General features: G+C 38.5%; 1 protein-coding gene and 2 long non-coding RNA genes across 7 annotated transcripts; 1 reads left to right on the top strand and 2 right to left on the bottom strand.

Moving 5' to 3' along the window:
• Positions 1–446: 446 nt before the first annotated feature.
• Positions 447–89,607, bottom strand: cep350 (centrosomal protein 350). 5 transcript variants are annotated; one of them, XM_076277789.1, is made up of 34 exons: positions 89,360–89,607; positions 70,543–70,654; positions 56,775–56,919; positions 55,165–55,751; positions 54,969–55,073; positions 53,691–53,807; positions 53,493–53,612; positions 46,305–46,903; positions 45,821–45,936; positions 41,747–42,657; positions 39,096–39,234; positions 38,240–38,376; positions 37,839–38,016; positions 34,952–35,184; positions 29,215–29,378; positions 27,846–27,968; positions 21,761–21,864; positions 21,296–21,417; positions 20,993–21,192; positions 18,651–18,847; positions 16,461–16,548; positions 14,635–14,775; positions 14,377–14,534; positions 13,816–13,985; positions 12,326–12,495; positions 10,011–10,137; positions 7,213–7,373; positions 6,931–7,061; positions 6,760–6,842; positions 4,848–6,622; positions 4,237–4,713; positions 2,049–2,195; positions 1,837–1,959; positions 447–1,720 (listed from the first exon to the last, which is right to left on the bottom strand). In XM_076277789.1, the coding sequence occupies exons 1-34, from the start codon at positions 89,381–89,383 to the stop codon at positions 1,553–1,555; spliced, it is 8,352 nt and encodes a 2,783-aa protein (XP_076133904.1). In that variant the 5' UTR covers positions 89,384–89,607; the 3' UTR covers positions 447–1,552. The 5 variants fall into 5 exon arrangements, with proteins under 5 accessions (XP_076133904.1, XP_076133903.1, XP_076133905.1 ...); XM_076277788.1 differs by having other exon boundaries at positions 41,747–42,660; XM_076277790.1 differs by having other exon boundaries at positions 27,861–27,968; positions 41,747–42,660; positions 89,360–89,606.
• Positions 89,608–103,101: 13,494 nt separating this feature from the next.
• On the top strand, positions 103,102–104,929 carry LOC143114366 (uncharacterized). The gene is made up of 4 exons (XR_012984906.1): positions 103,102–103,634; positions 104,242–104,311; positions 104,402–104,556; positions 104,838–104,929. It is a non-coding gene; the product is annotated as an uncharacterized LOC143114366 (long non-coding RNA).
• Positions 104,708–107,219, bottom strand: LOC143114371 (uncharacterized). The gene is made up of 4 exons (XR_012984908.1): positions 106,757–107,219; positions 105,583–105,755; positions 105,356–105,498; positions 104,708–105,143 (listed from the first exon to the last, which is right to left on the bottom strand). It is a non-coding gene; the product is annotated as an uncharacterized LOC143114371 (long non-coding RNA).
• Between the last annotated feature and the right edge of the window lie 36,960 nt (positions 107,220–144,179).

Below are 144,179 nucleotides of genomic sequence, written 5' to 3' on the forward strand. Positions count from 1 at the left end.
AGACATGGCCTGAATATCTTTCTGTTTGAGATGTTTGTATTGCCCTGATGAAGGTCCTTTGACCAAAAGCTTGCAGTTTTTTTTTCATCAAAAGATTAAATATAAGTGTGCAATTTTTTCATTTCTTTTTTAATTTCTATGCTTTTTGTTTTTCTTGCACCATAGCACATCCTCTGGTTGTGAGTGTGGTGTGTGTGTCTAAAGTATTTGGGCCACTTTTGTTGGAGTAACAAATTAAATGTCACCTTTGAAGTATGGTTAGTACCTACAGGGTAATTCTCAAAAAAAAAAAAAAAGAATATTGAGGACCCCCCCCATTTATTAAAAAGTTTAAAAAGTGGAACTTCCGTATAGCTTCAGCAGATATAAAGTGAAATATTTCAAGACAGATTTTGTCTTCCACCTGAATATCTGGCCCATGAACTAAAATAAGCAGCACAGTAGGGTGGCTTTCAAGAAATCCACTTTATTTACATTTTCAAAAAATACTTTTTAAAATGTACATATCCAAGGCCAATATAGTTCAACGCAGTAAAATAACAATTGTGTACAATTGAAAAACAATTTCAAAGCAGTTGAGTTATATTGTGTACATTTCCATAAAACCTGAAACAAGCTTCAATTTCAGAAAGGTAATGACACCTTTCTATTATTAACACAGCATACAGTTAAAGACTGATCACAAAAGTGAACAAGTGCAACATCTCAGGATATTTTAGTAAGTCATGTCTAAATCCTAAATGGAAGAAAGAACTACTGTACTATGTACTATCTCTGTATGTATACACAAGATTTCCAAAATCATTGATACAAATGGAAAAGCCCTTGTTCACCATTATTTCTACAGTATACAAAAACCTCACCCTAAATCCTGCCTTGTGTGTAGCTCACATGTGTACATGCTTAACAAGATTAACTGTACCATCAGGCCAGAAGCCCATTCTAACATTAAAATGTTTTACCAATTCAATATTTTATACATGTAAATAGATTCATACAAATGGAAAACCTGGATATAATGAATCCACAGTGATTGGTTGAAATAGAATATAGCCAAATTGTACATAAACCTCAAATGTAAAATCAATTTATAAGAGGTAGCATAACCACTGCTTTAGAAGTTATCGATAACAATATCACCATACATTTTGTATCTAAATTACAAGTGACGGCAATGACTGACACATCTCTCGTTTTTTTTTTAATCAGAAGAAAACACAAGATTGTTAGGGGTAAGTTTACATGGTGATCAACCGATGTTCTGACATTTCATATATTCAATGCACATGAGGTTACCCTGTCACCTCCCATGTTAAAAGTTCATTTGATGTTTTGTCTTCTGATCATAAATCTGAAGTGTGCTGTGGAACATCGGTATATTAGCAACAATCATTTGGTTTGTCAAAATAAATCAAACTAAAGAGTGATTTTTATAAGGAGAACCACTCCATTGGCCACCAAAAAAAACAGACGTAGAATACTGACTTCATTGATCAAGACACTTAAATCTTGAAACAGACATGAAGTTCTTTTAAGTCAGGATATGCAGATTTCAGGAGGAAATAACTCTACTTGATCTCCTCTCCTGGATTTGGGTCAGCACATCCTCTGTGTCCTTTAACAAAGCATCAAAAATGCCATCAGCCAGCTGCGTCTTAACATATAATTCATCTTCGTCATAGTTCACCCACTGAGACTCTTCGTCATGCAACTCCTGGACCTTAAAGAGAGAGAAAACAGGGAATTCAAACTTTACTTTAATGCAGCAGTAGTTTTTTTTCTTCTAAAACAAGTGAGCAGAAAGCCAGACGATTGATTTCTCTACGACGTCTTTACCAATATATGATCGACTCGGTCACGCTTTTTCCTGCCAAACTTAAGCATTTTCTGCCAGTCAGTCTTCTGGTTGTGCTCTCTTTTCAAACCGTACAACTTTAAAACCTCTTCTGTAAGAAATGCCTGGAACAAAAATAAATAGGTTACAAATCATGTTGGAATCATAAAATATAATTTGAATATGACCAAATATCTTGTACAAGGTAACAAACCTGAACTGTTTGCATGTCCTTCATACATTTAATTCCATGAAAATATGAAGACTTGATGCGCTGAGGCTTCATCCATTGAGGCTGTTCTGTTTTATGATCCTTCGCAAATATGTCCTTAATAACCTCCCACGATAAATCAAAAACAGCCTGAAAAACAGATGCAATTATTGTAAAAGAGTCATTCTATGAAACGGGTGCCTTTTCCACTATAACATTTCCAAAATGTTCATCAAAAGTAAACTTCTTTTCAATGTATTCACAGCATTAAAGATAAGATCACCCTCCAAAAATCATATTTGCCCACCTCAGGCATGTACATTGTTTTACATTGAAAAATAATTGATGATTTATGATAAAATGGCTCTAGTTATCCACGTTTCTTGGGTGCTCTACAGTGTTTCCTCTATGTTTATTTCAGCATGGCGGCAGCAGCATGCTGAAAATAGCAGTTTAACAATAAACAGCAATGTTAATCCGAGGTACCTGTCTAGTTTTATACCATAAATATAGGCTATTGTTTTTATAGACATTACAGACAATAGTGCCATGCGCTATCAAGAGCTTTCAAGTGCTACGCATGTTTGTCAACATTGCAAAAACTACAATTTTCTTTTTGCTGCCACTGTTAAAAAAAAATCTAGCGGAAACACTGGCTCTACATAGGCAGACATTATTAAAAAGTTGTCTGTGTGATTTAATTTCAAGTAACAGTATGCTATTTACAGACAAAACAAGTTAATGTGATGGGGTGGTAAATCAAACCAAGGGACACAAAAAATAATAAAATATTTACCAAAAAACATGATTTTAATCTGAATAAATATGTCTAATGTCATTAGGAAAATATATTTAATTCTGAAAATAACAAATGTTAATGATAAGAATATAACATTTACATGGTGATATTTTAAATGTAAATGTCATGTTGGTCAACACGGACACATGGAAATTATGGCTTCTCGATTATGGCAAAAATCATAATCATGATTATTTTGGTCAAAATTTAAATCATGATATCATCGTTGAGTACATTAGCCACATCTCTTTCCACAATCTAAATATCACTAATAGGCTATAATAAAGAAAATAAGGAAAACAAGTGACTTCTGTCATGTTTGCAGGCTTGCCTACATTTCTGTGTGTATCTGTCCTAGTTGGCTCTCTGTCCCAGTATATTAGCAGCTTTTCTCTTTCTCCTCTCCTACATGTTTTCATTACTTATCTTTTCTTGGCTCTCTGCTTCAGCTGTACACATCGCTAGTTACAATTTCGGCGTGGTTCATGATGCTACCTATTATTAGTGAACCGACTGCATGAGCATACTCACACACAACTTAAAACGGCTTGAGTGGCCTGTACACACAAGATCGCACAGCCCTAATGGAAATGACCATGCACTTGTGAAAAATGGTTAAAAACAGTGTGATAAGTTAAGTTAAGAATAGTATTTTCTTGTACATCATGTAAACAAGAACCCTTGAATTATTAGCTTCAGGCTTTAGAAACAGACTTTGGCTTTAGTTTGTGCATTTCATCTGCTATCGACACAAATGGCACCCGTTTCAAAGAATGACCCAAAACCACTGTTCTTTTTTTTTTCTTAGAATAATGAACATGTTGTCCATGTCTAGCATGGCTAAAACCAGACCAATTCTGAATTGATCTCAATTGTGGAGCGTAACCAGCAGTGAAATTAAACTTAAGTTTGTAACAAACGCTCTCTAATGCTTCCGAAAGAGAGGGCTACAATACACATTAAAAGGTGGGGGGGCGACTATTTCATTACACTATGCTGACAATCAAAGTAGTGGACAGGCATTACACCAAAAATACAAACATGGATCGTCCACGCAATAAACCCAGGAAGTTTTACCAAACACGGTTGAATCACACAAAGACACAATCATTAAACCTCCGTGCTTTATAGAATCAGTTTACCGGCGGGTTAAGAAATCTAGGCCCGCTATACCTTCTAAAAGTAAACGGTAACACTAAAGCAAGAGGCTACACTGAGATTTTGAAGGAAAAGATAAAAAAAAAATTTGAGATTGGGATTACACTGCACTCTTTAGCCATTATCTTTCATTATGGGAAAGGAAGTGAGTAGGTTTTATAATCTAAGTCAGGATTAAAATCCTCAAATCTAAAGGTTGTTTTTCAACGCCTTCTGGTTATGGATTGACTTTACCTGTTTGTAGCTTTGCTTGCAGTAAGTGGCCTGGTCTTCACTCGTGGTATCCCCTCCTAAGAAATCTACTGAGGCCTGGGGTCTAGGAAATCCAGACAGTGATGCACCCATTCCCAACCTGCACTTGTCCCAGATTTCCTGAGTTGCAGCATACACAAGTTTTTCCATTTCTGGTATACCATGCGGCACAATCATGACAGGTCTCTCAGGTGTTGTGTTGGCTTGAAGAGGTAGCTCTGGCCTGGGAGGAGTCATCACCTGTTGTATTGGACCTGAGCCAAAAGCACCTGAAATACCTCCCTCCTGCCATATGTGGAGATGTTTCTGTCTTTGCTCTTTCCGAGAACTAAGACCAAAGTCCTCCTCAAACCAGTCTGGTTCATCTCCTAAAACATCCAACAGCTCTCGGCTAAGTTCCAGCTCAGCCAAGCGCTTAGCCAACTCCTGTTGCCCAGACGCATCCAACACAGGACTCTCCTATGGCAGAAAGGCCATTAATTGAGATTTGACACAATTACTCAAACTACAGAAATTCAAATATCTTGCTTCAGAGAGTTAATGTAGACACACACACACACACACACAATGAATAAAAAGGACTAGTTACTCACCTGTCGGTTATAAAGTTCTGGTGATGTTATATCCTCTTCCTCTTCATTGAACATAGAAAACTCATCCATCTTAATGTTGGTTGAAGGTAAGCCTGTCTTTGTAGAACCGCCATAATCATCTTTCTTCAGATTGGCATCTTCTATCTTCTTAAGTTTAGCTTTTTGTATCTGTTGGTACTGTTTCACAGCATCTGTCACACAGTTTTTAAAGAGCTGATCTGCAAATGTGTTGAAGCTCACTTTCTCATAATTGTTTGAAACCTCACACTGTTCATCACTTTTATCATCAGTAGAGATCTTGGTATCAAAGCCCTTTTCATTGCTTAGTGAGTCAAGAAAAGTCAAAAGTTCCACTTCCTGACCCTGCCCTTTCAAGTTTGACTTCCCTAAGGTAGGCAGGGGAGAATGTCTGTTTTCTGTCGAAACCAGGTTGATTTCTATGCTTTCTCCATTAATTAATGAGCACTTTTCATCTTTGGAGTTATCTGAAATGAGGTTAGAGTTAGTCGGTTCCCAATTCAAAACTGGTGCCACAGAATCTTTCTCTAATGTGGTTAGCTTGTTTTGTAGTTCACAAGATCCATCGGTTTGATCAAAGTGACCTTTGTCTCCAGTGTAAAACATCTCATCAGATTTTTGGCTGTCATCATCTACATGGCTTTGTTGTTGCAATTGGTCCTTCAAAGGCTCTTTGTGTGATGTGTCATCAACAAAAGAATCCTCATCATCTGTGGTGTCAACATCAGCATTACGACCCTCTTGAAGGCGAGAAATATGATTAGGAGAAACAAAGACACCATGGCCTGGTTTGCATTCAAAGTATACCACACTATCACAGGTTCCATCATTACTTCCTTCTGATGCATCAAGCTCCACTCCAGCCCAGAACCCCTTGGCAAACCTAGTTTGGCCTTTGAACCTTAAAGTACCTAATTGAAGATTCCTCACAAGGACTCTTTCACCAATACTGAATCCATCCATTTTGTCCACTGCTGACAAAACCTGTGAATTAGAAGTGGACGATTCTGTGGATATTCCAGAGATTAAGTCCTCTTCTCCATCCTGATGTATGGATTTTGCACTTTGGCTCTTGAGGTCAAGAAGGTGTTCAGAGTGGACATCACTAATCGATTTTGATTTTGAGGAAAGCTCTTCACCAATTTCATCCTCACTAATTGTTACAGACTTGTGGAATGATTTTCTTTGCTCTTCTGGAGTGGAGGGTGAAGAATGTTTGCCCAAAGCCATTAGGGAAGACTCTGCCAAGGACTCAAAATCATCATTATAACCATCAGCTGAGGTTTTATGCTCCACTGGAGACATTTGATTTGGTAGGGAGGGTGTGGTTTCAACATCATCTGTACCATTGTGAGACTCATCCTCAGGCTTGAGCTTAGAAGCACTATTCTGGCCATTTACTCTGCGGGACTCTTCAGCATGGTCTTTGCTACTCAGTGAGTGCAACTTCTTGACATCAGGCTCTGCAACAAGTTCCAGACTAAGGAAGACATCGGAGAGGTGAGCATGCTCACTTGTGGATTTTTCAGACTTCAGAGATTCTACTTCTGTTGTTACCTCTGCTTTATGTTTAGATAAAATGTTTTCACTGCCAGATTGTACTGTGGACAATGCCTGTGATGTATGCCTAGGCTGGGACTCAGATGACACCAGACTCTTTGGACTGTTAGAGAGGTCTGGACTACCCAAAACTGGTGTTGGAGTCACAGTGGGAGGATCTTCATCAGACAAACTCTCCTCATGGATCAAGCCTTGACCTGAAAATAAATACACGATGGAACAGACGTACAACAATAAATTAAGAGTTACGGTAATTACACATAAAAACATCTTTAAATTGACACCATACATACAACATGCCAAAACAATAAAAAGAATAGTATCTTTAACATACCTCTATTTACTTGAAAATCTGAGATGGTCTGGTCACTTTCCACAGACTTTGTGCCATCTTCAGAACTGTTGCTTGTTTCTGGCCTGAGTAAGGGTGAATTCAAGGAAACTTAACACAAATATATTATTACTACCAATTATATTCATATGAAATAAATCTTAATAAACAGACCTTTGAGGTGGAGATGATTTGATTCTTGTTTTTTCTGTTGTAAGCTTGTTGATTTCTGGTTTAATTGTCAATGTAATTCCCTGGTCTTTACTCAACTCTGATTTGGTCTTCTTAATGAAGTCATTATATGACTTAAAAGGTAAAACAAAGTAGTAGTATATGATTAACAAAGTAGTAGTACATGATTAACATGATTCAAATGTCAAATAAGCATACAGAAACTATGATTGAGGAATACAAAGATAAAATTCAAGAGTAATTAACCATTGAAGGACTACACACCTCTAGCTGTTTCAGGAGATTAGCCTCCTGAGCCTTAAGTCGCTCTTTCTGGCGTTTCTTCTGTTCTTTTTTCAACTGATGCACAACGGTTTTGCGCTTTCGTAGTTCCTCCTTGAGAGCAGAAATGCGGCTCTCAATACTGCTCTGATCTGATGCCGACTCTGAAAAAGAGCAGGAATCCTTAAGATACCTTGTTCTTCATAATGTTACGTCCACTCACACAATTGATACTTTAATAGTGCACAGCAACTTATGTCACTTAACTGGTAAATTGAAGTATCAGTGCCATAATTTAAAGCAAAAACATTCCATTCAAGTTGATGTATCACACATGTTATGACCACTGCATGATGTTACCTGGGCCCGAGCTCATTTAAGATGGACTAAGGTGAAGTGGAAAATTGTCCTGTGGTCAGAACAAATCAAAATTGGCCGTCTTTTTTTGGAAATGGTCGCCATATGCTCTGGGCTAAAGGAGGCAAGGACCATTCAGCTTAGGGCAGCACGATTTGGGGGAAATGTCCAACTGCTCTTTTTTCTGACAGATATTGCGATTGCGATCTGATCTTGTGATATAATTTTTGAAAGTCAAGCTTCAGTTCAATATTCCTAATTCCATTAGAAGTAGGCTATCTACAACGGCAGTTAAAGCAACACCAAAGAACTTTCCCTCTGTTGCACGCACGCTATTTGTTTATCCAGCACCGGCTTTGCAAATAACGATGTCCACAGACAAGGTAGAATATTTTGCATGACTTATAAAAGTACGATGTATAGCGACATCAGATGCAAGTCAAATTTGTAGTTTCTTATGTCTCATTCCATCGAACTGCAGAATCACCTTGTTACGAGTGATGAACCACTGAAACGATTTTGGAAACATTATTTTAAGGTACAAAAAACTCTTTGGTGTTGCTTAAGTAAAATAAAATATATCCCATCTCTAGGGGAAGCTCTAGAGTCGCTAAAATACCTGAAACTGCATAGTATACCTTTAAGATACCATGAGAAGGCTAACATCAATATTTAATTGGTTAGGGATAGAGATGGAAACGGTAGAGAAGCTGCTGTTGGAGATGGGAGAATCTAAAATAAAAAAAGACACTCCTTCAGGAAAAGTGGAATATGGGAAGTATTTGGAGAGGTTCATAAATATGACAGCAGTGCTGGTTATGTTCTATGCACTTCTTGTAGTGTTGTAGTACTTGAGTCCGGTCTTGGTCTCGAGATCAGTCTTGTCTCGGAATTGAAAGCAAAAAATCTTGGTTTTCACTCTGTCTCAGCCTCAGCTCTATTCTACTCCTCTTTGTACTGTTTTTACCGCACATACACGTATTGTTTTACTACTCCTATAATGTTACTGTTACTACCCTGCACATACTGTATCTGTCTATACGGTTCATACTGAATATCCATATTTATTATTTTTTATAATATTACTGTTAATACACTGCATACATACACTGCACATATCTGTACATGATGTTCATATACTGTTCTTACTGCATATCCATATCTATTCTGCTCTTATAAGGCTAGTACAAAGCTTCGCACTTGTAACCGGAGGGTTGCCGGTTCGAACCCCAACCAGTAGGCACGGCTGAAGTGCCCTTGAGCAAGGCACCTAACCCCTCACTGCTCCCTGAGCACCGCTGTTGTTGCAGGCAGCTCACTGCCCCGGGATTAGTGTGTACTTCACCTCACTGTGTGTTCACTGTGTGCTGAGTGTGTGTCACTAATTCACGGATTGGGATAAATGCAGAGACCAAATTTCCCTCACGGGATCAAGAGTATACTTATACTTATTTAATTTATATTAGGGGAATTCCAAGCAAACTGTCACTTCCATAACACCAACTAAATGCAATGGTATTTGTATGATGCAAATGATTATGTGAAAAGTTTTTCATGTAAGTTCTACAACCAAGAAGAGTGAATGCTCAAATGTCAAGTAATCATCATTCACATCATACCATACCATGGCATTGTGTTGGCATTATGGGCGTGACAGTTTTGCATGGAATTGCCCATTGCTGTAAACCATACCACTTTCTTAACTGTATACTACTGTCTACACTGCACTATATGCCTTATACAAAGTATAGACAGGTGGTATATTATATCACATTGCACTTATCTGCTTCTTGTACTCTGCACAATGACAATAAAGTTGAATTGAATCTAATCTAATCTAATCTAATCTAATCTAATATAATGCATGTTGTTTTGGACAAAAGTGTCTGCTAATAATTTAATATATAACCGTAAACAAATGGGACTTCCTGAGCAATCGCTGACTGCACCTTTAATGTAAGACATCATCAAACAAGCAAACTATATGGGTCATTCTGTGTCTAATCACATAAGGTTTTTGCTGCACCGTCTCAGATTTTGTTCAAACCTTGTCTGTATCAAGAATGGGTCCCAAAACCAAGGCCTAAAAAATATTTCTGTTCAAATCCTACTGTATGTCTTTATATGATTTTCAGCCCTTGAAATTACTTCAGTTTTACAGCCTGAAAATCACATTATCTGCGAAGCGATGTTTGGGCATTAATTTAATGAAAAGTATTATTCATAGGCAGCCCAAACTTTGTAGGGTGTAAGACAAAGATGTTGTCAGTATGACTGAACCATTATAAGTTTGTATGCAATGCTCCAATCAGTTACTCGATCTCCACTGACTTTTTATGTTGCAAGACAATGTCTCCATGGCATTTTTTGTTTTGTGCATGGCAGAAAAAACAGATTGATGTTATGTTTAGAGAACCTGAAATGTTCAAATATCCTCTACTCACTTTTCACAGATGAGATCTGGTCACTAGAGCAGATCTGCCTCACGCTGCCAGAACTGGTACTGATATTGCCTCCACTGCTGCTTTCCAGGTGGTGTGATGGGCTAAAAATAGTTTTTCCTGAAGGAGACTAGGAAGTAAAGATAGTTATGTTACTTGGCATACACTTTTGTTCACTTTACACTTTACATCTTAAAATGTCTATCAAATGTGTCTGTACGTAGCTCAGGACGAGCTTGAAGCCAAAATCAGGGAACATGCGTGCCTCTACAGGCATTTCATGTACCCTAGCCCACATCTTAAATAAACATGAAGTTTGAATAGTCAGTTTGAGAAGAGAGGGAAGTTACCTTGGCTAGGCTACCAGTGAGAGTTCGTGAATTTTTAATAGTTTGCTGGAAAAGTTAACAAAGTTACCAGTGAGAGTTGTAACACAGGGAATTAAGATGTGTTACAACTCTCACTGGTACAACATCGTCAAACTATGACCTCCGTAATTTCATTCTCTATGGCGAGCCTATGTAATACTCTTTTTGTCCACTGGTGGTTGTTTTGGCGCTGTTTTGCGTTTGCCATTGAAAACGGAATGAAATGTAGGCCTACCTTAGCCTGGCTAACGTCAGACCTCATCTCATTGAGATGGGGTCTGGGAACTAGACATTCATATTAAATTGCAGTAGCCTATGATTAAATGTGACTAAGGTAGACTGCTGTTGTTCACAGAACTAAGCTATTTATGGTTACTGATATACTCCGAGTCTCTGGCCCTCTCTTAGAGCCAGGCATAGTGAGCTGGCCCCCGGAAGAAAACGTTTGGGGACCACTGCTCTACGGTGTAAAGTAGGTACCAATAGCCTTTTCACAACAGCGCCACCTCTGTTCAGGAGAATATTGCAACTAGTGTCGCGACTACCACGCGCGAGTATAAATAGTTACGTTGCTCCTGTGATGTCACATTGTCGTGCTACAGGTCGGGCATGGCGAGTATAGTCTGCACATTACTGTCCCATGCAACTTGCCTACTGTCCCGCACCACTCGCCCCCTTCCAGTTGCCTACTGTCCCACACCACTGGCCTACCGTCCTGCGCCACTCTTCCCTGCCAAATGACTACTGTGCTGTGCCATTCACCTACTGTCTCATGCCACTTGCTTACGGTTCTTTATCACTTGTCTACTGTCTTGTACCATTTGCCTACTGTCCCATGCCATTTGCCCCTGCCAGTTGCCTACGGTCCCACACCACTGCCCCATGCTACTCGCCTACTGTCCTGTGCTACCTTAAAAAAATAAAATAAAAAAATAACTGTTAAGAAACTATAAAATTCAGGCCTTCAACAGACTGGGCACTGCTAATGATTCCATATTTTCTCCATCTGTGTTTGTGAGCTCTAGCCTGATGTAGTCAACTCAATTCTATTCAGAATTTGAGTCTGGACCTGGAGCATTGGGACATGATTATGGGGGCGTGTTTAAACCGATACGGGGAAAAAATGCCTCTGCACACAATTGAATAGACCTAACCAATCAGAGCAACGAAACAGCCTACCGTGAATCCTGTAAGGACAACAGCCAAAACATCCTTCTCTATAAATGCCTTAATCGCTGTGTTCTGTTCATTTTTTAAAGTTATTGCACTGTTAATATCTTGTACAGATGCGAGAGCGACATCTAAACATTTAGCTTCTCTAGCGACAAGCTTTTCCACTGTAAACAACAAAATCAACCGAAGCATGCTCAGGTCACGTGAAAGAATAGGCACCGTTGCTCATCTGTCCTTAATTGTGTAATAGCCTAGATGATTTGCCTAGATGATTTGATTGGTTGGCTGATTTTCACAAGGGCATAAAAGCTTGTCAATGGAGCAAGGCCAGACTTTGAATTTGAATTTCCCGACTTCAAATATTGTAGACGGGGTTAAATTCGGGCTGGCTTCCAGGTTATGCGATCATAATTTTCCCTTGGTGACTGACGTGTGAGAACTGCGTACACTCAATCCCTCTTTATTTCAAAAAGCCACTGTCTGTTTAGGATCTGGCAACACACATCAGCAAAGCTGCCATTGTGAACATTTCACTGTGACTTAAGTAAAACCCCTCTTTCATTAGGTCCACGACACTCCCAGAAGGCTAAACCTTCTGAGAGAAATAATGGGACATTAATGGAGCTGTGTTTACTCTGATATCAGAGTACTGAATGAGCACCCCACACCCTGAAAGACGAGAATCTTGCTGTTCTGATTCACACATAAGTATTTGCGGTCATTGTTACATCAAAACATCAAAATAAAAGCTTCAAGTAGGAATGCCTGAAAACTCACCAGGTCTCTTTGTGATGCATCAGACTCCTGGGAAAAGGAAGCACCTGCATGTTGGCTGCTAAGCTGACTTTGGGTCAAATCAGAATGCCCAGTTAGCTTCTCAGTTGAGGGAATATCTGAGGATCCACTGTACATTGAAAGCACTGTTGATGCTTTCTGCACTACAGCATCTGTGAGGACAGAAATTTGTGAGTGAAGAACTGGGCTAACCAGTAACCACCTTTCATTGTGCAATGATTGTACCTTATAACAGCTTCAAATTAATTTTGATGGTGTATGGTAATTTACAGATTAGTGTGTCTGTGCTTTACCTTATGAATTCCATTACCCTGAAATGCCTGTCTGTAAACCCATGAGAATTAGCAAATGCTATCATACAACACTAGAAACCATCAAATATGCAGCTTCTACAAGTATCAATATGGTGACTACAGCTAGTGGCACAGCTGACTACTAATAGCAGCTCACTATAGTCAGTGCTGTTATCAAAGCACAGCTGAAGTAGTTTGCAATGTAGAAGGGGGTCACTTGCGCTTCAGCCTGGTTGGTGCTCACGGAACAATACCAGGACCGGAGCACTCAATGCTTAACATGTTTTTATTTGTGCAAACTGACTAACGTTTCGACACCCATGCGTCTTCGTCAGAGTCAAAACGAACTGTCAAAAAAAGGTGCCGCGTCAAAAAACACGGCACCTTTTCAAAATACTATTCCCGTTGCACATCAGCAATATCGTCAGTGAATTTTAGGCTAGCAGTACTTACAGGCTTACCGTACCGAAAAAAATAAACGGACTGTGACTAAAACCGAGGTACACACTGAACCGTGATGTTTTTGTACATTACACTGCTACTATTTATGGTTATAGATATCCCTACATTCCTTCAAACAGTTGCCTTAATCTCTCTTATTCTGAAAAAGAAATGTCTGAATATCAGCTGGCTTCAGGTCCAACTGATTCTTAGCTCTAAGGTTGTAATATATAATTCAATTAAGTTAATGTAAGCTGATGTGCTACAAGGCTGGCAAGCTTTCCATTACCAGTAGCAAAATATTTGATGGGCTAACATTAACAAACGTTACTGTAGCAACTAGTTACCCAATGCTAAGTCAGTTATATAGCATATCATGTTGTTGGCAGCAAACAAGATCTCTCTCAAAACTAATGTCCGCTGTAGTAGCACTGTGACAATATGTGGTGTGACATGGCATCCATCAATCAATATGTGGATTAAAATTGGCTTATTTTAACAGAATAAGGGGAATATTGTATTTATTTGCTGGACATATAATGCTGAAAAAGGACCTTGATGATGTGTGGTTAGCCAATTCAAATTCCTTCCTAGCACAATTATAATTCAAATCTAGTTGAAGTACTACCTAATTTTGAAATCTAGCACCCAGTTTCAATTAACCAATCACACCATTACAGAGCACTGTTTCTTCTCTGTGTATAAGGTTGATAATATCAGTAAGTGATCTACATGTACCTTTTTGGTGAGGGATCACTTCAGGCATATCCCTGTCCCAGGCAGACATAGCCTGCCTCTCCATCCTGCGAATCTCCCTCTCTTCAGAATCAAGACGCTGCTTCCACTGCAAGAGCTCCTCTGCATAGCTGCGACGCTGCATAAGTTGCTGCTCTCTCTTTGTCAGGAACCTAAGAACAACAGGGTAAGAAGGTTGTGGTAAAAAATACCAGTATGAAAATAACCATTATACAAACACTCTATATACAATTACTAGGTACAGGTAAAACACACCAGGCTGGCCAGTGCAATGTGTACATTATTATTGCACATGTCTGTAATACCTGAAACACTTTTTTATGGTAGTAATCTGCAAAAGCCTTTCAGTACATCATGCTGGACAACCTCTGCTTTTACTTGTTGAAGCTGATGAGGTATTACTTATTATGTTCTCTTTGGCTGACTACAAGCTTGCAAGGATTGGAATCCCAGTTTCCATTACCCTAATCTGCATTTGTATCCCCAGGATCTATTCCACCGTCAATACTTAAATTAAAGTAATGTAATGAAAGGGGATATTACTTTTCATCCATGTGGCTGTGCATCTTCTTCAGCCTCTGCATAATGCTGCTAGTTTCACTACCCGACATAGAAAGGGGAGATGTGCTACGTGAGTTAGCATCAGTTATGGTCATATTGGAAAGGACAGGTTCCTCCATTGTTTCAAAGCTGGTGGGCTCCTGTAGAGGAAGTCAAACATATTTCAATGAAAGGTTTATTACAGCTTAGTATGGTGAATTTTTAATATTGACGACTGAGGGAGTTGCAATTAATACTGACCACGTGGCAAGCACTTTTTAACCGCTCTCGTAGTCTGAGGGTGGTGGAGCGCATACGCTCAATTTCTTCCTGTTGTTTCAGCAGTAACTGTCTCTCCTTACGTGCAGCTTTATTGGCCTCCTGAAGTCTCTTAATCTCTGCCTAAGTGAGCAATGACAAGACATTACATTACATTACAAGCTTCCTGTTGGACGTGGTGAAATCCAACCAAGTAAAGTTGATCTGATATGATGATCCTGACCATTGCCTGCATTTGGAGCTCCTCGGCAACACCCATACATAACCCAGTATTCTCTATAGATTTTTTTCAGCAGCAGGGATAGGCCGGTCCGCTGTCACAACATTTGCTATAATGCTATTCGCCTTCGTTTCTAGCCTGCATTGATTAATTTGTCTGAAACTCTACAGGTTACTGATTATTATTAGCCTGGGTGCCAGCCGAACTTAGCCCCGCCCACAACATTTGAGGTCGGGAAGTTCGTCTGGCATTGCTCCGTTGTGGAGCAACTATGCTCAAACCAGAGCTGTTCGGACCAATCAAATCGGGCTTTACGATGATGGACAGGTGAGCAACAGCGCCTGGTCTATCACGTCATCTGAGCATGCTTAAGTTGATTTTGTTTGCAACAAAAACGTTGTGGCTAGAAGGAGATGGTTCTAAGACCCCATATGGAAAAATGCATATTATTTCAATGAGGTTTTATCACTGAAAACGATTATTTCTGAAAACTTTGGCTAAAGTTGAGATGTGGGAAAATCATGGTTTCACTCTCATCAAGGGAAAACAGCATGTTGCATTGTGATGTTGTTCCCTCGTTCGTTTGAAATCTCTGATTGACCACCTGTTCGAGGGATTTGCGACAGCCTTCCCCAGCTGTTAATGTTTGTAGCATATCTGTGTTCAACTGAATTATTTTTAAAAACAGAGGGGAAATATCAGTTTTACCTATAGCCTACCCTGCTACGTATCTCTAAAAATTTCACTGACGCGTGAGGCATTTGTGGAGAAGAAGGATGGTTTGTGTGTTTTTCCTACATCTCACGGTAAGCAATTTTGTTGCTCTGATTGATTAGGTCTATCCAATTGAGTGCAGAGGCATTCCCCCCCTGTATCGGTTGAAACACGCCCCAATTACGTCCCAATGGAGCAGTATCAGACTCATATTCTGACTAGAATTTGAGTATGAAAACGTCAGGCTAGATTATTATAGTAATGATGATATTCACATGCACAAAAGCATGTCTGTCATTTCACTGCAATTCCTAGACATTTCATCAGATTCGTTTCAGGAAGTATAAGTATAAGTATATATACTCTTTTGATCCCGTGAGGGGAAATTTGGTCTCTGCATTTATCCCAATCCGTGAATTAGTGAAACACACACTAATCCCGGCCCAGTGAGCTGCCTGGTACAACAGCGGCGCTCGGGGAGCAGTGAGGGGTTAGGTGCCTTGCTCAAGGGCACTTCAGCCGTTCCCACTGGTCGCGGTTCGAACCGGCAACCCTCCGGTTACAGGTCCTAACCAGTGCTAACCAGTGGGCCACGGCTGCTCTCTGAGAATTTGTTTCCACCCACCAAGTGAGTAAGTGCTCCCAATGTACCAATGTAAAATGCCCAAATCTGATGTGTAGTTTTAGACACCCACGCCACATGTGAGTGCATTGTTGTATTAAGAATTGTAATAGCTGCTTGCAGCTATATTTCTTTATTAGATCAGATATTCATTGACACTAGTGAGGGTGCAGTGAAGGCTTTGGAGGGCCTGGTATCCAAGGGCACAGACCAAAACAATTATAATTATAATATGCAACTATAAAAGATGACCTGCTCCTGCTGCAGCTTCAGCAACAATACTCTTTGCTTCTTCCTTATTGGTGGCATCTTGTCATCTTCCCCTTTATCCCTGAGACGCCTGTAGAATACATAACAGTACAAATTTCAGGGTTGCTCAAAGTTCACAAGGTGTCACAGATTACAAACTCATAACTAAGGAACAAAGCCATTTAGAGTGATAGGACCAAAACTGAACTTTATGGTCACAAACATAATTGCTATGTTTAGAGAGGAGTAAACAAGGCCTATGACAGAAAAAGGACCATCCCTTCAGTGAAGCATGGAGGTTTTGAGGGTGTGTGAGCTACAAAGGCACAGGGAATTCAGTCAAAGTTGGCATGTAGAATGCAGCACTTTATCAGAAGATATTAGAGGACAATTTGGACTCATCAGCCCAAAACCTAACCTACTTTGATTTTCTAACATGACAATGGTCCAAACCACAAGGTCAAGTCGACCCTTCAGTGGCTACAGCAGAAAGAAATAAAAGTTCTGCAGTGGTCATCGAAGTCTGCTGACCACAATATCATTGAGCTACTGCATTGTTAGAAATCTCAAACGTCCAATTCAAGCAAACACAACCCAAGAATTTATGGGACCTGGATGCGTTTTGTCAAGAAGAATGGGCCTCTCTACCATCTGAGAAAATAAAGGTACTCATTCAGACCTATTTCAAAAAACTACAAGCCATCATTGATATTAAAGATATGGGACAATACACAGTAAGTAGAATTAAGGGTTTGTAAACTTTTGAAGAGGGATCATCTCATTATTTTCTTTGTTGCTATGTTTTGTTTAAAGGAACACGTCGACTTCTGTAGGACTTTAGCTTATTTACTGTATTCCCCAGAGTTAGATAAGTCGATACATACCCTTCACATCTCTGTGTGTTTAGTTACTCGGTGTGATGCACCCACCACTAACCTAGCTTATGTAAGGATCCTAATTACCAGGCTGATGATAATCCTTTCAATCATATATGGACTCTTGATCAGCTACTAAGTGTGGGCCTATTGTGGGCCTACTGTCACATGTCCACAGGAACAGTTAACTATAGAGACAGGAAATGTAATCAAATGTATACCTTGTCATGTCTTGATTGATTCACTTTCACTACAACAATGGTCTCAAGTCTCATCAAAGTACTCCTCATGTGATCCCAAATCAGCTGACCTCCAACCATGTGATCCATATCAGTGTAACCAAACATAAACTGGGTAGCCTATTTAAGGGAAGTTGACACATCATTCTAGGAGCTATTCTGTAGTCAGAATCTCCCGCACCACCTTGGTGTGTAGCCATCATCCTCTGAGCTGGTATGTTCATTCTCTGGTTGTTTCAAATGGTTTCCTAAATGTTCCTTTAACCTGTTTTCGTAACTTTCACATTATTCATTTAGATGTACTTTTTCTTCGCACACTATTCTTGCGTCTAATTAAATAGCTAGAAGGCATTCTTGTAACAGTATTGTGGGTAGGCCTACATCAGCCTACTATGGATAGTAATATTACATTGACTGAAACTTCTCCATATTTAGCGGGGTCAAATTTATTAGGTTAACAGGGGTTCTATAATCAATTGTTATTTCCAACAGCGTGTGGAAGCTTCACGATTTCCTTCGACCACTCCCAGTTCCCTCTTTGGTCCTGACGAGTGACGTCTTATACTTAGTACAAGTGCTTCGAAGTGGCTGGCTCTAATAGCCTACACCTCCCAATAGTGACAAAAGAACTCCAACATTCTCCTATTTACATGCTGTGATTTGTATAGTTACAACGTTTACAAATGTCAAAAAAGACACAACCATTTTGTAAGAATACATACTTGGAACTATGTTTTCATTCAGGCAAATGACTGCTCCTTCGGGTTTGAAGAAGTAACACCGGAGCTTTTCAGGTGTTGCCTGCAAATCATTCCGCCAAAGTAGCAGTGCTTCGCCTGAATGTGAACATAGTACCAAGTATGTATACGCTTACAAAATGGCTGTGGAGAGTAACTACACGCACAGAGATGAGAAGGGTATGTATCAACTTATCTATCTCTGGGGAATACGGTGAATAAGCTAAAGTCCCAAAAAGTCGGCATGTTCCTTTAATGCTTGCCCTTATGATTTAATCTGATTCATTTTACTAAATATCCTTACAAACTCCTCACGGAGGAAAGTGTATCATATTTTCATACTTTTTTAGGTGTTCCAGCCATGCAAGCTCTGCTCTGGTCTTCTCCTTCAGTGCTCGCTGGCGAAGCTGCAGCAAAGAACTCTGATGTTGTGCACGCACTTCCTCCTCTTTCATGTACTGCCGCACCATCTCCATAGTAAACCTGGAGAAGCTGTTCTGTCCACTGGAGAAAGGTATACTGTTGTCTTGCTGAAACGCCTGCCAAAGCATGTGCCAAAGCCGATTAGCATAGCATATAGTATGATGCATAGCGAACAAGTATAATTACAGTCTGCCCAACACCAAAAACAATAGTGAGGGGTCAGCAATCAGACACAACACTCAGCAACAATGGTCCAATACAATTAAGTGGGTTTCTTACACTGATGAATACAAGCCAACATCAGTCCACACTATGAGGCTCACCAACATATTATAAAATCACAGCAGGCACAGCAGTGTCACTGCTCACACTGACCGCTGGTCAGAATACAGTTAGGGGTCCAAACCCTTTGATAAACCGGGAAAAGTGTTATTCAGACCTGCCAACCTTGAAGAAAGTTTGAGTACCATCTCAAGCCAGAGAAAAACAATTGCTCGTCAGCCTTCATATATGCGGCCAAAAACATGCAAGATAGGCCTAGGCTACATTTTGGATAGCTGACCCATCATTAATGTTGGATATCTATCTAAATTCGATCAATTGTGTTCCTGAAAAGGCAAACTGAATTTTTTACAGTAGCTCAATATAAAATGGCAATCTGTCTAAGAGCCAAATCCTGATCTATGAAAATCACTTGTGTTGATAGGGACTGATGTGGATATGTTGTATATTTTTATTATATTTTAGTCCATGAGCCAGCAGAGAAGTCAGTGCCATGAAAAGGCACCAAACCAAACCGGTTTTATTTTGTATACCCCCACATGATAAAAATGTGTGATGGACTTTCCAAGCTCACAGCTGAAGATTTCTACAGCCTCTTAAGTAAATTTCCTAGATTCACACACTTAATTGATCTCAGGTGCCAAGTGAGTGAATGTGTGAGATCACATGGGCTCAGATAGGTAAGAATGGGATTGGGACAGCACCAAAGTCTGTGAGTCTGTGAGTCCGGACTTTGGGATTGGCCCATTGTCAAATGGCTGCTGTGTCCTGCTGTGAAAACACCCTCAAATCTAAGTGTGACAAAATGAGGCTGAACACCCTCTCAATCGTTTTATATGATATAAGACTTTGATCATTCAAAAAAAGTCTATCTGAAATCTATCTGAAAAACTGGGGGCTCAACAACTCTTCAAATGTGTCATTTTATTTTGCCAAGCCAAATGTTGGAAGATGTTTAAGTACCCACCATTCTAGGTTATACTTGAGCTATACCCCTGACATTCCATGTCTGGATGCAATTAGTAACGGATATTGACTGTAGAACATGCGAAGGCTACAGGTGAGATAGTTCTCCAGATATTGCTGTTTAAAAATGGCTTTTCAGAGTATGATGCCAAAAGCAGTCCACTCTTTGTGAATCTCCCCCACATTTTAGAATGGGTTTTGTTTCACAATCCTCTCCAGGGTGCGGTTATCCCTATTGCTTGTACACTTTTTTCAACCACATCTTTTCCTTCCCTTCGCCTCTATCAATGTGCTTGGACACAGAGCTCTGTGGACAGCCAGCCTCTTTAGCAATGACCTTTTGTGTCTTGCCCTCCTTGTGCAAGGTGTCAATGGTCGTCTTCTGGACAACTGTCAAGTTAGCAGTCTTCCCCATGATTGTGTAGCCTACAGAACTAGACTGAGAGACCATTTAAAGGCCTTTGCAGGTGTTTTGAGTTAATTAGCTGATTAGAGTGTGGCACCAGTATTGTCTTAAATATTGAATCTTTTCACAATATTCTTATTTTCTGAGATACTGAATTTGGGGTTTTCATTAGTTGTCAGTTATAATCATCAACATTAAAAGATATAATCACTTGAAATATATCAGTCTGTGTGGAATGAATGTATACATTATACAAGTTTCACGTTTTAAATAGAATTACTGAAATAAATCAACTTTTTTCATGATATTCTAATTATATGACCAGCACCTGTATATATATTTATTTTTTGAGATGACAATAAACTCTCTAAAAAGGTCTTGTCACTTTCTCTCGCTATCTCACTCTTGCATAAAATCGATTTGCAAGAGATTCTAATTCACATACTGTTCAGTTTCCCGGAGAAGTGGGATGTCTGCTCGTTTTTGGGAAAATGTTAAGTGACAAATAGTACCGGCATACTTTGATGTGAAAATGCGTACAGGTTGGCAGGTCTGGCTGTGTTGGTTAAAAGACACTGGATTTGAGCAATGAGAACCAAGTCTAAACCTTGGAAGAATCCAGAGATATAGCCAGGTCCTGTGCAGGCTCTTCTTCTGACTCTTCATGTCGGCTCTGCTTCTTCTCCAGGGTACCTCGGCGATGAGACTCTGAGGGTAGCAGCGATCGGAATGATCGCTCCTCTATCTCATCTTCAGTCATAGACTCATCAAACTTCAGAGAGTACTCTGTGGCCACTGACATGCTATCTGTTTTGAAAGTGAAAATTATTTGTCATTATGAGTTTATAACAGTCATTTTGACATTTTACCTACATTTGAGGGTATATCATGGTCCTATGTTATCAAATACCTTTGTCATCGTGAGGGGAGGGAATGCTGTCACTGGGAGTTGCATTGTCCTGGGCCTCCTCCAAAACGCCCCTTCTTTCCTCAAATGATGACAAAGAAGCGCTCATATGAGCGCCACTGCCACTGTTGGACAATATAAGTTGCTGATTACATTAAACTCTATGGGAAATACCTGTTTCTAGCAAGATGTGTGTCACCATTTCAAAAGGTTCAATTAAATTATGGTGCACGCACAATATAAACCAAGGGCCTCGCCAGTAATTCTGGATCAATCCCCAGGAATCACATCCCTGTCAAAGACACCTGACAGGTCTCATTTCCCAAAGCATCAACCCTTCCTGAACCTTAATCAGGGCATGAGCCCAATCCTAACCACTGCAATAGGTTCACACCACTTTAAAATGTTGCTTTGTAATAACAAACTTAGAAGCAGAGAAACTAGAAATTGAGGTATAGTCACAGTTACCTGACAGTTCTGGAGGATGTTGGGGTCTGCATTAGAAAAGTGTACTGAGGCTCGTCACAGTGGGATGTGATGGTGGGTGCCTGAATACTCAGCCTGCTGGCTATCTGAAAGTGGGGGAAATATTCCAAATGAACACAAAACATGCAGAAAAAGAAACTGTACATACCATGCTGCACCCATGTATGGACAATGAGGTAGAGACTACAAGAACGAACAATAAAACTGTATTTACAATGTGTAGGGTATTCAGAGACAACTTTATTTAGTCAACCACAAAGGCTAGTTGTTTCTTGCTAGAGTATGAAGCTTCAGATACATCTGAAAATCCCTGTCCAGTCCTTTCCTGCCATTTTTTATTCACTCTAAGGCTACATTTACTCCATCAGTTAAATGTGACCAAATTCCGATTTTTTGCTCATATGTGACATGAGGTGATGTGAATCATGAACGTGTAAACAGGAAAAAAGCAAATGGATTCTGATATTCGTTTTCAGGCCTCATGCATATGTGGAAATAAATCAGATATGCATCGGATATGTGCCAATGCAACTATCATGTAGAGGGACAGATTGGTTCTCTTTCGAACATTTGTTCGGTATCTCACTATGGGAAGTGCCCTCTGGCGTGACCAACCACGGAAGCACCTATTGCACGACGTTCTTCTATAGACAGACTAATCGCAGCCCAGGGGCAGAGCCCCTATGTCACCCCTTTATATTCGGCTGCACAACCCTCTTCGCTCATTCTCGCTTTCTTCCCGTGAAGACCACAATCTTCCTCAGCATCTACTTCCTACTGAACTGTCCATCGATAGACCGTCAAGGCTCTGTCCCCGGGCGTAGGACTGCTTACTTGCTGAGCGCTTTCATTAGCACCAACCAAATCAGCTTCATTGCTGGACTTTCTAACACGTTAAAGTGAGCAAAAAAACAAAACAAAATATAGCCGCAAGCGGCAATGGTGGGCCCGAGCACCTGCAGGCCGGAACCCGTGACATTTCAGAATCAAACAAAGCACCGACGTGGTGCATTTGTAAAATGTACATATTTGATGTGTGTGCTATTTGTTTTTGCATGTTATTTTCTGGCACATTTACTTGCTTGGCCAGGTAGGGGCGCAATGCAAGGCAGGCCCATTGTGTGTCATCATAATCATAATATAAATTAACCTGAGAAATTTCAGATTATTCATTTTAAGCAAAGAACATTTCTGATACACTTTTTGGCCAGATGGTGGCGCTATATTAGGCATTTGAATTACACATGTGAATATCATCACAATAATGATATCCAATATTTTGCTAAGTTTCAGATCAACCAATATAGGCATTACCAATTTCTGGCACATTTTCCTGCTTGGCCAGATGGTGGCGCTATGCCAGGCAGGCCCATAGGGTCTCTGGATATCATCATTATTATAATATCTACTAACCTGAAAAGTTTCAGACCTTTCATTCAAAGCATAGAGCATTTCTGGCATATTTCCTGTTTGGCCAGATGGTGGCGCTATGCTAGGCATATGAATTATATGTGTGAATATCATCACAATAATGATATCCAATATTTTATAAAGTTTCAGATCAGTCACTTAAGGCATTGTCCATTTCTGACACATTTCCTACTTGGCCAGGTAGTGGCCCATTGGGTGTCTGAATATCATCATAATCATAATATCTATTAAGCTGAGAAGTTTCAGACCATTCATTCAATGCACTGTGACTTTATAACACATTTCCTGTTTATGTGGTGAGATATTAAAATCATGACATATTACAACATATCAAAAATCCCTTCGCAATTTAACATCAGCAACATCTTGGCATCATATTTGCCAAATTTCACATGAATCTGACAAACCGTCTAGGGGGAGTATGTTAAAATTGATCATGTGACATCAGTGTAATTGCCATTCTTTCTGTTGCCAGGTGGTGGCGCTATGCCAAATATGCATTATGGGCATGTCAATATCATCACTCCCATGGTATTCAAAGACCTGTGAAATTTAAAACATTTCAAGCCATGCATGGTGAATTAAGACACATGTATTGTTTATGTGGAAGGGTATTAAAATTCAGAGTTTTGCCATTTCGTCAAATTACAATATATCAAAAAAAGCTTCACAATTTAGAATCAGAAGCATATTGGCATCATGTATACCAACTTTCACATGAATCGGATCAACCATCTAGGAGGAGTACGTTAAAATTGATCATGTCCACAATGCACAAAATCCCAATTACCTCACTTCCTGTGGGCGTGGCTAATGGCATGTTAATACAACAGTTGATTGTTTTTGGGAGTTACACGAACCCACCAAATTTGGTGTGTGTATCTAAAACTATATGCCAACCACAGTCACAGTGACATAAGGGGGCGCTATGGAGTTCTGGAGTCCCAGTGCCAAGGCTTTTCCCCTGTGTATTCATGGTACCTCTTGACGTGTGTGCCAAATTTCATGCATTTTCACCGATGGGAAGAACCTCTTTTGGCATCACAATTTATCACATTTTAGTCCGCACAAAATCCCAAATACCTCACTTCCTGTTGAGCATGGCTAATGCATTGTACATACGAAAGTTGTTCATCTTGGGGAGATACACACACCTACCAAATTTGATGCGTCTAGCTGAAAGTATGTGCCAACCACTGCCTCAATCACCTAAGGGGGCGCTACTGAGTCCCTGGGCCACGCCCGGGGCCAAGCTCTTGTACCTAACTGCTTTACGTGACACCTGATGTGTGTGCCTAATTTCAAGACTTTTCACCCATCTTAACCACCTCAAAAAAGGAAAACGCTCTGAGACAAAGTTAGTATAATAATATTAATCCTTACAAAAACAAATAGGGCCTTGCGCCCTTCGGTGCTCGGGCCCTAATTAGACCGAGAAGAACCTTTCTGTGCTCTGTAGATATGGCTGCCTCCACCAGTGGAACGGCGGAACAGGTTAAGGATGTTTAATCACATCCATGCCTCGCCGCCTGCAGAGACATGATTTTAGGAAGAGATCCACATGTTATGTGCATTGTGTGTATGGGCACTAAACATGCCCAGGCGTCGCTAGCGGATCCAGACAGTTGCGATCACTGCCGAGGCATGTCCACCAAAGTTCTGGAACGTCGCCCCCGTGTTGCAGCTACCTCAAGGTGCGACCCTCCTCTTAACGGCCACTCCCAGGCGGGGGAAAACGTTGGAAAGACCACTCAACTGCCACCAATTTGAGACTGGTGGAGGACGTCAGTGCAGCTGCAGCCGACATAGAGGAGGAGGAGGTTGAAGACATGATTTCCAACATCCTCCATGATGACCAAGAGGAGGACAAGGAAGGGACTTTTCTCCACACAGAAACGTCCTGCCCGCCTAGCTCTAGTTCTTGTAACAAAGAAGGGCAGGAGCTACGGCCGATTCTTGAATCGAGTTTTGAACAAACACTTCAGAAAATATACGTTCAGAATGCTCACGTACAGCACTCTGTTTCGTTCAATACATCCCGGGGACTGGTTCACTACATGCGATCTACGCAACGCATATCTGCATATTGGCGTGTTCAGCTCGCACAGAAAATACCTAACATTTGCTTTTCAGGGAAATGTGAAAAGGAGAACTCTCCTTTTCCCCTAACTTCCTGTTCCTGTTTTAAACTGTTAGAATTACCTTGTGCAATAGACACAAAGACTTTGCAACCACATTCACCTGCACTCACCCTTTAATTATTTGTTTGAAGGGTATCATTGTATTGCTGAATATGTGTTTATGTCTTGGGTTATGTCTTGTACTAAGCTCAGGGGTGTGATTTGAAGAATCACACCCCTGTAAGCTGTTGATTTTAACTGTGTGGGGATATTGGTATCTCCCCTCTAACATGGTTTAGCCCAATTCACTGATTGGGGTAATTGGCTGGCCTATTTAAAGGCTGGCTCATTTCACACATAGGAGAGAGAAGGCTAAAGAGAAAAGTCTTGTGTGGTCAGGAGTCTGGAGAGGGCCAACTTGAGAGGTTGTACTAGAGGGTGAATTGTGCTATTGTTTTTAATAACCTGTTTGGTTGATCTTTGTTTCTTTTTGTCAAGTCTTTTCGTTTGTTATTTGTCGGCACTATTGTCGCACTGTAAATAAATCTGCACTGTTGACCAAAATCCATGTTTGCTTACTGTGTCTTCACCCCATCATCACTTCACCTCAGTGAGTCCTAGCTGCTCATCCTGCATGTAGGTATGGACCGCAAGGGCCGTATTTTCACAGGAAGGGTTTACAAATACTTCTCAGCCCCCTACGGGTTAAGTCTAGCCCCCCGTACATTTACCAAAGTTATAGAAGCAGCACTGACTCCCCTCAGACAGTCGGGACAGTTCTGGACGACTTATCTCCTGTGCGCTGCAACACAAAGGTGAGTGGCATCCCTGCGATTATGCCCCCGGAGGCATCTCAGACGCATAGTGAAAATATCACTGGTGTGCCTCACAGCACTCAACTGGTGGAAAAACACTCAGAACGGGCTCTCCCCTGGGAGTTGTGTATGAGAGAAAGGTAGTCACGATAGATGCAAGTTGTCAATTAGATCTGGGAGAAGTACGGCAAGGCCACCGTAGATCTCTTAATCTCACACAAAAACGCTCAATGCCCGCTGTTCTTTTCTCTCAAAGACGCGGATGCACCGCTGGGTGTGGAGACGCTGACACAATCCTGGCCGAATACACTTTACGCATTCCCACCACTCAGCCTAAGTTCTCAGACACTCGCCAGAGTAAGAGAGCACGGACTATCTCTCCTGTTAGCAGCCCTGAATTGGCCCAGGAGGCTGTGGTTAGCGGAGATCAGCCAGATGTTAGCTGGAGAACCCTGGCCTCTACCTCTGCGCAGAGACTTACTATCTTAGGTTCAGGGGCAAATTCTACATCCAAGCCAGATTGTCTGGCACTTTGGGTCTGGCCCATCAGCGGTTAAACCTGAATGCTGCAGGTCTTCCTCGAGGTCATTGCCACTATTCAAAGTGCCAGAGCCCCGTATCGCGCGCATTTTACGACTGTAAATGGCATGTGTTTGAAAATTGGAGTGAGGACAGAGAGGTCATCCCTTTCCAGTGCTCAGTTACCAATGTGTTGTGTTTTTTGCAAGGACTTCTGGACAAGGAAAAAGCCTTCACCACTATTTAAGTTTACTTGGCTGCTATATCTGCTTGTCATGTTGGGTTCGGCAAACTCTCGGTGGGTTGCCATCCACTGATTAAGTAGTTCATGAAAGCTGTACGCCATTTTCATCCGCCACCGAAGCCTACAATGCCGCCATGGTACCTGACCATGGTCATGAAAGCTCTCTCAGAAGCCCCTTTCGAGCCTTTGGATAGTGTTGATATGAAACACTTCACGTTGAAGACGACTTTGCTATTGGCTTTAGTCTCAGCAAAGAGAGTGAGCGAAATGCAGGCACTTTTGATTCACCCGACGTGCATGAAGTTTAACCCATTCGCACTGGATGCTGCATGACGCAACATTGACCCTCCCGCTGGATGCTGCGTAGCGCAACATTGACCCTCCTGCTGGATGCTGCGTAGCGCAGCATGCTTTTTATTTCATGTTTCTAGGTGCTACAGAGGCTTAGATATTACATTTTGGTAGACGTTGACAATTTTTAGTATGTTTTCAGAAAACTCTCAGGAAATAAGGTTATTTAGTCTAGAATGCCATAGGATTCTATAGGCGTTTTTAGCAGGCATTTTAGGAGTAAATGGGTTAAAGGAACCATATGTAAGATTGTGGCTAAAACTGGTACTGCAATCACTTTCAAATTACTGTAGAGCGATGTATCCCCTCCCCCTCCCCCCTGACTCGAGGTTGCCAACACAGATGCCGAAACACTACTGACTTTGTGATTAGTAGATAGGTGGAGGGTGGCGCAGACACAGATATCTGATATGGGCCACTTTGAAATGTAGATCTAAACAGGCAGTCAAAAGATCAGATATAAGCAAAAAATCTGAACTGTGCATCAAGGCCTGCCAGTGTAAACATAGCCAATTCAAGAGCATATTAGGTTTAAGAGTATTAAGTCAAGAGCCTGACTTTATACATGACATTATGATATGACTAACCTGAGGATAACAAACCTGTGTTTCTCTCTGCTGTGCATTTTCCACTTCTATCTGCGATTCAAAATCTTGCTCGGCTTTCACTTTAAGTTGGTGAAAGTCCTGTTCATGAGCTTGTTGCTGGGACTGAATAAGACAAAAAAAAAATCATGGAATAAGATATTACATGCTCTAGATATACACAATATTATAACAATGTGTCCCAGCATGCTTTACTTGCTACCTGGATAATTTCCGCAAATATTATTAAGGTAAGATGAATGATAAGATCATTAAGCTTTACTGTGTTCGGTGGGTTAACCAATGGCATCGCCTGCAATCTCCGTGGAAACTACAGTTACTGTAGGAACTAAGGAAACCATTTAAGGTTTTCTGTGCAGCACCCTTAAGTAAATCCCTTACCTAAGGAGAAATTAAGCCTTAAGGGTCATACTTAAGGAAAAAAAACTGAAGGTGCTTTGTGCAACCGGCCACTGTTCACTAGATAGCACCTAGGTTCAAAGAATTCTGAATAGTACCAGGAACCTGTTGGTCAAAAAAAGCGAAGAGAGGTGATACCTTTCACCACTCACTTCACTAACTCTCTCTTATTCAGGGCACTGTTAGTCATACTGTATAGTTCTTGTATTGCACAACTACTGAAGATAAATGGCAAAGGCTTTTAAATGTGTCTTCTCAACTTAAGTACTGTATTTTCCTTTTTTTCATAGTGTGGCTGTTCACTTCTAGTCAGGTACGACTTATATATTAAAATATATATAGTGGTAATTTTTTTTTTTTTTTTAATGTTAGTCAGTATGAACTGACATGAACCCTACATGAAACATTACCGTCTACAGCCGCGAGGGGGCACTGTAGGCTTGTGGAATGAGATCGGAAGCTTGGTGAACTTGTGATAATCATGCTTTGTAATTGCCATCTTTTTTCACAGCAAGATTTCTGAAATATGTTGATGGTTATGTCAGATTTGTAAATCTCAATCTGTCCATTTCTTTCCACAAAACCCACCAGAAGTAATTTAAGGGGTTATTTATCAACATTTTCTCTGGGGGGGCATGCCAACGGAACCTCTTATATTCTGTCCCGATGGGGCACAGAGGCTCATGCTTGACACATCATAACCTTTTGCGTAACGTTGGGACCACATGTCGTGATATAGCTGCCCTTTTTATTTTTTCACCTCTGCCCTTAAAGAAGTCTGTGCTGCCACTGTGCGAAATTAATCAAATTGCAGTGCGTTGAGCTCTCAGGGTCACCTGAGGATTTTAAATCATCGTTTAAGAAATACACACACATACACACACACCAACAACCACACCCACGACAATGCTAGTGATTTCAAATTCACTTGCATGCATAAACTGCCATTCACCTTGAGGACATGAGCTAGGGACAAGGCCTCCTGTTGTGCCAGGGAAACCCCACGTATACGTTCAACATCACTTAGCTGTCGTATAGACTCCTCAATAGAATCCAAGTACATGAGTTCTGCTGCCATGCGCTGTTGTAAAGCACCTGGAGCACACTGCAGCCCACCTAGGAGAGACAGAGAATATGAGACATCATCAACATTCCGTTTTCATTTTAAAACATTTTAAAACTTTAAAGCTTTTCGTCCACACAAGTGTATTCAGCTTTGTAATAGAAACACAGTGTCCATACTTCACTCGGAAAACACACATCGCAAAACAAACTGTATTGGTAAAAACGCTAAAATAATTGTTTGCATGTAGCATTTAATAGTTTTGGGTATTTTGGCGACTCTAGAACTCCCCCTAGAGTCACGCAATATTCATATTTTACCTTGCTGTTGTAAACACTTCTCACGGCTTGGGCCCTACCCCCTGCACACAGTGTATGTGCATTAGTTTTGGAGCTGAAGGACTAGCAACAGGCAAAGACAATCTCCAGAGAGCTATATCTACTGACCAGATAATGTTTCACGATTCTAGCAAGATGTTTCAGTCACCGTCAAATTGCAAGGATGGTTCTGGCCTGCCAGCTATGCTAGGTGCACGATTCTCCCCATTACAAGTTTGTTTACCATTGAAATGCCTTTGAAGCTGTTATATAAAGGTATATAGTGCTGCTTTAACTAACAGTTGTCAGCAAAGACAAGTAACCAAAACTTGTCATTTGATATCAACGTCTGTAGTGTTGGTCGTTATTACACAGCTGATTTTTTCTGGGAAAAGGTAATTTATAGTACATAATCATACATGTACTTTTTATAGTATATTTATGGTAAATGTGGAGACAATGAGGGGACAATGAGATACTATAATGTTCAATGTAAGTGGATTTTTTGTTGGTAGGCTGTTGCTTGGTTTTATGCTGATACCCAGGGGGCAAAAGGGGTTTTACAGACATGGAATTTTGTAAAAGGTTGTGACCCAGAAATGATGTCTAGGACCTTCAAGGATCATAACCTGGTCAACTAACTACTTGAAACCTACAGCGAGGGTCCAAACAACGTAAATGCTGCTTTTAACACGCAATCATACTAGCATGGTCAAATTCTGTTGTTGAAATCTGCATGATACTGTATCTACACAATAGTTTATGCTAGAAACAAAAAGAGCACACCTATTAAAAGAGTGGAATATAAACGTTCAGATGCATTCTGCATGTAATGCAATCGAAGATGCACTTAAAATATTATAATTATAAAACATTATATTGTAATCGGTCACATTTTTTTCCACTTCTTTGACATGACTTATCAAAAAACAAACTATGAAAATATGTTTTATCAGGATGAACTAGTTTCACTTACCACATAGCAATTATGGCCCATCACACATCATAACCATTTCACTCTAAGTGACCATAGCCTATCCAATGTCCAAGTTTCACTAGCCTACCTGAAAAAGTATCGCAGTTTGTTAGCCTAATTGATGTTTGTAGTTATGGTTCTGGTATATATTTTGTTTGCATATTTATTTAACTTAATGCAATGTCTATTAATTGCACAAGTCATTTTCTGTTTTAAAACAAAAAAAAAAGATGGCTCTTCTATGTTGTCAGGGACGCAGTAGGTGCGGGAGTAGGCCTAAGAATATGCGAGTGTGCAGGAGCGCACACAGAAGATATTTATTTCCATTCCAATAACTTCCCACATTACATTTCCGTTTGCACGTTTCTTTGTCTCGTTTTCCTACTGTTTAGTTTTTCTCCTCAAACTTGAACTGCTCCATTTCTTATCCTGGACTGCCACCTACTGGATAGAAAAGGCGGTTACACTCTACTTGACAGTAAAAGTGACACTCTACTTCGACATAAAAGTGACATGACACTGTCATGAATGTGTCATAAACAAGTCATAAACGTTTATGACATAACGCTACTGCTCCATTTCTTATCCTGGACTGCCACCTGTCGTTACTTGACAGTATCGACATAAAAGTGACATGTCACTGTCATGAACGTGTCATAAACAAGTCATAAACGTTTATGACATAACGCTTCTGTTATTAAATGACATTCATTTTTTGCCATAACAAGTTAGGATTAGAATTTGGTTTAAGGTTAGGGTTAGGATTAGGGTTAGAGGTTAGGATTAGGGTTCATGTGTCATGACAGTGTCATGTGTTTATGACAGTGTCATGTCACTCTTATGTCGATACTGTCAAAGTGTTACCGAAAAGGCAACAACCAAGTAATTATGTGAATAAAAATCTACAACATGTTTGAATGGCCAAAAACAGGATAAATCAGGGGGAGTATATCACATTTAACCTTGGTGTTAGGGTAGCCTACTCTGCACATGTCATTGACAGTGAGTGGTGACTAGTTATCATGCTAAAAAATTGACACCAGGCACTACGCTGATGCCTGAGCCAAAGGGAAAATTATAATAAGAGAGATGTTGACGTTGGACTTTAAAATCTATAATGTTGGTTTGGCTCTTCATTGATTCACTCATCTGCCAAAATTGTTTTTAAGATATGTTCATGCTAAATAAGTTGAACCAGCTTTGCTCTATTTCTGAACTTATGTTTGATGGAAATTTCAAACACATGCCATTTCCATTAAATGTATGATTATTTTTTGCTTTCTTCGACATCACAATTTTAACGTCTAGTAATTAATAACAACATACAGTTGTTCGCCAACATAATCACATATTTTGAGGCACACAGACATATGTGCAGAAAATGTTAAGTGCTTACCCTGATCATGAAAATAGGTTAGGTTTTTCTATGACCGATGCCAATCTTTAGAAGTCAGGCTCAGCCGAAGGCCTTTATACGGCTGTTATATTCTACCATTCTATATACCATTCTAACAAGATCTGTGGATCTGCGTTGAATCTGTGCAGCCCAAAATCCTCTCGTGAATGATCCTCAGTTTAACTTAAGCAGAGCAGAGCTCAGCCTACCTAGAGCCTTCTTGTGCTGGTGTGTTTGCACTTTACTGTGCTAGTCGGGGAAACAAATAAACAAACTCTTCGGTGGGACGAGTAGATAAGTAGTTCTAAGTTGTATTTTAGAATTGTATTTGCATTTCGTTGGCTTGGGTTTTGTATTATTACAGATAAATATGTTAACCATTCCTGCTTCAGTTCCAGACAGGTCATCTTTATAAAAGTTATTAAAACCTTCGGGGCTAACCCCTTTCATTTCTGCTGCAGCAGGTTGTGCGCAACAGAGTAGACAGACACAAGATGCAGTCCGAGGAGTTGCCGCTTTATTCAGTTAGCCGCAGTTGAAACTAAACATAAGTTTCCCTCACAAACTCTGATTTGATCACTAGCTTTTCCCAGCTTCTAGCCATTTATCTGCGTTGAGCATAGGTATGCTCCATAGATATGAAAACAATTCACACACTGTCGCTGGCCACTCACTCGCAACTCACTGACGTCAGGTTCCCTTAAAGGAGCCACACATAGGCCTAGGCTACTGCTATTTTGTTGACTGCTATATCATTGAGCAGTTTTTCCCAAACTTTTTTTCTGGGGACCCACTTTTTAAAAATGACAGACCATCGCGACCCATTCACTTCAGAGCAAACAATCATCCACCAATATTGTTTTATTGTTTTAGGCCACAGGTTCTCAAACTTTTCTATGCCCCCCCCCCCCCCCCCCCCTCAAAAAAATATTCTACAGTAAATACTTTCAAAGCTGTAAAAAGTTTTGTACAAACACACAGCCTCAGGCTTTTCTCATCCTGCTTTGAGCACAGTTGTGTTGTATTTTGAGCATCATTAGCGTGGAAAGTTGGAAATGACTACCGAAAAGATACGCCTGTCACGGTATGTTGTGACAGGCTATGTTGTAAGAATGAAACAAGAGGCTTTTGCGCAATAGCCAAAAGATAACGTGCCTTTATTGTAGGCTATCCAGGTAGAGTTCACAAGGTGAAAAACGAGAGGAAATAATAGCGTTTAAAATGTCCATTTAAATTGTAGCCTAATATAATGTGCTGTAGTGTGTTTTGAATCCGAAATATTAAGGAATGTGAGGAGGTTGCTATTACTTTAAAGAGTGCATCTACAATTGAAAATATCTACAGCCTATGACGCAAATTGAATAGCCATGTCCGGTATACGGATGTCTGCTTTAGTTGACTAGATTTTAATCGGTCAAGCTGAAGAGATGGTGTCCGTTAATGTTTGTGCAAAAAAGCTGATTCATGTCCCTTGCATTTTGCAACTGCGAGGTCCATGGCAGGCGCCCCACAGAAATGTTTCATTTTGTGAGTGAGATGTCCACGCTGTCCCCTCTGTGACGCGTTCGCCCCCCAGTTTCAGAGCTATTCTAAATGCAAAATTGCACATAGGGCCGTGACTGTAGTTAACAAACTAGATCCTAGTAGAAAACTGTTAGCTTTCCTGGCTAAATGGTATAAGTTAGGCCTATTACACAACATAAATTGTGCTGGTGACCCAAATAAAATCTCCTGCAACCCACCTGTGGGTCGCGACCCAGTCTTTGGGAACCAATGGCATTGAGGACTATTATGAGTTGTGTCCATCATTGATGGTAGGTAAAATTACTGCAATTAAATTATATGCTTATACTGTCCCCAATTCACTTTTCACATTTTTTTAAGAGTAATATTATCGGTTATCGTATCGGTATCAGCCACAACAAACCAATAAATATTGGTTAACGTTATCGGCCCTAAAATTCCATATCAGCGCATCTCTATTATATCTGATTAATTTTGTAAGCCACAACACAATTACACAATCCCCTTCTATTGTTTGTGTAAGTAGTTGGCCTGTTAACCTAGACTCTGCCTCCTCTCGTGCAGCTCGCGGCTGCTCAACTGATGTTCTCACTTCTCCTTGGATAGTTTTTTATTTTTTGAAATAGCCTATATTTCTGGCAAATGAAAATGCTTTTCATAAGTTGATAGTACTGACAATAGTTAGGCTGCAATGTTTAAATTAAAATAATTTTACTGTCATGTTATGGATAGAAATCTAGCCCATAAAGAAGCAGACACGTTTGTTTCTTTAGCCAGGTGTAATGCTACTGTTGCAATCAGGAAAACCCTGATGCTAAGAATAAATAGAAAGAGGAACACGGACATTCAAAAGGAGGATTAATCTTTTTTGTAGGCTAGCATAACCCTTCTGGTTGATATGTCAACGTAACCAAAATAACACTGTTAAAAAAACGTGTTTAACACGTTAGTTTGGTACTTGGTATGCCACTTAACTGATGCATAAAGCTTCAAACCTGAACATTTCCCAAAGGCACTGACCTTTGCAAGTACAAGGTAAAGGTAGGATACATAGACGTCAGTTAGAGAAGCAGACGGAACGGAAACTCAACGGAACATTTGACGGTCACATTGGCATCTTATCAGTTGTTACATTGGAGCATTTCTCATGCTAATAAGTCATTCAGTGATGGGGAATTTGTGATGTGTGTCAGATATCTTTGTTGCTTTCTACACATTCCTGAAAACGATAATTTGTAGCATCTGCCAAGTGTCTCACTTTAAATGAAAAAGAGAAGATCTATTTAAACTGTAGGCCTAAGTCGCTGTTGTAGTGTGGGCATCTTTTTTTGTTGTGCGGCTCTTTTGAGTTGCGTGGAAATGTATTTTGGCTCTTCATGCTGGACTGGTTAGCCACCCCTGACCTAGACTTACCTGCAGTTACTACTGGTTCGGCAACACGATTTTTGGGGGCAGGACTGGCATTTCCTTTAAGCGATGAAGAAATGGCAGAAGTGCTGTGAAGAGCCCAGTTAGGAGAAGGTGATTCCACAACCCCTCCCTTATCACCAGTTAGGCCACTGCCCTTAGAGCTGGTTGTAGGATCAGAGTCAGCTGAGGGGCATACAGTTGTCCTTCTTTGGCTTGTCTTGCTGTGCACAAATAGGCTGTAAAAGAGAACAAAGGTAGGAAATACTTCAAGAATAAGCAACACAAAAAAACAGATAATTAGTTAATATATAATATTACAATAATAATAATAATAATAATAATAATAATAATAATAATAATAATAAAATGTATTTATATAGCACTTTTCAAGCACAAAGCACAAAGTGCTCTACAGACAGACAGACAAACAAACAAAACAAAGCAAAAAACAAAACAAAAGTAATGATAACAATAATAATAATAATAGTAATAATAATAATGATAAAATAGTAAAATATCAAACTACAAACTATCAAACACAAACTTAACTAAATATATATAAAAAAAGAAAATAGAAAAAGTATACAATATGTATTATGTATTTATGTATATGTAGTTATGGCTAAAATACTGACCTCACTACTAGTTTAAATTTAATTTAAGATAAACTTATTATAAAGAAACAAGTTTGGTACAATATGTTTTACTGTTCTGTAGTGGTGGTCAGCCAGTTAATCATAAGCAATTCCAAGTACAGGCACCAGAGAAGTTAAATCTTTAACATCCTTAAATGTATATCTCGTTAATTTAAAAAGGCAGATTTTGCCAACACAAAACCCAAATCTAAATAATCCATTCATTTCAATTCCTTCATTTAGTTCAAGTTTTTGATGATTCATGTCAACCAGTCCTTCAGAATTCTTTCAAGCACAACAAAAACTCATTCAACCAAAGAAAACCGATCAAACCAACATGATCCCTAGATTGTGCTACCAGTTAAGGAAGCCTCAAAAAACTCACAACTGATCAATCCCTGAATACTTCAAGTTCAAGTTATTTTAACTGTCTGTTTATACTTATAAACTGTATACAACTTGTAGTGAAATGTGAAACTGGTATGCTCTACAAATAGATCAGAGATAAAATAGTAGTAATAAATATACTGCTAATCAGTGGCAGACTGTCAGGGCCTGCTAAAACTACCATTCCTGCAGGTCTAACTATTTTCAAACTGATGAAAAAAGCATGGGATTCTTTAATATTGTGTAAGTTTACCATTTATTATTTGGGTCATTCTGTGTCGAATCAGATGAGGTTGTTGCTGCACTGTCTCAGATTTTGTTCAAACCTTGTCCCATAACTAAGGCCTGTAAAATATTTCTGTTCAAATCCTGTCTTGATATTATTTTCAGCCCTTGGAATTACTTCAGTTTTACAGGCTGAAAATCACATTTTCTGGCAAGCATTGTTTGGGCATTATTATAATCACAAGTATTATTCATAGGCAGCCCAAACGTTGTAGGGTGGAAGACAAATGTGTTTTCAGCATAATTGAACCATTAAAAGTACGACAGTCCCATTCATTTTCTCCAAGGCACTAGATTTGGGGGGAAAAAGTGCAAAAAGTGTGACATTGAGGGCAGTATAGACTTGTTTCTGTACGCATTTGGTATCAATCATTATTTATTTCTTTACATACTATATTTGATTAATGTTGTACCGATATTCTCCACATATAATGGGCTTGAAGATTTCAAGGAGGTTGTGTTTTTTTCATAAAATTAAAATTGTATTCGGGGTAGCTAGTAGGCACTTGAAAATATATGTTAAAGTAGCTCAGTATATGGGCATTTAGTGTACAAAGTAAATGCCCCCCCCCCCCTTTAGTCCTATGAACATTACCAGAAAATGCAATCACATATTTTTTTATCCTTAATATCGTCACGTGCATTTGTTGCAAAGACTTCAAATATTGGCTCAACATTAATAAAGTATTGTACTTGCAGACAAAATAATGATTGGTGCCATGTAGATACAAAATAATGAGTTTACAAGACCCTCAATATCACCAGTTTTGCACTTTTTTCCATATCTAGGGTCTTATATAAAACTAATGGGCATGCAGTACAAACTTTTAACTGTCCAATCATAACAAAAAAAACATGCTTTGAAAAAAATAGATTTTGTTGTATTCCCCTTTTAGTTATTCATGGTCTGGCAAGTCTGTATTTAAGTTCCCCTTTGTCTCCTTTTGTCAGTTCTTGCTGTGTGTTCATGTCGGAGGTTTGCATCGGAGGTTAATGTTTATTCTTTTTAGATACCCTTATTTTGGGCACAGAAATTTATTTAAAAAAGTAATTTATTGATCTTTGGTAATAAAACCATTTTTGCGGAATTTGCAATCCTGGCTCCCTGTGTCGACTGCTCGATCCCTCGCACCCATAAAACAAGCACTCAAATGAAAATGTGCATCTGTAGGCTACTGCACGAAGGTGTCAGTTAGAAGAAATAATTAGTGTGAATAGCTTGTGTTTTTTCTAGACCCTTCAGCTAGTGTGCTAAAATGTATTGGTGTGGGGGGGGGGCGCTGTGGCGCAACTGGTTAACTGGTTAGCGCCCATACCATATACGGGTCCCCGTACACGCTCGCTTCCGGTCACTCTCTTTATTGTCCTATCTGATTAAAGCCAGAAAAAAAAAATATCATGGTGCATCACAGAAAGCCAAGTGTGGATGATGAAATTTGCGTCATCCACCCCATCCGCAGACCGTAGGTGTCGAAGTATACTTACTACCTTAGCCTTTTGTAGCGAACACACCTGTTACTTTACCGTTACTGCATGGCCAGGGTTGCCTGGTTGTAGGGAAATCCTGGCAGAGGCTCACATACCTATGCAATGAGTAGACTGAAGCAGCCCCTGTTGTACTGTCAGTGTCCAAGCCTTTAAGAGAACTGTGAGTAGAGTTCCCCTTAGAGCCCTCTTTCATGTAACCCAAAGACCCAGGCTCTATGACTGCAGACCAGTCATCTCCCAAACCCTCCACCAGTGTGACATCAACACTTGCCTCTGATGAAAAAGTGGATAGTTATATTAGATCAGATAAATAATATAATCAAACCAATTAGAAGAGCAAATCCATCCAACATGCTAAATATTGATGTATTTAGACAATAATACAGAGAATATTGCATCTTTAAGCGATGGTTCGGAGTAATTCCCCCGAACCATCGCTTTAAAGATGTGAGGCATGCAATTAGTCCTTTACTATGAAGAACTGATCATATCTTACCCATGTCTAGGGAACTAGAAGCAGAGCAGAATGATGATGCATGAGATCCCACTGGGGAGAAGGACTGTGTGTCTGATTTCTCATGTTTCAAGTCATCTTGAGGACTATTTCCTTGCTTGTTTGCTACATTGCTGATGCTGTAATAAAGATATTCACAACATAGACATAACAGAGTTGATAACAATTTTCTTAAAATATGTATGTGGGAATGCTGTAACGATTAATGCTCCATCAGGGACGCCTTTATAGCAACACAATACAGGAATTTATATTTTGTTTTTTATAGCCAACTTGTTTTGGTATAGTCTTCAAATTAATTTACATACTTCAATCATGTGTTCCATCAGCTGCTGCCAGGTGTGAATTTTATTTCAAATACAAGTACACTTAAATTAATGAATTTATGCATAGAGCATATTTATTATATTATGTCCTAAATCCTTGTAATAATAATCTAGCCAAAAAAATGTCTGGTCCCTGTCCTATAACAGAAACATAGGCTTATAAACCCAAGACTTCATACTACATTACATTCACCATTTGACATATTTCTATCTATTTCTAAAACGTTCAATAACCTACAATCACAAATTCCTGGAGGCATTGGACAGATTATGAAGAAAATTCAGTGCATACCAATTAAAATACCTCAAGTCAATCAACAACTAGAAACTCCAAGTCCAAGTGTAGTTCAAGTGTAGTTCAGAGCCAAAACAGTCACTGGCTTGCCAAAGTGCACACAAGCTAAGACAATATAGTCCAATACTGTTCATAAAATGCTACATGAATACTAAACTACATGGCTGAGAAAACTGAAATCTATTTCAATCTAAAAAGAGGAGATGCATTGACATACCTATGCCTGTTTGGATTCCTGATGACTGGTTTACTGTTGGAGTTACTACCCTGTGAGGACATGTTATTCTCACGATGGCCCTCAGAATGACCAGTGGAGGAGACAGGACTAGATCTCCCACTTCTCCTGTCAGACATTACTGGGTAAAGAGAAAATATAGTGGAGAGCATCGTCAAACAGAGTGGGAGATCCAGTCCCAGACTTTACAAATACAGAATACAGAGCTACGGTGAAGGACTAAAATGATACAAGAAATTAAATGCCAAAAATAAAAAGGGCAAAATTACAGTAGCAATTATCTAAGATGCTAAACATTACATAGTTTACTTTATTATAATTAAAGCAACACCAAAGCACTTTTCCTTTGTCGCACACACGGTATTTGTTTATCCAGCACCGGCTTTGGAAATAACCATGTCCACAGACAAGGTAGAGTATGTTGAATGATTTTATGAAAGTATGATGTATTATGACATCAGAAGCAAGTCAAATTTGTAGTTTCTTATGTCTCATTCCATCGAACTACAGGTCCGCTACCCGATCTGGCAAACTTGGATAGTGCGGTTATAGCTGATAGAGGGCCACAAAGCGAAGTGCCGTTCGCCCTGTTACGAGTTGATGAACCACTGAAATGATTTTGGAAACATTACAAGGACAAAGCTTGGGATTTGTGTAAAAACATAAAAGGGAAACTGTGGTATCCTTCTACATCAAGTCCGGTCAAATTATTCATTATGTTTTAAATCAGACAAGAGGCATTCCTCTTCACTGCTGAGTACTGCACTGATAATAAGCGAAGCTGCGAAGGTGTTTCTACCTTCTTTCCTCTACCATTAAAGTCTATGACAGCCCATAGAACCGTCTCGTAAACTTGGCACACTCATTGGAGACAGCACCACTAACTGGTCAATGTTGGACGTGTGTTCACACGCGTATCTTTTGACTTGTTTGCCCGATTTTCAAAGTTGAGGTACCGTTGGAATCCTTGGACCAAGCGAAGTTGAACGCCATATTCGCCATATTGGATTTTTCCGCATTCTTCAAAAATCAAAAAGCTTTCCTTGGTCCCAAATTTTTTCACATTTTCACCATATTTGGCACAGACTATCTTCAGACCATGCGTTACAACGGCAATACTTTCTGGAGCCATTGACAAACACGTTCGCCCATGTCAGCTAGTATCTCTGTAATGCTTTCATGTATCAAAACCTAATTTAGTAAATGGACTCATGACACCATTGTGAGGATGCACAAGAAGTTTGACCTTTGACTTCTAGGGGGGCACTGATATTAGCAAAAATGTATTTTGGCTTGAAACTATTGATGTGTTTGGATTTAAAACTTACTAGCTGTGTTTGTTAATACTATGGGAGGTCCTTAGTCTGATCAATACCAATCTGGCCGTCATATTGGATATTACCTTGGAACATGAAAACATTTCCAAAAGTCACAATTTTTGGCCGTTCGTCACAAAACTTGGCATAGATCAGTGGTCCCCAAACTACGGCACCTTATTTTGGGTGGCCCAGCAAAACATTTCCGTGGTATATAGCATCTGGCCCACACGGGAGTACGACATCGTCAAACTATGACTCCGTAATTTCCCCCATTCATTCTCTATGGCGAGTCTTAACAGTACACATGTAATACTCTTTTTTTTTTGGCGCTGTTTCGCATTTGCCATTAAAAAGGGAATGAAATGTAGGCCTACCTGCAAACAATGTAAGAGGCCTATACTGACTGCATCAGTGCTCAAAGTATTCTAAAAGTTTATCAATTAATTGTTAATAACTAACTATCTTCTATTCAAGTCATATTTCTGGGACTTTCTGGGATAATTATTTCTATTTTTATTCACTCGTTCAAATGTTCATAGAGTTCACAAAGTTCTCATCAGGTGATTTCAGATGTTTTTGCCAGCACTTCATAAAACTGTCATAGTTTGAGAACTTTAAATTATTTGTAGGATATTGCTTGTTCACACATTTTGAATAAAATACTTTTGGGACTCCCTGCTAATACTTTTGGGAATGCTTGGGAAAGTCTTTTTATTAGCATTATTTCATTTGAGCTAGATTTTACGCTATTTATGGTTACTGATATACTCTGAGACTCTGGCCCTCTCTTAGAGCCAGGCCCTCGGAAGAAAAAGTTTGGGGACTACTGGCATAGATGATCTTCAGTCTAAGCCTTACTAATGTCTTGCTTTTTGAAGACAGAGTCAAAAGCATTCACCCATTACAGCCTATGAAAAACAGGAAGTGACCATATATTTTAGCCAATCTTTGGTTGTTTGACATGAAACTTGCTGTGAGTGCTTACACCCATATGTCTGATTTAATAGCATTGTGCTGCCATGATACAGTAACTCCAGCCTGATGAACTGCTTGGTCCCCTCATTGCTGCTTGCAGCTATATTTAGCTGTGATTTTTGTGTGCAATATTTCGCCCGTAAATTTGGACTTGAGCTAATGTTCAGCAAAAGTTTCCATGATTGTACTATGCGATTGCATCTTGTATACAGTATCATCCATCCAAAACAGTGCAGGAGGTGCACTGAAAATCCTAACGCTGAGGCCCAAGAGAGCCCACATTGCTACTTCCCATCATGAGAGCAGTTATATTTACCGGAATAATAATGTAAAACTGACCTTTGCTACTGCTGCTGTGCAGATTCTTGGTGAAGATGTTAATGACACTGTGTGGACTACCCTTTGTCAGCTCTTTCCAAGCAGCTGTACTGGCATCTTGAGGTATTGCACTGGTAAACAGCTTGCATTTGTCCCTCCCACTGCTGAAGACAGAGAACTGGTGCAAAGGTGAGCTTTCCTGCTGAATGCAATCGATGTCTAGAACTGTAACATGCATGGATGGTTGCTGGGAATTGGCTTTCCTTTCAGTCAGGCTGCCATCACTGATAGAGCTTGCATTGGAGCTATAATCGTCATGGTGGAACATGATTTGCTCTTCTTCAGCCTGATCTAGGTTGCCGTCCATCAGCTTGGAGTTAGAGTCAGCAATGCAAAAGGGTATTTTATTTTTTGCAGTTTCTGCTGTTCTTTCTTGTGTCTCTCTGAGGGTGTACAAATTTCCCACTCCAGGAAGAGTTCCATCATAAGTGGTCAGGCCTGTACAATGCAGCTTCTGAATTTTCTCCACAGAGTGTTCTGGCTTTGCTACAATGTCAATATTGGAGCTGGCCATTCTAGCCCAGTGATTTGGCAAGTCCACACTCAACTCTGAAACACACATTTGGCTGCCCTTACAAGTGAGTAGCAATTTCCGGGCCTCACTCTCAATTCGGTTGGAGAGCGAAGTAGCTGTAGACTTTAAGACTTCTAGACGGCTCATTCTGCTAGTCATGGTTGTTAGAGAGCCGGGGAGGGCTGGAGCATGCAAACAGATGGGACTAGGAGCAGAGTTCTTCCATTCTTCGCCCGGCCACTGGGGAAATGTTTGTTTAGGTGGGGTTATCAAAGGAATAGCCACACTTCGTCTTGATGGAGAGCACTGACCATCGCCTTGTACCCAGGATGACTTTGTTGGTAAGCCTACCTCATTCCTGCTAACATACACAAAAGAGAGAGCAATTTAAGATTAATACCAATAAAAATGTGTAAATACACAAGCATCCAGATAAACATTTTCCCAAGCAGCAACAAGCAACAAGAGGAGATAGACATTATTTTGTTGATTGCATTGATTCTGTAAGGCCAGCAATTTGCATACTTAAACCAGTGGAAAGGTATCATACCATCTAGCTCAGGGGTCTCAAACTCCTGGCCCGTGGGCCAAATCTGGCCCGCGTCCGGCCCAAATCCGGCCCGCGACGTATGTCAAAATAATAATAATCCGGCCCTTGAGGGTATTTTTAATTGCGACAAACAACGATACTGATAAAAATAGACGATAGATCCCAGTACGGTGACAAATCTCATTTGTAGGCTACTCTCCTCCACTATTTGCTAGACATCTAGAGCTTGATTCAAACCCTAAATCGCTGCACAAAGTTTTCAGGAAATACTTGTATTACATGCGAGAAACACGAAGACGTGCATTTGTAATGACGCGATGCATGCCATAGTTTTGCACAAATTGAAGCAGAAATAGGCCTACACCAAATGTTGAAAAACTTTAATGTGTGATGAAGTCTTAGGTAGGCTATGTCATTCACCTATTCTGATTCTGAAGGAGAATATCCTTTTGGAGATTATGATCGATCATCTATTGACAGTGATAGTTACGGTGCGTCTGTGAATGGAGGTGCGTCTTTGCGTGTATACAACGGTGTCCACTAAGCATAGGCTACCATGTTTATTTCGACCCTCTGCCCAACATAGCTCGGAGGTTGCAGTGGTAATTCGTGATAGTGTCCGTAATGGACGTGGTACAGACAGCAGGGCTAGTAGAAATAGGGCTCTGAAGAACTACAAAGTCACCCTCGATAGGAACTGATTTGACCAGGTTTATTGTAGGCCTTGTGGTTATAGGCCAGTAATAGTTTACTATTTTTGGTATAGGCCTACATCTTAGGTGTTTTCCTGTTAATTTGTTATGTGGGTAATATGACAAAAAAGAAAGTAAACCTGCTCAAATATGTTCATCCAGTATTTACTGAAAGGTGCATAATTTGAGGTGCTTGCCATCCAGTGGCAAATTAGATAAATGTACCCCCTTTATAAACTTTTGTTTATACTCAAATATTTTTACATTTACAGTAGGACTTTATCTCTGACCACTTTCAAGCCATGGCCTTTTGAAATTTTTATATAAAAATCCAATGGTGTTGCTTTCTTAACCCTGACGCCTATTGCCAGGTTTAAAAAAGTTATGAGAGGAAAATATTTTTATTTGGTGTGAAACATGCACATAGGCCTACCTGTTTTTATGCTTTTTTGTTTGTTTTTATAATTTGTATTAATATTTATCTTATCATTATTTTATTTATAAGCTACAAGGTTGCTAGCACAGGTGTCCTAAATAGATAAAAATACTTGCACTTTCTGTTTGTAGTTTTGTGTTTGAAAATACAGTATTTGAAAAAAAAAACATTGCATTTTAGGAAATATTCGTTCTTTTTTTGTATTATTCTTTAACACTGATGTGGCCCTCCAATCAGATGACATTGGCAGAAGTGGCCCCCAGCTCATTTGATGTATTGTTTTATCTGATGTATTTAACATCTAACTTGTGTTATAATTTGTTAAGTTTATGTTTAAGTTTGTTATTTGGTTACGCTTACTTTGTTCTGGCATCCATCTTTTTATAGTATATGCCTATCTGAATTTGACCTTACATTCAATTTAAAGGGATACTTCAACGATTAGCATTAAGCTTTGTATCAGTAGAACCCTGGTAGTATTTTCAAATGACTGTTCTTCTCTCCCTCATGCCCCCCTGAGAGGAGAGATATCTGTAATTTTTGTCTGGAAAAAAACCCTCAGATGATGCAAAAATCATCATTTTGCATCATCGGAGGTTTTTTTGGCCAGAGGCTGAAGACTACATTGATATTACATTGGAGTTGCTTGGTAGGGCAGCGAAGAGCAGTGAAAGGCAGGGGATTCTGGGAGTCATGGGGACATTTTTGGCTTTTTCTCGGTCAAGAAGGCACTGACTTCAATGATGACTCCACATTTCTAATACATAAATGACTTAATTTAAATACACATTCATCTTCTCAACGGTGAAATGCTCCTTTAAGTGATATTGATGTTTACATTTAAGTTTATGGTTTATTAGTAAATAAATCATCTTTTTACCACCATTTATCTATTTTCGTGTGCCATGATAATACATTGGTAATTATTCAGATTAGTCAGATTAAATGCAGTTTCTCGTAATATTTACCACTGCTTCACCATTCTGTCCTGTTCAAGACACGTTAAAACGCAACATGTACTGACAAAAATATTTTATTCATTATTAATTGTTTTATTCACTGAAGTCTAATCCCCTTGTAAAATTAAAATATGCAAGTGGTTGGGTCATACATTTGCGGCTATCGGTCTGCCTCAATCTTTTATTCTACATTTTAAATTTGACAATCTGTCACAATATAAGATTCAACTAAGTTGTGGATTAAAGGGAAAATGTTTGCACTGTTCTAGCAGTATTGTGGCTGACTTGACAATATATTTCAGAATATGTTAATCATTAATTAATATACAACCTGATTTTTTTTGAATTTGTAAGAGGTCATAGTATGACACTTTACCAAAGATTTCAAATAGAAGCTGATCTAATTTTGCTCAGCATCACCAGCAAAATGAACACTAAACAAAACACTATTTTATACCATTGACAATACTCAAAATATAATTACACTTCTGTGGCAGAGTGGTGAATGTCCCTACAGACATACTGAAGTATTGAAACCGTTGAAATTGTACAGAGAGGTTATAGCAAGACCTGTTTCTGGAGGAAGGGAATCTTCTGACTTTGTGCAGCATAGCGTCAAATCAGTGGGTGCAAATCTTGCTTGTCTTGCTCAAAACTCCACCAATTCAAGTAATTTTGCCCTCAACCGTAAATAGAGCCTAGGACGAGTCTTCCTTTAAACTGACTACAAATTTCATTCATCATGTCCATACTGCAATGCATAGTATTGTTTACCAAAAGTTTTGATAGTGTGAAATCTTATAAACCACAGGCAAATCCAAGTTATCAAATGTATGCAATTCTGTCCTGTGGTTTAAAAAAAAAATCACGATGTGAAATCAAACCTTAGTGCTGGAGACTGTTGTTCAGACACAGAGATGTCACCACTAGATGCACTTTGGGGTCGATTTTGATGTTTATTCTCCTTATCCGACTCATTGGAGGGCTGGTACAGAGGTGTCTGCAAATATACACTTATCTCAGTTAATCTCTACCAATATGATGGAAGCATTATATTATCATCATGAAAACCATCAGGTTGAGTATAGAAGCATTTAACTGTGTGTACTGAGACAGTACTGACAACAGTTCTGCTATTAGCTACATCTAGTCTAAATACAATTAAGTTACTTTTTATGTTCAAGATTCTACAGAAATGTGTTCACAGTTTATCAGGCGTTTAGAATAAAACTATGGAAATCTGTAAAGTGAAGAGGCTGGAGACACATTATTTTTTTCTTTCTGGAACTGCTGTTGGTCCTCACCACAGTAATTTGTTAGCAATTGTCTGTTGTCACCACATATAGCAATACCAGTCTGTAACCATACCTGCTGATGGGTGCTGGTGAAAGTAGGAGAGAGTAGGACATCTGTCTCAAGCTGGGTTTGCTCTGGCAACAATTTAGTGTACGTTTCCAGCAGACACCTGGGTGTTGACCCAACAGTGGGAGCATGGGAAGTGGCTGCAGCTGTTTGCTTATTGAAGCTTTCCTTTTGTTTCCTATAGAGTTCCTGTAGCCTCTGATTCCTTCTCTCCATTTCCTCCTGCTGACTGCGGCGCTCCTCAGTTTGCCGCCGCCGCCGCTCCACCTGTTGGCGCGATATATACTGTCGCACTGCAGCAGAATCATAGTGCCGTTTTCTTCTGACTTGGTCAGGTTTTAGGGCCTCCATAGAAGATGGATTGGTAGGACTAGCAGCATGATTGCCACCAATGCAGCCGTGATCCTTTGTTTTTACTCTAGGACTGACAGGCTTTTTAGCCAACCTTTCAACATGCTTCCTAGGAGGTGTATCTAACTCAAGGTCATCCAAGATGTCTTGAATATCAGTTGAGAGATGGACTGCAGCAGTCTTTCCATCTTCAATTTTCTTGCCTTGATTTAGATTATCTGATGGTGAACTGCTAGGTGGTCGCTTCAAGCTACCTGGAAAAATATAAAATTATTAGCACAAGCGCTTTAAGGAGTCATTTGCACTCTAACTGTAGCAACGGCTTTAGTGTAAGGAACTTCTCTCAAATCTGTATCAATTACTACAGTGATAAGTATCTGGATCTTAAAAACTCTAAAGACTTTAAAAACCAAATCAACAAGACGTTTTAATGACTTTAATTTAATCAATGCTTGAAACGAAAGCATGTTGATATTGTTTTTAAGAGGCGGAACCTGACCTGTGTTTGTATAGCGGACTTTTCTGATTCTAAAGCTCTGCCTGACTACTCCCACACTTGTCCCACAAACAAATCAACTTGCTATGCTTTTAGCGGTGGCTCTGATGGTGTGTAACTTTACATAGATATTAGTCACAGATGGGCTATAATTATAGCTAACAACCTACAGCAGAATTTAAGAAGTTAAAAAAATGATCTATGGAAATTGAAGTGACTGTTTTCTTGCTGTTGCTGATCTGCGCATGAATATCAACTGTTAACACTCAAATAAAGCATTTTCTAAAGGTAAAAAGACTTGGAGCACTCAACTCGGAGCGTTAACTTATTCCGCATAAGTATACTTATTTCATATTAATATTAGATGCTGGACCTGAACCAAAGATCCTAAGGTCAAATCTCGCTCCTCTAACCACTGTGCTACGCCACTTCTTGGACATGTGAGCAATAATTGTTAACACTTAAACTGTAAAAACTTGGTTGCTAGGTAATGATAAACAAACTCAAAGATTGTAATTATTGATTTCGGTTACGAACTGATGGTTTTATGCGTTCACTAAACAAAGATTATGGAAATTAAACACAATTTTTTCATCAAAAAGCTTGTTGTAAAAAGCTTAACTTGTTAAGATTAAGATTTAAAACCTAGGTTCACTAGCTCTGTGCCTGCCTGTACACGCTATGGTGCGCGCCGACCCTCGCCAACGAGAACAAGTCTGCAAAAAACTGCTTATCTAATAAAATCTAACCAAGATTATTAGTCTTATATCAAGATAAAAATAACTAGTTTGTTTTGTTTTCAGTATAAAGAGACTTACCTAGCGCTTTCTCGTGAAATCATTTGACTTAATTTAAGAAAAGTTTGACTTATTTTAAGACATCTCAACCTCATCAGTGCGTTAAACAAATTTGTCCTGAAAACAAGCAAATTTGTCTGCCAGTGCGTTAAGTAAATTTGTCTTGATAAGAGTCCTTAAAATAAGTCTTCTTAAATTAAGTCAAAATGATCTTTCGAGAGAGCACTAGGTAAGTCTTTTCATACTAAAAACAATACCAAATAGATTTTTTTTATCTTATTATAAGATTAATAACACTTGGTTAGATTTCATTTTTTGCAGTGATTAACTTTACATTGATGTAGTTTTAAAAAGCATACATGAGGAGACAATAGATACAGCCAATGTTATCGTGATGAAATTCATAGTATGATTACAAGGACAGCTGTGCTGTAATGGAAACCTTAAAAACCATGGAAACCATAAAATCAGAATATGATGTCACTTATAGGCTACCAGAGATTGTTTTCACATCATTGCAAATTTCATATGCATCATTCCACAAAATGGTTTGTCTTCTCTATCAAGTTATTCGATAGGCTAAATAACTATTAGGCGATGTCATTTTGATCTGTAAAAATGTCACATGCAGCCATGCTTAAATTCTGCTCACTGCACATTTATTATATTATCATATAATAAAGCTGGATTTATGTTTCCCTATCATCATATTTTTTAAAGCAGCACTGCAAAAAATGAATTCTAACCAAGTGTTATTGATCTTGTATTAAGATTAAAAAATCTATTTGGTATTGTTTTCAGTATGAAAAGACTTACCTAGCGCCCTCTCAAAAGATCATTTTGACTTAATTTAAGAAGACTTTAACTTATTTTAAGGAGTCTTATCAAGACAAATTTGCTCAACGCACTGGCAGACAAATTTGCTTGTTTTTTTGACCCAAATGTCACTCACTGGTCCAGAAAAGCAACTGTTGAATCAAAGAATTTATAAACACACGCTCTCATTGATTGTATGATTGCACTATTTGTGGTATGCAGGCATTGTACAACGGGGACCCCATATCCAGTATTCACAGAATCATCACATATCCAGTTCATAACAACAATTAAATTAGATATAGTCACCTACAAATGAAACAGAGGGCGCTTGTTTTATTGAGCAGGTCTTGTATAGAAGCCATAATAAGGCCATATCTGTGTATTATTTGAAATTTTAGGCTATGGTATGTTTATTTTTTCTTCACACAGGATGTTAGTGTGCCGTGGGATATTTTAAGTGTCAAAAGTGTGGCACAAAAAAGGTTGAAAAACACTGTTCTACAGGAATGTTTGAACGGGAATTGTTTGCAGACAACCTCCAAAGTGTCTCACAGGCCTGGGACTTGGAAGTGTTAACAGCTTACTGTTAACATCACATCACAAGCCAAGGTCAATATCAACAGTGAAGAAACAAGATCTTTGAATGTTCACAATAACTTTCACCCAGAGGTGGGACCAAGTCACTGTTAGGCAAGTCACAAGTAAGTCCCAAGTCTTAGCAGTCAAGTCCAAGTCCAGTGCATGGAAACTAGCACATGTGACACCTTTGCACAAAGGGGGTGATAGAGATTATTTAAATAATTACCGTCCAATCTCCAAATTACCCTGTTTATCAAAGATTTTTGAATCATTGGTTAATAACCAACTCAAGTCATTTCTTTCATGCCATGACATATTAAATCCACAACAATCTTGTTTTAGAACTAACCACAGCACTATCACAGCTACCACATTAGTTACTAATAACATCATATCTGCCTTAGACATTAAAAAGCATTGTGCTGCCCTTTTTGTTGATCTGTCAAAAGCATTTGATACAGTTGATCATCCCTTACTGTTACAAAGATTACATGATATTGGTTTGGATGATAAGGCATGTAAATGGTTTTGTAATTATTTGTCCCAGAGGTTTCAGTGTGTTAAGTCAGGAAATGTTAAGTCAGAGTTTTTGCCAATCACAAAGGGTGTTCCACAAGGGTCTATTTTGGGCCCAGTTCTCTTCACCAAGTACATCAATGACATTGTCTCTTCTCTAAATGGTTGTCAAGTCCACCTTTATGCTGATGACACTATTTTGTATTGCATCGCTGACTCTGTTCAACTTGCAATTGATAATCTCCAGCTTTCATTTAATGTTCTTCAAGAAGCTCTCATTAATCTTAAATTAGTTCTAAATGAGAAGAAAACCAAATTTATGTTATTTAGTAGAGCAAGGAACACTGAGGTTAATGGCATGCAAATAACCACTGTAACTGGTTCAAGGATTGATAGAGTCTCTGAATACAAATATCTTGGTATCTGGCTGGATGAAAAACTCACATTTACCTACCATACAGCCATCCTAGCAAAAACCCTGAGAAAAAAAATAGGTTTCTTCTACAGAAACAAAGCCAGCCTCCCTATGGAAAGTAGGAAACAAGTTGTTGAAGCAGTTTTCATGTCAGTTTTAGACTATGGTGATGTGATATATAAAAATGCTACTGCTTGTTCACTTAAAGCCCTGGACTCAGTCTACCATTCTTCCCTGAGATTCATTACTGGTGATGGCTATAGCACTCATCATTGTGTCCTTTATGGTAAGGTGGGTTGGTCATCTTTGACAGAGAGGAGACAAAATCATTGGCATCTGTTTATTTACAAATGTATTGTTGGGAAATTACCAGGTTATATTTCAGACATGCTTGTGTGGAATTCTGGTCCCTATCAGACCAGATCAAATGACTGTTTGATGCTCAAGGTTCCTCGTATCCACTCTGTGTTGGGAAAGTCGGCCTTTTGTTATAGTGCCCCTACTTCCTGGAATAATCTTCAGTGTAATATAAAAATGAACTCTATACTTTCCTATAATCAATTCAGATCTGTAATCACAAACCTTCCTATGTCAATTTGTACCTGCTTTAAGTAAATGTCTTTATTATTACTATTATTATTATTATTATTATTTTATTATTAAGATTTTATGTATTTTTCCCCTCCCTCCTCTATAATGTATATCTTATAATTTATTTATTTTACTTTGTTTTATTTTATTTATAGGCCTAGACCTATACCTATACTTTTTTTTTCTCTCTCTCTTTTTACATTTTGTTACTTCATTGTTTCTGTTATCTCGGCTTCATTGAAAATGAGGGCTTCCCTCAATGACCCTCCGAGAATAAAAAAAGGTTGAATGAATGAATGAATAAAAAAAGTCAAGTCCTGTCCCAAGTAAATACAGAGAAGGGCAAGTCGAGTCCAAGTCCCAATTTTTTTCAAGTCATCAGGTACTCTTCACTTAATAATGCCATTATTAGACTATCGATCATAATCACTTCCATCTAATCCACAGTATTTTTTGTATAAATACAGATTAAAACAGTGGTTCTTAACTGGTCTGGCTTTGGGACCCACAATTTCCCATGATCATGAAGTCACAACCCATATATATTTGATAGCGTTCAAGACAACAGATTTGGTGAGCTACATGCTAAGAAAGGCGAAGTGCCTGTAGGCCTATTTGTTTGGAACATGCTGTTTGGCATTACATTTGTGAAGTCTCCAACTCCTGATGTCACCTTAAAGTACTTGACAGGTCTGTCTTTGACAGGTGTACTTTATTATGCGGCATTTTCACTCATGTTCCAGCAATTGTGAACATCGCACACTGTGGATTCTGCACCATTTCGTCTCAATTTAAGTCTATTTGAAATGGGTGATTTCTTCTCTTTTTTTTACCACAAGCTCCGCGACCCACCCAGAATGGTTCCGCGACCCACTTTTGGGTCCCGACCCACCAGTTAAGAACCACTGGATTATTAAAATATGTTCAATGTTTCTGTCTTGAAATCTTTTAGGATATACAGTATGCATGAGCATAAATGTGTACATATGTGCATACCTGAGTAAACTGTACAAAACGGATAGCTACATGACACTCAGCACAGCTGCAAATATATATATTGTTTTTCCAAATTGTGGCGCCCACTGTAAGGATGAGTAATACTGTACTTTGACTGATGGCATTTCACTGCGCTAGGCCACAGATTTGCCTGCAAACAATTTATTAGCCTGTCTGCCAGTGGCGACTCATAAGGGAAGCCAAGGTCAACACTTTTATATTATTTAAAAGATAATGACACAGTAATTTTGTTTTAAAGTATTCATTTCTTAAGAAATACTACACATTTGATGCTGTTTAACTCATTTGTAAATGGTGCACTGTCACTTTAAGCCCATTGTGTGCCACTGTCCACACGTTCTCATGATCTTTTTTTTTACCAGCTCCATTCAAATAAATCTATGACTAGTCCAAAAACTCAAACATTGTTTGCCACATGTATAGCACAATATTAACAATGATAAGCATGATATTAAGTTGGCACAACTAGCTTTCATTCCTTTGGAAATACAAGCATGACATGACATGATGCTTGCTTGACATTTTCGGTTTGCAATTAAAAGTGAATTATGAGCTTGGTAGCCAGTAGCCACCTAGCTAGCTGAGTGGAATGCGTTTCAATCGTCATGTGCTTCATGTAAACAAATTATTGAATACTTCAAGACTCACCAGTTCCATTACATAAAGGCAAAGACAACTCTTCATATTCTTGTCCATTTTCCAAATCACAGTGAGTGCAGCCTATGTCAAAGTGACCTGGATCTCAGTTTGTAACAGGCTAGTGAGAACCGGATAAATTCTCGTATTTGTTGCCTTTATGATTTTCTTTTATACGTTTCTTATATTTAAAAGGAGATATCAATCATCATTAACAATGACAAGCCAGCTGGAACCTGCCACTCGTTTTCTCTCCCTCTTGTGCATACTCAGACGCGTTCTCAATTAAATGCAGTAGCATAAGTTCAAGTTGGATCTTAATGGAGAGGACCCGAAAAGTATCATCTTTATGTAACATGCTGTTGGTGCATTTTGACATTGTAAACGTTGTAAACAAACGACATTGTAAACAAGAGTGCAAATCAGTTTGCAGTAAAGCTACTATTTATTGGCTAAATTATGGTACTTCCTGTCTCTTGGTGCCCTACACACAGTTCGTAATGCGTGTGGGGGTAGCGGCAGCACTGAACACTACTCTGCCCGCTTGTCTCCGCTATTTTTTTTTAGTCACGGAAATGAAAGCGTCTCTGGGGTGACTGGTCCACGATCAGGAAATGTAGTTTTTGACACGAGACATGTCAAGTCATCACAAGTCCAAGAGGCAAAGTCCGAGTCAAGTCTCGAGTGAATAGTATTCAAGTCCAAGTCGAGTCGTAAGTCATACCGAATTTTATCAAGTCAACTCTGAAGTCATTAAAATCATGACTCGAGTCCAAGTCATGTGTTTCGAGTCCACATGTCTGCTTTCACCCATATATACGGGAATCCATGCTTTGAAAATGTTATAAGCATGACTGTATCTAAGCATTTCTAATTCCAGAAAATGTGTTTCCAGAATATGTGTTTATGAATCAAGCCATCAGACTTCATACTAGATTGTTTCAGAACAGCTAAGGGAATTAAGGAAAATCGCAAACCTGTCCTGATCACCCCATGCCCAGACTCAGGACTGGACTTGCATTGTGACTGCAGAGAAGGACCCAGCATCATCTTCACAAGCTTCTGCCCTTCCCGCCATGTGGATGTACTTATTGTTGCTAATAGAAAATAATAGTTATATATGGGACTCATAAAAGTTGCTCATACTTAGAAAAAGTAGCAGAAAAAGTTCATACCAGGCCTGGAGTCAGATTCAGGAACATAGCCTGACCTATGAACTTTTCTGACAGGTTTGACTGGCTTCTTGCCCTTTGAACGCTCCCTGAACCGTACCTTTGGTCTGGTACCTTCTCCTGTTTCAAAAACAAAGCAATAATGTTAATAGACAGCAACTAGTTATAATTTGAAAGCATCAAATGGCAACAGTATATTACCGTGCAACAGTTTAAAGCAGCTTTGAAACAATAATGTAAAGGTGAGAATGCTTTCAAAATATCAAACATACAAAATGCAAGAAACCAAGAAGTAAAATTAAATCAATGTTTTGTGCAACGAGGGCTGGGCGATATGGCTAAAAAATAATATCACAATATTTTTAGTCTATTTCACGGTATACGATATATCTCTAGATTTTGAAATTTTCTCAAAAGGACTTCATGAATTCTCACTTTCACCCTGTGATGTTTTAAATCATGCCTGTATGATGCAGTAGGGTAGGATGAATCATACCAGTCCAATCCCTGCAAAATATATCTGCATTAAAACATTCTTGGTTATTCTTTGTGGTTTCTATTTTAAATTTGCATGTAAAAGCAGGAGTAGTTTTGAATTCTTGCCAGAAGCCTACTATTTTAAAAACTTTTGATAATCATTCATTATCGGAAAATCCTGACAGCGAAGCCGATGCAAAGCCAAAACTAGGGGGGAAAAAACTTCATACATGATGTCTTTTTAAATCAATTTGTTGACCTTTACTGTTTCATGGCTTCTGCTGAGAAACTAGTGCGCCACACACACTGAACTTGAATCAAGCATTCTTCAGAACGCAGCTGATCAACCCGTCTACTTTCACTTTCAATGAAATCCACTAGTAAACGGAATACACTACTTGCGGCGTGATATTCGGAAAGATGTGAAGCACAAAACCCGTCGTCATTGTCAGTGGCCTGTTATAACGATGGCCTGTGTTATGCAGAAATATAGCCTACCTCTGACCGACAGACCCCCCCCCCCCCCCCCCCCCCCTAAAAAAAAAAAAAAAATCATCGGATCTATACGAATTGCGTGGGTCTCATTTTCAAGTAAAAAAAAACGGAATTCCTTTTAAAAACGGAAGAATCACACCCCTGATAATATATCAATATATTTTAAAAACTCAATATACCACCCAGCCCTAATACTGTATTTTATACCTTTCAACAATAGTCAAATCCATACAAAGCCTAATGGTAGTACAAAACTTGTAAGGGGGTGGGGGGTGGGGCATCCATCCAGCCTAATGTTTCAGATATCACCTGTGAGCTGGCGTGTCAAGTCTCTGTAGATCTCTCGTCTCAGCCTAGTCAAGTCCTCCTCTTGGCAGTCCGGACTGTGACTTTTAATCTCACTGGTGTTGAATCCTTTCGTTAGGAAAATCACAACCAAGTTAAGCTATACAGAGTAAATTGGGTTACAACTTTTCAAAAGAATGTATATATTCTAATACTGTACCTTTGTAAACAGGAGCAGGAGGAGCTGTTATGACTTTACGGACATGAGCAGAAGGTACAGTTTTGCTGGACTGCAAATATAGTTGACCACTGCCCACAGGCTTCTCCAAGCTGCCAAGTAACTGCTTTTTCTCTGCAGCTTCGTCAAGGTGCTCACGCTGTCTGCGAATTCGTTCCTTCAGCTTTTCCAGCTTATCATCTGTCTGTTGTCGGCGTAAGCTCTCCAGTCTCTGGCTGGCACAACTCGGGCTGGAGTTTTGAAATGTCTCCATATGCGGGTGGAAACCTTGGCTGAACACGCTGGGCTCTTCTTGGTTGTATGAAGACATGGTTCCTTTGGTGGCCAATTGATGTACCGGATCTCCCGCTACATTGATAGATAACTGATCATTGAGGTAGTGGACCGATGTATCACTAACCATGGAAGAGAATGTGCTAGCTGGCTTGACAGTCTGTGCATAACGAGTGTCACGCTGGAACACCATTTGACTTAGCCCAGCTTTAGAAAGTAAAGGAGTGGCATTGGTCTCTACAATTTGTGTCTGATCTTCAAGCTGCAATGGTAACCCAGAGTGTGGAGACAATTCCCTGTATTCAACAAGCAAGATATATACATCATTAATGGACACACTAAAAAAGCCTAAAGAAGGCTGCTGTCTACAGTATAAAAAATAAATTAACATTAATGTAAGTAGGCAATAGGCAGTCCACAGGCCGATACTGGCCCATCAGCAGCAACCTCTGGCCTGAATACCTTTGCACATGGTCCCAAGATGGTGTCAACTTTTATGCATAGACCAATAGAAATTATTTAAATTATTGAATTATCGTGCACGTTTAGCTAATTCCCCTTCTTCACCCGAAAACCAAGATGAGAATGAGGGGTACACTGACCACACTGGATCACATTAATGTTATCAGCAATAGCTCATTGTGCGTGCCATTCATCCATACAAAGAAAATTCTACCCAGAACAAACTTTCCCAATAGACCTGGTGTTTCGGTGTCAATGTATCAAAGAAAGAGATGGTCACCATTTCAGTGAAAACAGTTACTCCATTGACATTGAATTGCAAGGAGGTGCTTCCACGCCATTTGTGACTTCTAACAAAAGAAAAATGCTGTGTGACATTATGAATTACCACAACGTTAAGGAAGTCAGATCATTTTTAACAAGCCGTGGAACCAAAGTAGAAAAGTTGATAGCGGCGAGGTAAGAACTGGGAAAACAGAGAATGTTAATTTGTGCACAAAGCATTTTGTCACTGATTAAAATATCCTAATATCAGTTTTTTTGGAAACTTTATTTCTGTAGTTTAAAAAGATACAAACCACATCAAGAGGCAATCTTTATATTGCTGAGGTCAGACATGATAAATCATCCCAGCAACATCTCAACCTGCTCTAAACAGCAGTCGTGCACTGCTTCAGTGTTGCACTGTGCTGTGTGAGAGGGGGAGAGGCTACAGCAGCAAAAGCCAATGTGTGCTTCTTTCAATGTGTGCTTCTGATCCTTTTCTTTTAATTGTATCAACTTATAACCATGCCAGGTGTGTAAGGATTTATCTAAGCCTACAACTACAACTAATAACAATGATGACTTGCTCTGACCTGTAGGGGGACAGCTGCTCCTTGCTATCCACATGACCAGTCTTTTTAAGACTGTTGTCCAAAGAGCTGTTCTTCAGGGGACTAGATGAAATGTTACCTGGACATTCAGCCCTCTCTGTTCTGGACAAGCCACACTGAACCAAACCTGGAAAGTGAAGGAAAATAACTGGACATGAGTGGACATGAATTTCCAGGAACACAGGCCCAATCCCATTTCTCTGTCTTACCCATTCCCCTTATTTTGTACGTTCATGTGAAAGGAAGGGGTATCCAAATTCTTTTTTGGTTCGAGGGGCAAAGATTTTAGAGCGCTACACTGATGCTAATGCTATTGTTATTGTAGATAACTTGATACATTTTCAAAAGTTGCACAACGGTACACAGCCAGGGTCAACTGAAGACATTTGAAAAGCAATCTGTCAATGAAGGCCTGACTGTACTGTAAACAATGGGAACACAAGGGCTGAATAGTGAGGAAGTCCTGTACATGTACTCTTTACCTAGAGAAACTCAGTGGAAACTCGCCTATAAGGGGGCACTATAGAGTTCCCTGGCCACACTCAGGACCAAGCCTTTATCCCTATGAATACATTGTGACAATTGATGTGTGTGCCAAATACCTCCCTTCCTGTGGGCGTGGCTAAGGAAGTGTACAAATGAAAGTTGTTCATCTTGAGATATGCATACCTACCACATTTGCTGGGGCATAAAAAAAAAAATTCTTGGGTTCCGGTTTCCGACCGACCCTGTCAATTTATGTGCGACCCAAATTTATTTTATGAGCTTGGGGAAGAAATAACACTAAATAGTCTAGGCTACATTAAATAAATCCACAAATAAAAGGCGAACTATAATTACCCCTTGCGTTATGTATAGGGATGAGCGTATTCTCTCTGTTACAAAGTAACCTATGCACAGTTCACGAAGACGATTGTTTTCGTCACTTACCAAGGCACTCGCAATTTTGTCCAAACACCGCAACTTTTTCGCAAATTTGTCATCGTAGTTTCACTGTGAAATGTCACCTACAGCCTACAGTCCCTCGCGCAGAATATTGAGCCAGATGGCACACTTACTTCTGCACCTTCTGCATATGACACCAAAGACTGCCCTAAGTGTTCGTTCCTCTGCAGTTTTGATGACAATAAATAGAAGGCTAACGTTAACGATCTGCTTACTTGCATCTCTCAACCTGGTGTTGCTAACCTACCTAGGCTATGAAAGTAAGTTAATTAAGGCCTACTTGTTTTACTGACATTTGAGTAGGCTATGCAACCCATTGGCAAACGTTTACCTGGATATGTCCTTTTAGCTTATGTCATGTTTATGTCAAGCTTATGTTTGCTAGCTTGTGGGCTTAGTTTGAGTAGTGCTACAAAAATCATAAAAATTAATAAAATTGCAAGACATTTACCTCTTCTATGATCCAAGAATGATTTCATTCGAGTTGTTTTTTTTTACATTTATTTTAACTAATGACATAGAAGACATTCCCACTTGCATCCACATATGGTAATGCACTATGCAAAAAGTGATTTACACTCGTAGCCGAACACAGTGAGATGCAAGCCTTCCAATCCACTCAGAAATGTAATTAGGCTACTCTCACGTCCTTAAAGGGGCAGGCAGTCAATTAGACGTACACCACCAATGTAATGACATTAAACAGAAGTGTAGTCAAATAGTTTAAATCAATATGAAATTACTAGATACTTACTTGGATATTAGTAATTATGCAGGCCACAGACTATGAATTATTAAAAAGATATGAACTTAATATGAATTACAAAATATATGAATGTATTGAAACATATGACATGATGCCATCTCTTTAGGTGACTGTATTTTTTGGACAGTTCTACTATAATGCTTTGTGAATTACCTCAGTCAAAGCATTTTAAATAAAGTAGGCCTACTTTGATTTTCTGTAATCTTTACTGTTTACCTTTGATTATCCTTTTTAATAAGCATCAAGATTATCAGTGTGATTTTGGTCTTACTAACCTTAATTGCCCTAAATTTAAACTATTTTTGCAATTTTCACTTCCTCCCGCAATTTCTCCACAAGAAACAGCTAAAATCACCGCAACTTCCATCCAGGCATTTTAGGTCGCAACAGTCTCAAAAAACCTCGCGAAATCCTGGTGGGATTGATTTTCTACCTATCCCTTACTGCCACTGGAAAAAAAAAAAAAAAACCCCAAAAAAAGAAATTCCCTACCGACCCATGGCCTTAACTGACAACCAACAGGAACCAAACCTTTTTTTTTTTTTTGCCTGAGAATAGCTGAAACTATATGTCAACCACAACATCAATTGAGTAAGGGAGCACTAGAGAGTCCCTGAGCCACACCCAGCACCTGACCTCTGTGTGCTTGTGCGTGCTTGTGTGCATGCCTGTGTGTGTGTGTGTGTTTGTGTGTATGCCTGTGTGAGGCATGTGTGTATGTCTTTATGTGTGTGTGTGTGCGTGTGTGTGTGCGTGTGTGTGTGTATGTGGGTGTGTTTATGTGTGTGCATGTGGGTGTGTTTATGTGTGTGCATGTTTGTGTGCATGTGGGTGTGTTTATGTGTGTGCATGTATGTGAGTGTGTGTGTGTGTGTGTGTACATTTCAACTTCATCCGGCAAACCCTTCGCTCAACACCATCTGCAGGTCAATTTGTGTCACATAAATTAATTTATTGTATGGCCCCCCATGAACGGAATTGTATGAAACTCAGCATGCATTTAGAGGGTGTCATAGTGATCCTACAGGTCAAATATCATGCAGTGCTGAACAGGTCAGCCAAAGATACCTGGGATAACAGAGCCTCAGTTTTGCTTTTTTCATTTTTAACTGTATGGCGCTATAATTTAAAATGAGAATGGGTTGAGATGGCTCCTTGAGCAAACATCCAAAAAAATGTGGTTCTCCTAGGCCCTACAGAAAATTGTGTCCGCCCTAGCCTCCTTTCAGGGGAGTCCAGTCCGGCGGGGGGCGACGGATCAAAACAAAAATCAATGGTTCCCTGTCATCCTTGTCGGGCTACATAACCACCAAGTTTTGTGCAGCCCGGTCTTTCAGTGACCCGGGAATCCTTGACACAAAATTACTGAAGCAAAATAAATAAATAAATAAAAAAAAACTCTGACTAAACTTATAGGACCGCCACTTCGTTTGCGTGGCGGTCATAATAACTGTAAAGGGCCTTTAAGTTTACGTAAGTTGCATATGCTATAATCCGTTGCCATTCACTGTATGGCTGTCCAATAAATATATGTGACCCTGCAAGGCGAAACCAGTCGTTTTGCGCACAGTGCTATTTTGAGAAAATCCACAATAAACAAACGTACGGGTTAAAATGTCGAATTTCACGTTTTCGCATAATTCGACAGTATAGTCTACACTTTCATATTGTGAACAAATGTCACGGATAAACATACGTTTTGACTGTTAAACACTGACTTTATTTAGGTGAAGATTCAACACATTAGCAGTCATTCCATTTGTCCACGCCGCTATAAGGTTTTACGGTAGAGCTAAAATTGACTCATTACTCGTTACTCAATGTGTCAGCTCTCTATCGTTCTTGGCAGATGTAACAAATATGAATGTGAAAGACTTGCCTTTCAGGGTACGAACGGTCAAAAGCACGAACTTTTAGAAATATCCTGGCGTCATTTTACGGACCAGGAGAAGTTTTCCATTGACGTAGCGCATTTAAAAGTAGCCTAGGCCTATACACAATCTGTGTAAACAGAACTTCCTCTCCCCTTACTTCCCCCAAAATACATTAATTATATTCTATAGGTACACCTTATGACCATCCCAGGTATTAACTAGGGGGCAGAAAAAGACACTCACTCGGTTGATGAAACTGGACATAGTCAGTCATCCGCTTCAAAGTCACGCTACAGTAAGGCTAATAACAGCGGTGTCCTCACACTATCGCACGTGACAATTTACTTAAAAAGGTGATTTTCTCCTCTTCTGGCATATCGTGACAGGAGAACCATGCCAACTTTGGATGCGGTTATCTTAGCGATACTTTCTGCAATAGCCCCACTATACATATCGTTGGAAAGCTTAGTTAATGGTCGTTCATGTGAGCACAATGACTTCATTTTGTAAATGTTATCAAAGCGACTGGTTTTGCCTTGCAGGGTCACAAATGTACTTCTTGAAAAGCAACATGGCCATCATCATATGAAACGAGCACAACAAATCAGGGAAGGGAACATGGGCTTGTACATAATCTCTTTTCAGATGGTTCCGTGGAGGATGGAGGATGTGGGAGGGTGAATCGTAACAAAGGTGAGACGGATACAAACTTATCTGACATAGTGTGGATATAGTCTCAGATTTTGCTCAAAGTTTGTCTACCTAATGTTTAGGTCTCAAAACTGTTGTAAAATATTTGTTAAATTTCAATGTTTTCATACAGCCAACATTTTTAAACTCTCCGAAATGCCTCATCTTGATGGCCATGTTTGGGCATTAATATCTTGAAAAGGATTATTTCTAGCTTGCTCAAACTTTGTAGGGTGGAAGACAGGCATGTTCTCAGTATGACTGGACCGCGTGTACTGCATGCCCATTATTTTTATTTAAGGGCCTAGATATGGAAGAAAGTGCAAAACTAGTGATATTGAGGGTATTGTAATTAATGTATTAAATCCACATACAGTGTTTCCCACAGAATTAAATTCTATTTGTGGTGGTAGGTTTGCAGAATTAACTTGAATGCAACCGTTTTTAACAAATTAGCGCAGCGTGGTTATGATGCTAACCAGATTTAAGCATAATTTAGTACAACCTGGAAAATCATATTGTGGTGGTCAATGTTGATATTGTGGTGGGCCGCCACAAATAAGTCAATGTATGGGAAACACTGTACATAGCACCAATCATTATTTTGTCTGCAAATACAATACTTTATTAATGTTCAAACAATGTTTGAGGTCTCTGCAACATAAAACAGGATAAAACAAGGTGTGATTGCATTTATTGGTAATGTTCATCTATCTATAAATTGTAGGAACGTCTGTGTGTGTGTGTGTGTGTGTGTGTGTGTGTGTGTGTGTGTGTGTGTGTCATATCTGTCGAACTGTTCCTCCAACTGATTTCAAACTTGGCACGTGTCTTGCTATAGGCGCAGTGCCAAGTTTGACATTGATTGGATAAGTAATTACAAAGATAATGTTAAATATATCACACAAGACGGGGACTTCCGGTTTGGCCATGCGGAGATTTCATCTAAACCTTTAAAAACGCAATTTTCGGCATTTAGACTTATAAGTACAAGACTCGGGTTGAATATATCACTATTCTATCGAAAGGATACCGAAACTTCAACATGAGTAAGCCAAGGACTGCTTCTACAGCACATTCATCAACACGAACTAGCGTTGCTGGCAAGCTAGCTAATATGGCGAATGCAGCTGCTGAAACGACTTCAGCCTCAGACGGTGTATCCATGAGCCAGCTTGTGACCGAGCTGGATAAGCAACGAGCTTCATTGAGGGAAGACATTTCTGCTTTAATCCAGGAATCTGTTGCCACACTACAATCTTCCGTGAATGTACTCACAGAGACCGTTAATAGTTTTCAGGCACGATTGAACGCTACCGAAAATCTGTCTGGAGATAATTTTGCTGCGCTGCACACAGCCGAAAAAAAGATAAAGCTGCTAGAGGAAGATAATGAGATCCTGCTTAATAGGGTGGACGATCTGGAGAATCGCTCTCGAAGGGCTAACCTTAGGATACTGAATGTTCCCGAGGATAGCGAGAAAGGTCAGTCCACTATACAGTTTATGTCGGAGATGCTAATGGAAGTGATGGGCGAAAATGTTTTTGATAAGCCACCAGAACTTGAACGAGCGCATCGCTCTCTCGGCCAAAAGCCTCAAGATGGTAAACCTCTCCGTCCCTTCGTGGTGTGTTTTCACCGGTTCCAAGAGAAGGAGAAAATACTACGGTGGGCCCGGACGCATGAGGTAGAGTTTAAAGGAACGAAACTTCGGATATACCCGGACATGTCGGCGACTCTGGCAAAGAAGCGTGCGTCGTTCAACGACTTTAAACAACTCCTCTATGAGAAGGGCATAAGATTCCAACTGCTCTATCCTACACGGCTTCGGGTCCAGTTCGACAATCAGACATTCAACTTTTCTTCACCCGAAGAGACTCAGAAGTTTTATGATCGCCAGATCGCCAAACGCGATTAGAATGAACTATGTGGATTGGTAGTGGCTTCGAGTGGACATTTTCTTCTCCTATAAAGCAGGTGAAATTGTTAATGTTAGATCTGTTTTTCTTAAGTCAATCTCAGTTTACTACACAGTGATGTTAGTTTCAGAATTGTGAACAAACATGGGCAGGGTGACTTTGATTGTTCTGGTGTTTTGATTTTCGGAGGGGTTACATGCCAGGTAGGCTAATATTGATAATGGTCCTGCCACTAATTAATAGGTTATGTTGCGGTGAGCTAGGCTGGCGGCTAACCTTACCTATTTTGGGGCACTAGCCTATATTTTATTTCTCTTGGACACAATGGCTGGCAACCGGAAACTGTTTTTCCCTGTTTCTTTCATTTGAGTTTATATCATCCATGCAGCATGTTAATTGTGGTTTTAGTTACAGGGGTAACTAGATTTAACTTCATCAACATTATACAGCCTAGCCTATTCAGCCTGATTGTCATATTTTGTCTTTTTAATTTATTTAGCCTATTGAATTTTTGAGTGGATCATGCTGAATGCGTTTACTTGTTAAAGTAAAACAATGGGAGTAGGCCTAGTCTACTGTATGAGGATAACAACACAAAGAGTGGACTATTGAGAGTTCAACCATAATAGGGCTGCGCTTCGTCATTGTTCCGTTGATGAACCTAGTGTTTTTTTTTATTTCTAGGGGTTCTGAGGGTATGGGTTAGCCTAGATTGTTTTTTGGGGTTTTGTTTTGTTTTGTTTTTTCCTCCCCACCTCCCCCCCTTGCTATGGCTCTGCAATATAGATACAAACTTTACTGTCACTTTATTATCGCCAGTTTAAGATCATCATAGGAAGTACTAATATGTCTGGAGGGTCTGCGGTCCGGTTTATTAGTTGGAACGTCAGAGGAATGAATGGACCAGTGAAGAGGGCCCGTGTATTTTCACATTTGAAAAGATTGAATACTGAAATTGCTTTTCTACAGGAAACACATTTGCGCGTCCAAGATCAAGTTTTGCTCCGGAAAAATTGGGTAGGGCAAGTGTTTCATTCCTCCTTTGGTAGTCGGGCTAGGGGTACAGCAGTAATAGTTCATAAAAAGATACTATTCACAGCTTCTGAAATTATCTCAGATCCTCAAGGACGTTATACTGTGGTATCAGGCAGGCTTTTTCACACCCCTGTGGTGTTAGTTTGCGTTTATGCTCCCAACTGGGACGATCCTGACTTTTTCAAGAGAATAATGTCCTTATTGCCAGATCTGAACAATAATCGCCTAATATTTGGTGGGGACATGAACTGTGTGATGGATATGTCCTTAGACCAGTCAAACCCTAAGGTTATATCCACATCAAAGATGTCCAGGGCTCTCTCAAGTCTCATGACTCACGTTGGCTGTGTTGACCCATGGAGATTTTTTTTTCCCCAACAAAAAACAATTTTCCTGTTTCTCTCATGTACATCAGTCTTATTCGAGAATAGACTATTTTTTCATTGATAAGTCTCTCCTCTCTTCCATTAAATCTGTAGAATATTCAGCAATTGTAGAATCTGATCACGCACCTGTAATACTGGATATTAACTTTACACTGAATTATTCCTCAAGACCAGTCTGGAGGCTGAACACAGCCTTACTTTCAGATACAACATTTTGTCAGTTTATCTCCAAAGCAGTTGATTGCAGCAGATGATTTCCTTTTAACTAATCAGAATGACACCATATCACCATCAATATTATGGGAAACATTAAAAGTTGTTTTGAGAGGCCAAATAATATCGTTTGTGGCATCACGCAATAAAAACAGAAAGCAAACACAGGAAAACCTAATCAATTCTATTTCAAAACTTGATAATCAGTATTCTAAGACCCCCACGGCAGAATTATATAAACAAAAACTAAATCTCAAAGCCCAGTATGAAATATTGTCTACGGAGAAAACAGAATATAACCTGTTGCGGTCACGTGCATTTTTTTACGAACATGGTGAAAAGGCAGGACGCCTTCTTGCTCACCAGCTGAAGGGCAAGTCTGCATCTCGTCTTATACCGAATATTAGGAAAAGAACTCAAGAGTTGACAGTAGACCCCCAGGAAATTAATAATACCTTTAAGGACTTCTATTCAGAATTATACACAACAGAATTCCCCACTGATACTTTGTACATGGAGGAATTTTTAGAAAACCTGAATATCCCAACAATTTCACAAGATCAATGCGAAAACCTAGAAAAACCTCTGGATGGGCAGGAAATTGAGAACTCAATCAGGGAAATGCAGAGCGGAAAAACTCCTGGACCGGACGGTTTTCCAGTTGAGTTTTATAAAAAAAAATCCTCACAGTTAACACCTCTGCTTCTTAGCTTGTTCAACCATTCATTTGAAAAAACAGCCCTCCCGCAGAGCCTTACAGAGGCGCTTATCACAGTTCTGCTGAAGCCTGGTAAAGATGCAGCGGACTGCAGTTCTTATAGACCTATATCTTTGTTGAATGTGGATGTGAAGATACTCTTTTTTGTCTGCTGTTTTTTCTAGCAGTTTTGGCTGCTAGAATAAATACAGTTATATCAGACATCATTTCAACTGACCAAACAGGTTTTGTTAGAGGGCGTCATTCGTTCGTTAATATCCGTAAGCTTTTAAATGTAGTGCATTCTCCGGCGTCTGGGGATGCACCAGAGGTGGTTGTGTCCCTAGACGCGGAGAAGGCGTTTGATAGGGTTACCTCTTTTATGTACTGACTAAATTTGAGTTTGGACCAAAGTTTGTGTCTTGGGTTTGACTGTTATATTCTTCTCCAAAGGCTGCAGTAGTCACTAACAAAGTACGTTCCCAGTTTTTCCCTTTATCCAGAGGAACCCGTCAGGGTTGCCCTCTCAGCCCATTGCTATTTGTTTTAGCAATAGAACCTCTATCAATAAAGCTTAGAACCACACAGTCTATAAAGGGAATTAGAAGGATGGGTATGGACTATAAGATTTCTTTATATGCAGATGATCTTTTAATTTATTTAACAGATCCATTATCTTGTACACCAATGATCTTGAAGATTTTGGGGGACTTCAGTATATTTTCAGGATATAAAATCAATTATTCAAAAAGTGTGTGTTTTCCTGTCAATGCTGGGGCTCACCAAATTCGGGATGCAGACTTGCCCTTTTGTATTTCTAAAACTAGGTTCAAATATTTGGGAATTCATGTCACAGCTACATTTTCTGGCCTGTATGGGAGTAACTTTACTCCATTACTTGAGAAATTAAAATCTGATCTCCAGAGATGGAGTACTATTTATTTATCTTTGGCTGGGAAAATCAGCTGTATTAAGATGAACGTGCTGCCTAGATTTCTATACTTATTTCAAAGTCTTCCATATTTTCTTCCAAAGTCCTTTTTCTGCTCAATAGATGAGTTACTCTTAAGTTTTGTGTGGGGAGGTAAAACTGCAAGACTTCGTAAAAAACATTCTTCGAAAGGCTTAGGCAGAGAGGTGGGCTTGCTCTCCCAAATTTCATGTTTTATTATTGGGCAGCAAACTTGCACAAAGTTCTATTTTGGTTTCAAGCTCCTAATACAGACTGGTGCAGGGCAGAGGCCCAGTTTTGCAAATTGTCATCTCTCACTGCACTGCTAACATCAAAACTCCCTTTCTCCCCCTCATGCTTTTCCTCTAGCCCAGTAGTAAGTTCAACATTGAGGATTTGGATGCAATTTAGACAAGCATTTCGTTTAACTGATCTTTCCATGCTTAACCCTGTCTGTAATAAGGGTCATTCCGTGTCAAATCACCCAGTGGCTGGCAGGTCACCCTCTCCCAAAAAATCTGAAAAAAATCACAGGTGTTTGTAGACCAAACCTATGCATAAATCTTAAATAGTATCTGTATCACTAATGGTTCCAAAACTACAGCCCTTTGAAGTTTCAAGTCATTTTAAGCATCGTGGTGAACAATCCTTTTTGTTCAACTTCCAACATTATTGGCTCTTTTGGTATTTCACACACATTAGTGAAACTATGTGAATAGAAGTACATTTTCCTGTTGAATTAAACAATCCAATCAAATCAGGTGTATCTTGTGTAATTTCCCCTCTGCTAAGCTCTGAAAATGGCTATAAATTCATTATGTGAAAAAACATCACCACCTTTGAGGGCTTGTCATTCAAAAAGTATGTGACACAAATTCATCAGATTTTTTCCCCACTCATGTATGGATTATAAGGTCATGTCCATGCATTAACTTTGGTTGTTAACATTATCATATTGTCAGAGCATTTTTATTAAATTGGGCTTGATTTTCAAAAAGCCCGTTTTCATCTTCTCATTTTACCACATGGACAGTTAACAGGATTTTTTTTTAATTTTACCATATATCATTCTGTATGCGAGGATCATCTGCCCAAAATTTGGGCTTGTTGCTGAGTTTCTTCATTGAGATAAGATTTTTTACAAATATTGTCTATAAATCCACTGAATTTGTACTTTATCTGCAGTACCACTTTGCACCACATGTGGTGCTATTTTAATACAATGGAAGTCAATGGAGTAAGAGTAAGAGAGTCACTTGTTTGCTGCACATATCCAATCTAAACACACAGTTTATGGTTCATATGGTTCAAGTAAAAAGGGGTTTCTAAAATTCAGTGCATTGTCAGATGCAGAAAAATCAATACTAAAGATTTATCATCTTTTTACAAATGCCTCTTGGATCCACGAGTCCTCAAACCTTGTTATGAATACTTGTGATGGAAACACACATGGTCATCTTCATCAAGTGAAATACCTTGATGAACTGAATTTTAGAAACCCATCGTTTGATTGTTTGTTAAAGCACTGATCTCCATCTTGATGCTCTTTGTCTATGTATCACAGAGGACTGCATCCCAAGCATATGACGATGAATATAGACTTTGCCTAACCAGCTGGCTAGAAATTATTAAAGTGCTCACATAGGCACTGATAGGTTGAAGCTGGTGTAGAAAACTCATTACAAAGATGGTAATTTTGCTAAATCCTCTTGCTGCATGTATGATGACCAGTCAGTCTTATGTGTGTATAATTTACTTGATCAGTTTATTTTCTCTAAATAAGATTTATGTATGAGTAGTATGTTGTTCATGTTGCAATAATTATTTGGACCAATTCAACTATGAACCATAAACTGTGTGTTTAGATTGGATATGTGCAGCAAACAAGTGACTCTCTTACTCTTCCATTGACTTCCATTGTATTAAAAGAGCACCACATGTGGTGCAAAGTGGTACTGCAGATCCAGTACAAATTCAGTGGATTTATAGACAATATTTAAAAAAAATCTTATCTCAATGAAGAAACTCAGCAACAAGCCCAAATTTTGGGCAGATGATCCTACAGAATGATATATGGTAAAATTAAAAAAAAATCCTGTTAACTGTCCATGTGGTGAAATGAGAAGATGAAAACAGGCTTTTTGAAAATCAAGCCCAATTTAAAAAAAATGCTCTGAAAATATGAAAATGATAACAACCAAAGTTAATGCATGGACAGGACCTTATAATACATATATGTGTAGGAAAAAAATCTGATGAATTTGTGTCACATACTTTTTGAATGAGAAGCCCTCAAAGGTGATGTCTTCTCACATTATGAATTTATAGTCATTTTCAGAGCTTTGCAGAGGGGAAAGTATACAAGATACGTCTGATCCGATTGGATTTTTTCATTCAACAGGAAAATGTACTTCTATTCACATAGTTTTACTAATGTGTGTGAAATACCAAAAGAGCCAATAATGCTGGAAGTTGAACAAAAAGGATGCTTAAAATGACTTGAAGTTTCAAAGGGCTGTAGTTTTGCAACGATTAGTTATACAGATATACTATTTAAGATCTATGCATGGATTTGGTCTACAAACACCTGTGATTTCTTTCAGATTTTTTCGGAAAGGGTCACCTGCCAAATTGCGCTGAAATTGGGTGATTTCACACGGAATGACCCATAATCATCTTTTCCCAGCCTCCAGACTGGATGACACGTTTAAACAGTGGGAACTCATGGGCCTTACTACATGTCAAGACTTTTTCATAGAGAAGGTTTTCCCAAGCTTCACTGAACTGGCAAACAAATTTCAAATTCCAAGATCTAGCTTTTTCAGGTATCTTCAGATTCGTCATTTCATTCAAACGAGCACCCCATCATTTCCTCAATTACACCTAAACCCTCACATATGGAGGATATTTTTGACTCCTCTGACCTTGAGGGGTCAAATTTCTATCATTTACAATTTGATTATGTCATTTAATAATGTGTCCATGGAGGGAATTAAAACAAAATGGGAAGAGGAATTAGAGACAGGCATCTCCGATGCGGTGTGGGACAGAGCTTTGGGTTGGGTGAATGAAACCTCCTCTTGTGCGCATTTAAATTTGATTCAGTTTAAAGTTCTACACCGCATGCACTATAGTAAGGCTAAACTAGCCAAAATATACCCAAATATAGATGACATATGTGATCGCTGTGGCCAGGACCAAGCGAACCTTCCTCATATGTTTTGGTCGTGTCCGAGGCTTGGGGAATTCTGGACATCAGTGTTTAGAATCCTAAATGAAGCCTTTGATTTAGATTTGCAACCTAGTCCCATAACAGCTATATTTGGGGTCCAGGGGAATGGAGAATTTGTAATGCCTAATAGCAAAGAGAATGTAGTTGCTTTCGCAACTTTAATAGCAAGGAGAAGGATACTGATGGAATGGAAATCAGAAACACCACCAAAGGCATCAGTATGGCTATCTGACATGATGATGTTTCTAAAAATTGAAAAGGCAGCACTGAATCAGGGCACGGGTCAAGATGCAAGATGTTTGGATGATTACCATGTCTGACGTCAACAATAAAGATTCCCTGTATGCAGTTTGCTTGCATAAAATGATTCCACGGATTTTGCAACACCACACCAACAAACACGGGAATGCAGTGGCTATTCAAAATTATGTAAAAATTATGTGCAATAAACTGACCCTTCGAATAGCCCAGGCTAGTTTGGACTTGACACTTTGAATAAACAAACAATTCCGACTGCAAGGTCCCAAATTAAAATGACCGATAGGCTAATGGTCCCGAATTTAACAATGTTTCAGAATACCATACAGCTAGACAAAGAGTGGCAGGCAGAGCGACGTTTTCTGTTTTTGAGTCACATCGTTGCAAATCTCATAAGATACATAAGATACATCTTTCTACAAAATGGTTTGTCTTCTTTATCATTAAGTTATTCAATAGGCTAAACATATAGCCTTACATCAAAGTTTTAGGCTTGTCATCTCGATCAGCTACAGACAACGAGTGGCAGACCGAGTGTGATGCCGCTTATAGTCTAGAGATTGTTGAGTCACATCGTTGCAAATTTCATACGAGGATGTTATCATTTCTTAAAATGGTTTGTCTTCTCTATCAGAGAGTTATTTAATAGGCATTCTCTAGACAGAGACAATGAAAACGCTGATGGTGATTTATTAGGAATCGATGATTGAACTGGTAAGCAGAATTAACAATGTTACTGATAGATACAAACTCATAGATAGAAATTCACAAATTTATCCCAACCTTTCTTGCTGAATGTCCATAAGCCTGTTGAAGTTTTCTTAGGATCCATCAATGAATCCAGTAAAACACTAGACCTTGGAACAGCCTCAAGGCGATTTTCAATTCGGCGCAGCTAAAAAGAGTACAGAGTTTGTTAATATAACTCAAACTGTTCTAGGGATCATATACAGATAGTTTATGTATAACCTCACGCAAAACACAGAGGACTGTATGACTGTATTCTGTATGACTCATGAGCTAGGGTCATGTGCTTTTGAAGTTGCCATAAAAAATATATTTTTTGGCAAAATGGTCCAAGAGTTGATTATTGTGGTGGGTGGGGCTCGACACAATGCTGTTCCCTCTCTGGTTTTTTATATAGTCTTTGGAGTGTAACTCCTCCAAGCAATATGGTTGTACAGTGATTTCGACGTAACATCTGTTCCTCTTCGTAGCCTATATCACCAATGTATACAATATAAATGTATAAAAATATAACAAATTCCTGTGGCAAAACAAAATCCTTCAGTAGACAGCTAATTTTCTATCGTGATTAGGGTTGGGTATCGTTTGGGTTTTATCCGATACGGTGCTAAATCAATACTTAAAACGGTGCCGGTGCCGAAACGGTGCCTGAACCGGCACTTTGTTTTTAAATTAAAATGGTCTAAAGCATGAAATTTGAACATGAAATTGAACTGTTATATTCAATTTACTATTAATATCTAATTGCTCCTACGCATAATAGCCTACATTTAAATGTTAAAACAGCTTGCCATGGATGCACACACAATGGTAAGCTCTGCTTTCAAGTTTACCCAGTGTAGGGGGCGCTGTGGCGCAACAGGCTACAGCGCCTGTACCATGAACGGGTCCAAGTGCCCACGGGGACACAGGTTCGAATCCGACCTGTGGTCATGTCCTGATCCCACCCACTGATCTAGAAAGATCTAGAAAGATCTAGAAGATGTTCTTTATAGATCAGTGATCCCACCCCATCTCTCTCTCCCACTCACTTCCTGTCTATCTTCACTGTCCTGTCGGAGGAAAAAATATACTAAAAAAAAAAAGAAATTACCCAGTGTAGGCGGTTTGCCATAAAGCATGGGGTCATTCCGTGTCAAATCACCCAGTGGCTGGCAGGTCACCCTCTCCCAGAAAATCTGATTGTAGACCAAACCTATGCATACATCTTAAATAGTATATCTGTATCAAGTCTCAAGTTTTTAAGCATCATGGTGAACAATCCTTTTTGTTCAACATTATTGGCTCTTTTGGTATTTCACACACATTAGTGAAACTATGTGAATAGAAGTACATTTTCCTGTTGAATTAAAAAATCCAATCGGATCAGACGTATCTTGTATACTTTCCCCTCTGCAAAGCTCTGAAAATGGCTATAAATTCATAATGTGAAAAGACATCATCACCTTTGAGGGCTTCTCATTCAAAAAGTATGTGATACAAATTCATCAGATTTTTTTCCTACACATATATGTATTATAAGGTCCTGTCCATGCATTAACTTTGGTTGTTATCATTTTCATATACTCAGAGCATTTTTTTAAAATTGGGCTTGATTTTCAAAAAGCCTGTTTTCATCTTCTCATTTCACCACATGGACAGTTAACAGGATTTTTTTTTAATTTTACCATGTATCATTCTGTATGTGAGGATCATCTACCCAAAATTTGGGCTTGTTGCTGAGTTTCTTCATTGAGATAAGATTTTTTACAAATATTGTCTATAAATCCACTGAATCTGTACTGGATCTGCAGTACCACTTTGCACCACATGTGGTGCTCTTTTAATACAATGGAAGTCAATGGAAGAGTAAGAGAGTCACTTGTTTGCTGCACATATCCAATCTAAACACACAGTTTATGGTTCATATGGTTCAAGTAAAAAGGGGTTTCTAAAATTCAGTGCATTGTCAGATGCAGAAAAATCAATACTAAAGATTTATCATCTTTTTACAAATGCCTCTTGGATCCACGAGTCCTCAAACCTTGTTATGAATACTTGTGATGGAAACACACATGGTCATCTTCATCAAGTGAAATACCTTGATGAACTGAATTTTAGAAACCCATTGTTTGATTGTTTGTTAAAGCACTGATCTCCATCTTGATGCTCTTTGTCTATGTATCACAGAGGACTGCATCCCAAGCATATGACAATGAATATAGACTTTGCCTAACCAGCTGGCTAAAAATTATTAAAGTGCTCACATAGGCACTGATAGGTTGAAGCTGAACAAAGATGGTAATTATGCTAAATCCTCTTGCTGCATGTATGATGACCAGTCAGTCTTATGTGTGTATAATTTACTTGATCAGTTTATTTTCTCTAAATAAGATTTATGTATGAGTAGTATGTTGTTCATGTTGCAATAATTATTTGGACCAATTCAACTATGAACCATAAACCGTGTGTTTAGATTGGATATGTGCAGCAAACAAGTGACTCTCTTACTCTTCCATTGACTTCCATTGTATTAAAAGAGCACCACATGTGGTGCAAAGTGGTACTGCAGATCCAGTACAAATTCAGTGGATTTATAGACAATATTTGTAAAAACTCTTATCTCAATGAAGAAACTCAACAACAAGCCCAAATTTTGGGCAGATGATCCTCACATACAGAATGATACATGGTAAAATTAAAAAAAAATCCTGTTAACTGTCCATGTGGTGAAATGAGAAGATGAAAACAGGCTTTTTGAAAATCAAGCCCAATTTTAAAAAAATGCTCTGAAAATATGAAAATGATAACAACCAAAGTAAATGCATGGACAGGACCTTATAATACATATATGTGTAGGAAAAAAATCTGATGAATTTGTATCACATACTTTTTGAATGAGAAGCCCTCAAAGGTGATGATGTCTTTTCACATTATGAATTTATAGCCATTTTCAGAGCTTTGCAGAGGGGAAAGTATACAAGATACGTCTGATCCGATTGGATTTTTTAATTCAACAGGAAAATGTACTTCTATTCACATAGTTTCACTAATGTGTGTGAAATACCAAAAGAGCCAATAATGCTGGAAGTTGAACAAAAAGGATTGTTCACCACAATGCTTAAAATGACTTGAAGATTCAAAGGGCTGTAGTTTTGCAACGATCAGTTATACAGATATACTATTTAAGATCTATGCATGGATTTGGTCTACAAACACCTGTGATTTTTTTCAGATTTTTTCGGAGAGGGTCACCTACCAAATTGCGCTGAAATTGGGTGATTTCACACGGAATGACCCCATGTTAAAACCGCTTGCCATAGAACTACCATGTCATAGACAACGGCATTTGAAAGCAAGCTAATCTAACAGTGACTACTTTCCAGTTAATTCAGTGTGTTCCCAAATGCTTCAAGAAATGTCATGTCTTCCCCCATAACACGCAACAGTTTTGAACATGTTAGGCTACATTATGTCGGTGTTGAAGTGTTTAGATTCCCAGCGCTAGTAGGCATTTTTAACAGCACCTATGGCTATGCGCTAACACCAGTCCGCTGAGTTTAATTAGCGATAACATACGGAGATGGTTCCGTAGCCTCTTTGACAGCTCAGTGACATCAGGTATGTAACCTATATATTTATGTTTTTGCCAGCTAACTTTTTAACATGATCTTCATATTCATTGTGATGCTATATGGGCCTCATGCACATGAAAGATTAATATCATGCCATTATGTTGTTTAGAACACACCGTGAAATAAAGTTTTCACCTTACAACATTGCTGATAACATTTCAAATAAATGCCAGCTAGCGCATTAGCAAGGATATTGTAAAAGGTATACTGTTTTTTTTTTTTTTTTTTTATAATTTCTTTATTGAGCAACAGCAATACAAGGACTCAGAAAGGATGGGGTGAACCCCAAACATAAAAAATGCTCACTTTTTTTTTTTTTAACAATTTCAGAAAAAACATCCACCCACCCGCCCCTCCCACACCCACATACCCAACAACCCCATGTTAAGTACAGTGTATGAATGAAAGTCAATTAAAATTACAAACAAAGGACAGGAAGAGAAAGGAAAAAAAAAAAAACAATAATAATAATAATGAATAAATAAAAAAAAAAATAATAAAAAAAAAATAATAATAATAATAATTTAAATAAATAAATAAACAACTCAGACCTGTGTCTCTTCTGGTTCAATGTCTAGAGTGTCTATGATGGACAGCAGGGGGACCCAAGTCCTATTGAATTTACTCAATGAGCCATTAAGGGAAAACCTAAGCCTCTCCAACTTCAAATTGAACAGAACTTCCTTGACCCATCGACTGTAAGAGGGGGGTGCAGTATGTTTCCAGTTAAGCAAAATTAAACGCCTTGCCAGTAAAGAACAGAAAGCCATGCAGTGTTGGGCTTTGCTTGAAAAGGATTTAGTTTGAAGAATACCAAAAAGAGCTGGGAGAGGATGGGGATCCTCCCCAACATCATAGGCCCTGTGGAGGGTACCAAATATTTCAGACCAAAAAGTTTTCAACTTAGGGCATGACCAAAACATGTGCATGAGGTCAGCAGGAGACTGGTTACATCTATTACAGGCATCTGCGACGTTGGGGTAGAATTTTGACAGTCTATGATTTGTATAGTAGATCCTATGTATTAATTTACATTGGATTAGACCATGTCGTGCACAGATAGAGGAGTTGTGTACCAATTGTAAGATATTAGTCCACTGGTCCTCCTCAAGAGTCAGACCTAGATCTTGTTCCCATAGGTTTTTTGTTTGTTGAGGAAAGACAGCGGTAGTGGAATCTAACACCCTAAAAATATGTGAAATATTTCCTCTCTGATTGGGGTCTATCAAGAAAAGTTTATCAACTAAGGTCAGTACAGGAAGATTCGGAAAGTCAGGGTAATTTTTCTGAACAAAATCTCTAATTTGAAAAAATCTAATGAGGTGAGAGGGAGGAAGTTTAAATTTGGTCGATAAGCCAGTAAAGGACATAAAAGTGCCGCCATCATAAAGATCATTAATTGACACAATGCCCCTGTCAAACCACAATTTAAAAGCAGAGTCCATAGTAGATGGTTTAAAGTTATGGTTGTTTAGTATTGGTGCATAGATTGAGCAGTCTCCCAAGCCAAAATGCTTTCTGAATTGTAACCAGATTTTGAGGGACTGTTGGACTACTGGGTTTTTGCTTGCATTCACTGTTGACAAAGTGAGGGGAGAGCAAAGCCACGCCCTCAATGAGGACTGAGATGAAGACAATTCAATTTTTACCCAAGCAGGCTGGTTGGTCATGGATGTGTCGGTCCAATATAGCAGTTTATGAATATTGGCTGCCCAGTAGTAATGTAAAAAATTGGGCAGAGCAAGACCCCCTACTCTTTTAGGTAGTTGTAAGATTTGTTTCCGTATACGCACGGGTTTACTAGCCCAGAGAAACTTGGACACTGATTTGTCCAATTTGCCAAAAAACTTTTTTGAAATGAGTACAGGAATATGCTGTAAGAGGTAGAGAAACTTTGGCAATATGGCCATCTTAACAAGGTTCGCCCTGCCAGCCAGTGACAAAGGTAAAGTGGACCATCTAGTAAAGTCATCCTCAACCTTACCAAGCAAGGGGACAAAGTTTTTATTAAAAGTGTCTGTCAGAGTCTTGGTTATGATTATACCTAAATATTTAAAACTATTATCTGCCCTTCTAAAAGGAGAAATGCTGTCTGGGAGAACCCCAACCAACTCATTTAATGCAAATATTTCACTTTTCCCAAAATTGAGTTTGTAGCCAGACAATTGGCCAAACTGTTTTAAGATGTCTAAGGTGACTGGCAGTGATGTGGATGGATTGGACACATAAAGGAGCAAGTCATCGGCATATAAAGATAATTTATGTTCAGTGTTGTGGCGAAGGATACCTTGAAATTCCGGTTCAGATCTCAACCGGTTCAATAGCTATGGCAAACAATAAAGGAGATAGTGGACAACCTTGTCTTGTACCACGTTGGAGTTGAAAGGGAGGTGAGAATGTATTATTTGTTTGTACAGAAGCAACTGGGGATGAATATAGCAATTTAACCCATGAAATAAAGCCAGAGCCCAACCCAAATCTATTCATTACCTCAAACAGGAAGTCCCATTCTACCCTGTCAAAAGCCTTTTCCGCATCCAGCGACACCACAACCTCTGGTATGCTGGAGCTAGGAGTGTTGAGTATATTGAAAAGCCTTCTAGTGTTGTGAAATGAGTGTCTACCCAATATAAAGCCCGTTTGGTCTGATGAGAATTTCTGGTAGAATCTGTTGGAGACGAAGAGATAAAAGTTTAGCAAGAATCTTGTAATCAACATTTAAGAGTGATATGGGTCTGAAGCTACTACAAAGTAGTGGGTCCTTATCTTTTTTTAACAGAAGAGAAATAGTAGCATCATTTAAAGTTGGGGGTAGCCGGCCAACAGACAATGCCTCATTATATACATCACTTAAGATCTTGGAAAGAAGTGGGGAAAATTCCTTGTAAAATTCTACTGTGAAACCATCTGGACCCGGTGACTTACCACTTTGTAAAGCCCTGATAGCACTTGCAACCTCAGATGGAGATGTTGGGCTAGCTAATTTTTCTACCCACTCTTCTTCTATTGTGGGGAAAACAATATTATTAAGTATATTGGGTGTATTTAACTGAGGGTGGTCAGATACATATAGATCAGAATAAAATTTTGCAAATGTTTCATTTATACTTTTTGGGTCAGTTAGGGTGGTACCAGATGGTGATTTTATGGTTGGGATTATCCTAGAGACAGCAGCTGCTCTAGATTGCTGGGCAAGAAGTTTGCCAGCTTTATCTCCTGACTCAAAGAATTTTTGTTGGGATTTAAGCAGTTGCAGTTCTGCTTCATTGGTGGTTAAAAGAACTAGTTCAGAATGAAGTTGCAATCGTCTTTTGTAGAGTGCAGGATCTGGGTTTGTAGAATAATCATCATCAACTTCAAGGATCATTTGTGTTAACTCTGTCTGTCTTTTCGCATTTGTTTTCTTAAGGTAAGCTGTATAAGAAATTACACAGCCTCTCAGATATGCCTTGTAGGTTTCCCATAAAGTGCCCCTTGATACATCTGGAGTGTCATTTATTGTAAACAATACTTGGGAGTTAGTTGTGGCATGCTCAACAAAGAGGTCATTAGCTAGTAAACTTGAGCTGAATCTCCATCGCCTCAGAGGACGTCTGTAAGTTGGAAAATGAATGTCTAGAGAAGTGGGAGCATGATCTGAAATTATAATACTATGGTAATCACATGAGCATATATTAGAAAGTAATCTGCTGTCTAAAAGAAAAAAGTCTATTCTAGAATAAGAATGATGGACAGGCGAAAAAAAAGAAAATGATTTTTTGTCTGGAAATTTAAACCTCCATGGATCTGAAAAACCCAGCTGTGATGCAGTGAATGAAAGTAGTTTGGCTGACTTTGTAAGGGAGTGTGGTCTGGCTGAAGATCTGTCTAAGTTAGGATGCTGAACAAAATTGAAATCCCCCCCTATGATTACATGGTAAGTGTCAATATTGGGCATGGATGTGAAAAACTTGGGATATGAACTTATCATCATCCCAATTTGGTGCATAAACACTGGCTAAGATGACAGGGGTGTCGCACAGCTGTCCTGAAACTATAACAAACCTACCAGATGAGTCAGCTACAAGTTTTTCTAACTTAAAGGGAATGTGACGTTGAATCAAAATTGCAGCCCCCCTAGCCCTGTCACTGAACTTGGAATGATACAGTTGGTCAAACTGGCCCCTTTTAATACGCAGAATTTCCTCTGTACGCAGGTGTGTCTCCTGCAAAAACACCACCTCGCCTCTCAACCCCTGAATATGAGACATGATCTTATTTATTTTCGTCGCTTGGTTTGCCCCTTTGACGTTCCATGATATGAAACGGATATTATTCATTGACTTTTTATTATCCATGTAAGCAGTAAGTTCTGTGTGAAGTATGCATAATACACCATGATATTAATGTGCATGGAAAGTAAGCACATGCAAGAGCACAATATCTGAGAGATAGGAAAGGAGAGGAAAAAGAAAAGAAGAGGGGGGGGGAATTAAAAAATAAAAATAAAAATAAAAATAAAAGCCCTGTGGACACCCGTCCCCAGTACAACCCACTCCCAGTAACCCCTTATACCCACAATCCCTGCACAAATGTGCCATCTTCACTTAGCAAAAATCTCCCGGGGGCTCTACTCCACTCTCTCTACCCCCACCACACAATAATTAAAAAGTGTTATTATAGAAAAGTGAATTGAACCATTCTACACGGCATGACACTAAAAGAAGTGAACATAGACTAGACAGTAACAGTACCCTAACTCAAAAAAAACAGAACAGAATGAGTTAAACTTCACGCCGTCTCATGCACATTTAGCCTACACATTATAAGGCTTCAATAAGCAATTAAACAAAGCTAACAATAACTGTAACGATACAGAGATGACTACGGTTCATAATCTTGCCCATGGGCAGTGAACAGGCAGTCCAAGCTTATGTCCAGCGCCACTCGGTGACATAGTGAAAGTGAAACAACGCATAGCCTACCATAGAAGTGGTCGCAGTCTCTCTGTACACGAAAAACCAATCAGTCCTCCTCCATCCTCGAAGCAGGCTCGTACGTGGCCAGAAACTGCTCAGCTGCTCTCACCGATTTCAGGTGCCGTCTTTTGCCATTTTCCGACCTGATAAACAGTCGCGCAGGATACTGCAGTGAGGGCTTGAGGTGGAGAGCGTAGAGTTGTTGCATCACTTCTTTGTATTCTGTGCGTTGTTCTAGGACTTCGGGACTGTAGTCTTCGTAAATGTATATCGGCGTATCATTGTACTTCAGCTCGCCTCGTTTTCGCCGGGCTGCACGAATCACCGCTTCCTTCGTTTGAAACTGAAAACAAATGATTACCGCTCTGGGCTTTTCTCCTTCGGCTGGTTTGACTCTAAGCGCACGGTGGGCTCTCTCAAGTTCTGGGGGGGAAGGCAGCACATCTTTCCCCAGTACCTCAACCAAAAGATTAGAAAAAAACATCGTTGGTCTCGTACCTTCGATCGATTCAGGCAGTCCTATGAGGCGAAGATTGCACCGCCTGCTTCTCCCCTCCAGGTCTAGAACTTTAGCTTTCAGCTTTGCATGGTCTTCAGCCAGAGCAGTCACCTGTGCTTCTAGGCGCTGTAAATCGTTCAGCCCAGATTCCACATCGGAAATTCGCTGTTCATGATTGTTCACTGTAGACTACTGGATCCCGTCTAACTTCGTTTCAATGGCACCAAGCTTGTTTTCAAATCTTGCAGAAAGCGAGTCAGGATTAGTTAGCAGGTCCGCTTTGAGGTTGTGTAGCATGCTAGCCAACGTAGCGTTGTCGACAGCGGGACCAGCGGCAGAAACATGTTCTTTTTTCTTGTCTTGTTTGCTTGGTTTAGAAGACATATTGGCTGGCAGTGTGCGTAAAACACATTAAAACAAGTCGTAGTCACTAATTTCAGTAAATTTGGGCGAATAGATGGTCAAATACAAGTTGTGTGGCAGGAGCCCCAAAAAACACCACTACTCCATTCCTCGCCAACCGGAACTCCGTAAAAGGTATACTGTTGATGTTGTTTCATAGCCTTTTGCTTGTGTGTAGTTAGGCCTAGGCGATATGGACCAAAAGTCATATCCCGATATATTTAGGTTGAATATCGGTATACGATATATATCCCGATATTTTTTCCGCAAAGTTAGAGCTGTAAAATGAAATGTTCAGTCAAATATGAGTAGTTTTATTGAAAACTCAATAGTCCGGTCTTGATTTTCTTGAGAGCTCCGGTCAGCGGCTTGCGTGGAGCAAGGATCACGGCGCAAATTTGAACTATATCGATATATGCGATATGGTCTAATTCTATATCGCATTTTAAAATATATCGATATATCGCCCAGCCCTAGTTAGGCCCACTGCTAGATTTTGACAGGAGCTTGTGATATCGCTTTAAAGCTACTTGGGCGCAAGCTGTCAAACACGGTCCACTCGCCTATGTGGTTCACCCCTCTGGTTTATACATCCAGTGTTTATGTTAGCTAACTGTGTTGCTAATAGGGCTGTCAAAATAACTGATTAATTTTGTTTAATTAATTTGAGAAAAAATAACTGATTAAAAAAATGTGTGCAGATTAGGGCTGCACGATATTAGGAAAACATGCGATATGCGATACCATTATTGAGTACTGCGATAACGATATAATTTGCGATATTTAAATATACTGCTCAATAAAGGTTTTCCACACATATTTTGAAACCTTCCACCCTTTTCTCCATTCTCAAACTACATTCACAGAATGTCTGACAGTTCTTCCAAATAAAACACTCGCCTCAAAAGTTTTACTTGTGCTCAGAACCAAACAGTGACAGAGTGATTCAGTGTATGATTGAAGTGTTCCCTTAATTTTTTTGAGCAGTATATTTAATGTTTTTTTTTTCATTCTGCTTGCTGCAAACATACACTGTAGGGTTGGGGGGGGGGGGGGTAAATGTATAATTACAGAAATAAATGTATAATTTTTAAATAATATAAAATATCATGTAGCCTATATGGCCTGATGAAAGTGGACAGCTAAGAGACCTACTGACTAGGCTATCGAAGTTGTGTGGAAGATACCCTAATCCTCATAAAAGACGGGTGGACAGCCAATCTGAACACTTGTGCACCAACCAGCGGAATATTCCACATTGCCAGCCTTCGATGGGCCTAGCAAAGAAGCTAGGCCTACTTAAGCTATATCGCGGCAATCATCTCAGTCTGTAACCTCATACAGTACGCTGCGCATCCCACGTTATTAGGCTACCGGCATGCCGACTACGAGGGCAGCGGAAAGTGAAAGTAATTGGGCTGCAATCGCACAGTCCAGAAGTAGGTTAAACAACTTTTACAAATAACGAATCCTGATTACCTCTGTGCTGCTGTCTGGGGCTTTTGCTAAATGCAAATCATGAAATACAAGCCTTACAGACAGTGAAAGACAACTTCTGATATAACGATAACGAAAGAAATTGTTTATTTTAACACGGTGGAGAAGGACGCATTTGCGCTGTGTTTGTAACACGGCATCCTTCATAAAACCAAAATATTCCCATATAACAGACGTGCTTTTCCTTTTAGTCACTAATTCCTCTTCACCCAAGTGTAGCCTACCTCGCTCGACTCACTATTTTCAGCCATCACGACTTAGCTCCCGCTTTAACACCTAAAACACCACACACCTAAACTGGTAGGGGACGGGCTTCTTGGGCTGCATGACCGCATCAGTTTGGTAAAATATGTTGACATTCAGAATGTGAATACACCATAGACTGTATGGAATGCGCACGGCACAGAAAATGTATCGAATTTATCGAAAATTAAGTAATCTTTGCGGTATGTCCATCGCAAGTGTTGATATCGCGATAACGATAGATTTTAGATATATCGTGCAGCCCTAGTGCAGATTAATCGATTCCGTATGACCTTTGACCCCGAGCCGTTCTAGTCAGTAAAAATTAGACTGTAAAATGAAGGAGAGAGAAGAAAACGTGCTGCCTGGATCATTGATTGGAACATTTACTCTTTAAAAAACGGCCTGATGGTGTTCATAAAAAATAAAGTGTTGAAAATAAAGTCCTCTGCAATGTCTGCAGCAAGGAATTTGCATATCATCAAAGCAGTTCATCAACTCTATAGTCGCACATCAATGCAAAGAAATAAGTGTTGACATTGAGGGGAGTGTTAATTTATTTTCATTGTGTCCCCTAGGTTATATCTGTGGCCTGAAATGCCTTGTATGTGAAAAAAAAACTTCTTCCCGAAGCACTTTTGAATTTATTTCCTCAGCATATTAGGTCATATCATAGATTATTATGGCAATTATTTGAACAGTGAAAATAATAATAAAAGAGTTTTTGAACTTTAATGTCACTAATTCTGATTATTCAATGATTCATTTGAATTTAAATATGTAAAATACTTTCACAGCAAAAAACATATATGCGATTAATTTAGATTAATTAATCACAGAGTATGTAATTAATTAGATTATTTTTTTAATCGATTGACAGCCCTAGTTGCTATCAGAGCAATACGTTAGAGATGGCGCATGCCTCGCATGCCTCGTATAAAAAAAGCACCGAAATGAGGCACTGAAATCCACATTGTTATTCGATGCAGTTACTACAGTTTGCGTCGGCACCGGTGCCATATTAGAACCGTGTTTCAGTGACCAACCCTAATTGATTGATTGATGAGCCACCTAGGCTTCGGCTTACTTTTTGTAACAATGAGACATGCACCGTGTAAACTAGACACCCTACCGGAGTACTGACAGAGACATAAGAATTAGTGTAACAAGATCCTTTACATACCGAATTTGACAATACTTTCCTCGATCATGGTTTTTCACATGGTGTATAGTATAGACTTTTGTTTATTCATCAATTGCCCGAAAATACTTCTACGCATCTTAACACTTCACGTTCACCTGTTCATGATTTCGTAAGGAGACATAAGATGATCTAATTTCACGTTGTTATAGGCTAACACTGCAGGTTGAGGATGTCACACAAGCAATGCTGCAGAAGCATGAATGACTTAAATGAGAGAAGGCGGGGTCATTAAAGGTTGTATCAGCGATTTCAGGCCCAAACATAAATGATCACATTCATCTAATCTTTCCTAAAGATCAGCTATAGTAGAGGTCCTGGGTAAGATTTGTATGCACTTCATTTAGCGGAGAATATCTCAACTGTTATAGAGTAATATGACCCCATTGAACAACGTGGGATGTGTGCCAAAATCTCTACCCGGGATGGAAGTCCTGAAAATGACCACAACAGATGACACTATTATCACACTACAGGTGAATGGGACTTTTTTTTCCCCTTTATAGATATCCCCACACATTTCTACCAGATTAATCTTCATATTAAGATAATGTGCATGAGTGTGCATCAGTACGCATACATCAGTATGCATGGGTGTAAGTGTACAAACTCATGGATATGTGTGTGTGGTTGTGTGTGTATGTATACTGTACCGGAGAATATTTGGGGAGATTTATGGAGCTTTTAACTAGTAGATAACAGTGATTTTGATTTCCTATGATAATTTGTATTATTATAACTTCATATCTGTAAAATATTGATTTTCATTCCACAATGGTACAATGTTGCCTGGGGGCAAAAACTAAGTTCATATCCAACCTTGCTATTATCATTGGAACGTTAAAGTGAAAAATACAAAACAACAGGTTTATTCCCTGTGTTGTAAGGTAAAACTTTCACAACAGAGTCCAGGTATGTGGGGATGATGATGAAACCTCATTCAGTGATAGGATTTTTACAACTAGCCTCCCTTGCATTTGCAGTACTTGCAACAACGGATACCAGCTACCAGACAGGGACACCCATTCTTGTGTGCACACTTGCCACACAAGCAGGGATCTGGTAAACCTTCAGGTAGGCCGTCACAAAACCGCGTCTCTGTAAGCAGCCTAGGCTCCGATAGTCTGAGCGAATTAGCCTAGAAAAGGGTCAAAGGTGGAAGTAAATACAGCAAAAGCATATTTGGTATCATTTGAATCGTAATTTTCTGTAGATTTAGAATTTGTGGTGCCTACAGCGCAGATTTGTACCGAAAAAAAATATATAGGGCTTTGAATGGAGCATGGCACAATGATTTTTGGGCCAAAATCGTATGTTAGTACATCTTGATATTAGCTGATATCTCTTAAGCCAATTGAAAGATATTCATCAAACTTGGTCTACTTACCCACTACAAGTTGTCAAAGAGCTGGCAAGACAATTTAGGTCTTGAGGTCAAAGGTCAAGGTTACAAGGGGTCACACAAATAACTCACTCTAGTACATTTATTGTCTAGTTAGATGAACTTAGGGACTCAGGGCCATGGGGTCAAAGGTTAAGGTCGGTTTCATCCCCTGACATACAAGGTTATAGATGGTGGAGACATGCTAATCAACATGCCATGTTCAATTCAATTACTGTAAATATAGTGAACTTTTTTTATGTTGCACAACATAGACTTGGTAGTTTTTGACATGGGGAGTCCCTATCTACAGCACAATGAGTTTAATACCCCTCCTTATAAGAATCAAGTATCTGATTGCAATTACTGTAGGCAAATGTGCTTAGCAGTTACATAACAGTGAAATACTTCCACTAGCATAGTCATGACCTGACAAATATCTCTCTCAATATTGCCCATGCAGTCCTTTCCAAAGTACAAGCAGTGCTACTTCCAGCTGTAAATTACAGCTTTCTCTGCTGTTGTGACTTTCCATAAGTTAGTATGACTGTTAACTGTGGCCCTTGCTATTTTTCCCTTCATGGATAATGTGTTGTCCACTTTCTCCTGGCAATTTCTGTGACCCTGAAGACTAGCATTGTCTTCCAGTTTTGATGTTAGTAATGTGGCATGTCCGTTGTTATCTGTTCAGTTGAAGTTAGGGGTGGGCAAAAAATAATATCTAAATATTTTGGAAGATTTTGACGGTAGATATTAATAATATAATTAAATACAAATTTGTTACAAGCCACCTTATAATTTCTTAGAAAGCACATTAAGGGACACAAAGTATTAGGATAGCAGTTCATTTTCTAAATTTTGTTTCTGAAAGATGAGATATTTTGCCCTGGGATGAATATCAGTATTTAGTTGTGCTCAGTACTGTCTTGATTCATTATTTTCCATTTCACTGCAATGGATGATGAGACTAACCTGACTCTCGCCAGATGAATTTCGTTCCGCCTAGCTCCACTAATCCATCTGGGATCGATCCATTGGAGTGGTGTTTCAGAAGGCTGGGCCTTATCAAAAATCCTTGCATATGATTGGATAAGCCACTTGTCCGTCCTCTATTAACATGCTACTTCAACTAGGGCTGCAGCTATCGATTCTTTTTGTAATCGATTAATCTAGCACTTTATCGATCGATTAATCTGATAATTTTTTTTTTTTGCATTTTTAAACAACCAAAACACATAATGCATAACGAAAATGACATGGCTGTAAAATGATCAAGCAATTGGCACAGAGGTATTTATTCTAACTCCAACATTAGGCTACAAAACTAAGCCCATTTATTGCAATTTACCCATTTAGTGTTTTTAAGTGCCAGTGCCATCAATTAAATAATGTTCAAAATGCTCTCTGTAAAATTGCAGCCTCTTGTGCATGACTTAGCTGGGCGAACAAAGCTGTCCATACTATGTTGTGAAGTGGTGGGAGGGAGAAGAGGGAAAGCAATTTAATGTATTAATATGTAGCCTACAACAAGTTTCATGCTGTAATCTATTTATCAACATAAATATCTGTTTTCTGTAGATTTCTACACCTGCAGCATTTACCATTAGGCTACTAACAAATAATTTTACCATTAGGCTACTAAAAAATAGCCTACCATTAGGCTAACAAATAATTTTACCATTAGGCTACTAAAAAATCATCTCTGGGGTGAGCCTATTTGCTATGGTAACCTAGCAACCTGTGTGTGTGTCTGTGCACGCGTGCGGTGCGTGAGGAAAGATGAGGGTGCATGCATGTGTGAGGTTCTTTTTTAGGCATACTGTCTTGCAATTGAACGTGAATAAGTTTACTTACTTAAAAACATCAAAGCTAAACAAGCTATCATGACATTGCTACAAATACAGTATGTGATTAAAATCAGCCAACATCAGTGTAGGCTATAGGCTACGTAGATAGATGATAGATAGGCTAGATAGATTGATAAATAGCCTAGCTTACTTTATTGACGCTTGATGAAACAGCATGGAGTGGATATTTAGGTTCAGATGCTTGTTCTTTTCCTTTTTGAGTATGTAATGATCCCAAAACTTTACTTGAAAACTTTAGACATTCTCTGCCATTTATGGATATCTTGACTCCGCACGCGCTAGTGGTGTGCTTCCTGAACAACGGTCCGTGTGGAACAATCAGATCCCTGCGCGTATAGTGCGCGTCATAGGAATTTAACGAGGCTTCGAGGCAGGGTTTTTGCCTCGAGTAATTTTTGTAATCGAGTAACTCGATGAATCGTTTCAGCCCTAACTTCAACCACTCACATTGAAGCCAACCCGTGACGCTGAGAACAGTCTCACAGTCGCTTCTACGCTACATCACATCTATGAAACTCCCGCCCTGCGTCCTGATTGGCTCTACCATAAAATCTGGTGCCGAAATCACTCTCTTTAGTTCGATCCCAGATGGATGTGAGTGGAGTAAACATTGGTCTAGTGTTATCCAATTGCGTGCAGTGAGATTTTCAAATGCATGCTTGGTGCCGTCGCTCGAGTTGGGCCATTACATTGTTCGTGGCCAGACCCTTAATCTTTCTAGATTACCAGGGTCTGGATTTTCCAGGCTAGAAAATGTCCACTTCCAAATCCAACGGTCCAATTAACAATTACCACTTGACTATTTAGTAATTTAGCATTCTGGAACAAGGCGTCCGAAGGAGACAATGTAGATAGAAGATTTTCCGAAGACTGTTGATCTTTATTCACCGTATTGCAATGATAGTACAGCCCAACCAAAGTCCAGACCAACCATCTAAGCAATAGGGAGGAGATGTCATCAGCTGGGGCCCCCTACAAGATCTCCCCTACGGATGGCTTGTACACTATATTTTATACTCCTCAGCCCTTGAGAAGTGCCACCCTCTCACGCCATCTCCATCAACACCCTTCACCAATCAGTACAAAGCAGGGTCGCTTACATTGGTGGAAACCATCTTCCCATCATGCATAAAACTACATGCAAACCTATGTAATGCATAGGTAACATATGTAAAATAGTGTAGCCCTAAGTTTTTCTGTTTCCTTCCAGTTTGGTGAAATAAAGCCTTATCTTATTCTCTTCCTAGCTAGACAGGCCCTAACTCGTAAGGCACAGTGGCCTCCTCATCCCTGTACTGTCCAGTCCTCACCAGCTTGATAACACCCCCTCTCCCTTAACCATGTAAGGAGGAGATCCTCTCATCCTGGTACCCCCAGTACTTTATGAAACCCATGATTACATCCCTTCACATCCTGAAAACCCACCATAATACCTAGTAGAATCCTAGGTAATATCAGTCCGCTGCTGCCGTTGCTTATATGCCTACTACCAACTTCAGGGAACAAAGTATAACTATTGCAATGCAATGCAAGGGTAGTTTTTATTTCTAACAGTATTCTATAAACATATATAAACAATGTTTATCAGATGTTTGACAGAAATGGTTTGGATTTAATCTAAAACTCCGAACTGAAACAGTTATTTTAAAACAGGTATTCACACAGATGTTTGCATTTTTAAAACAGCAAATTATTTAGATTTCCCCTGGTTTCAGAGAGGCTACTACTACAATACTAAAATAAGATGTGGAGGTTGAAACAACTGTTTTTATACAGAAAATAAAGTTTATTTTGCTTTAATAAATGTCAATCTTTTTTAATGTCAATTCAGATAGTTGATTCTATGCCTCAGCCAGCTATAGCCTCATGACCTTTAACCTCTACCTGTGACCCCATGATCTTTAATGCCTTATTAGTTAATTTAGGCTTAATTAACTGTGTTGGGTTTAATGAGGATCCTTCAATCTGCTTGAGAGGTATAAAACAAACATTGCCAGTCAACTATGACCTCACGTGACCTTGACCTTTGACCCCAAGACATTAAACACCTACTAATTTCATCAAGAACTTATGGTGAGTAAGTACACCAAGTTTGGTAAAGATCCTTTTACCAGTATGGGAGATATCAGCTAATATCTATATGTGATAATATACGATTTTGGCCCAATAATCATTATACCATGGTCCATTCAAAGCTGTATATATTTTTTCTGGTACAAATCTGCACTGTAGGCACCTGAAATTCTTAATCTACATGAAATTACGGTTCGATTGATACCAAATATCCTTTTGCTGTATTTACTTCCACCTTCAACCCTAATTCGCTCAGACTACGAGATCTGTACACAAAAACAATTGCTACCAACAAGGTCTTGAGAACGTTCACCAGTGTTTTGATTTTGGCCTACAGAACGTTCGGTAACAATCCTACAAATCGCACCTTTAATACAAGACTCCTGATATCTCGTGCATGTTGGGGGAAAAGGCCTAGATTAACTGAAAGTTGCAGTCTTGTAAATAGTGACCCTGCAAGATTCTCAGTATTTGCGCAACCAGTCTGACTATAAAATCTGTAACTTGTCTTTAGATGTGAGAAGGTGTGAGACTGTGCTAGTCTTTCAAAAGTATTTTCCAAATGTTCTCAACGTCTTCTAATGTATGGGTAACGTTATCTGAAAGTATTTTCTAACTTATATTTGGGTTTAAGTTCAATAACTAGATTATGTAGAATGGCTCAGCGGCGCTTAGAAGCAATGTTAAATTAGCATGATACACGAGCAGAAATACTAATTTCTTTGTGAATGTATAAGCTGTCTACATACAAAGTAATAGAACCAAACCTTTCTAGCTTTTCTTTCTGAGCAACATATCTGAACCCATGGCTCACGTTGAAGTTATGACATTAAACAGTAACGTTAACGTTACAGGTTGACGTTGGTAGGTAACGTTATGTAAATTATCGTATTATTATACACAACCATGCAACTTAACGAACTAGCATAACTTTTCGAAGTGCCACGTACCGGCAACTTTAACTTTAAGATGCGTTAAACTGTATAAGTCTAGCAGTTTAGCTGAACTCACGCAGCGTCTTAGCATAGTAGCAGTAACTTAGTTAGCTAACTTAGACATCTAACCTTTAGAAAGCCAAGTTACGTTGACATAACAACTGTGGCTAAATGTGACTTACCCTGTGAGCAACCTGGGGTTTCATATGTTCCCACTTATGTTTTATTGTCCCGAAAACTGTAATTCCTAAGATAAAATTAACTTGATTGGGACTGATGTCGAATGTTAGCTAATGTTAGCTTCCAACGTCACTAATGTTATCTAAAGGACTCAGTTCCGGTGAAGCACCCATTCCCCGGAATTCCTGTTTCCTTTACGCCACTGTATTGAAGTTCTTGCGTTGTGACTAGGTTACCGTGCGTATTCACAGTACTGAATTACGTTTTCCGTGTTTCCAGCTACGGTAGCCGACTAGACCATGGAAGGGAAACTATGGAAGCATATGAGTAGCTTTTTTCAAATGAGAATGCAATCTGCAATATGCAATTCAAAAAGACATTACATTATGCAATTGACAATTCATTATGCAATTTAATATTGCAATTTGCAATAATATCCAACAAATTGTATTTTAATCTGCAAAGTGACAATGAAATCCTAAAATCAATTCCAATAATTTTGGTTAAAAAATAGAATAAACATGGATTGAATTGCATTCCATTTTGCCATGGTACTTCAGTCTCAAAATTCAAATGGCAATTCATTTTGCATTTCAATTTTCAATATTCAGTTTCATCATTTAACTGTCAATTCGTTTTGCAATTTAATATTTAAAGTGCAATGTAGGATTGCAGTTTAAAAACATATTTGGCAAAACTGTCAATGCCAGCTTGAAAAGATTTTGGATTATTTTGGGCAAAACGTTTTGCCATCGTTTTGAGGCATTTTATTCAAATGGAAAAGAAATAGCGCCCCCCGTGATTGCATTGCACTTTGGTCACGCTCTTTGTGTTGCAAAATTCAAATGGCCATTCAATCTGCCAAACGCATTGCAATCTGTCAAGTCACTCGTCAAGGCGGGAACTAGGCTACGTCACTTCCGTGTTAACGTCTTCTTACCAGAGCCCGTCTACGGGCTAATGTCTTATTAGACATTCTCTGTTCTACCCAGTTAGCGTTTGCAATGGAGGAGTTTGCAGTCTCTGGCCGACAGACCCGGCTGTAGAGTACAGTGACAGAGGGCGCATTTGCGATTTTCAAGGGGGCACATTTTTTTTGGGGGGGGGTGGGGGGTGTTGGCGCCGCAAACATATCATGTCACAGTTGATGAATAATGTTAACCGTGACCGCGAGTAGGCCTAGTGTCCGGGAGACCCAGCTGTGTTCTTACATTATTAAGGCTCTTATGTTGCTGCTGATAACTTTGCCAACCAGCGGCAACTTTAGTAGCATCCCTCCCCCCAGCAATTAGTAGCCTACAAATAAGCATCGTATACAACAATTCAGCGAGATAGATTTGGCCAAACGTGGGCCCGGAGCGACCGCACCCCCCGGTTTGCTTATGAGGCTAGCCAGACCACGGAGGGGAGTCTCTGTTGTGTGTGTGTGTGTGTGAGAGAGAGAGAGAGAGAGCAGGGCAAGGAAAGGCTGTGAGTTTTAGCCTAACTAACGACAATGGACGACAGAGTGGGCGATCTAGCCCTACTTGTCCTGTGAACTCCAAAGAGCTCCGCGATCTCCCTAATAGGAGAGGTAACCCTCTATTCCCTCCAGTGGTATCCACAGAAGGTCTCCCCACCGTCTAGCGCCCATTAGCTGTAAGGCCTCAGAAATCTTTGAACGGACCAGGTTGACATCAAATCGGACAAGTAGGGCTAGATAGCCCACTCTGTCGTCCATTTTCAGTAATCTGTCCGTTGAGTCAGACTCGTTGACACGGTGGTGTTCTACATAATCAGCCAGAGACCTTAGTGCAGCTGCAAACTTCTCCATTGCAAGCACTAACTGGGTAAGACGTAAACACGGAAGTGACGTAGCCTAGTTCCCGCCTTGACGAGAGACTTGACAGATTGCAATGCGTTTGGCATATTGAATGGCCATTTGAATTTTGCAACACAAAGAGCGTGACCAAAGTGCAATGCAATCACGGGGGGCGCTATTTCTTTTCCATTTCAATAAAATGCCTCAAAACGATGGCAAAACGTTTTGCCCAAAATAATCCAAAATCTTTTCAAGCTGGCATTGACAGTTTTGCCAAATATGTTTTAAAAATGCAATCCTACATTGCACTTTAAATATTAAATTGCAAAACGAATTGACAGTTAAATGATTAAACTGAATATTGAAAATTGAAAAGCAAAAGGAATTGCCATTTGAATTTTGAGACTGAAGTACCATGGCAAAATGGAATGCAATTCAATCCATGTTTATTCTATTTTTTAACCAAAATTATTCAAATTGATTTTAGGATTGCATTGTCACTTTGCAAATTAAAATACAATTTGTTGGAAATTATTGCAAATTGCAATATTAAATTACATAATGAATTGGCAATTGCATAATGTAATGTCATTTTGAATTGCATATTGCAGATTGCATTCTCATTTGAATAAAGCTACTCATATGCTTCCATAGGAAACACCAGAGCCCGTGCATAGACATACAGCCGTTTACATTCTCTGTTAAAAACAGATAATGTCTAATAGGAAGACGGGCTCTGGTTAAAACTAATTTCATGTGGAACCAGATCGGGTGCTTCACCGGAAATATAACGTAACGTAGATAGGTTCACTGAAAAAAGTCAATGAGCACACTTTTTTAAGTGTATGTCTCAAAAAAACAAGAGCAGTAACAGTTACCTATCTTAAGTTAGCGTCAAGTTAGCTTCAGGTTCAATCTGGCAGTAGAAGCTACCGCTAACGTTAACATTTACCCATCTTCTCGCATTTTCTCCTCGTCAGAGGCCTGGAACTGGATGAACCATTATCATATTTGATAAATCTGCCTGTCAAGTCAGTTTTATTTGTATAGCGCATTTAACGTGCACAGAGTGCAACCCAAAGCGCTCCACATATAAGACATTGTCAATGACACATAGACTAACAAGACAATAGCGGACGGAGCGGCGTAGTCGCCAGCGTACCCGTGACACCAAGACAGAACTACATTTAAGAAATAACAAACGCAAAAACTGTCAAGACTAATGTTAAATCGTTTCCTGTGCTTTTGGACCAACATAACTTAAAGCCAAAGATTGTTTATGCAAGACCAAGCTACGTTAGGCTTATTCAAATTCGTGTAGTCCTGCGCAGATCTGGTTGAACTCAATGCATGCTATGCATCACGTTCAGCCAGATCTGCGCAGCGCTGCATGAAGTCGGATGAGCCCACTGATCTATAAAGAACTCTCCAGTAGGGGTTGTCATTGAGAGACCTTAGACCCATACATAGGGTGATATCAGGTAAAATGGGCCATTTATATGGAGTGTAATATGTGACAAAATGTTCAAACAATACTTTTCAAATTCAAACAAAAATCAATGAATCAAAATATCGAATACAAAAGTAAAACAAAAAAAATAAAGTCAAACAAAAAAATAAAAACTCGCAAACAAATTATTTGTGTATTTGTAAAATAAATTTGTCTTTAACTGTTTGAATAACTTCTCTTTTGGTGACAACATTCGTTTGTTTGCTGGCTTTACAGTTGCGATTCTGTCTCTCGCGTTTGCGCTGCCTGTCTTTTTTAAGTTCAAAGTTCACATGTGGGTTGGTTTCTCTGGGGTGCATTCCTATTGGCTGATGCGTTTTGACTGACAGCTGAACTACAACTTGCCTCGAGACTGCTCTCGTTTTGGCGGTTTTGATGTCGCATCAGTACAGTGCTGTGGTGGACTCGTGAAGTGAGCGGTAACTTAAGAACAACGAACTCAAAAAAGTGTAAGTATTGGCCGTATTTGTTGTCTAGACCTTTTGCTGATTTGTTGTGTTAATGGAAAAGAAAGACTCAGCTCTGCTAGTAGCTACGTAAGTTTAGCTTTTACCTCATAAACAGACTGTAACGTTATAAAACGCTTACTAGTAGTTAGCTAACTTGTTAACGTTATCCATCTAGCACTTGCTAACAAACATATTTTCACATTATTATTATCTGCGTCACTCTATTAGCCTAACTTACATGTACGACGGAGTATTAGGACCACACACGAAGGGTTTATTTTTTTTTGCCATGATTAGAGATTAAACTCGACTGTAATCTCCAAAGTTAGCTGCCACCGAATCCGGACAGTCAGACTCTAGAAGCTAGATGCTAACGTTAAATTAGAAGCTGCTAACCGTTGGATGACGAATCAACAAAATTCCTTGTGTACTAGTAACATTAGCCGGGTGAAATTGTTACTTGAGAATTGGGTTTAACAACAACTAGGTTAGTGCTATACTAACTAGTTTTGAATGTCAAGAATAAGAAAGACAAAATGTCGAGATTAAATTTCGACTTCAGAGTGGACATGGCAAAAATATATAAAAAGTTAACGTTAATACCAAAGATTCTAGAGCGCTACGCTCCGCTTTAGAATCTTTGGTTAGGGACCGTTCGTTATTTATAAACGGGGTCACCGGAGGAAAATAGGGGAGGGTCATGTCTTTTTATTCTTTGTTGAGGGGAGGGTCACCTAACTTTTTTTTGTCTAGGAGGGAGGGTCACCCATCTTTTGTATTAATGAAAACAGCAAAAAATCAAAGTGGCTTGTTTGATTGTTGATTTCTGTCGCCATATAACGTTCTCTTTCGTTCCATAGCTCTGTCAACATTGAACAATGAAAGTTGGCATGTTAGGTATTTTTCGGTCCCTGTGATTATTTGTGAAATTGTGCAAACGGCCTTTTCAAGTCATTTGAGAAGGAAGGAGTGTAGCAAGCTCCCAAATTGACGCTCGTCTGAGAAATTGAGTTTTGGATAATGTTCAGCTTCGGCAGCTTTACAATGACTGAGGAAGCCTAGAGACGAGTCCATAGCAACAAGTTAATGTGTTGAATTTGTTATTACCCAGTGTGCTTTGTTGAATGGTCTCAATGCTTTATTGTTTTATTTCATGTGAATACTTACTAGAGTAACTTTTCAAGTAGGCCTAGGCTAATGCAGTTGCAGGAAGTGTGCATTTAGTTTCCATGCTTATTGTGTTTCCACAACAATGTTAGTGAGTAAATCTACTGAAATGGCCACCATCTTGGTGAAGTGTGATGTGTAAGATCAGAAAGCAGAGGTTAGTTTTAAACGGTAGTATGTTGAGGTGTTTTCATAGCGCGTCAGAGCGTGGGCGGAAGACGTCTAGTTGGCTGGGGAGGGTCATGTCAATTTTGAAAATGCTGCTAGAGGGTCGTTGAAAATTATATAGCAGGCAGGGGAGGGTCATGCAACTTTTGATCGAAGCACTCAAAATCCCTCCGGTGACCCCGTTTATAAATAACGAACGGTCCCTTAATACTCCGTCGTAGCTATTGGGTATGTGTGTGTGTGTGTGTGTGTGCGTGCGCGTTTGAGAACCATGGACACCAAAGATTCTTGATGGACACTCACTGCCAGCTTGGGGCAGAGAACTTAAGTGTGTGCGTGCACGCGCCTGTGTGAGATAGCGGGAGAGACAGACTTTCTCTAGCAGGAACTTGTTAGCTTGAAGAACAAGACGAACTCATGAAATAATAATGGTAAAGTAAGATTCCGCTATGCTAGTAGATACATAAGTTTAGCTTTTACCCCATAAACAGACTATAAACGCGTACTAGTAGCCAACTTGCTACCATCTAGCTAGCAAAGGTATTTTTACGTTATCCATATCTGTGTCACTCTGTTAACAGGCTAATTATCCTAACTTGCATGGTTATGGGTATGTGTGCTGTAGATTACAGTTTTTTTTTCAAGAACCATGGACATTTGTCATTTGGAATCGGGAGGCTCACTGGCATGCCAGAACATTTTTGATAAACTGACTAACATTACTTATGCTAATTATCATATTCTTTACAGGGAGTACCTCAACAGGACCCTTAGTGATGCAGTCCCAGGTAAGGCTTGGTCTACCAAAGCATCATCAAAACATAGCTAATGTAACACATTTTTCTTAACGTTTAGGCCTTTATAGGCACTTTTAAAACGTTTCTGTTGCATGAGGCAGGTAGTGGCGCCTGTAAATAAGTCAATCAATTAAGTTTACTGTTGTGTCTGTGTAATGTAAACATGGTTGTTACACATCCAACTTAACCTTTTAGCAGGATTCTACCCCTGCTGATGCCACTGCTACAGCAGCTATACAAAACATCATAGCAATTCTGAACACATCATTGGGAAAACCTCAGACAGACAGCAGTCAGGGTCAGGGTCAGTGTTCAGGCCAGCGCCCTGGCCAGCGCCCAAGCCTGGACCATGAGTTGAGCAGGTGCAACATTTGTAATCTTGTTTGACTAAAACTATTGACTTGACTTCTGTGTATAACACTGTATTATTGTAATATTTCCAAAACATCACATCTGTGTTCTTACTGATTTGCAGTAAAGAATAAATACAGTAAAATAGAATATTATTTATTTACTCAACATTGTTTACAGGTCTTTCCCAGGATTTTTCAAACGGAGACCTAACCGCGCTGTCATGGCATTCACAAAGTCACCAAAGGTGGCCAAAGTCTGGAGGCCTTTTAACTTTTCTGTATTTCTTTTACGCAAAAACTCTGACATGACCCCCTCAGCCGAGCAAGACCTACAACATATGCAGGCAGGTCTTAGTAAAAGAACACTCTTAATGGGTGATGACATGGCTCACAGAGGTAAGATTTTTATTTCTACGAAAGTCCCTCATCAGGAAATGGACCTTGTCTATCGCAATTCAATCCATAATGTACGCTCATATTTTTTAGGTCTCCACCTTATTTGAAAGTGCCTTTTCTAAATTGAAAACAATCACAGGAGGCTGGCTCTTGTACAAAGCAGCTGGTATGAATATCAGTTAATAGAAACTCAAACATGTTTTGATGTAAAATTACTTTGAAATTGTTGTGGAATATTTCTCATAGCATCATTCTTGAACAGGTGGAAATGGACGAAGGCATCTATCTGTAGTACCCCCTGAATCTGAGGGATACACAGGAAGTACCATCAGAAGCGCGTCTGGAGGGGGGAAAACCATGTTGTACATTGTCCCGTTACAGGAGGAATTTGATCTAGTACCTCTTGCCTGTGATGCCCAGGAGTTTTCCCTCATGCCCAAAGCTGAATGCAAGACTTGCTTTAAAGTTATGCCACTGCAGCTTCTTGCTCTCCATGTAAAACAATGCGATGTCCTGGAATGTGACTCAGATTCAGAACCAGAGGTAAAGCAATATTGACACTTAATGTGTAACTGCTTCCTAGAAACAACATATGAGTACCTTCCTCAGGTAGGACAGGTAGGTGTCTCCTAAGGACAAAATAGGAGAATTCCCCCGAAGAATTAACCCATGCAATTACACAATGTAGCTTAAGTATTCATTTTTGTGTTCTCCTAGCCAACACAAGGACAGTGCCCTGTATGCCAAATGGAATATCCAGTTGTGGAATTGGAACAACATGCAAGTTCTTGTGGGGAGCTGGAAATTAACTCGAGAAGGTATTGTTAAGTATAATATTTTCATGAGACATTCATACTCTGATGAAATTGCACTTATTGGTGCTCTAAGCGATGTCATACGTTTCTTAGGCTAAAACATTTTTTGTCACTTAAAGCAAACATCACCTCACCATCCGCTAGCTGCCTGTGTCCTGAATACACTGTAAAAAACACAATCTCTGTGGACAATCCAGGCACCAAAAACAGCCACAAAACAATTTGGGCAAACCTTGCCCATAAAAACATAACAAACAGTTCCAGCAAATCACTGACGAGATGCGTGTTTAGGAGACTTTAAATTGTAGGGGAGGGAGGGGGAGGAAGTAGCGAGCTAGCTTTATGTTTTGTTTGAACGTCAACAGAAGTGATGTTACCCAGCATTGTTTAGAGCGCCTTTAATACAAATCCCCCTCTGGAACTTGCAATCTACTTCCTCGCTGGAGCTCTGGTGACTACAGGCCAAGGTCCATAGTGTGAAACTGACTAGTGAACTGACTTGCGACTTTGCGTAAAAATATTATATTCTTGTACAAATGTCCTTCTTTAGTCAATTATATTGCACTGACTATATTGATTGTACACTGATCTGTTAGTGTGAACTACAAAAAAGAACAACACAACAACACTACACTTTTATTTAAGAACTAGATGGCCAGAGTGATGAGGTTCCACAGCATCTGACTGTTGGCAAAATCATGCAGTGGATGACTGGACAAGCGCATAAGCCCCTTCTGCCAAGCGAGAAGAAGGACTTCAACATATATGTGAAATTCCACCATGATTGTGACGAGAGTCATACAATTTGTTTTCCAACTGTTAGTGCCTGTAGCCGCACAATAACATTTCCAGTTGCTCACCTGACAACATTTGATGAGTTTAAAAACGTAATGAAACTTGCTCTATCCCATGGGCAATCCTTCTACAGAGTGTGAGCCATTTCACTGTTCATGAAAACATAAAAATGGCTCTGGGTGATGTGGAAGTATACTTTGTCAGTCTGTTTGTCTGTGTTATATATATACAGTGTGTGTTGTTTTTCGGTTTCAACTTTTAAAGTAAATGAGCTGTAAACATTTTTGTTTTAATAAAATGTTATGAATAATGCAGTGGAGTCCTTTATCATTAATCACCATCACAATGAAAGTAGTAAACCATTAACATATATGCTCTTTAATTTTATTTGGATGGTAAAAGAGGATTTATGTATCTCACAGCTTCCATAGCAGCTGGAGACAGCTCATTTTTAGGGACTTCAGTCTCCAAACTACATTCAGATTTAATTTAATTCAATTCAATCTCTGTACAAGATCAAAAGTCTGTATGTACAAATCCTTATGACATAGTGTGGAATGTAAGGGATTAATTGTTTCCTCAAGAACCACAAAGTTCGTATCTGACAGGGGGCAGGGAATCTCGGTCACCACCACTCCATCTTCAAGGTCACCAGTGCAGTCAGGAACAGGCTCTGTTGGCTGAAAAACAGCAAGTAAGGTTTGGGTGTCCCAGCCCCTCTGGAATTTAGAGCCAATGGCTGCAAAGGATTTCAGACTGTTGTCATAACTGCTTGACAAGTTACTTGTCAAGCAGTTATGACAACAGTCTGAGGTGATTTGATTGGTTTATGGTTGCTATGGTGGGCAGGGCAATAGTTCAAATCAAAGATTCTAGAGCGGAGCGCTCTAGAATCTTTGGTTCAAATCAAGACTGCACCAGAAAGCTGCATGGTAAGTAGCCTGGCATATCAAATCTAACTAAACTATTATAAGGATGATAACTATAAAAAAACAAACATGCACATAAAAATACTATGCATAATATCTGTCTTGATGGCATCCACCAGAAATAATGCTATTAGTTTGGTATATGAACTTATTTTTTGTAAAAGTGATGTTTTTCTTAGCGGCCCAATTTACCTTAACCCACTGAGGTAAAATGGGCCACATGGTTTCAGCTAAAATGGGCCATCCTCTGTGTCACTCACAAACACACATACACATGTGTGTGAGGGTGTGTGTGTCTGTGTCTGTGTGTGTGTGTGTACATGTAACGGTGTTAATAAAGTGCTCCATATAGTTATTGTTAAATCCTGCTAAATGGGTCAAGACTTTTATTTTGGAATTATTCTGTACTGTAGTTGCATTGTGGGTGTCCTGCAGCAGAAGGGAAGTTAACTGCTGCAGGTAAGCTGGGCAAATGAGGGTCCGCATTAAAAGTCATTAAAAGTGTTATAAATTGTATTATATATGTCCTATATCTATTGTTAAAATCATTATGTATGTTCATCCACATAACTCGCGTTTCAGCGATGTTTTGTATTGTCTTGTAACTTTTATTAGAGTGCATGAAAATGCAATCTACTGTTATCCGATTTCTTCTTATTAGAGTGCATGAAAATGCAATCTACTGTCATCCGATTTCTTCTTATTAGAGTGCATGAAAATGCACTCTACTGTTATCCGAATTGTTGGGGGCCAAGCAGCGAAGCTGCGAGGCAACCATTGTGATTGTTAGTTTTCTTATTATTGGGGGCCAAGCAGCGAAGCTGCGAGGCAACCATTGTGTTTCTATGATTTCTTATTACAGTGCATGAAAATGCACTGTACTGTTCTTCCTAGGCTTCTTAGTACAGTGCATGAAAATGCACTGTACTGTTCTTCCAAGGCTTTTTCTTCTTCTTCTGCTTCTTCTTCTTCTTCTTCTAACGCATTTAATGCAGCTTCAACCGTTTAACGTAGAAACTTCATTCAAACTGCGTTGCGTAGGTCTTACTTAGGACATGGGTGCTATGTATTTTTCAGCTTTGTAACTTTTAGACTTTTTAAACTATTAATTAAAAACTACTCAAAATTTCCCCATAGACTTAACATTATGATTATGACATCACAATACGGCCGTTAAGCAATTAAAATCCTATGGCAGGTGTTCAGACAACCTGGATCAACTGCCAGTCTCAGGCTTTAAGCATACAAACTGGCCCTATTAAGACTACACATCCTGTTCAACGGCTTCCTCTGCCAAAAACTGTTTCAAAATAAAACTCCTCACTACAATATTTCACTGTTAAACAATTTAACCCTTTAAACTACTGAACTTTTTAACTGTTCAGCCATTGTAACTGTTACTTGTCATCAACTATGACTCCTACCCACTGTAGCTAGTTAGCATGGTTAACATAGTTAACATGTTAGCATTGCTTCCTTCCTAGGCTTCTTCTTATTATAGTGCATGAAAATGCACTATACTGTTATTCCAAGGCTTCTTCTTATTACAGTGCATGAAAATGCACTGTACTGTTATTCCAAGGCATTTTATTACAGTGCATGAAAATGCACTGTACTGTTCTTCCTAGGCTTCTTATTCTTATGATTCTTCTTATTACAGTGCATGAAAATGCACTGTACTGTTCTTCCTAGGCTTCTTCTTATTATTATTACAGTGCATGAAAATGCACTGTACTGTTCTTCCTAGGCTTCTTCTTCTTCTTCTTCTTCTTCTTAGAGTGCATGAAAATGCACTCTATTGTTATCCGATTTATTACAGTGCATGAAAATGCACTGTACTGTTCTTCCTAGGCTTTTTATGACAGTGCATGAAAATGCACTGTACTGTTCTTCCTAGGCTTCTTATTACAGTGCATGAAAATGCACTGTACTGTTCTTCCTAGGCTTCTTATTCTTATGCTTATTCTTATTACAGTGCATGAAAATGCACTGTACTGTTCTTCCTAGGCTTCTTCTTATTACAGTGCATGAAAATGCACTGTACTGTTATTCCAAGGCATTTTATTACAGTGCATGAAAATGCACTGTACTGTTCTTCCTAGGCTTCTGATTCTTATTACAGTGCATGAAAATGCACTGTACTGTTCTTCCTAGGCTTCTTCTTATTACAGTGCATGAAAATGCACTGTACTGTTCTTCCTAGGCTTCTTCTTCTTCTTCTTCTAACGCAGTTAATGCAGCTTCAACCGTTTAACGTAGAAACTTCATTCAAACTGCGTTGCGTAGGTCTTACTTAGGACATGTGGGCTTTGTATTTTTCAACTTTGTAACTTTTATACTTTTTAAACTATTAATTAAAAACTGTTCAAAATTTCCCCATAGACTTAACATGGGCTGATGACATCACAATAGAGCCGTTAAGCAATTAGAATCCTATGGCAGGTGTTCGGGCCACCTGGATCAACTGCCACTTTCAGGCTTTAAGCATACAAACTGGCCCTATTAAGACTACACATCCTGTTCAACTGCTTCCTCTGTCAAAAACTGTTTCAAAATAAAAGTCCTCACTACAATATTTCACTGTTAAACAATTTAACCCTTTAAACTACTGAACTTTTTAACTGTTCAGCCATTGTAACTGTTACTTGTCATCAACTATGACTCCTACCCACTGTAGCTAGTTAGCATGGTTAGCATGCTAGCATGTTAGCATGCTAACATGTTAGTTAGCATTTTTAGCAAAACTGCTAAAAATGATTAGCTAAGTTAGCTAAGTAACATGGTTAACATAGTTAGCATGCTAGCGTGTTAGCATGCTAGTTAGCAATTTTAGCAAAACTGCTAAAAATGATTAGCTAAGTTAGCTAAGTAACGTGGTTAACATAGTTAGCATGCTAGCGTGTTAGCATACAGTTAGCATTTTTAGCAAAACTGCTAAAAATGATTAGCTAAGTTAGCTAAGTAACATGTTTAGTATAGTTAGCATGTTAGCATGTTAGTTAGCATTTGTGGCCAGGCTATATTAAACCTCATCTACCTAGTTCAGTCATTCCAACTGTTAAACCTCATCTACCTAGCAAATATTTTAACCTTTTAAACTATCCACCTATTTACTGTTCAGTCATTCTAACTATATTAAACCTCATCTAACTAGCAAATAATTTAACCTTTTAGACTATCCACCTATTTAACTGTTCAGTCATTCCAACTATATTAAACCTCATCTACCTAGCAACCAATATAGTTTTTTTTTTCTGTATGATATTTTACATCATATTTTTTGCATTTTCATGCACTGTATTTCCTTCAGGAAATGCTTTTCTAGTTCTTCTTCTTCTTCTAACGCACTTAATGCAGCTTCAACCGTTTAACGTAGAAACTTCATTCAAACTATGTTACGTAGGTCTTACTTAGGACATGGGTGCTTTGTATTTTTCAGCTTTGTAACTTTTATACTTTTTAAACTATTAATTAAAAACTGTTCAAAATTTCCCCATAGACTTAACATGGGCTGATGACATCACAATAGAGCCGTTAAGCAATTAGAATCCTATGGCAGGTGTTCGGGCCAGCTGCATCAACTGCCAGTCTCAGGCTTTAAGCATACAAACTGGCCCTATTAAGACTACACATCCTGTTCAACTGCTTCCTCTGCCAAAAACTGTTTCAAAATAAAAGTCCTCACTACAATAGTTCACTGTTAAACAATTTAACCCTTTAAACTACTGAACTTTTTAACTGTTCAGCCATTGTAACTGTTACTTGTCATCAACTATGACTCCTACCCACTGTAGCTAGTTAGCTAAGTTAGCTAAGTAACTTGTTTAGCATAGTTAGCATGCTAGCATGTTAGCATGCTACTTAGCATGCTAGTTAGCATTTTTAGCAAAACTGCTAAAAACGATTAGCTAAGTTAGCTAAGTCACATGGTTAGCATAGTTAGCATGCTAGCATGTTAGCATGTTAGTTAGCATTTTTTGCAAAACTGCTAAAAATGATTAGCTAAGTTAGCTAAGTCACATGGTTAGCATAGTTAGCATGCTAACATGTTAGCATGATAGTTAGCATTTTTTATAAAACTGCTAAAAATGATTAGCTAAGTTAGCTAAGTCACATGGTTAGCATAGTTAGCATGCTAGCATGTTAGCATGCTAGTTAGCATTTTTTTCAAAACGGCTAAAAATGATTAGCTAAGTTAGCTAAGTCACATGGTTAGCATAGTTAGCATGCTAGCATGTTAGCATGCTAGTTAGCATTTTTTAGCAAAACTGCTCAAAATGATTAGCTAAGTTAGCTAAGTCACATGGTTAGCATAGTTAGCATGCTAGCATGTTAGCATGCTAGTTAGCATTACTGTTAAAAATGATTAGCGAAGTTAACTAAGTCACATGGTTAACATAATTAGCATGTTAGCATGCTAATTAGCATAGTTATCATAACTAATACAAATTATTAGCTAGGTTAGCTAAGTCATATGGTTAGCATAGTTAACATTTTAATATTGTTAGCATGCTAGTTAGCGTAGTTACTTGGTTAGCATTATTATCTTTAACATAGTTAGCATAACTACTAGCAAACATTAGAGCCATTCCAATTGTTAGTTATCGTCAACTATCTGCCTAAATAATTTAACCATTTCAATTATCAACCTATTTAACTGTTCAGTCATTCCAACTATAGTAAACCTTATCTACCAAGCAAATAATTTAAAGTGCCCATATTTTGACTATTTTTCAACAAGTTCAAATAGGTCTTTGAGTTCCATAAAACATGTTTCAGAAGTTGTTTGGTGGAAATAGCGTGTAGGAAACGATTGTTACCTATCTCTATTACCCTCTGTTTCAGCCCCTTCCAGAGTGTGCTGTTTTCTGCTGCTCATTACATATTCATGATCTGCAGCTAATTTGGCCACGCCCAAAGCTTCTAGAATCTTTGCCCACGCCCCACTGACTCTTACCACTACTACTACGTTAACTTTCACATGGACATGGCGGCAGTAGTTCAACCATACATGTTTGAACCAGAATCTGATCCTGAAGGAGGGGAGTCTCCTGCACTACCCTAGACTCAGAGAATTCAGCAAGACGCTTCTAAATGGTTAGTGAAACTTTCTATTTTTTTGAAACTTAGATAGTCAGTGTTTAGCCCGTGAAAGCTAAGTTAGGCTAGTCTAGCTATCGATAGCTAACGTTAGTGCCAGGTCAGGCACTATTATGAATTATTATTCATTATTTATTAAACTTAATGAATTTGTATTCACACAGTAGTAAACTATATTGTGCTTCTTGTTCACTAAACGTGAAGTTATGTCTTGTAAACACCCCGCTGCTTCAAGCTTCGCTCGGTTGGCAGATCCTGTAACCTGCTCTAACTTATCATATTTAATAACGTTAACGTTACAGTTTTTTCACTGTACTGAGTGTTCCTAAAGTACAGTAGTATTTTTCTGTCATACTTATGAGACTTGCATGTATGCGCTTGATATATTGGTGTATACTGATGTGTTCGCATTGTAAACTTGAGAAAGTCTAGCCTAGCACTACTTACCATTCACCTACTTACATCAGGCTGAGAAAAAGTACTAGCTAGCTGGAGCACGCTCGTTCAAATGTAATCGTGGGTGCTATTATTGGGTAAAAAATACCAGGTTTATTATTTCTTTAGCTTTATTCATGCATGACTCCTTTTGTATTTGTTTGTTTAGGTGCACATGTGGAAATTGTGCAACAATGCTGTCAGAGCCTGAGAATTTATGCTGCCAGGAGGTACCACAGGTAACATGATCTTTCCTATACTTATGTCAGCAATGTATGATTGCAGACAAGATGCCACTGCAGATACTTACCTTATGTTATGCATAACAGGTTACAAGACGGCTGCAGCAGCTGGATGAAAGGCCTCCATGTATGATAGGCAAACAGGTTCTAAACCTGGACGGTCTAAATGTGTTCTCACTGCAGAATGCATGCAACATTTACAGGGCTGAATACGGTCCTTTACATTTATGGGGAATAGAGCAGTGAGTTATCTGTAATAACCTACTTACATTCACTGTTCATACAACATAATAAAGCAAATATAGTCTGCCAAAGCCTCTTTCAGATTTTTTTCTTGAACATAGCCAAGTATTTCCTTAGCAAACTGTATATTACACAAATTCACATGAAGCATTTTACACATGCAATAAACATTTATTTACCACTGTCATTGTACATAAAAATACAGTATTGAATGATTCACTGATTCCAAATTAGACATACATTATAAAACCTTTTGACTAGCAATGTTCATTTTTCTCAGTCGTTACAGGTATTAAGCCTACAGAAGTTTTGTGAGCTGGTGCTGGGGCTTCCTTGGTAGAAAGATACGGGTAGTGATCGCCTCATGTGTCGTGACGGGAGTTTCCTGACGCCCATGGAAGATATGTAGGCTTCAAACTCCCGCCCCTTGATTGAATCTTGAGACATAGCTGGCGATGACCTCCTTGTCTGGATGCTCATATTGTGAAGACAGGTCCGGCGGGATGTTTATCTTCAGAATCTTGTCTCCATACGATGATGGGTCAACAAAGACTCTCCATGATCATGTCCATCAAATCAACATACCCTGTGCAATACACATACACACAAAAAAGTGAATCACTAGTATAATTTACTACATTATTCAACAACTGTTCATTTTGCACATGAGATTTTGTAATTTCTCAGGTATTTAAATACGTTTGTTTGGTTTTATTTATTGTGTTGAAAGCACTGTTGCAGTAATTTGTCATGTACAATGTAAATGTTTGTTTTTGTGTAAAAAAAAAAAAAACTTACGGAATGTAGCATCTGTCTTCACTGGTCTGGCTCTGCACTCTCCCTTCCTGGATTTTGGAAAGCGCAGTTTGTAAAGAGGATCCCCTGAAGATGTGGTGGCTTGTCCTCGATTAGCATTCTCATTATAATGCAGTGCAGCCAGTCTTGGACAGTAAAAAGAAAATCAGACATGAAGACAATTTCAAGGAATGGGCAAATATTATCAAAGAATAAACAGTTTCATTTACCTGCACAGCATTCCCAGATATGGATAGACCATGTTTTTGGGTGCGAACCGCAGAATGACACTATGGAACGCCTCCAAAGAGGACGTCTGATAGTGGGGACCGAGTTTGGCAATATCCTTCAGGACAGTCTTCTTGGTCAGCTCCTTTTTCTAGATTGTAGAATGCAGGAGTTCCTGCAAGACAAAAAAAATATATATAGTACATATCATATTTTTGGTAATGACCAAGAAGACAGTTGTGTGCCAACACTCTTTCTTTCAGGGGGCTCAGTCTGGCAACCAATATATTTTGTAGCTGGTCTTTCTTCTGTATGTAATGTTTATGATGTACTGGCCTATACAAAAAGAGAAATGACATCAACTTCATCTTACATGTATGCCAACAGCTACATCAAAAAAAAGGATCACTAATAAATACTACACAAGAGAAGAAACTAATTACAAATAATGGTTGGCTTTGAGTGTAAATTGTCCAGTGATGTAGCAATTTCAACCATACACTCGTTCTACCCTGGACAACACTAACATATTCCAGTTCAGAAAACATTTCCAAACGCATTATTTTAGCAAATTCCCCGAAACCGCCGAGGATGTGTACTGCATGACCGATTTTGTCACAGGGTTTGAATGTCGAGACAATGCAGATTGCTAAGCTAGCGGTTAGCATTGCCTTGTACGGTGGCAAAACACTACCTACTTGGTTAGTTTAGCAAAACACTGCTTGGTTAGTTCGTGTAGAATTGCAAAATAAACACAGGTAAATACGTGCACAATTTGACATCTCCCTTATACATGAATTAGCTGCTAAAAAGATCAGAAACATATGTTTGGATTAGGGGCGAGCTAGGCCTAGCTACTGTATCTTCTGATGTGGTGGGCAAAAATCTACTGTAGCTTGACGACCAAACTTGTAATCTCGCCCACACACACACACTTGTTTTAAACTGACTTTTTGTTGCGCAACCAATTACAGCATAGAAATATTTTACAAATGCACAACTTTCGAAAGTTTCGCTGGACAATGGCTTTGCAGGAGAAACCAAGCAGACTTGTAAACTAACTAATGTTAGAAGCTAGCGCTAGCGGTTAGCCGCCTCGGTGTCAATGGCAAAACACTGCTACAACACACACGAGTTTACCCTAATTTACAAATGAAATTGTATAGAACTACTTACATGTTCCTCATCTGCAGGTATTTCGCGCAAAGTTGGAACTGCGCCGTCGTTTAAGATGAGTTTCCCGGCTAATCCTGCCTTGTACTGACAGTAGTTTGAGAAATAGTCAGTCTCGAAATGATTGTTGCCAGTTTCTTGCCAACTGTAGCAGGGATATTGCCATCAAAAATGAACTCAATCCATGCCGCTCTTCTGTCCTCTTCGGCTGGGACACGATGTAGTGTTTTGTGCTCTTTTGTACAGCCAACAACAGAGCATTTCGCATGGGACTTCGACATGGTGTCTAACCCGAACCAGTGCTTCCAAATCGGTAACAAAATGGCTGCTATCCGAGAAGTTTACTGCTGAACCTGGTGGGTGGAGACACTGTACGTATGCTCTGAGGGGGTGGGAATATTCAAATATTTCGGTTTGTGACGTAGAAAACCCGTGGCGATTTTGAACAGCTCACCCAGAGGCTGAAGGTGGGATCGATCAATTCTGAAACCTGTATCTCACTCAAAACAGCATGGATGGTTTTTCTTACAAGTTTGTATGCATGTGGAAGCACCAGAGACACACAATAACACCCCAAATCCCAGAAAAAGTGATTTTTGCATAATATGGGCACTTTAACCATATGAACTCATCATATTTTTGCATTTTCATGCACTGTATTTCCTTCAGGAAATGCTTTTCTAGTTACAGTGCATGAAAATGCACTGTACTGTTATTCCAAGGCATTTTATTACAGTACATGAAAATGCACTGTACTGTTATTCCAAGGCATTTTATTATTATTATAGTGCATGAAAATGCACTATACTGTTATTCCAAAAGTCTTCTTATTACAGTGCATGAAAATGCACTGTACTGTTCTTCCTAGGCTTCTTATTCTTCTTCTTCTAACGCAATTAATGCAGCTTCAACCGCTTAACGTAGAAACTTCATTCAAACTATGTTACGTAGGTCTTACTTAGGACATGGGTGCTTTGTATTTTTCAGCTTTGTAACTTTTATACTTTTTAAACTATTAATTAAAAACTGTTCAAAATTTCCCCATAGACTTAACATGGGCTGATGACATCACAATAGAGCCGTTAAGCAATTAGAATCCTATGGCAGGTGTTCGGGCCAGCTGCATCAACTGCCAGTCTCAGGCTTTAAGCATACAAACTGGCCCTATTAAGACTACACATCCTGTTCAACTGCTTCCTCTGCCAAAAACTGTTTCAAAATAAAAGTCCTCACTACAATATTTCACTGTTAAACAATTTAACCCTTTAAACTACTGAACTTTTATCTGTTCAGCCATTGTAACTGTTACTTGTCATCAACTATGACTCCTACCTACTGTAGCTAGTTAGCTAAGATAGCTAAGTAACTTGGTTAGCATAGTTAGCATGCTAGCATGTTAGCATGCTAGTTAGCATGCTAGTTAGCATTTTTAGCAAAACTGTTAAAAACGATTAGCTAAGTTAGCTAAGTCACATGGTTAGCATAGTTAGCATGCTAACATGTTAGCATGCTAGTTAGCATTTTTTGCAAAACTGCTAAAAATGATTAGCTAAGTTAGCTAAGTCACATGGTTAGCATAGTTAGCATGCTAACATGTTAGCATGCTAGTTAGCATTTTTTGCAAAACTGCTAAAAATGATTAGCTAAGTTAGCTAAGTCATATGGTTAGCATAGTTAGCATGCTAGCATGTTAGCATGCTAGTTAGCATTTTTTTAGCAAAACTGCTAAAAATGATTAGCTAAGTTAGCTAAGTCACATGGTTAGCATGTTAGCATGCTAGCATGTTAGCATGCTAGTTAGCATTACTGTTAAAAATGATAAGCGAAGTTAGCTAAGTCACATGGTTAACATAATTAGCATGTTAGCATGTTAATTAGCATAGTTATCATAACTAATAAAAATTATTAGCTAGGTTAGCTAAGTCATATGGTTAGCATAGTTAACATTTTAATATTGTTAGCATGCTAGTTAGCATAGTTACTTGGTTACCATTATTATCTTTAACATAGTTAGCATAACTACTAGCAAACATTGGAGCCATTCCAACTGTTAGTTATCGTCAACTATCTGCCTAAATAATTTAACCATTTCAATTATCAACCTATTTAACTGTTCAGTCATTCCAACTATAGTAAACCTTATCTACCAAGCAAATAATTTAACCATATGAACTCATCATATTTTTGCATTTTCATGCACTGTATTTCCTTCAGGAAATGCTTTTCTAGTTATTATTATTCTTCTTCTAACGCAGCTAATGCAGCTTCAACCGTTTAACGTAGAAACTTCATTCAAACTATGTTACGTAGGTCTTACTTAGGACATGTGAGCTTTGTATTTTTCAACTTTGTAACTTTTATACTTTTTAAACTATTAATTAAAAACTAATCAAAATTTCCCCATTGACTTAACATTATGATTATGACATCACAATACGGCCGTTAAGCAATTAGAATCCTATGGCAGGTGTTCGGGCCAGCTGCATCAACTGCCAGTCTCAGGCTTTAAGCATACAAACTGGCCCTATTAAGACTACACATCCTGTTCAACTGCTTCCTCTGCCAAAAACTGTTTCAAAATAAAAGTCCTCACTACAATATTTCACTGTTAAACAATTTAACCCTTTAAACTACTGAACTTTTTAACTGTTCAGCCATTGTAACTATTACTTGTCATCAACTATGACTCCTACCCACTGTAGCTAGTTAGCATGGTTAGCATGTTAGCATGCTAGTTAGCATGCTAGTTAGCATTTTTAGCAAAACGGCTAAAAATGATTAGCTAAGTTAGCTAAGTGACATGGTTAGCATAGTTATAATGCTAGCATGTTAGCATGCTAGTTAGCATTTTTAGCAAAACTGCTAAAAATAATTAGCTAAGTTAGCTAAGTCACATGGTTAACATAGTTAGCATGCTAGCTAGTTAGCATTTTTAGCAAAACTATTAAAAATGATTAGCTAAGTTAAGTAAGTTAACTAAGTTAAGTAAAAATGATTAGCTAAGTAACATGGTTAACATGCTAGTTAGCATAACTACTAAAAATGAAAACATTAGCTAAGTTAACTAAGTTAAGTATTATCCACCTATTTAACCGTTCAATCATTCCAACTATATTAAACCTTATCTACCAAGCAAATCATTTAACCATATAAACTATCCACCTATTTAACTGTTCAGTCACTCCAACTATATTAAACCTCATCTACCTAGCAACCAATATAGTTTGTTTTTACTCTGTATGATATTTTACATCATATTTTTTGCATTTTCATGCACTGTATTTCCTTCAGGAAATGCTTTTCTAGTTAGAGTGCATGAAAATGCACTCTACTGTTCTTCCTAGGCTTCTTCTTCTTCTTCTTCTTCTTCTTATTACAGTGCATGAAAATGCACTGTACTGTTCTTCCTAGGCTTCTTCTGATTCTTATTACAGTGCATGAAAATGCACTGTACTGTTCTTCCTAGGCTGCTTCTTCTTATTATTACAGTGCATGAAAATGCACTGTACTGTTCTTCCTAGGCTTCTTACAGTGCATGAAAATGCACTGTACTGTTCTTCCTAGGCTTCTTATTCTTCTTCTTCTAACGCAATTAATGCAGCTTCAACCGCTTAACGTAGAAACTTCATTCAAACTATGTTACGTAGGTCTTACTTAGGACATGGGTGCTTTGTATTTTTCAGCTTTGTAACTTTTATACTTTTTAAACTATTAATTAAAAACTGTTCAAAATTTCCCCATAGACTTAACATAGGCTGATGACATCACAATAGAGCCGTTAAGCAATTAGAATCCTATGGCAGGTGTTCGGGCCAGCTGCATCAACTGCCAGTCTCAGGCTTTAAGCATACAAACTGGCCCTATTAAGACTACACATCCTGTTCAACTGCTTCCTCTGCCAAAAACTGTTTCAAAATAAAAGTCCTCACTACAATATTTCACTGTTAAACAATTTAACCCTTTAAACTACTGAACTTTTATCTGTTCAGCCATTGTAACTGTTACTTGTCATCAACTATGACTCCTACCCACTGTAGCTAGTTAGCTAAGATAGCTAAGTAACTTGGTTAGCATAGTTAGCATGCTAGCATGTTAGCATGCTAGTTAGCATGCTAGTTAGCATTTTTTGCAAAACTGCTAAAAATGATTAGCTAAGTTAGCTAAGTCACATGGTTAGCATAGTTAGCATGCTAACATGTTAGCATGCTAGTTAGCATTTTTTGCAAAACTGCTAAAAATGATTAGCTAAGTTAGCTAAGTCATATGGTTAGCATAGTTAGCATGCTAGCATGTTAGCATGCTAGTTAGCATTTTTTTGCAAAACTGCTAAAAATGATTAGCTAAGTTAGCTAAGTCACATGGTTAGCATGTTAGCATGCTAGCATGTTAGCATGCTAGTTAGCATTACTGTTAAAAATGATAAGCGAAGTTAGCTAAGTCACATGGTTAATATAATTAGCATGTTAGCATGTTAATTAGCATAGTTATCATAACTAATAAAAATTATTAGCTAGGTTAGCTAAGTCATATGGTTAGCATAGTTAACATTTTAATATTGTTAGCATGCTAGTTAGCATAGTTACTTGGTTACCATTATTATCTTTAACATAGTTAGCATAACTACTAGTAAACATTGGAGCCATTCCAACTGTTAGTTATCGTCAACTATCTGCCTAAATAATTTAACCATTTCAATTATCAACCTATTTAACTGTTCAGTCATTCCAACTATAGTAAACCTTATCTACCAAGCAAATAATTTAACCATATGAACTCATCATATTTTTGCATTTTCATGCACTGTATTTCCTTCAGGAAATGCTTTTCTAGTTATTCTTATTCTTCTTCTAACGCACTTAATGCAGCTTCAACCGTTTAACGTAGAAACTTCATTCAAACTATGTTACGTAGGTCTTACTTAGGACATGGGTGCTTTGTATTTTTCAGCTTTGTAACTTTTATACTTTTTAAACTATTAATTAAAAACTGTTCAAAATTTCCCCATAGACTTAACATGGGCTGATGACATCACAATAGAGCCGTTAAGCAATTAGAATCCTATGGCAGGTGTTCGGGCCAGCTGCATCAACTGCCAGTCTCAGGCTTTAAGCATACAAACTGGCCCTATTAAGACTACACATCCTGTCCAACTGCTTCCTCTGCCAAAAACTGTTTCAAAATAAAAGTCCTCACTACAATATTTCACTGTTAAACAATTTAACCCTTTAAACTACTGAACTTTTTAACTGTTCAGCCATTGTAACTGTTACCTGTCATCAACTATGACTCCTACCCACTGTAGCTAGTTAGCTAAGTTAGCTAAGTAACATGGTTAGCATAATTAGCATGCTAGCATGTTAGCATGCTAGTTAGCATTTTTAGCAAAACTGCTAAAAATGATTAGCTAAGTTAGCTAAGTCACATGGTTAGCATAGTTAGCATGCTAGCATGTTAGCATGCTAGTTAGCATTTTTTGCAAAACTGCTAAAAATGATTAGCTAAGTTAGCTAAGTCACATGGTTAGCATAGTTAGCATGCTAACATGTTAGCATGCTAGTTAGCATTTTTTGCAAAACTGCTAAAAATGATTAGCTAAGTTAGCTAAGTCACATGGTTAGCATCGTTAGCATGCTAACATGTTAGCATGCTAGTTAGCATTTTTTGCAAAACTGCTAAAAATGATTAGCTAAGTCACATGGTTCACATAGTTAGCATGCTAGCATGTTAACATGTTAGTTAGCATTTTTAGCAAAACTACTAAAAATGATTAGCTAAGTCACATGGTTAGCATAGTTAGCATGCTAGCATGTTAGCATGCTAGTTAGCATTATTAGCAAAACTGCTAAAAATGATTAGCTAAGTTAGCTAAGTCACATGGTTATCATAGTTAGCATGTTAGCATGCTAATTAGCATAGTTATCATAACTAATAAAAATGATTAGCTAGGTTAGCTAAGTCATATGATTAGCATAGTTAACATTTTAACATTGGTAGCATGCTAGTTAGCATAGTAACTTGGTTAACATTATTATCTTTGTTAACATAGTTAGCATAACTACTAGAAAACATTGGAGCCATTCCAACTGTTAGTTATCATCAACTATCTGCCTAAATAATTTAACCATTTCAATTATCAACCTATTTAACTGTTTAGTCATTCCAACTATATTAAACCTTATCTACCAAGCAAATAATTTAACCATATGAACTCATCATATTTTTGCATTTTCATGCACTATATTTCCTTCAGGAAATGCTTTTCTAGTTCTTCTTCTTCTTCTAACGCGCTTAATGCAGCTTCAACCGTTTAACGTAGAAACTTCATTCAAACTATGTTACGTAGGTCTTACTTAGGACATGGGTGCTATGTATTTTTCAGCTTGGTAACTTTTATACTTTTTAAACTATTAATTAAAAACTAATCAAAATTTCCCCATTGACTTAACATTATGATTATGACATCACAATACGGCCGTTAAGCAATTAGAATCCTATGGCAGGTGTTCGGGCCACCTGTTTCAACTGCCAGTCTCAGGCTTTAAGCATACAAACTGGCCCTATTAAGACTACACATCCTGTTCAACTGCTTCCTCTGCCAAAAACTGTTTCAAAATAAAAGTCCTCACTACAATATTTCACTGTTAAACAATTTAACCCTTTAAACTACTGAACTTTTTAACTGTTCAGCCATTGTAACTGTTACTTGTCATCAACTATGACTCCTACCCACTGTAGCTAGTTAGCATAGTTAGCATAGTTAGCATGCTAGCATGTTAGCATGTGAGTTAACATTTTTAGCAAAACTGCTAAAAATGATTAGCTAAGTTAGCTAAGTCACATGGTTAGCATAGTTAGCATGCTAACATGTTAGCATGCTAGTTAGCATTTTTAGCAAAACTGCTAAAAATGATTAACTAAGTTAGCTAAGTCACATGGTTAGCATAGTTAGCATGCTAACATGTTAACATGCTAGTTAGCATAGTTAGCATTATTGCTAAAAATGATTAGTAAAGTTAGCTAAGTCACATGGTGAACATAGTTAGCATGCTAGCATGTTAGCATGCTAGTTAGCATAGTTAGCATAACTGTTAAAAAAGATTAGCGAAGTTAGCTAAGTCACATGGTTAGCATAATTAGCATTTTAGCATGCTAATTAGCAGTTATCATAACTAATAAAAATGATTAGCTAGGTTAGCTAAGTCATATGGTTAGCATAGTTAACATTTTAACATTGTTAACATGCTAGTTAGCATAGTTACTTGGTTAACATTATTATCTTTGTTAACATAGTTAGCATAACTACTAGCAAACATTGGAGCCATTCCAACTGTTAGTTATCGTCAACTATCTGCCTAAATAATTGAACCATTTCAATTATCAACCTATTTAACTGTTCAGTCATTCCAACTATAGTGAACCTTATCTACCAAGCAAATAATTTAACCTTATGAACTCATCATATTTTTGCATTTTCATGCACTGTATTTCCTTCAGGAAATGCTTTTCTAGTTATTCTTCTTCTTCTAACGCAGTTAATGTAGCTTCAACCGTTTAACGTAGAAACTTCATTCAAACTGCGTTGCGTAGGTCTTACTTATGACATGTGGGCTTTGTATTTTTCATCTTTGTAACTTTTATACTTTTTAAACTATTAATTAAAAACTACTCAAAATTTCCCCATAGACTTAACATGGGCTGATGACATCACAATGGACTAATTAACTTGATTTGCACCTGGTATCATCTTCCAGCTGCTCATCTAGGCCCCATCAAAGAATCAGTTCAACTGATTGCACCTGTATCAACTGCTTTCTACTGAACTAGACCAACTCTCTCTGTCTCTCCATTCTACAAGGATATAAGACACATTTCATCCAACTTTCTATCCATTTATCCTCTTCAAACCATTCACTCATCCACCCATTAAACTATTCATCAACATCCATTAAACAATCTGCCTATCAACATCCATTCAACTTTCTGTCTATCAACATCCATTACACTATCTACATTTAACTTTTAAACTATATACTCTGTCTGAGGCTTTAAGCATACAATAAATATGGCTCTATTAAGACTGCCGTTAAAGCAATTAGAATCCTAGGCCAGGTGGCCAGGCCACCAGCATCAACTGCCAGTCTCAGGCTTTAAGCATACAAACTGGCCCTATTAAGACTACACATCCTGTTCAACTGCTTCCTCTGCCAAAAATTGTTTCAAAATAAAAGTCCTCACTACAATATTTCACTGTTAAACAATTTAACCCTTTAAACTACTGAACTTTTTAACTGTTCAGCCATTGTAACTGTTACTTGTCATCAACTATGACTCCTACCCACTGTAGCTAGTTAGCTAAGTTAGCTAAGCAACTTGGTTAGCATAGTTAGCATGCTAACACGTTAGCATGCTAATTAGCATTTTTAGCAAAACTATTAAAAATGATTAGCTAAGTTAAGTAAGTTAACTAAGTTAAGTAAAAATGATTAGCTAAGTAACATGGTTAACATAGTTAGCATGTTACCATTGCTAACATGCTAGTTAGCATAACTACTAAAAATGAAAACATTAGCTAAGTTAAGTATTATCCACCTATTTAACCGTTCAATCATTCCAACTATATTAAACCTTATCTACCAAGCAAATCATTTAACCATATAAACTATCCACCTATTTAACTGTTCAGTCACTCCAACTATATTAAACCTCATCTACCTAGCAACCAATATAGTTTGTTTTTACTCTGTATGATATTTTACATCATATTTTTTGCATTTTCATGCACTGTATTTCCTTCAGGAAATGCTTTTCTAGTTAGAGTGCATGAAAATGCACTCTACTGTTCTTCCTAGGCTTCTTCTTATTATTATTAGAGTGCATGAAAATGCACTCTACTGTTCTTCCTAGGCTTCTTCTTCTTATTCTTATTATTTTTCTTCTTCTAACGCAGTTAATGCAGCTTCAACCGTTTAACGTAGAAACTTCATTCAAACTGCGTTGCGTAGGTCTTACTTATGACATGTGGGCTTTGTATTTTTCATCTTTGTAACTTTTATACTTTTCTAGTTATAGTGCATGAAAATGCACTATACTGTTCTTCCAAAATTTCTTATTCTTATTTTTCTTCTTCTAACGCGTTTAATGCAGCTTCAACCGTTAAACGTAGAAACTTCATTCAAACTTTGTTACGTAGGTCTTACTTAGGACATTTGGGCTATGTATTTTTCAACTTTGTAACTTTTATACTTTTTAAACTATTAATTAAAAACTATCAAAATTTCCCCATTGACTTAACATTATGATTATGACATCACAATACGGCCGTTAAGCAATTAGAATCCTATGGCAGGTGTTCGGGCCACCTGCCTCAACTGCCAGTCTCAGGCTTTAACCCTTAAAGGAGTACCGTCACACCAGTGTGACGGGAATGTTGAGAAATGAACGTTCTAAAGAATATCTGGGTTCATTGAATTCAACATAGATTTTTAGAACCTTCAATTGTTGCGGAATGTTCAAAAACCTACACCTTTAAGGGTTAAGCATAAAAAACTGGCCTATAAAGACTACACATCCTGTACAACTGCTTCCTCTGCCAAAAACTGTTTCAAAATAAAAGTCCTCACTACAATATTTCACTGTTACACAATTTAACCCTTTAAACTACTGAACTTTTTAACTGTTCAGCCATTGTAACTGTTACTTGTCATCAACTATGACTCCTACCCACTGTAGCTAGTTAGCTAAGTTAGCTAAGTAACTTGGTTAGCATAGTTAGCATGCTAGCATGTTAGCATGCTAGTTAGCATTTTTAGCAAAACTGCTAAAAATGATTAGCTAAGTTAGCTAAGTCATGTGGTTAGCATAGTTAGCATGCTAACATGTTAGCATGGTAGTTAGCATTTTTTGCAAAACTGCTAAAAATGATTAGCTAAGTTAGCTAAGTCACATGGTTAGCATAGTTAACATGCTAGCATGTTAACATGCTAGTTAGCATAGTTAGCTTAACTGTTAAAAATAATTAGCGAAGTTAGCTAAGTCACATGGTTAACATAATTAACATGTTAGCATGCTAATTAGCATAGTTATCATAACTAATAAAAATGATTAGCTAGGTTAGCTAAGTCATATGGTTAACATAGTTAACATTTTAAAATTGTTAGCATGCTAGTTAGCATAGTTACTTGGTTAACATTATTATCTTTAACATAGTTAGCATAACTACTAGCAAACATTGGAGCCATTCCAACTGTTAGTTATCGTCAACTATCTGCCTAAATAATTTAACCATTTCAATTATCAACCTATTTAACTGTTCAGTCATTCTAACTATAGTAAACCTTATCTACCAAGCAAATAATTTAACCATATGAACTCATCATATTTTTGCATTTTCATGCACTGTATTTCCTTCAGGAAATGCTTTTCTAGTTATTCGTCTTCTTCTAACGCAGTTAATGCAGCTTCAACCGTTTAACGTAGAAACTTCATTCAAACTATGTTGCGTAGGTCTTACTTAGGACATGTGGGCTATGTATTTTTCAGCTTTGTAACTTTTATACTTTTTAAACTATTAATTAAAAACTACTCAAAATTTCCCCATAGACTTAACATGGGCTGATGACATCACAATGGACTAATTAACTTGATTTGCACCTGGTATCATCTTCCAGCTGCTCATCTAGGCCCCATCAAAGAATCAGTTCAACTGATTGCACCTGTATCAACTGCTTTCTACTGAACTAGACCAACTCTCTCTGTGTTTCTCCATTCTACAAGGATATAAGACACATTTCATCCAACTTTCTATCCATTCATCCTCTTCAAACCATTCACTCATCCACCCATTGAACTATCCATCAACATCCATTAAACAATCTGCCTATCAACATCCATTCAACTTTCTGTCTATCAACATCCATTACACTATCTACATTTAACTTTTAAACTATATACTCTGTCTCAGGCTTTAAGCAAACAATATGGCTCTATTAAGACTGCCGTTAAGCAATTAGAATCCTAGGCCAGGTGGCCAGGCCACCTGCACCCTATCAGTTTCTCAGGCTAACCTTTTACACTATCCACCTATTTGACTGTTCAGTCAGTCCAACTATATTAAACCTCATCTACCTAGTTCAGTCATTCCAACTATATTAAACCTCATCTACCTAGCAAATAATTTAACCTTTTACACTATCCACCTATTTAACCGTTCAGTCATTCCAACTATATTAAACCTCATCTACCTAGTTCAGTCATTCCAACTATATTAAACCTCATCTACCTAGTTGTCATTCCAACTATATTAAACCTCATCTACCTAGCAAATAATTTAACCATTTGAATCCTATGGCAGGTGTTCAGGCCACCTGGATCTCAACTGCCATTCTCAGGCTTTAAGCATACAAACTGGCCCTATTAAGACTACACATCCTGTTCAACTGCTTCCTCTGCCAAAAACTGTTTCAAAATAAAAGTCCTCACTACAATATTTCACTGTTAAACAATTTAACCCTTTAAACTACTGAACTTTTTAACTGTTCAGCCATTGTAACTGTTACTTGTCATCAACTATGACTCCTACCCACTGTAGCTAGTTAGCTAAGTTAGCTAAGTAGCTTGGTTAGCATAGTTAGCATGCTAGCATGTTAACATGCTAGTTAGCATTTTTAGCAAAACTGCTAAAAATGATTAGCTAAGTTAGCTAAGTCACATGGTTAGCATAGTTAGCATGCTAGCAGGTTAGCATGCTAGTTAGCACTTTTTTACAAAACTGCTAAAAATGATTAGCTAAGTTAACTAAGTAACATGGTTAGCATAGTTAGCATGCTAGTTAGCATAACTACTAAATATGAAAACATTAGCTAAGTTAACTAAGTTAAGTAACTTGGTTAACATTATTATCTTTGATAACATAGTTAGCATAACTACTAGCAAACATTAGAGCCATTCCAACTGTCAGTTATCGTCAATTATCTACCTAAATAATTTAACCATTTAAATTATGCATTTATTTAACCGTTCAATCATTCCAACTATATTAAACCTTATCTACCAAGCAAATCATTTAACTATATAAACTATCCACCTATTTAACTGTTCAGTCATTCCAACTATATTAAACCTCGTCTACCTAGCAACCAATATAGTTTTTATTCTGTATGATATTTTACATCATATTTTTAGCATTTTCATGCACTGTATTTCCTTCAGGAAATGTTTTTCTAGTTATTATATTCTAACGCATTTAATGCAGCTTCAACCGTTTAACGTAGAAACTTCATTCAAACTGTGTTCCGTAGGTCTTACTTAGGACATGGGTGCTATGTATTTTTCATCTTTGTAACTTTTATACTTTTTAAACTATTAATTAAAAACTATTAAACATTTCCCCATAGACTTAACATTGGGCCTTTATGACATCACAGCAATTAGAATCTTGTGGCAGGTGGCCAGGCCAGGTGGCCAACTGTCAGTTTCTCAGGCTTTAAAAGCATACAGTCTCATTCTATAGAGTGTGCCAGTGACGCCACTTCCACTTGCCTCCATGGGACCTATCTTTCAAAAAAATTTGAACGCCAGTCTATGGCGAAAAAGAAATGATTTTCTGGTCCCAGTTGACTTGTGCCTTGAATTAACCATATGATGTTTGTCAATTTTAAAGACAATTTTTCATGTAAAGACATTTGCAGTTTGTTTCGTAACTATTGAATTACAACATTGTGAAAGATCGTAATTCCAACGACTACAAACCCATCAGTCGCGCTAGTGACGTTAGCTCATTCACAGCCACGCTAGATTGTACAAGCATACCAGCAACAGGTCTTAATTGGGCTTTCCTTGCCGATGAAAATACCATGAGTCAGAGGATTAAACACATCAGGTAAGTTGTATTCGTCCATAGACTGTACATTAGATACTGTTAAGTGACATAGCAGGCAGCAAGATGCAACCGTCAATTAGCATAACAGCTATCAGCTAGCTTCTAATCTTATCGTTTCGTTGGTGACGTACATCGTTCGAGACGAGAGATGTAGTCCACTGAGCGGATTCGTACAAAACCAACATAACTTTTGAAATCTATCGAACAACAGTACTTTCTTGACGTGAAAATTTATCTTTTAAATTCACACACATCATATGTGAAATTCGTGGCACAATTCAAACTGGACCAAAAAATAATTGTTATCTCTCCATTAACTCCCGTTCATATTTTTTTGAAAGACAGGTCCCTTGTAGTGGAAGTAAAACGGAAGTCACTGGCACACTCTATAAGACTACAAATCATGTTAAACTGTTTCCTCTGTCCACAACTGTTTCAAAATAAAAGTCCTCACTACAATAATTCCCTATTAAATAATTTAACCATTTAAACTGTCCACCTATTTAACTATTCAGTCATTCCAACTATATTAAACCTCATCTACCTGCAAATAATTTAACCTTTTAAACCATCCACCTATTTAACTGTTTAGTCATTCCAACTATATTAAACCTCATCTACCTAGTTCAGTCATTCCAACTATATTAAACCTCATCTACCTAGTTAAGTCATTCCAACTACATTAAACCTCGTCTACCTAGTTCAGTCATTCCAACTACATTAAACCTCATCTACCTGTAAATAATTTAACCTTTTAAACTATCCACCTATTTAACTGTTCAGTCATTCCAACTATATTGAACCTCATCTAACGAGCAAATAATTTAACCTTTTAAACTATCCACCTATTTAACTGTTCAGTCATTCCAACTATATTAAATCTCATCTACCTAGTTCAGTCATTTTAACTATATTAAACCTCATCTACTTAGCAAATAATTTAACCTTTTAAACTATCCACCTATTTAACTGTTCAGTCATTCCAACTATATTAAACCTCATCTACCTAGTTCAGTCATTCCAACTATATTAAACCTCATCTACCTAGGAAATAATTAAACCTTTTAAACTATCCACCTATTTAACTGTTCAGTCATTCCAACTATATTAAACCTCATCTACCTAGTTCAGTCATTCCAACTATATTAAACCTCATCATGTTGGTTGCCAATTAGCACATCATCTGTTTTAACAATATATTTCACACCATATGTTTTCCCTGGAATTGCGTTTTCTAGTTATTATTCTTCTTCTAACGCTTTTTCTGCGTCTAATGCGGCTTCAACCGTTTAACGTAGAAACTTCATTCAAACTGCGTTACGTAGGTCTTACTTAGGACAGGTGTGGAATGTATTTTTCATATTTGTAACTTTTATACTTTTTGAACTATTAATTAAAAACTACTGAAAATTTCCCCATAGACTTAACATTACCGATTATGGCATCACAATAGGGCACTTGGAATCCTATGCCAAGTGTTCCGGCCAGAGCCATATGGTTCCGGCCACCTCCAGCAACTGTCTGTCTCAGGCTTTAAGCATACAATCTGGCTCTCTTAAGACTACAGATCCTGTTCAACTGTTTCCTCTGCCCACAACTGTTTCAAAATAAAAGTCTCCACTACAATAATTCCCTATTAAATAATTTAACCATTTAAACTATCCAACTATTTAACTGTTCAACTATTCCAACTGTCAGTTATCATCAACTATGCCTCTAACCTACAGTACTATATTAAACCACCACCTACCTAGCGACCAATTTAGCAACCATTGAAATTAAGCATCTATGTCAGTTTCCATAGCAACCAACATGATTATACTAGCAAACCACTGTAGTAACTCCTTTATTTCTGATAGTAGCCACCATGGACACCCTAGCAACAACCTAGCAACGACTTCAAGTACCCTAGCAACTGCCTAGCAACCACATTCACAGTTAAAACCTAGCAACCAGCATAGCAACCACCATACTACTCTACTACTCTAGCAACAGTCAGTTGTCATCAACTTTGACTCCCGTCAACTGTTTCCTCTGCCCACAACTGTTTCAAAATAAAACTCCTCACTACAATAATTCCATTTTAAATAATTTAACCATTTTAACTATCCAACTATTGTTCAGCCTTTCAAACTGTCAGTTGTCATCAACTATGACTCCTGCCAACTGTTTCCTCTGCCCACAACTGTTTCAAAATAAAAGTCATCACTACAATAATTCTATATTAAAAAAATTTACCATTTTAACTATCCAACTATTTAACTGTTCAGCCTTTCAAACTGTCAGTTGTCATCAACTATGACTCCTGCCAACTGTTTCCTCTGCCCACAACTGTTTCAAAATAAAAGTACTTACTACAATAATTCCCTATTAAATAACCTAACCATTTTTACTATCCAACTATTTAACTGTTCAGCCATTCCAACTGTCAGTCGTCATCAACTACAACTCCCGCCAACTGTTCCATCTGTCCTCAACTTCAACTTCAAAATAAGTCCTCAATACAATAATTCCCTATTAAATATTTTAACCATTTAAACTATCCAACTTTTTAAATGTTCAACTATTCCAACTGTCAGTTGTCATCAACTACAACTCCCCACCAAACTTTTTTCTCTATCTGACCTCCATCTTTTTACTTGGATTAGATTTTAAACAATATTCAACAATATTTTATTCAGCAGCCATTTTTCCATTTTCATGCACTCGTAATTCCCAGGAATTACATTCTCTAGTTTGGTTTTGTATTTTCGTTTGACCTTGAAGCACCATCGTATGACTTTAGTGCAAATTTTAATATCACATTTATTTTGTTCAGGCGGACCAGATCTCTCTGTCTTCCCTCATGTTTGTATTTCCTGACCCATGCAGGTAACCTATTGTATTTATTGTTTTGATTTTATGTTTCGTGAATGTTTTATGCTTCACTCGTAGCATGGCTAGCATTCGCAAGCTAGAATGACTAGCCGTTAACGTCTTTGTAGCGTTCTAAATGCAGTACCGCTGTATCACCACAAGAGTGGAGTGTTTACCTTTTTATGAGCGCTGTTTTGCGTGTTTACTAATGAAAATAGATGAAGTAGTGTTTGTATTTGTATGTGGTATATCGAATTCACTCTCTGATTGAATGTTTGCATATTCTACTGTTTATATTTATTTTATCATACTGGATGATCACCCCCATGTAAGAATATAATTAGATCTAATTAGAAATATAACAGATTTCAACAGATTAGATATATAAGTAGTTTACTTATACAGTTACATACATTTACACATTCACACTCATGTTTTTATGCCACATTATTCCCTTTTGGAATTTATTTTGTATTATTTTATTCACACACCTCACCTCATACTGGACCTGAAATGAAATAACCATATGCTTAGATACTTAGTATAGTAAGAGAATTGTGTCTGAGGGCAGAAGGGAAGTTAATTGCTGCAGGCGGACCAGATCTCTCCGTCTTCCCTCGTGTTTGTATTTCCTGACCCATGCAGACAAATAAACCTGCTTCATCTACCATCATCGTTTCCGAGTGATACACCAGTAAAACACAACGCAAGTTACATACACACACCCATGCACATACGCATTCACCCACACACTCGCACACCAACCAACACGCACACATGCACGGACACAAACACACGTACACACACACACACTCACCATGACCCCCCCCCCCCCCCAGTAATAATGGTGGTCGATATTTTATTTACAGTGAGTATGGCAAATGCGAATGAAGTGAGAGAAGAGGAGAGAGGGAGAAGGAAAGAGAGGAAATGAGAGGAGGAAGGATGAGAGAGGAGACAAGCAGAGAGGAGAATATCAATGTTTTAATTTTTAATATATCAGGTACCAGTTTTGTATGAATTTTTGTAATTTGCGCATTTCATTCAAAATGTGTTGTTCACACACACTGATCTGTCACTGATCTATTCACTGATCTGTGCTGTTCCAAAATGGTCTTTTTTAATTGTACATTTGAATATGTGAGTTTGCACCCACAATGTGTTTTTTTAATGGCACATATGAATAGCCTATTGTGTTTTGAAATTAAAATTCATTATAAATTACCATTCCCTTTGCATTTTGACTGGCCAAATGCTTACCTGAAACAGCTGGCACATTTTACCTTAGATGCTGGCCCATTTTACCTGAAACTGCTTATGCAAAAAAAGTTGGCACAGTTGATGTTTCAAGAACTGTAGGGCCTAAATAATTATATTTTATGACATAATTTCAACACAAAATGATCATCATTAGTAATCATAAAAACAATTGGAAAAGGCATATATAGTATTATATTATTTTCCCAACTGATTTAACAAAAAGTGGCCTAATTTAGCTGATATCACCCTACCAGAGAATAGGCTTGTTCGACTTGGACTGAGTCTGACTTGGTCTGGCTTTCTACGTAAACGTGATCTTCAGAGGCTAGCCGGTCATTCTTACTCATTAAAATGAGCATGATTGACGAAATAAATTCTTATGATGTAGTTTAAATAAACCACTGTTGTCATACAGTCTAACAGGCCTGCATTGTAGCACATACATTCAATATCAAGTGTTTCCCCTATATGTGTGTCTATCTATTTAACCAACAGCAGAAAATAACAGAATATCCGTTTTCAGTAGGCTAGCCTACCATTGTTGCAGAAATCACGTAAAAGAAGGTATCCCTTCGATTTCTGTTTATTTTCGCATATTCCAACATAAGGAAGCACCATGAGACTCCCGTCAAAATCGTCATGAGGACATTCCTCCCAAATGGCCAGGGGTCGGCAACCCGCGGCTCCGGAGCCGCATGTGGCTCTTTGATCCCTCTGATGCGGCTCAGCTTTTGAAAATAATAATGAGTAGGCCTATTTAATTAAAATGTATTTTATTTTAGTTCGTAGGTCTATCTGAGTAATTTATATAACTTCCCACCTCCCTTGACTCCGTAACCGTAGCCTGCACAATATTGTTACATTCGTGGTTCGTTGCCATGTCAATATCAAACAAAATCACAGATTTCCCTCCATTTCAGTCAACAAGAACACTTACTTTAATTGTTATTGTTGATGTGTGCGCTTGCTGTAGGCTAGATAAGGAAAATGTCAAAAAGGAAACGTCAGCGACCACAGCTTGCGAGCGCGAACACAAGCGGGCTGAAATGGGAAAGTTTCCATCCGAAGACTGATTCTGAAAACGAGAAAATTAACTGCCCGTTATATATCGCATACTGCAACAAGTTAGTATTGCTGTGTTAACCCTATTCCACTTGCATGTGAGAAATCTTTCTCACATATGAAAAATATAAAGACAAACCTGCGCTCACATTTAAGGGCAATTCCGCGCAAAATTGTCACATCCATAACGCCAACACAATGCCATGGTAGGCTATTTAGTTGGCGTTATGGATATATGACAGTTTTGCGTGGAGTTGCCCTTAAATGATGACAGCCTCAATTATTGCATGAAACTTCACCTCACGTACGAGCCAGCCAGACTCCAAGGCCATCACCAAATCTAATCTCTGGTAGGCCTAATGTTCAATTTCACCATGTAAATGAAAGTTGAGTGTTGTGTTGTGAACTATGATGTTACTTTGCATACCAAAGGACACTGGGAAAAAAGGGGTTGGTGTTTAGCCTACATGGGAAGCCTAAGGCCTATTCTTCTGTCATTCTGTCAAGTTACTTGCACATTACTTTTAAAACTAGTAGAACATGTTAGAGCCCGACCGATAAAGGATTTTGAAGGCCGATACCGATACAAATATTTGTTGATTTAAAAATCCGATATTCCGATATATGTTTTTTTTCAGAAACGCGCAACTAAACATTAACAGATTTCCCTAACATTAGTTATTTGTAGTTATTTATGAGTATTGACTAAAATAATATGATAATGCATTTTAAAAACAAATCTATTTATTTTTAAATAATATTGTCACAGTGGAACATCGAAATATATTAACCCTTAGAACCCGATTGACGCAAAGTGCGTCAAAAAACACACCCTTTCTTCTCTGTTACATTGCTCCGGAACGGTTCATCGCAGCGAGATGAAACCTTTATTGCACGACAGAGCAGAAGTGGGGCTTTCCAACGAGACTACACACTTGTCTGTACGATCAAGTATGAAAATTAAAAAAAATCATGAAATTAAATCAAATTGCATCATATTTACAGTCTATACTTCTCTGCGTTCACCTGCACACACATTACTCTAGTTTGAATTACTCGCGAACCCGTGATCGCATCGATATGGCAAGCATATCGGATGAAAGAGAAGGCACAGGGCTATCCATTGGTACCATGTTTATCGATCCTTCTGGCTTATAAAACCAGACGAAGTGACTGCAAAATAATAACGTCATGTACACAAACCAACACTGCACACTCATTACTCTCGTTTGAATTACTCGCGGACCCGTGATCGCATAGATATGCCACGCATGTCAGATTAAAGAGGAGACTCAGAGCTATCATTTGATACCAAGTACATCCTTCTGGGTTATAAAACAGACGAAGTGACAGCAAAATAATAACTTCATATAGCTGGACTTACCCCACGTTTTTGTCTGTTCTTGTGGCAAAGCATGTTTATAATCCAATGCTATCATGTGTTTCTATATGGCAAAGCATGTTCATATTCCGGTTTTGAGATCCTAGCAAATTCCTGCATGGCATCCAATTCAAGGCTCACATTGCATCCCAATTTGTTCAACAAATAAACACCTTTTTTGCCTTTACTTTGTTCATGGCAATGCAGTAAAAAGTTGAGAATTATTATGACTGCATACACACAGGCACGCAGGCTAACAACACGCAACCTCAGGTCAAGTCAGGTCAGATCAGTTCGTGTCACAGATATGGAGCGCAGAAAGGTCATTTTTCATCACTAAATAAAAAATGGCATTTATTTCCATAAATCACACAGCAAATATTTCTGTAAATTGCTCAGCCCCAGAGTATCCCTCCAACATGGCAATTATATTGCCCGATTCAGGACAGTCTGCCCTACAACCACATGAAATGCATGTAGAGCTGTGAGCTTGCTGTGGTGAGATACATGTCGAAATATAAGAATTTTTATAATACACTTTTTATATTTTAATTCTTTAAAAATCTAAATAAAATCAATGCTAGTATTAATACATGAAATGATGGCAGATCTGAATAGCCTAGACTCTCCTGAAAAAAACAATATATAATATAGCTGCAAGCAGCAATGAGGGGGCCAAGCAGGCAGTTCAGCAGTCCAGAAGTCCAGATTTGCCATGCAACTCAATGCCGTGGCATCAGGCATATAGCATTAAGCAGTCACAACAAGTTCCATGTCAAACAACCCAAGATTGGCTGAGTTACAAGGTCAAGTTTCACATCAAAACATAACTGATTTTGTGTGGCTGAACCAGGGCTGAGTGTCGCCGCCCCCTCACCCAGCCAACCCACCGCCGCAATCGCCCCTGCCCGTCCCACCCCGCCCCACCCTTGCACGCACGCATTAGAATTAACTGGATGGAACTCGCTGTCAACAGTTTCACATCAAAAATAAAAGATCGATTGAGATATGATCATGCTTGCTGTGATTTCAATGCCCCAATAGAGGTCAAAGGTCACCAAATTATTTGTGCATCATTAGGATGAACCAGACGGTTCTATGGGCTGCCATTGACCTCCATTGCAGAATAATGCAGCAACTACAGGCCAAAATAAATTTTTGCCAATTACAGAGCCCCCTAGAGGTCAAAGGTCACCAAATTTCTTGAGCGTCCTCCTGGTGGGTCCTGAGGACCATGTACTAAGTTTGGTTTTGATACATGAAAGCGTTGCTGAGATATGAGCTCACTTCCTGTTTGGCGGCTTCGCCGCAAATTTCGATTGGCTGTTACAGGCGAACGCTTCTGTCAATTGTTCCAGAAAAAAATACACTGATAAGGCATGGTCTGAAGATGGTCTCTGCCAATTTTGGTGAGGATCAGCTGAAATTTGTGACTTGCGAATACTTATTCATGTTTTTGATTAAATCCAATATGGCGACCAAATCAATTATGATGACATCACAAGTTGGCTTGGGTCGGCCTAAGGACCTTCCACAGTATTGTCAGACACCACTAGTGCGTTTTAATTCTAAGCACAACAGCAGCTACAGGCCAATAGGCATATTTCTTAATTACAGCGCCCCCTAGAGGTGAAAGGTCACCAGATTTTTTGAGTGCCCTACTGATGGGGTTATAAGTCCATGTACTAAGTTTAGTTATGACAGATGAAAGGGTTGCTGAGATATGAGCTCACTTCCTGTATGGCGGCTTCGCCGCATATTTCGTTTGGCTGTTACGGGCAAACAGTTTTAGTTCCGAAGATGAAAATCGATACATTTTGTGCGGCTTGGTCTGAAGATGTTATGTGCTAAGTTTCGTGAAAATCGGACAAACTATGTGAGGCGTGAAACTTTTTAAAGGTTTTTGACAAAATCCAAAATGGCGGAAAATCCATCATGGCGGAAATTGACGTCATAGAGTGCGTTGAACTCGGCTTGGTCCAAGGATTCCAACGATATCTCATTTTTGACAATCCGGCAAACGGGTCAAAAGTTACGTGCGTGAACGCACGTCCAACTTTGGCCAGTTGGTGGCGCTAGAGGGTTCGAGTTGCCGACAGGAAACTTGGTGAAATTAATCGTTGGACTGTCCCCAATAAGTGTGCCAAATTTCAGAACTTTTGACCAGTCGGTTCTATGGGCTGCCATAGACTTCAATGGCGGAAGCGTAATAATAATAAATATAACCGCAAGCGGTGATTTACGGGGTCCGAGCAAAACGAACATGATGGCATAGCTTTTTAGTTTTACATATGCTTTGATTGTTTGGGCACAATTGTTCAAAAGAAACGTGATCGGATTTCAGTTACCGGATTTCAGCTATCGGATTGGATCAAATCTTGAAAATGGGTTGTTCAAAGGGAAACAAGGATCCTGAAATTGGATTAGATCACATAATCTATTCTTGGTTTTGATCTGGATAAAACCTTCACTTTGTGTCGTTCAAATCTTTTGAGTTGGATTGGAATAAATTTGATGCATAAAATTAGGATTACCCTGTGCTGTAACATTATAGTGTGCTAACCTCCACAACCCAACAGTATTCTAACAATACTTGATTCTACAGGACTATTTATTTGTTGTGGATAAGATGAAGGGTTTGATAATGGAAGGCAGTGTTTCCCACAGAATTGAATTGTATTTGTGGTGGTGGGTTCTGTGTCGGAGTCAATAAGATAAACAGCGTATAATTATACAGTTATACTTGCCTTGCACTACAAGTCCATATTGACAAGTAGCTGTAATGCTGTAATGTTATAGTGTGCTAACCTCCACAACCCAACAGCATTCTATTCTAGTATGCTAACCTCCACAACCCAACAGTATTTTAACACTAATGCTTCAGGTGGGATTTGAACACTCAACATAAGGATGACCAGTACAAGGCATTATCCCACTAAGCCACTGTCAATCCTACATCTTTGCCAGTCACATTCACATGGTGAAAATGTGTATTGGTAAACACACAAGAAAAACTCCAAGTATACATTTGACAATAAAATGAAGGGCTTTCCTGAAAGAGAACACCTGAAAACGTTTGGAAATTCTGGGACAATTAGACATTTGTAGAGAAGAACAGTAATGGATGAAATATAAATATGATAGACTTAATGATGAAGGAAAAATAGTAAACAAAGAAGTTCCCCTATATGTCTTCGAGTGTGTCGGCATTCTGATTCTTGGCAACTAATGAGTGTGAATGTTGATTGCCTGATGTCATTCAGGTGCTGTTCAATGGTGTGACTCTTCAATAACCAATAGCATGTGCATCTTGAGCCTAAAGCTCTAGCAGGATTCGAACTCTCAACCTAACAAACACCAGCACTAGGCATTATCCCTCTGAGCCACTAACAATCCGACATATTAGGCAGTCACATTCACATGGTGAAAATGTGTGTTGGTAAACACAAAAGAAAAACTCCAAGTATACATTTGACAATAAAATGAAGGGCTTTCCTGAAAGAGTACACCTGAAAACTTTTGGATATTCTGGGGCAATTAGACATTTATAGAGAAGAACAGTAATGGATGAAATATAAATATGATAGACTTAATGATGAAGGAAAAATAGTAAACAAAGAAGTTCCCCTATATGTCAGAGTGTGTTGGCATTCTGATTCTTGGCAACTAATGAGTGTGAATGTTAATTGCCTGGTGTCATTCAGGTGCTGTTCAATGGTGTCAATCTTCAATAACCAATAGCATGTGCATCTTGAGCTTCAAGCTCTAGCAGGATTCGAACTCTCAACCTAACAAACACCAGCAGTGTGTAATGAGTGTGAATGTTAATTGCCTGATGTCATTCAGGTGCTGTTCAATGGTGTGACTCAGAAGGCATGGAGTGATGACACGGAGATGGCAGGTTTCGGTGCAACACAAGTTAACTTTATTTGAGTTTCAATTCATCTGTTCTTTTGTTCTTTACTTGTATGTGTGCTGCATCAAAGAGGAAACAAACAGAAAATGGAGTAATCAGTGAAATGGGGTAAATCAGTACAGATCCCAACTCACAAACAAACCAATTGACATTTGAACAATAAACTGAAATCATATGGCTATATAAGGTACAACTAAACAATACTTGACATCCCAAGTCAACCAACATCACCTAATCATCTCTCACATGGGACTCCAACACACCAAACCAACAAACAAAGACCTTAACTTTACACATGATGGCAGAGCTACTCTACAAACTGATAAACATCACAAAAGTCATAGTGAGGGTGATTAAAGTGATGACTTACGTTAACTGAAAGACGCACACAGAGCAGGACACACTGGAGTGCTGGGTTGAGATGAACAAAAGAGCGAACTGAGGGCGAGCAAACAATTTATCCTGGTCTGAGCCCCTGCTCCGGAGCTACAGGGTTTCCCAGCAGGTAAACTTTGGAAAGATTTGCAAAGATTTGGAAAAGATTTTTGAAAGACTACAGTCTCAGACCCTCTCACATCTAAAGACAAGTAGTAGAGTTTTAAGTCACAGACTATGATTTTGCAATGACTAGGGATCTTGCAGGGTGACTATTTACAAGACTGCAACACGATTCCTTTAAATTATTACCCATTGTGCAATAGATAAACAGGAACTGAAAATTATAGCCTACTAAACTCAAAGTCGTATTTTTGTGTTTCTGCAGCATTGTTTCATGCGTGACATCCTTAACCGATATAGAGTTGTTCTGTCAAGTGGAAGAGCCGACTAAATATGTATAAGAAATGACAAATATTATAAGAATAACAAATAATTATAGGCTACAGCTTATAATTATACAGTAATACTTGCCTTGCACTACAAGTCCATATTGACAAGTAGCTGTAATGTTATAGTGTGTTAACCTCCACAACCCAACAGCATTCTATTGTAGTACGCTAACATCCACAACCCACTAATGCTTCAAGTGGGATTTGAACTCTCAACCTAAGGATCACCAGTACAAGGCATTATCCCACTGAGCCACTGTCAATCCTACATGTTGGCCAGTCACATTTACATGGTGAAAATGTGTATTGGTAAACACACAAGAAAAACTCCAAGCATGGAGGGGCGATTAGACATTTGTAGAGATGAACACTAATAGATTAAATATAAATATGATAGACTTAATGATGAAGGAAAAATAGTAAACAAAGAAGTTCCCCTGAATGTCATAGAGTGTCTCGGCATTCTGATTCTTGGCAACTGATGAGTGTGAATGTTGATTGCCTGATGTCATTCAGGTGCTGTTCAATGGTGTGAATCTTCAATAACCAATAGTATTCGAGCTAGAGCCTAAAGCACTACCGGGGATTCGAACCCTCAACCTAACAAACACCAGCAATAGGCATTATCCCACTGAGCCACTGACAATCCTACATATTGGGTAGTCACATTCACATGGTGAAAATGTGTGTTGGTAAACACACAAGAAAAACTCCAAGTATATATTTGACAATAAAATGAAGGGCTTTCCTGAAAAAGTACACCTGAAAACTTTTGGATATTCTGGGGCAATTAGACATTTATAGAGAAGAACAGTAATGGATGAAATATAAATATGATAGACTTAATGATGAAGGAAAAATAGTAAACAAAGAAGTTCCCCTATATGTCATAGAGTGTGTCGGCATTCTGATTCTTGGCAACTAATGAGTGTGAATGTTAATTGTCTGATGTCATTCAGGTGCTGTTCAATAGTGTCAATCTTCAATAACCAATAGCATGTGCATCTTGAGCCTAAAGCTCTAGCAGGATTCGAACTCTCAACCTAACAAACACCAGCACAAGGCATTATCCCACTCTGCCACTGACAATCATACACATTCAGCAGTCACATTCAAATGGTGAAAATTTGTGTTGGTAAACACACAAGAAAAACTCCAAGTATACATTTGACAATAAAATGAAGGGCTTTCCTGAAAGAGTACACCTGAAAACTTTTGGATATTCTGGGGCAATTAGACATTTATAGAGAAGAACAGTAATGGATGAAATATAAATATGATAGACTTAATGATGAAGGAAAAATAGTAAACAAAGAAGTTCCCCTATATGTCATAGAGTGTGTCGGCATTCTGATTCTTGGCAACTAATGAGTGTGAATGTTAATTGTCTGATGTCATTCAGGTGCTGTTCAATAGTGTCAATCTTCAATAACCAATAGCATGTGCATCTTGAGCCTAAAGCTCTAGCAGGATTCGAACTCTCAACCTAACAAACACCAGCACTAGGCATTATCCCACTCAGCCACTGACAATCATACACATTGAGCAGTCACATTCAATTGGTGAAAATGTGTGTTGGCAAACACACAACATCAAGAAAATTCCTAGCATACATTTGACAATAGAATTAAGGGCTTTATAAAAAAGAGTACATATCTGAAAATGTGCACTGTTAATGGTATCCACCTAATGATAGTTGTATGGTTGTTATCCAAGAAAAAAAAATTACTCATATAGGAATATAGGTGATATAGGAGAAATGGGCTGAGTGGTCGAACTTTATTGGCCTATATCTCTGAAATGGAACAACGTATCCAAATTATTTTGATAACTTTTGTGAGGCTTTGTCTAAACATTGTCTGTGAGAATTTTGGTGAAGATTTGATAATTTTTGAAGCCTGTGAAACTTTTTATGATGTTTGGCTTTTCTCTGAAATTGTGGCAAAAGTAAACATTTTTAGAGCATAAGACCAGGGTGAAAAAGATGCATCTGAATGTAGAGATTAATATGATGAAATAATTTTGAGTCTAGGTGAATCTGGTAAGGAGAAATAAGCGTTTTTGACAAGAGCGCCACCTTTGGGTGCAGTACCCCAAATTTGGGTTATGGGTAGTGGGGGGTACTGGTAACAATACTTGAAAATGTCAAGTTTCTAGGACTTACGGTTTATAGGAATATAGGTGATCTAGGAAAAAAGGCCTAAGTGGTCTAACTTTATTGGCCTATATCTCTGAAATGGAACAAAATATCAAAATTCTGAGCGATAACTTTTGTGAGGCTTGGTCTAAACATTGTCTGTGAGAATTTTGGTGAAGATTCGATTATTTTTGAAGAGTGTGAAACTTTTTATAATGTTTGGCTTTTCCATGAAATTGTGGAAAAAGTAAACATTTGTAGACCATAAGACCAGGGCCAAAAAGATGCATCTGAGTTTAGAGATTAATATTCTGAAAGAATTTTGAGTCTAGGTGAATCTGGTAAGGAGAAATAAGCATAATTAACTTTTTTTTTCAATAGCGCCACCTTTGGGTGCAGTACCCCAAATTTTGGGTTATGGGTAGAGGGGGGTACTGGTAGCCATACCTGAAAATTTCAAGAGTTTTGGAGTTACGGTTTAGGCTGCAGTATGACTTTTACAGAATTTTGGCCAAAAAATGAACGGTACAGAAACAATAGGGTTCCTGCAGCTACGCTGCTCGGACCCCTAAATATAACCGCAAGCGGTGATTTACGGGGTCCGAGCAAAACGAACATGATGGCATAGCTTTTTAGTTTTACATATGCTTTGATTGTTTGGGCACAATTGTTCAAAAGAAACGTGATCGGATTTCGGTTATCGGATTTCAGTTACCGGATTTCAGCTATCGGATTGGATCAAATCTTGAAAATGGGTTGTTCAAAGGGAAACAAGGATCCTGAAATTGGATTAGATCACATAATCTATTCTTGGTTTTGATCTGGATAAAACCTTCACTTTGTGTCGTTCAACACTTTTGAGTTGGATTGGAATAAATTTGATGCATAAAATTAGGATTACCCTGTGCTGTAACATTATAGTGTGCTAACCTCCACAACCCAACAGTATTCTAACAATACTTGATTCTACAGGACTATTTATTTGTTGTGGATAAGATGAAGGGTTTGATAATGGAAGGCAGTGTTTCCCACAGAATTGAATTCAATAGTGTGAATCTTCAATAACCAATAGCATGTGCATCTTGAGCCTAAAGCTCTAGCAGGATTCGAACTCTCAACCTAACAAACACCAGCACTAGGCATTATCCCACTCTGCCACTGACAATCATACACATTCAGCAGTCACATTCAAATGGTGAAAATGTGTGTTGGTAAACACACAAGAAAAACTCCAAGTATACATTTGACAATAAAATGAAGGGCTTTCCTGAAAGAGTACACCTGAAAACTTTTGGATATTCTGGGGCAATTAGACATTTATAGAGAAGAACAGTAATGGATGAAATATAAATATGATAGACTTAATGATGAAGGAAAAATAGTAAACAAAGAAGTTCCCCTATATGTCATAGAGTGTGTCGGCATTCTGATTCTTGGCAACTAATGAGTGTGAATGTTAATTGTCTGATGTCATTCAGGTGCTGTTCAATAGTGTGAATCTTCAATAACCAATAGCATGTGCATCTTGAGCCTAAAGCTCTAGCAGGATTCGAACTCTCAACCTAACAAACACCAGCACTAGGCATTATCCCACTCAGCCACTGACAATCATACACATTGAGCAGTCACATTCAAATGGTGAAAATGTGTGTTGGTAAACACACAAGAAAACCTCTAAGTATACATTTGACAATAAAATGAAGGGCTTTCCTGAAAGAGTACACCTGAAAACTTTTGGATATTCTGGGGCAATTAGACATTTGTAGAGAAGAACAGTAATGGATGAAATATAAATACGATAGACTTAATGATGAAGGAAAAATAGTAAACAAAGAAGTTCCCCTATATGCCATAGAGTGTCAGCATTCTGATTCTTGGCAACTAATGAGTGTGAATGTTAATTGCCTGATGTCATTCAGGTGCTGTTCAATGGTGTGAATCTTCAATAACCAATAGCATGTGCATCTTGAGCTTCAAGCTCTAGCAGGATTCGAACTCTCAACCTAACAAACACCAGCAGTGTGTAATGAGTGTGAATGTTAATTGCCTGATGTCATTCAGGTGCTGTTCAATGGTGTGACTCAGAAGGCTCAATGGTATGGAGTGATGACACGAAGATGGCAGGTTTCGGTGCAACACAAGTTAACTTTATTTGAGTTTCAATTCATCTGTTCTTTTGTTCTTTACTTGTATGTGTGCTGCATCAAAGAGGAAACAAACAGAAAATGGAGTAATCAGTGAAATGGGGTAAATCAGTACAGATCCCAACTCACAAACAAACCAATTGACATTTGAACAATAAACTGAAATCATAAGGCTATATAAGGTACAACTAAACAATACTTGACATCCCAAGTCAACCAACATCACCTAATCATCTCTCACATGGGACTCCAACACACCAAACCAACAAACAAAGACCTTAACTTTACACATGATGGCAGAGCTACTCTACAAACTGATAAACATCACAAAAGTCATAGTGAGGGTGATTAAAGTGATGACTTACGTTAACTCAAAGACGCACACAGAGCAGGACACACTGGAGTGCTGGGTTGAGATGAACAAAAGAGCGAACTGAGGGCGAGCAAACAATTTATCCTGGTCTGAGCCCCTGCTCCGGAGCTACAGGGTTTCCCAGCGGGTAAACTTTGGAAAGATTTGCAAAGATTTGGAAAAGATTTTTGAAAGACTACAGTCTCAGACCCTCTCACATCTAAAGACAAGTAGTAGAGTTTTAAGTCACAGACTATGATTTTGCAATGACTAGGGATCTTGCAGGGTCACTATTTACAAGACTGCAACATGATTCCTTTAAATTATTACCCATTGTGCAATAGATAAACAGGAACTGAAAATTATAGCCTACTAAACTCAAAGTCGTATTTTCATGTTTCTGCAGCATTGTTTCATTCGTGACATCCTTAACCAATATAGAGTTGTTCTGTCAAGTGGAAGAGCTGACTAAATATGTATAAGAAATGACAAATATTATAAGAATAACAAATAATTATAGGCTACAGCTTATAATTATACAGTAATACTTGCCTTGCACTACAAGTCCATATTGACAAGTAGCTGTAATGTTATAGTGTGTTATCCTCCACAACCCAACAGCATTCTATTGTAGTATGCTAACATCCACAACCCACTAATGCTTCAAGTGGGATTTGAACTCTCAACCTAAGGATCACCAGTACAAGGCATTATCCCACTGAGCCACTGTCAATCCTACATGTTGGCCAGTCACATTCACATGGTGAAAATGTGTATTGGTAAACACACAAGAAAATCTCCAAGCATGGAGGGGCGATTAGACATTTGTAGAGATGAACACTAATAGATTAAATATAAATATGATAGACTTAATGATGAAGGAAAAATAGTATACAAAGAAGTTCCCCTGAATGTCATAGAGTGTCTCGGCATTCTGATTCTTGGCAACTGATGAGTGTGAATGTTGATTGCCTGATGTCATTCAGGTGCTGTTCAATGGTGTGAATCTTCAATAACCAATAGTATTCGAGCTAGAGCCTAAAGCACTACCGGGGATTCGAACCCTCAACCTAACAAACACCAGCACTAGGCATTATCCCACTGAGCCACTGACAATCCTACATATTGGGTAGTCACATTCACATGGTGAAAATGTGTGTTGGTAAACACACAAGAAAAACTCCAAGTATATATTTGACAATAAAATGAAGGGCTTTCCTGAAAAAATACACCTGAAAACTTTTGGATATTCTGGGGCAAATAGACATTTATAGAGAAGAACAGTAATGGATGAAATATAAATATGATAGACTTAATGATGAAGGAAAAATAGTAAACAAAGAAGTTCCCCTATATGTCATAGAGTGTGTCGGCATTCTGATTCTTGGCAACTAATGAGTGTGAATGTTAATTGTCTGATGTCATTCAGGTGCTGTTCAATAGTGTGAATCTTCAATAACCAATAGCATGTGCATCTTGAGCCTAAAGCTCTAGCAGGATTCGAACTCTCAACCTAACAAACACCAGCACTAGGCATTATCCCACTCTGCCACTGACAATCATACACATTCAGCAGTCACATTCAAATGGTGAAAATGTGTGTTGGTAAACACACAAGAAAAACTCCAAGTACACATTTGACAATAAAATGAAGGGCTTTCCTGAAAGAGTACACCTGAAAACTTTTGGATATTCTGGGGCAATTAGACATTTATAGAGAAGAACAGTAATGGATGAAATATAAATATGATAGACTTAATGATGAAGGAAAAATACTAAGCAAAGAAGTTCCCCTATATGTCATAGAGTGTGTCGGCATTCTGATTCTTGGCAACTAATGAGTGTGAATGTTAATTGTCTGATGTCATTCAGGTGCTGTTCAATAGTGTGAATCTTCAATAGCATGTGCATCTTGAGCCTAAAGCTCTAGCAGGATTCGAACTCTCAACCTAACAAACACCAGCACTAGGCATTATCCCACTCTGCCACTGACAAACATACACATTCAGCAGTCACATTCAAATGGTGAAAATATGTGTTGGTAAACACACAAGAAAAACTCCAAGTATACATTTGACAATAAAATGAAGGGCTTTCCTGAAAGAGTACACCTGAAAACTTTTGGATATTCTGGGGCAATTAGACATTTATAGAGAAGAACAGTAATGGATGAAATATAAATATGATAGACTTAATGATGAAGGAAAAATAGTAAACAAAGAAGTTCCCCTATATGTCTTCGAGTGTGTCGGCATTCTGATTCTTGGCAACTAATGAGTGTGAATGTTAATTGTCTGATGTCATTCAGGTGCTGTTCAATAGTGTGAATCTTCAATAACCAATAGCATGTGCATCTTGAGCCTAAAGCTCTAGCAGGATTCGAACTCTCAACCTAACAAACACCAGCACTAGGCATTATCTCACTCAGCCACTGACAATCATACACATTGAGCAGTCACATTCAAATGGTGAAAATGTGTGTTGGCAAACACACAACATCAAGAAAATTCCTAGCATACATTTGACAATAGAATTAAGGGCTTTATAAAAAAGAGTACATATCTGAAAATGTGCACTGTTAATGGTATCCACCTAATGATGGTTGTATGGTTGTTATCCAAGAAAAAAAAATTACTCATATAGGAATATAGGTGATATAGGAGAAATGGGCTGAGTGGTCGAACTTTATTGGCCTATATCTCTGAAATGGAACAACGTATCCAAATTCTTTTGATAACTTTTGTGAGGCTTTGTCTAAACATTGTCTGTGAGAATTTTGGTGAAGATTTGATAATTTTTGAAGCCTGTGAAACTTTTTATGATGTTTGGCTTTTCTCTGAAATTGTGGCAAAAGTAAACATTTTTAGAGCATAAGACCAGGGTGAAAAAGATGCATCTGAATGTAGAGATTAATATGATGAAAGAATTTTGAGTCCAGGTGAATCTGGTAAGGAGAAATAAGCGTTTTTGACAAGAGCGCCACCTTTGGGTGCAGTACTCCAAATTTGGGTTATGGGTAGTGGGGGGTACTGGTAACAATACTTGAAAATGTCAAGTTTCTAGGACTTACGGTTTATAGGAATATAGGTGATCTAGGAAAAAAGGCCTAAGTGGTCTAACTTTATTGGCCTATATCTCTGAAATGGAACAAAATATCAAAATTCTGAGCGATAACTTTTGTGAGGCTTGGTCTAAACATTGTCTGTGAGAATTTTGGTGAAGATTCGATTATTTTTGAAGAGTGTGAAACTTTTTATAATGTTTGGCTTTTCCATGAAATTGTGGAAAAAGTAAACATTTGTAGACCATAAGACCAGGGCCAAAAAGATGCATCTGAGTTTAGAGATTAATATTCTGAAAGAATTTTGAGTCTAGGTGAATCTGGTAAGGAGAAATAAGCATAATTAACTTTTTTTTTCAATAGCGCCACCTTTGGGTGCAGTACCCCAAATTTTGGGTTATGGGTAGAGGGGGGTACTCGTAACCATACCTGAAAATTTCAAGAGTTTTGGAGTTACGGTTTAGGCTGCAGTATGATTTTTACAGAATTTTGGCCAAAAAATGAACGGTACAGAAACAATAGGGTTCCTGCAGCTACGCTGCTCGGACCCCTAATAATAAATATAACCGCAAGCGGTGATTTACGGGGTCCGAGCAAAACGAACATGAGGTAGCATAGCTTTTTAGTTTTACATATGCTTTGATTGTTTGGGCACAATTGTTCAAAAGAAATGTGATCGGATTTCGGTTATCGGATTTCAGTTACCGGATTTCGGCTATCGGATTGGATCAAATCTTGAAAATGGGTTGTTCAAAAGGAAACAAGGATCCTGAAATTGGATTAGATCACATAATCTATTCTTGGTTTTGATCTGGATAAAACCTTTGTGTTGTTCAAAACTTTTGAGTTAGATTGGAATAAATTTGATCCATAAAATTAGGATTACCCTGTGCTGTAACGTTATAGTGTGCTAACCTCCACAACCCAACAGTATTCTAACAATACTTGATTCTACAGGACTATTTATTTGTTGTGGATAAGATGAAGGGTTTGATAATGGAAGGCAGTGTTTCCCACAGAATTGAATTGCATTTGTGGTGGTGGGTTCTGTGTTGGAGTCAATAAGATAAACAGCCTATAATTATACAGTTATACTTGCCTTGCACTACAAGTCCATATTGACAAGTAGCTGTAATGCTGTAATGTTATAGTGTGCTAACCTCCACAACATTCTATTCTAGTATGCTAACCTCCACAACCCAACAGTATTTGAACACTAATGCTTCAGGTGGGATTTGAACTCTCAACCTAAGGATGACCAGTACAAGGCATTATCCCACTAAGCCACTGTCAATCCTACATCTTTGCCAGTCACATTCACATGGTGAAAATGTGTATTGGTAAACACACAAGAAAAACTCCAAGTATACATTTGACAATAAAATGAAGGGCTTTCCTGAAAGAGAACACCTGAAAACGTTTGGAAATTCTGGGGCAATTAGACATTTGTAGAGAAGAAGAGTAATGGATGAAATATAAATACGATAGACTTAATGAAGAAGGAAAAATAGTAAACAAAGAAGTTCCCTATATGCCATAGAGTGTGTCGGCATTCTGACTCTTGGCAACTAATGAGTGTGAATGTTAATTGCCTGATGTCATTCAGGTGCTGTTCAATGGTGTCAATCTTCAATAACCAATAGCATGTGCATCTTGAGCCTCAAGCTCTAGCAGGATTTGAACTCTCAACCTAACAAACACCAGCACTAGGCATTATCCCACTCAGCCACTGACAATCATACACATTGAGCAGTCACATTCAAATGGTGAAAATGTGTGTTGGTAAACACACAAGAAAAACTCCAAGTATACATTTGACAATAAAATGAAGGGCTTTCCTGAAAGAGTACACCTGAAAACTTTTGGATATTCTGGGGCAATTAGACATTTGTAGAGAAGAAGAGTAATGGATGAAATATAAATACGATAGACTTAATGATGAAGGAAAAATAGTAAACAAAGAAGTTCCCCTATATGCCATAGAGTGTGTCAGCATTCTGATTCTTGGCAACTAATGAGTGTGAATGTTAATTGCCTGATGTCATTCAGGTGCTGTTCAACGGTGTGAATCTTCAATAACCAATAGCATGTGCATCTTGAGCCTAAAGCTCTAGCAGGATTCGAACTCTCAACCTAACAAACACCAGCACTAGGCATTATCCCACTGAGCCACTGACAATCCTACATATTAGGCAGTCACATTCACATGGTGAAAATGTGTGTTGGCAAACACACATCAAGAAAATTCCTAGCATACATTTGACAATAGAATTAAGGGCTTTATAAAAAAAGAGTACAGATCTGAAAATGTGCACTGTTAATGGTATCCACCTAATGATGGTTGTATGGTTGTTATTCAAGAAAAAAAAAATACTCATATAGGAATATAGGTGATCTAGGAAAAAAGGCCTAAGTGGTCTAACTTTATTGGCCTATATCTCTGAAATGGAACAAAATATCAAAATTCTGAGCTACGCTGCTCGGACCCCTAATAAAACTTAAGAAGAACAATAAGTGTGCTTGCAAGCACACTTAATTATACAGTTATACTTGCCTTGCACGACAAGTCCTGACTAGTAGCTGTAACGTTATAGTGTGCCAACCTCCACAACCCAACAGTATTCTTAACAGTATTCTATTCTAGTATGCTAACCTCCACAACCCAACTGAAGGAACTGTAGGGGGCGATGTGGGTCGAGGTAGAGTGAGTGTGTGGCGAGCAGGCAGAGCCTCGGTCAGAAGGCTCAATGGTATGGAGTGATAACACGGAGATGGCAGGTTTCGGTGCAACACAAGTTAACTTTATTTGAGTTTCAATTCATCTGTTCTTTTGTTCTTTACTTGTATGTGTGCTGCATCAAAGAGGAAACAAACAGAAAATGGAGTAATCAGTGAAATGGGGTAAATCAGTACAGATCCCAACTCACAAACAAACCAATTGACATTTGAACAATAAACTGAAATCATATGGCTATATAAGGTACAACTAAACAATACTTGACATCCCAAGTCAACCAACATCACCTAATCATCTCTCACATGGGACTCCAACACACCAAACCAACAAACAAAGACCTTAACTTTACACATGATGGCAGAGCTACTCTACAAACTGATAAACATCACAAAAGTCATAGTGAGGGTGATTAAAGTGATGACTTACGTTAACTCAAAGACGCACACAGAGCCGGACACACTGGAGTGCTGGGTTGAGATGAACAAAAGAGCGAACTGAGGGCGAGCAAACAATTTATCCTGGTCTGAGCCCCTGCTCCGGAGCTACAGGGTTTCCCAGCAGGTAAACTTTGGAAAGATTTGCAAAGATTTGGAAAAGATTTTTGAAAGACTACAGTCTCAGACCCTCTCACATCTAAAGACAAGTAGTAGAGTTTTAAGTCACAGACTATGATTTTGCAATGACTAGGGATCTTGCAGGGTCACTATTTACAAGACTGCAACACGATTCCTTTAAATTATTACCCATTGTGCAATAGATAAACAGGAACTGAAAATTATAGCCTACTAAACTCAAAGTCGTATTTTCGTGTTTCTGCAGCATTGTTTCATGCGTGACATCCTTAACCGATATAGAGTTGTTCTGTCAAGTGGAAGAGCCGACTAAATATGTATAAGAAATGACAAATATTATAAGAATAACAAATAATTATAGGCTACAGCTTATAATTATACAGTAATACTTGCCTTGCACTACAAGTCCATATTGACAAGTAGCTGTAATGTTATAGTGTGTTAACCTCCACAACCCAACAGCATTCTATTGTAGTATGCTAACATCCACAACCCACTAATGCTTCAAGTGGGATTTGAACTCTCAACCCTAAGGATCACCAGTACAAGGCATTATCCCACTGAGCCACTGTCAATCCTACATGTTGGCCAGTCACATTCACATGGTGAAAGTGTGTATTGGTAAACACACAACAAGAAAAACTCCAAACATGGAGGGGCAATTAGACATTTGTAGAGATGAACACTAATAGATGAAATATAAATATGATAGACTTAATGATGAAGGAAAAATAGTAAACAAAGAAGTTCCCCTAAATGTCAGAGTGTCTCGGCATTCTAATTCTTGGCAACTAATGACTGTGTATGTTGATTGCCTGATGTCATTCAGGTGCTGTTCAATGGTGTAAATCTTCAATAACCAATAGTATTCGAGCTAGAGCCTAAAGCACTACCGGGGATTCGAACCCTCGACCTCAACCTAACAAACACCAGCACTAGGCATTGTCCCACTGAGCCACTGACAATCCTACATATTGGGTAGTCACATTCACATGGTGAAAATGTGTGTTGGTAAACACACAAGAAAAACTCCAAGTATACATTTGACAATAAAATGAAGGGCTTTCCTGAAAAAGTACACCTGAAAACTTTTGGATATTCTGGGGCAATTAGACATTTATAGAGAAGAACAGTAATGGATGAAATATAAATATGATAGACTTAGTGATGAAGGAAAAATAGTAAACAAAGAAGTTCCCCTATATGCCAAAGAGTGTGTCGGCATTCTGATTCTTGGCAACTAATGAGTGTGAATGTCAATTGCCTGATGTCATTCAGGTGCTGTTCAATGGTGTGAATCTTCAATAACCAATAGCATGTGCATCTTGAGCATAAAGCTCTTGCAGGATTCGAACTCTCAATCTAACAAACACCAGCACTAGGCATTATCCCACTCTGCCACTGACAATCATACACATTCAGCAGTCACATTCAAATGGTGAAATTGTGTGTTGGTAAACACACAAGAAAAACTCCAAGTATACATTTGACAATAAAATGAAGGGCTTTCCTGAAAGAGTACACCTGAAAACTTTTGGATATTCTGGGGCAATTAGACATTTATAGAGAAGAACAGTAATGGATGAAATATAAATATGATAGACTTAATGATGAAGGAAAAATAGTAAACAAAGAAGTTCCCCTATATGTCATAGAGTGTGTCGGCATTCTGACTCTTGGCAACTAATGAGAGTGAATGTTAATTGTCTGATGTCATTCAGGTGCTGTTCAATAGTGTGAATCTTCAATAACCAATAGCATGTGCATCTTGAGCCTAAAGCTCTAGCAGGATTCGAACTCTCAACCTAACAAACACCAGCACTAGGCATTATCCCACTCAGCCACTGACAATCATACACATTGAGCAGTCACATTCAAATGGTGAAAATGTGTGTTGGCAAACACACAACATCAAGAAAATTCCTAGCATACATTTGACAATAGAATTAAGGGCTTTATAAAAAAGAGTACAGATCTGAAAATGTGCACTGTTAATGGTATCCACCTAATGATGGTTGTATGGTTGTTATCCAAGAAAAAAAAAATTACTCATATAGGAATATAGGTGATATAGGAGAAATGGGCTGAGTGGTCGAACTTTATTGGCCTATATCTCTGAAATGGAACAACGTATCCAAATTATTTTGATAACTTTTGTGAGGCTTTGTCTAAACATTGTCTGTGAGAATTTTGGTGAAGATTTGATAATTTTTGAAGCCTGTGCAACTTTTTATGATGTTTGGC

The sequence above is a fragment of the Alosa pseudoharengus genome, unplaced genomic scaffold (assembly GCF_046254945.1).
Source record: "Alosa pseudoharengus isolate Yale_2024_CS ecotype anadromous, Long Island Sound unplaced genomic scaffold, YU_APseudo_1.1 YU_APseudo_1.1_scf_11, whole genome shotgun sequence".
NCBI lineage: Eukaryota > Metazoa > Chordata > Actinopteri > Clupeiformes > Clupeidae > Alosa > Alosa pseudoharengus.

Coding starts and splice junctions, on each gene's coding strand:
- cep350 (XM_076277788.1), bottom strand. CDS start 89,383: ATGAAACCCCAGGTTGCTCACAGG. Junction 70,655..89,359: donor AACCCCAGGTTGCTCACAGG/GTAAGTCACATT, acceptor TACTCTTTTTAG/CTGCGCCGAATTGAAAATCG. Junction 10,138..12,325: donor ATGCATCACAAAGAGACCTG/GTGAGTTTTCAG, acceptor TTTACTTCCTAG/TCTCCTTCAGGAAAAACTAT.